The following is a 144,179-nucleotide window of genomic DNA, read 5'->3' as shown; positions in this document are numbered from 1 at the left end:
GTCTAAGGTTATAATTTGCAGTTTTCTTAGTTCTGGGGAAAAAGCCACGCAGCTAATTCATGATCTAGGCTGAAGTGTTCATCCTTTTTGAAACACTAGAGAATTCCAAAAATTCAGAAGCGAGGACACACTGGTCTGTACTATCCTTGAGTTTTTGGTGACCTTCCTTCAGGACTGGTAGTGAGGATCAGGATGAGTTCACAATTCTTTCCTGATTTATGAACATGATCCTAACATAAGATGCTCGGATTGCATCTTAGCAGATATTCCCAGAAATATTTCATATCCCATACATTTGTCTGTCCTAGCAGTCACTTTTTGTTAAACTAGTATATTTTGAAATCAGGAGGATGGAGGAACTGGGAGGGGTTCATGCTGTTTTTATTAGCTTCAAACATTTCCTTAGTACCTTATATCATGTATGTCATCTGGAGGCAAACAAACTATGATTCTAACTACCATGAAGGAGCAAAAATAAGGAATAAATCTGCTGCATTGAAGTTCAAAAATCAGTGGGAGGTTCTTCCTTTGAAAGAATGGAGCTGTCAAGGATGGTGATGGAAAAATAAGCTGCTCAAAAGTGCTTGAGGGGGTGTGATGTCCTTGGTCAAAGCAGAGATTGAGTCTCCATTTTTACAAGACTAAACCACTGAATGCTTCCAGGCAGGACTGTTGTGACACTGTCTCTTCATCATTACCTTCATCTCCTGCTCTAAAGCTTCCTGTTGAAACTGTCTGGCAAATTCTACTAAAATTCAGGATTAGTTTGAAGATTCACAAAATTATTTTGTCTGGTGCATAAAAATATCAATAATACCAGTTTTCCCACTTCAGTTCTTGCAATATAATTATAGAATCATAGAAAACCAGCCTGGTTTGGTTTGGAAGGGACCTTAAAGCTCATCCAGTTCTGCCCCCTGCCATGGGAAGGGACACTTTCCACTAGACCAGGTCTCTCCAAGCCCCACCCAGTCTGGCCTTGGACACTTCCAGGGATGGGGCAGCCACAGCTTCTCTGGGCAACCTGTGCCAGGGCCTGGGCATCCTCAGAGTATTTAGTGCCCAACCCACAGCTTGCCAGTAGAACCTGGGCTCAGGACTCTAGCTCTTGTTTCCAGCATGAGGTCTGAGGGATAGCTCTTGCACTCTCTCACAGATCACCAAGAGCCTCATTCAACACTGAACATTTCAGCAAATGATATAACATACCCTATTATATTTGCTGACTAAGTAGTCTCTTCTCACTCCAAAATATGCTTATTTATCTGTCTCATTTGTAATCTTTTTGAGAGAAAGATTGTCACTCCTCACATCTTTCCACAGTTCCTTGAGTGGCAGGATCCCATTTCTGTGCATCTCTGTACAATGGCCAGTGCCATTGAAGCTCTGCCAGCAGGTCACACGCACACATCAAAGGGAACATGACCCCCTGTCCTGTATGCCACTAAAGACTGTAAAAAACCAGCAACAACAGGTGCCAGTGAGAAATTTAGAGCAAGGAGAAGAGTTTACAATAAAGCCTACAAATATGGTTTTGAAAGCAAAACCATGCTTTGGAGACTTTTGTCTGTTCTTTGAACTGTAGAGCCAAGTGTATTTTCCCTTCCCATTCCATGCTCTCTGGGGATTATAGGAATTTTCTGTCAGACTCAAGACTATCTCATCTTCATTTTCCAAAGAACAAACATTTTAATGCGAATTGTGGTTATCCAACAATGATACTCTAAAAGCTCCTTTGAAAGAAAAAAGAAAGGAATCATCTCTTCACCAGACAACTCTCTGCACTTATCTATCAGAGCTCATTAGCCTGGAAGCCCTTCACCTGCACAGTCTTGCCAGGGATGCTCCCAGCAGGCATTTTTGAGGCAAAGTTCCCCGCAGAGGACTATTGCTGTGAGAGAAAAAGAAAGTACTCTTGTATTTATTGCTACTATCACATCCTTCTCTAGTTTCAGTTTTAAGTTGTTTTAAAATTTCTCAGTTCCCTGGGAATTTTTTTAACATGGTGGAAAGTGGTTACACTATTAGGTTTTGAGAAATTAGAAAAGAAAGCTTTTAAAATTTAGATGCTAAATTCCACCAAAGGACTAAGCATCTATTTGTTACTTCTGGCACTAGAGCAATGCCAAGCCCCTTCAATTAGCTGCTTGTTAACCCCAAAGATCCCTAAAATGCTAGTTGTCTGTGTTCCCAGTAGTGGCATTCCATAGCAGCCTATGATAGTCTCCTGGTGGTAAGAAAAGGACTGCATAAGTTTTGGCATCAGTCTTTAAATACCCAGTTGGCTCCTGAAGTCCAATGGAGCTCATAAACCAAATGTTTTACGGTCTCCTCTTGACCATCTGGTCTTGTAAATACATCCAGATGTTGCCCTGCCCCACAAAACAGCAGTGGGAGTGCACTGGCACACTCTTCAGCAATACTGCAAGGGCTCTCTGATTTTGGAGGGGTTTTATCTTCTAGTCACCTGAGAGAGAGGAGGAACTTGGATCCAGCAAGTCATGTCTTCCATGAATGCTTTAAGGTCCCTTTGAGTTGAATGGGAGAAACTTTACTCTTTCAACACCCTGTATCAGAAAGGATTTGGGTAGCACAAGAGGAAACCTGCTGAATCCTGAGAAGCCCCTTCCACCAGGTCAGCACTGGTAGGGCTGGTTCTCTTCAGAGCCTGAAGACAAAGCCCAGTCCTCCCATTAAATTTCTGGTTTTTATTATAGGTAATTGCTCAGCAACATAAGTCTTGTCTTTGATGCACTTCTTATGGCAAATCCAGACTGAGCTGCCCAGGAGAGATTAGGCATCTGAATGAACTCTACACTGAATAATCCTCCTTGTAAATCTGACCCTGAAGAAGATGAAAACTGCTTACTGCTGAAATTAAAACAGCACCCAGAAAACAGAATCACAGACTATGCTGAGCTGGAAGGGACCCATCAGGATTATCGAGTCCAGCTCCTGGCCCTGCACAGGACACCCCAACAATCCCAGCCTGTGCTTCAGAGCATTGTCCAAATGCTTCTTGAGCTCTGTCAGGCTTGATGCTGTGACCACTGCCCTGGGGAGTCTGCTCCAGTGCTCAACCACCCCCTGGGAGGAGAACCTTCCCTAATATCCTGCCTGAACCTCTTCTGATATAACTTCATGCCATTCCCTGAGGACTGTCACTGGTCACCAGGGAGCAGAGATCAGTGTCTGCCCTTCCTCTTCCCCTCACGAGAAAGTTGTAGCTGCGATGAGGTCTCCCCTCAGTATCCTTTTCTCCAGACTGAACACCAGAGAGGACCATGTCCCCTCCTGCCTGGCTGGCAGTGCTGTGCCTGATACCCCCCAGGACATGGATGTCCCTCCTGGCTGCCAGGGCACTACTGACTCATGTTCAACTGGCCATGGACCAGGAGCCCCAGGTCCCTTTCTACAGCTGCTCTCCAGCCTCTCCTTCCCCAGTCCATGCACACAGCCAGGGCTGCCCTGTCCCAGAGCAGACTCTGGCACTTGCCCCTGTTAAACCTCACAGGGCTGGTGATTGTCCAAGTCTCCAGCTGGCCCAGGTCTCTCTGCAGGGCCTCTCTGCCCCTGAGGGAGCTGACAACTCCTCCCAGTTTAGTGTCAATGGCAAACTTAAGGTGTGCTCCATGGAGTGCTGTGTCCAGGCTGTTAATGAAGGTGGTGAGGAGCACAGGGCTCAGGATGCAGCCCTGCAGAACCCCACCAGGGACCAGTGCCAAGCTGATGTCACCCAGTCACTGTCACCACTTGTTCCTGACCCGTGACCCAGTGGCTCTCCCCCATATGATGTGGTTACCCAGCTGTGGGCTGGACATTTTGTTCAGAAGGATCCTGGGAGAGCCAGTCAAAAGCTTTGGTGAAGTCCAAGAGGATTACATCACTGGCTTTCCTAGATCAGCCGGGTGGGTTACCCTGTCACACAAGAAAATCAGTTTTGACAAGCAGGACTTTCCCCTCATGGAGCCATGCTGGCTGTGTCCCATGACAGTGTTTTTCTCCAGGTGTTTTTCAGTACTTCCCAGAATAAGCTTTTTAATGATTTTACTGGGGTCTGAAGTGAGACTGATAACACACTGCTTATTTAATCCTTGCTCCGTGCATCCTAAAAATGCATTCAGTTTTCCAAAAGCCAGGCTGACATTTTCTTTTGGGCCTCCTCCCATTTGAGCTGTTTCCTCTTGCAAAGTCCAATGAACAATCCTTTGCTTCCTTTTATATTCACATCCTTCACATCTCAGCTGACTCCTATCCTGTAATCCTCCTTGGTCCTCTCTGTGCCAAGTTTTACATACAAACTCCTTTAATCCTTTCTCACACATCCCTAGCTATCCAGGAAGATGGTTCTCAGAAATGAATGACATGCTCATGTGGAGACCTACCAAGCTTGAAACACACCCACAATTGCAGCTTGGGAAAGGGGTGCAAGAAAAGCTCTGCCTCAACTGAATTCATCCAGTCCCACCCTGGACCATATGAAGCATGAAAGACACCTGAAAAGTCTTCTAGCAGCCATGTTTCAGAGGCTGGGACAGACTGAGGTCTTCTGGATAAACATCTGTCGAAGTTTCAAGCAGATTTTAGAGCTATTTCATAACAGCAGTAGCATAAAGGCTGCAAATCTGCTTTCAGGTAGGGTAGTCAGTGATTGGAATTGTTTAAAGCAAAGTAGGTCCTTGAGGTAGGGCAGAAGAAGAGTCAGAGAACTAATGGGGAATCACTACATGGTCCACAGAGAGGAGAGGACATCAGTCACTGCTGAATTAATGCATTTGAACTTGGCATTGACTGGGGCTTAAGGCAGAAAGGGTGAGATTCAGCTGACCTAATGCAGATATATAAGTTATTAACTGAGCTGATGATACTCAGAATTCCTGGGGATTCCTCCACTTCATAAGCATCAAAACAAGGGGAATTAATTTCACCTGCAGTGCTGCAGCTACATCAGAAGACTAATGAGACAGTGGTGTATTTCTGAAGAGCAGCTTGATAATAATTGATAACCAAAGAGCAGAATACTGACCTTGAGCCAGAACTATAAACATTCCCTTAAATTAAAACCCAGCTCTTGGTTCACTTTGACTAACAAGGTCTTGTAACTGGTTATTGGAGGATTATGAGAGTAAGACTGGGAATTTGGAAACAAGCTCTGACATTTACTGAGTTGAAAATTACCACTGAAACTGTATTTTGGGCCTGTGGTCCTCCTATTTAAGTTGTGTGCAACCAAGGAGCTTAAATGATACCACATGAAACACATGTGTAAAAAACTCCACTGGTAACAAAACCAGAAGCAGAGACCAGTACAGACCAGAATGAACAGCATAAAACAAACCAAAAATCCAGCAGCAGCTCCAACTGAATTATGAATGTTATGAGATTATTCATTTGGTTATGAGACTGATGGAAATTAACTTTTATTTTTAAAATGAGGACATCAGAGTGATTAAAATGGAGTTAAATTTCAGAACTGGAGCAACAAGAGGAGAAATTGGAAACTCATGCCACAGAACAAAAGAATTTCAGTGAAACTTTTCTTTAAAATAATGGAGTATTAGAAATGTGAAGTACTCAAACAACAATAGTTCAACCAATCAAGGATCAATTTATAATAATGATATATAAATGCAAGTTACTATTAGAAATAGCTAAATCCTCTTTTGGCAAAATTTTGATAGATGGCTCCATATTTTCTGCAACTCTGGATGAGTTAAATTAATGTCTTCCTAAGACTCAGACAGTGAACATCTGGTTTGCATCACTAAGATCTGAAGTGTGTGTTTGCATGTGTACAAAATAACTTCACTGCTGACCTCCCCCTTCACTGCTTGTCGACTCTCTCTGCTTTGAGACCAGAAGGAAAAAAGAAAAAAAAAAAAAAGAAGAAGAAAACCAAACACATGCCCTGTGATCTCAACACTTCAGTGAAAACAAGACCTCAGCTTCTCACAGGTTTCCTCTGAGAAACATTCTGATAGAAGCATCAAGGAGGAAAAATGAGACGGTCATTAAATTAGTCATAGCTGTATATTTTTCATCCCCAAAAGACGTCAAATTTGGACTGCATCTTCCAGCTGAAAATTTGTTTCAGACAGTTAAAAAATCTTATCTGAAGTAAGATTGTTGCTTTCTCCCAGACTCTCCAGCTGTATCCAGCTCTGTTGGTCTGAGAGGTCCCCAGGCTGGCTGGGCTGTGTCCTCGCAGACGCTCCTTTGCTTCAGATGTTTATCTGCTTTATCAGGAAGAGAGTCGGTGAACTTAGGGCTCAGGAAAAAAAAGCTTTCAGAACTCAGAAACTTTGGACGTGGCAGACAGTAAAAATGAGGAAAGGAAATAAAATCAGAAGACAGAACTTTAAATAAACACTGGCAAAGAGATTTTTCTGGTGGCACATATGGCACTTGTATTTATATGTGCATGTATATCACTTATACTTTATATTGCTGATTGTGAATTCAATTTATGTATGTAGTCTTTTGGATAAATCACAACTGTTTTGCAGGCATGACTTTTTCCCAAGCCTGGTCTAGTGCTGGATTCTTTACCCAGGCAGCTGTATTGAAAATGCTATCTTCATAACAGAGTGTTAACCCAGCCAAGAGGCACAGCTTCAGAGAGCTAGAGCAATGGGACACAAAATCCCAATGTCCTGACACCAATTATTGTCTCATTTATTATTCTCTGACTGAAGAAAATGGGAGGAAAAATCACCTGCATTTTGCTTTTCTCTTTGCTTTGGCTGCTCCATGGTGGGTCAGGCTCTAGGTTGGGACAGTGTGAATACTGAGATCTGCTCTCCAAATGCGAGCTAATGACCATGGATACATGTACACCATGTCACAATTCCTCCTGCAGGACCTATCATCCTCCCTTAAATCCCAGACCCACCTTTCTGTCACTCTGGGCCAAGAATTTCAAATGCCAGTCCCAAGCATGAGAAATCTCAGCCTTGAAGGTGACTGCCAGGCTTTCCCTGTGGACAATGTGTCTGTCCAGGTGCTTAATGCTTGTGGCATCTGAAATGAGCATTCCCTGCAGGGACTCCCACACACTCCTGGGACCAGCAGTCTGCTGCATGAATGAGGCACCCTCACCATCTGCCTGCTCAGAGGTAAGTGCCATTTAGATAATCGCATTGGAGAAGAAAGGGCATTTCTAAGGACAATCCTGAAGTAGTACTTAATTTTTTTCAACAGTGTTCATTCATAATTGATTCCTTTGGCAGTATTGGTACATAAAATCCAGAACCAGCTTTGCTATAGCTTTCAGGTCTGTGGAGATACATATGTTTCCAATTCATCTGCCTCAAATATTAGGATATTATTCTGAATATGTGTCCTGGTATGCACAGTTATCAGTCTTGCCTCTTCTGCCACGCCCATGGGGTGATCAACTAACCCCACAGGAATATGCAACAAAGGAGTGAAAGGATCAAAATGTTATTTCTGAGTAAGAGGATACCTTTCTCCTAAAGGAGTCTCACTGAAGCCTGGAAAAGTAACACATGCCTGTGGCTTGGAGACCATCAGATACTGAAAAAATAACATGTCAAAATTAACATCTTAATTTGCCTCCTCTTCTGACCTGGACAATGGCAACAAGCAGGATTTTTAGAGGCAGAAAGCTATCAGACAACTAGCTATCTGCCAATTGCTGGGAATGAGTAGCACTGCTGTCCTGCTCAGTGATGCTGTCTCAGGAGCTGGCTCAGCTCCTGGCACAATGAGATAAGCAAAGCAGAACTGGAACTTTTACAACCAACCCATAAACATGTGCCTATAGCAGATGCACCCAGGTGAGCAACATCAGCCTTTAACAAGACCAAAAGTCAGATAGGCAAACAAATATGATACCACAGCTTCCTCACAATACCCAAGTGATATTTCCCCTCCCTTACAAAATGTATTATTTGAAGGGAATATTGGATGAAACCTCCAATCTTAGTAGGTGACAGACTGAGGATCTGGCAGAACTTTCCTTAGTGTGGTGAAGTCCTGTTGCTGACAGTTTTGTTATTACCAGGGCTCTTTGCTTTTGAGTTGTGAAATAAAGCTGATTTTTCCTCCAGAGCATCAGCCTCTGATGGCATTTATCTGCTGGTAAACTGACGGCTCACTCCACAAGCCTCTTCAAAACAAGGTTGTGAAGGGAGCAAACAAACTTCACTGATTTAGAATTATTTTCTCTTGACTAACCTAACCTTTCTGGCTCCAGCATTTGAGCATTATTAATTTCTTCTTTACCTCAGCTTGAATTCCAGGAATTTCTACAGAGTTCACTGCTTGAGATGTTTTAGCTAAAAATCACTAAATTTTTTCTGTATCCCTGTATGAGGTCGTATTGTCCCCATATGAGGTTGCTTAAATACATCCAGGCAGAGGCTGTGGTTAGTTTGAAGTTGTCCCATTCACCCCTGTGGGTTTTGGATTAAAAAAATCCCCCCAGTAAAGTTTATCAAAACTCTCAGGGTCCACAGTTTTTTAGGCAACAAGCAGCTACGTTTGAGTTTGCAGCCACTCCCTCTGCTCAAATAACAGCGATGTGATTTTGATAGTCATAGTCACAACAAATGTCTGGGAGAGTTTTTGGAATCTTTAGCATCTGAGTTTTCGCAGGACACAGCTCCCTGCACTTTGGTGAGGAGGGGAGTCTTTCTGTTGTGTTAATCCTTTAGCTACCTAAAAATATTGTGAGACATTTTAGAATCTGGTTAAACATGCATTCCCTTTGATAACCACTGCGAGGGGAAAAAGCCCCACACTTTCCCCCTATTCAACCTATCTAATAAAGCTGGTTGGTGTTGTTATTTTGATCATATGTCCCACCTATGCTGCTCCCTGTGTGCTCTTGCACAGCAAATTGTGATGCTGAAAGGGGTCTGTTGGTTTGGGTTGCTTTCAGATTTCTTACCATTATTATTGTTGTCTTGTTTAGATAGAGGACAATCTTTTCCAGAAAAACAAAAGATGTAACAACTACCATCAGGCTCTGTGCTGGTGACATACAAAAATGCTGTATGCCACATCACATCTTTTCCTTTTACTTGCAGTAAATATGCTGTCCCAAAGTAAGCTTGAGTGCTCCTTCCAGCTCAAAGAGGACACTGCTCTTTCATTACCTCCATGCTAGCATCTTTTATGTCTATGGAGAAGTCTAAGGTAGAAGAATTCCACACAAAATTCAAAGTAAATCCAAATTTCTAAACAAAGATAATGTAAAGAAGATGTCTCATATTTCTCTAGAGGTTTGCAGGATAAGCTCCTGGCTTGTAAGCACACAAAGAGGGTAACATAGAACACTTGAGCTTACAAGCAAAATTCCTCTTAATCCCAATGTTTCCCCAAAGGACTGAGTAGGTCTCTAGGAAACAAACACCAATAAACTAGAGAGACAGCATCACCTTTTACTCATGCCTCCCAAGAACCCGCCCTGGTGTGTACATGCTGCAGGAGCCCTTTCACTTTTCAGCAGTGGCCAACAGAGCTGCCAACAGCTTCTCTATTTTGGTCACAGACTCAACATTGCTCATTCCCATATATGAACATTTGTGTGCAATCACTAGTATGCTCTCCAAGGAGTGCACACTGTGAATCAATAGCTTGACAAGAAGCCCAGCCCATCAAAACTGCCAAGTCTAGAGCATGGCCCACCAATACATTATCTTCTTTGATATTTTTTCTCCAATTAATCTTAAATTCTATCGTCCAGTTTTTGTCTCTGTAGACATGACACTTATGCATGTCTGATAATATTCTGCCAGGGATAAAGAATTTTTTCCTTTCTTACCCTTGTTGAGTCCAGCAGGGCAGGCTAACCACACCAGGATGAGTTTATTGAAGCCCAGTTCAAGAAACCATGTAAGAGTTTGAACTGTCTAGGAACACTACCTACTAATACACGTGTGAGAAAGGAGGTTCTGGTACTCTGGGCACAGGGGGTCCCACGTGAGCATTCCTGTTCTCCTGGGGCACAGTAACGAGCCTCCCTTTGCCACACTGTACTAATAGGACATAAAATTTTCTCTGTCCCACACTTGTGCTGGGAGGGCGACCATGTGAGTCACCAGAAGAGGATGAGATGAGGTGATGGCACACACAATTTGATACGCAGGGAAATAACCACTAAAATCACATTAATACTTTGTGCCATCGTAGCTGTGAACATTAGCAGGATATCAGGTCTTAAAGCTTCTGTCTCTGTGTATTGATGTACACCTAAATAAATGTTTACCACAGACCATGCTGAAGAAGCCTTCAAATCTGGCTTGCCCGTCCTTGTTCATTTTCCTCTATTCCTCTGGCTCTGTTGAGGCTTGAAGTTAATCCAGGAGAAAAACCAGTCATGCAGATTTCCAACACTTGTTCAAAAAGCTGAGTACCTTCAAAAGCCTCCCAATGGCCTGACCTACCACCCAGAGCATTTGAGACCTTTATGTTTTCACTCTCCTTGTGGGATCAGCACAGACTGAATGGAAAAACACACAGAATCATAGAATCATTTAGGTTAGAAAAGACCTTTATGGTCTTCCAGTCCAACCCTAAAACTAACACTGCTAATTTGGGTTGGAAGGGACCTTCCAGTTCCATTCCCTGCTTTGGGCAGGGACCCCTTCCACTATACCAGGTTGCTCCAAGAACCATCCAGTCTGCCCTTGGATGCTGCCAGGGATGGGGCAGCCACAGCTTCTCTGGACAACCTGTGCCAGGGTCTCACCACCCTCATAGGGAAGAATTTCAGCACAACATCCTATCTAGCCTTGCTGTCTGGCAGTGTGAAGCCATTTCCCCTTGTCCTGTCCCTCCAGGCCCTTGTCCAAAGTCCTTCTTCAGCTCTTGCAGCCCCTTTAGGCTCTGGCAGGGGCACTGAGGTCTTCCTGAAGCCTTCTCTTCTCCAGGGTGGAGACCCCCAGCTCTTCCTGCTGGTTCCAGAGCAGAGGGCCTCCAGTCCTTGGAGTATCCTTGTGGCCTCCTCTGGACTCATTTTAGCACGTCCACGTCCCTCTGATGTTGTGGGCCCCAGAGCTGGAGGCAGCACTGCAGGTGGGGTCTCACCTGAGTGGGACAGAGGGGCAGAATCCCCTCCCTTGTGTTGCTGGTCATGGTGCCTTTGATACAGCCCAGAATACAGCTGACTTTCTGGGCTTATAAGGACTGGAAGAGTTCAGAGCAGAGCCAAGGCTGGGCACATTCAAAGCAAACCATTGAGTCTAGAGAGTGATAGCCATAACCAGGATTATCAGCCTGAGACCAGGACTCTGTCCCTGCTCCTCTGGCTCAGAAAGTGGCACAGAAAGCAGACATGCCCTATTATTAGGAGACAGAGCCTAGAATGACGTGCCTGTAACATGGAAAGCACAGCTCATTGCCTATATTTAGGTAGGATGAATCAAGGCCCTTCTGGAATGTTTACAGTGCCTTTTATTTATGGCTTGAACCGGAAGATAGCAATTATACACATCCCAGATGGAGAAAGATGTTTTACAGAAGACTTGGTGGTACCAGGAACCCTGTTGCTTGCTTTTTCTGTTTGGCTGTTTCTTCACTTCTCCTACAGAAGCTGCAGGAAATCTTTAGGGACTGGCTTTCCCTCCTCCCCTGTTTCCAAGAAACTGCACCTCTTTGATCTCTTTTAGTAACAAGACCCGGGCCTGCCCTTTTTCCAGAGGAAACAAGTGACAAACTCCAAGGTTCACATCCTTATCTGGGCATAAATTGGCACAGTATCTGGACTTCAAAGAAATTCCCCTGATTTACACTCCTTGCAGACCCCAATCCTCTACACCTTCATGGTAGGTGGGAGCCTGCGCTGCCAACCTTGGGCAGAAAGTTGAAAACCTCATTAAATAATCTTTAGTCTAATGTTTATTTCTCCAGGCTGATGTGGTTTCACTGCTTGTTGTTGCACTGCATTATGCTAGAGAAGGCTACAGCAAGGCTGTTCTGGTGCTGGGTTTCTGTGCCCATGCTGCTGGGAGTCTTGGATGTGTTTGCTCACAGGAAAAAGTGAAGTTTAATGTTTAGGTGGGGAGAGGGAAGCAAAAACCCAAACCCCTACAGAACTTGACAGTGGAAAACCTAAGTGAGCAGTTTCTTCTTTTCTGCCTTCCTCCCCTCTTTTCAATGACCAAGTTTTACCTTGAATCTAAGATTCCAAGTGAAAGAAGCCCATGGTTTCCTCCAGAGTGAGGTTATGCAGGTGATTTCTGTTGCCTGGGCTCATTTTACATCTTTTCCCTTAGCTGGTCCCTTTACTGAGACTTTGTCTGAGCAGTTGGTTTTCATGGCACCACCTTGAAGACCTCTGGAACACATTCATTACTGTGTTCATAAAGAAGGGTCTGGCAAACAAATCCTTCTGCCTCACATAGCTGCCAACTCACACAGTCCCACTGCCCTAGGAAGCCCATGCTGGCCATGCTCTATTGCTCACCTGCAGTAAAAGGGGTGTATTCCCACCTCTGAGCCTGGAGGGGCCATGCCTTGGGTCCTTAGACTGATACCTGGGGTCTCAGCTCCTCAGGCAAGTCTATTTCTGAGCTCTCCAGGAGAAATTATTTGCAGAGAGCTCCTTCCTATGACCACTTCCCAGGACCAAGGCCAAATCCTCCAAGCATCTCACCCAAAGTTCAGCTTTCTATTCTCAATTCACTGTCCTAGGAGCAGCCCCACAGCTCTCTGTGCTCTTCATCACCTCTGAAGGTGGGAACGACAGGAGGATGGTCTCCTTAGCACATGCCATTTCAACTTTTATCTTTTTTTCCCCACAAAAACTGTGTTTATAATCTTAAATCTCAATTCCTTCCATGAAAGCATACCTTCAACCTCCTTATTGGGCATTGGAGGAGAAAGTCTTGGTTCATTCTTCCCTCTATGAACAGGTGAGCTGAACTTCTGGTCAGTTTGTAAGAAAGAATGGGATTATTGACACATGCTTTTAGATATGTTTTAGATGAGCCACTGAAAAAATGCAGTTTCAGATGTAGTTCTGCTGGGGATGGGTTCTCAAATGTTGAAACTATTCTTTCAGGAAGGTCGTGCTGTCATAACAAACAATTCACCAAAATAGAAACAATACCCTGGGAATCTGAACATCAGAGTGGAAAGTCAGCTTCCTGGCAGATATTTGTAAAGTGCTTTGAAGATGTGAAGAATGACACTGTGGCTAAGAAGTATTTGTTCCCTTTTTTTGGACTATGGATTTGCTGAGCTTAAGGGTTTTTTCCAGTGTGTAATACAACAGAAGCAGCATCTTCTCCACATTTGGGGATTTGATAAAAGAAGAACACAAACCAACCCTGCCCCAACACCTCCCCCACTTACAGAAGAAAATCTCTGTGATACCTCTGCTATCAGCAGAAACATAAACAGTTCTGGTTTATGTGTAGACTTTTCCATAGTTCTCACTACTATGTAGTGTCTGAATGACTCTACAAATATTTAATAGCTACAATAATGTGAAAGAGTGAAGTAGTGTTGTTTATATTTTTCCCAGAGGGAACTGAAGCACAGAATTAATTAAGCAACACAAAGTGAAACAGAAGATTAGATACTGAATGCTGATTTATTGAATCCCAGTTTATTGGAAGAAAGGAAAAAAAACCCCGAAAAAACTAAGTGCTTTAATCCAGAAACCATTTAGTGTAGTTTTTTTGCCTGAGTTGTACAATCCAGATAAGATTATCTCAAAGGTTCCAGGTAACCCCAAAGTCTTGGAAATTATGAATTTTCTCTAATTCTTTGTGTTTGTGTGTAAATAATTCTGACCATGTACAATCCCCAAAAGAAGGCTTTTGTGAGTTGTGAGTGGGTGTTCGTGTCTATTTCATGTTTCAGCTGTGTCATGTTCTCCATGGGCAGGAGAGACATCCTCCAAATGCTCATCTGAGAATGGAGTAAGAGAGAGAACAGTATAAATGGCTCCACAGCAAGAAAAAGGTGAGTTAGAGCTCTCCAGCTTTACAGGAACCACAGGAATCAACCAAGAGCTGCAGCTCATTAGGAAACTGGGCTTTATAATTTCTTGTGTTCGTAGTACTCCTGGCATTTCAAAAAGTGAGATCGCCTTTCACACTGTGAGTGATTTATCCTCTGCAGAGGTGATTATCATGCTATTCATTTTTAGCACCAGTGGAGTGTGACAGCAGAGTCTGGCTGCAGATGAGACACCATCTGATCCTCAGTCATGGCTCAGCCCAATTAGCCCTCCAGAAGGCAGATTTGGGGTTGGTTTATGCTCTTCACCTCTGATATGACCTCCAGCTATTCTGAAACAGTCCTCCCACATTAAAAGCTTTGCTTTCCTTGGTTTGTATATCTCAAATAATCCAGCTGTCTATTAGACTTCATATTAGGATGGGGACAGCCATGCCCTGGTATCTGCTGAGGGTCATGAGAAGGCCCTTGAGGGGATGGGTGGGTCAGTGCTCCCCAGGTCCTAACACAGCCCACGCCTCTGCTCTGGGGTGACTGCTACCTCACAAAGTTCAAAGAGTAGCCCTGGTGCAGAAAAAAGTTATCAGACCCTTGGCATGACCGTAATTGAGCAATTTAAGGGGATCCAAGCCAAGCTTCACACTGCTGAAGAGCTTCCTGTGACTATGGTGAATAAAGCTTATTGCTCCCAAACCCAGAAGGGAGCTATCCATACCATACCCACCAGAGCATGGGAATGATAAATTTCCCTGTATACCTATAAATAAGCTTCAGGCCAAATGCCAAAAAATATTTGGGGTTTTTTTTTTTTTTTTTTTTTTTTTTTTTTTTTTTTTTTTTTTTTTTTTTTTTTTTGGTTTTTTTTTTTTTTTGCTTTGGACCATTTAGCTAGAAAAAGGCTAACAGTAAATTAACCTGTCAAGATGCCTTGAATGAGCTCCCCCAGCTCTACTTAGGTAGTAGGGGGTTTTATGAAGAACAGAGAGGGAAGCAGCTTTCTTTTCCAGTGTTGCCCTTGCTTGCTGTCTGTTAACATGGAGGCTGTTGTCAGAAGCTTTTGTGTTTTCACCTGTTTTTCAGTCTCTGGGAAGGAGATTAGGCTGACTATTGATTGGTGTCTCTTAACAAGCTCCTCCCAGCTGTTCCACATAGGAGCATGGATGAGAAGAGACAGAGGAACAGTTTTATGTGACTGAGTAGTTGTTCAGTTCTTTTCTTGTTGGCTTTTCTGTGACTTTTAAGAAGTTTAAGAAGACTAAAACAAGATACTTCTTTTGTTTTAATCCCACTAGCAGGCAAACTATGTTCTTGATCTGTAAGTCAGACATGGTAGGAGGACCTTAAATGCTGGAGCAACTCACACAAAGTGTTTCTTTCCAAACTTAAGAAATGGTTATAACTGAACTCTTTCCAGAGACTCTGTTAAGAAATTATCCCTGCCTGCCAGTAAGGACTTTCTTTGAGACTTGCCTGGAAGGCTGTTGTTCGTTGTGGCAATAAAGGAGGTGAAGTTTCTTCTAATGCATGAGAAGAATAGATCAATTGTTTGGAGAAATTGTGGCTCTCCCATCCCTGAAAGTGCTCAGGGCCAGGTTTGATGGGGCTTGGAGCAACCTGATCTAAGGAAGGTGTCCCTGCCCATGGCAGGGGGACTGGAACAAGGTGATTTTTAAAGTCCCTTGCAATCTGAACCTTTCTCTCATTCTATGGTTAAGTCCTGGGAAGCGCAGAAAAGCATGATTAAAAAGTGCCATGACTCTGCTTCAGTTTGTTACTTTGCTTTGGAATTGTGCTTGTTCCAGTACCTGCTCACCCAGACAGATGTTGCAAGCAGAGAGGAGTTTGCTCCCACTCCCCTACTCCAAGCAGTCACTGCTTACCAATGCCAGAGGCAGGAAAATGCAGTACAGGGACTGGCAGGTGTAACATCAGCTGATATTTCTAGCAACTAAAGGAAACTGCCAAAAATATGAGTTGTGTTCCATTACACAACAAATTCTGTAGAAGGAGTGGCTGAGGGATTAAAGACAAAGGCAGTAAAGATCATGTTGTGTAGATTAACAAAAACAACTCTTTTTCCTCAAAGAGAAGTTCTCTCTGAAACACCCTTTAGCACTCAGAAAAGAAATGTTGGGGTCATACAAAATGAGTTCTCTGAAATGTCAGCTGAACACTCAGCTACAACTAAATAAATATTCAGGAAAAGCTTTTATGGGAAAGTCATTACCTGGGAAGAGATAGAGAAATACAGTATGATGTCATTTAAGAAACCACACAAGTTCTTGAAAGGTCTTTTGCACTCTGAGCTTTACCCCTCATCAAAGATATGGCAGAATTAGAAAAGATTTTAAAAGATCAGAATGAAGAATGTTATTTTCAGAAACATATGAAAAGATTGTGACTGTCCAATCTCATAAGAGATTGCATGAGACAGACACAATAAATATCTCACAAAACAGGGTACTCCAGATCATAGAGAATAATCACACATTGTTTCTAGTCATGACAGAATTTGGGTCACCAAATTATTTTATTGGTCAGTAGGTTTATAAAAATGTCAAGATTCACAAGGTTTGGAGTCTAGTTATGGACATCCTTGTCAGCAGGTATTATGAACACTGAGTATTTATACAGATCCTAAAGACCACTATTTAACTGAGGGAAGAAAAATTCTTAAGAGCATTCTGATATTCATACACAAATATATAACCTGGGGCTTCACAAGTCCCCAAGCCACAACTCTGTGGGCACAGAGGAGTTATTGGGGCAGTGTCACTACCCACTGGTGTTGTTTGTGTGCTTCTTTCCCACCCTTCCACCCCAGAAGGGATGGGGAAAGGGAACAGACCTGCTCTGCTTCAGCACAGTCATCCTTAAGCCTTTAACCTCATGTAAAAGAGCTTGGAAAGGTCTCTGCCCACCTCCAAGTCAGCAGAATCACTTGCTCAGTGACCCAAACCTTTGCTTTCTTTCAGCACAGTGAGCCCTTGCAAAATCAACTACTTTCCAGGAAGGTGGAAGACCTGGAGGAACCCAAGGCTCCCCTTTAGTAAGGTTGGCATGAGGAGCTCATATCTCAGCAAGCAAGAGAGACCAGGGCATGTTTTCATCTTTGTTGTAGAGGAGCAACCTCTCAGAGCTAGTTAAGCAGGCTGGCCAGAACTTTTGTGAGGTGGGACAGTGCAGGAAGGAGCTGGATCCCCGTTTCCCATGTTTTGGTCTCATGCCTTTCTTCCTGCAGGTCTATGATACATCTGTGATGCTCTGCAAGTAATTAATACCAATTCAACACTGAAATAAAACCAGCAGTGGCTGAACAATGAGGATTCAGACAGGAAATGCCTTTTCACTGACCTTTCAATCCATTTGCATGTGAAACCTAGAGCAGACAGCAAAACCAATTCAACTTCAATCCCTCTATGTCATCACTGGCCATTGTCCTCTTGCTCTAAGCTCATATTCATCTCTGCCACCCGGGAGATTTCTGGTTGTTTACATATTGAAATATTATCCCTTTTATCCCTTGTGGTGGCTTAATGTCTCATTCCCTCTTGGCTTCCCTCCATTTCTGATTCACAATTTCTCTATATGGAACCATTTCAAATAAGAAGCAGCTCTGACCAAGGCAACTGCTGCAGCTTTCATTTCTACAGATGATGACTAAAGCTTCAGCTTATGATTGTGGTCGATTTTTGTTCTCCACCCCAGTGCTTGGAACATTGATATGGAATTTTTAGTCTACAAAGTTCTCAGCATATTGGTTCTATTAGGAGCTCATTTGTGACTTGATGGCATCTCTGGAAATGGCTCTTCTCCCACCCACCCCGTTTAATTCCTGTTCCTGACTTCTGTTAACATGCCCTTGGTTTGCCCGAGCGAATGACCAGGATCAGCATCACACCCACCCTTGTGTGGGAACAGGCTACTCTCTGTCCTTTGGGATCTCCCCCAGCTCCACCCTTTCTCCATTTATATCTTCCAGTCATCTCAGGAGCCACCAAATGATGATATTTTTCTGTGGTCTGAGAATGTTAGTGATGGCTCACCCCAAGTGCTCATCATAGTGTGTGTGAAAGTTGCTGTTAGGAAGAAAACTCCTACTGCTACTGGCTTCAGATCCTCAAACAGAGTGAAAGCTTCCAGGCAAGTGAAGACCCCAAACTTACATCCAGAAAGCTCTCAGGGCAAGAATACTTACAAATCTGAAGGGGACACATGAGAGACAGGGGAGTTCTGCAGCAATGTCCTTCCCAAAACACCTCTGATTGTTCTGACAGCTCTCTAAAGGCTTGTGGCATTTGCATACAGACTCCTGACAACATTCTAGAATCATAGAATAGTTTGGTGGGAGGTCATCTATTCCAACACCCTGTTATGGACAAGGACACCTTCTACCTGCCCAGTTTGTTCAGGGCCCTGTCCTACCTGGCCTAGAATATTTCCAGGGATGAGGCCTTTCCCACCTCACTGGGCAATCTGTGTCAGTGTTTCATCATGCTCACAGTAAAAAATATTTTCTTACATTTAGTCTAAATCTACCCTCTTTTGGTTTAAAATCATTATCCCTTGCTTTATTTCAACAGATCCTACCATAAAGTTTGCCCCCATCTTTCTTATAAGCCCCCTTTAGGCTCTGGCAGGGGCTCTGGAAGGTCTCCCTGAAGCCTTCTTTTCTCCAGGCTGGACGCTCCCAGCTCTCCCAACCTGTCTCCACAGCAGAGGGGCTCCAGCCCTCAAAGCATTTCCATGTCTTCCTCTGGACTTTCTCCAGCAGCTCCACGTCCTTCTGATGTTGTCACCAGGGACGGAGGCAGCTCTGCAGGTGGGGTCTCACCTGAGTGGGGCAGAGGGGCAGAACCCCACCCCTCGAGTTGATGGTCACACTTCTGGTGCTCGAGCCCAGGGCATGGCTGACTGTTTGGTCTTCAGTCACACATTGCTGTGTCACCTCCAGCCTTTCATCCCCTTCTACCTCCCAGCCCTCTCAGTCATCAGCTGCATTAGCAACAGATGCAGGTTGGGCTCCAGCAGCTGCTACAAACCCTGAGTAAACATTTGATGAGAGATTTACTTTTCCCTTGTACACCAGACAAAGGAGGCATTTGATGTACCTCCACTTTACAGATGATGTTCTGAGCAGGTTTAAGAGGCATAAGGGCACCCAAATACTATGGAAATCAATAGATCTGGGCATGTGTGTACTTCTAAGGACTTCAGGTTCTACTTTTAAAATAGTTTGGTGGATGTTGGCGGGGTTTTTTGCCCCTTGTCACATGATGAAATCCTCAGATCTGCAGGGTGCAAGGTGCTGCCTTCCTTGAGACAATGTATAGAGAGAAGAGATCTCCAAAGTTGGGGAAACAAAGACCTTTCACTAGCTAGGTCAGAAAATGGATACATGCTTTAAACCCAGCCTGCTTCAGCGCCAAGTTTTTTATCCTTGCTGCTAGATTCCATTGCCCAAAATTGCTGTTGAGAGAATATTTCCCATCCCATGACAGTAAGGATCTTGACAACATGTCCCAGGAGAGAGTGAGAAAAGCCTTGGAGATGTCAGGGCATCAAACCAAGTCTCTTCCTTATATCCAGTGGAGCAAGAATGAGATCCTGGGTCACTCGTGTGAAGAAGTAAACCATCCATCCATGAGCATTGCCACCTGGCTGTCCCTTGTGCAGGGTGTACCAGCTCAAGGCTCAGAGCTCCTCTGTAGAACCAGGTAGCAGAAGGCACCAACCCAAGACTTATCTTTAGGGCTTTGATGTAAAGTCTAATCAAAGCCTTGGATGGAAGATATGCACATGTTAGTGCCAACTAGCAGGAATGCAATATCCTTGGGTCTAGACACTTTTTGAGTAGCATTTCTGTGTGTCATATCCATCACAGCCAATTGTGACAGACAATTACTAATGTATTTAGTCCAGATCTGGCAAAGCATTTTAGCCAAGACCACAGACTACTCTGTGGCAGAGCTGAGATCAAAATCTGACCCTTTGGCCTCCAGTCGAGTGCTTCAACCACATGAACACATTTGTTGTGCTATTTGCTCTCCCTTTTCATGAACCTTTCTGTATTTTCCATACTTAATTTGCCCCTGCTCATGAGGAAAAAAACTATCCCCTTTCAAATACAAATTGCAATGAATAAACAACGTACTCATAGTCCTCAAACCCTTTCTTTTTTTAAGTCTCTGTAAAACATGTCCTTTGGGTGTTTATTAATTACAAAGGTTGTGAGACAGGAATTGTGAGTACACTAATAAATGGCACACACACATATAGTCTCTCATAGAATGTTCTAGAAACCTTCTGGCCAATCACAGGCTGTTTGCATGGCCACTTCCAATTGGTCCCAGAGTTCTTTGTGAGTCCTTTGCTCCTCACCACGAGCTGCCTGGATGTTATCAGCCCTGGCATCCTGTTTCTTGAGGCACGATGTTGTTTGTCTGTGGTGTGGCAGTGTCTCCTGTCTCCAGCCCATCCCCTCCAGGACAAGCTCCCTCACAGCCTCGCTCTGAGGGGCTGCAGGATGGCTGAGAACTTGTTGTGGGTGGTTAGGGACCAACAGATTCCCTAAATTAAGCAAGTGTTGGTCATAGGAGGTCCATAGATAGAAGGAATCTCAAGCAAAACAGGGAGAAACATAGAGATCTGCAGAACCGAATGTTTTGGACAGTGAAATTAACATCCAAACTGGAGCCTGAATTTTATGGGCTCTTTGCTACCTTGATCCTTTAGATAGCACATCCTTATAAAGAGCCACAGTATTTGGTATTTAATCTAAATACCTTCTATCAGTCCTACAGATATTAACTCAAGTTCTTGTCACTGCCCTGGTGGCTGCCAGCATATTCAGAGCTGCATTTTCTGCATCTCCATGAGGAACAAGCATCATGGTAGCCTTTTCTATGACTCCCATCAGGTCCTTTTCAAGTCCCTCCTTCCCTCAAGGGTTAAACTAACTGCAACAAAGATAAGCTACCAGTGGGGACAGCTTCATGTCTCTGCAGAAACAGATATTTTGAAGCACAGTGTGTGCCTGCTGCTGCTTCACGTCCTTGCAGGCTTCTGTCTTGGGGACTCGGTCTATACCCCTGCTTGCCCAAACCTGTTTGCTGTGGTGATTCCAAGCACCTTTTGCTTTCTCTTGGAAGAAAAACTCCTCACAAGTGCTGTTTCATATGTTCTCCCTGCTCCCTGTTCTTGCTCTCTTCAACTCTTGGTATTTTCCATCCATGCTATTTCAGCCACTTTGCCCTGTGTCTCTCCAGCTGGGTGGGGCTAAGCTATAAAAGGGATCTGACCATCTTCCCCCGTTCCTTGGCACAGAGCCTTGGTCTATACACAGCTTGGCTAAATCATTCCATGCATTCCTTTCACTCTGTAGTAAGAGCATAATTCATTGCAAAGGTCTTTTCCACCATGCCCTCCTGTGACAGGAAATTACTGTTTTGCAGCTGCCTTGACTCACAGATCTTGGGATGAACTTATCTCAAGCATCTTGTGTGCAGAAGGATTCCATGGCAGCACTGAACAATAAACAGATGATGGAAGTGTGTGCAACGTGCAAGCACATGAAAATGCTTTTTGTTCCTAAACAGACATTTCTACCCAGATCTTTCTCCTCCTGCCATTTTCCAATTAGAAATACATGGTTTCACCCAACTGCTCAAATGTCAGAATTTTATGGAACATGCCTCAGTTACCATTTGGTGGACCACGACCCAGCTCTGCCTTTTCCATTGCTGACTTTGATGAACCCATGGTTTCTGACAAAGCAGACATGATGACACTGCATAAAAGCCATGTCCCACTCAAAGGATGAGTGTGGCATTCACATTCTCTGAAAAAATCCCTTCGTCCAGGATTTTTCTCCTGGGAAGCTGAGAAGCTTCATAGAAAAGGAAAACAATTCCTATTTCATTTGCTTCTCCTGTGTTTTGCTCATTTGGAATGCGTTTGGAGGTTGTTTACCCACAGGTGATTGTTTGATTGGATTCTGGTGTGAGTTGTTTTGACTCTTTGGCCAATCAGGGTCAGGCTCTGTTGGGACTTTGAAAAGAGTCACAAGTTTTCATTATTATCTTTTTAGCCATCTGTAAGTATCCTTTCTGTATTCCTTAGTATAGTATAGTATTCTTTAATATAATATAGTATATACAGTAAAATAAAGTAATAAATTAGCCTTCTGAGAACTTGGAGTCAGATGCATCATTCCTGCCTTCATCAGGGCTGCCCTGCAAACACAATAGATAAGGACTAGCCAAAGTTTTAGCTTTCCTCTACAGAAACCTGGGAAGTAATACAAACTCACACAAACTTCATGACGCCAACTGTCTTTGAAAGTGGGTCTCAGGATAAAGAGGGACATTTCCGTGATCTCTAAAGCCTTTTGCAGGCATCAAAAGTCACAACTCCTTTATTAAAGGTGTTTGTCTTAAGGAAGGAGGCCTAGACTTAGGGTGGGAGCCATGGGGAATCCTCCTTCTGTTGGCACTATATATTTCTACTTTGTGCTTGTGTCTTCTCAGAAAAGCATTTTAATCCATCAACTTCATACCGCAGCCCCAGAAGATCTTCTACATTGTGGTGGCCAGGACATGTGTCTGCCTTTGGGTGCACATGGGGTGTTCTGCAAGGGACTGTGCATGTGAGACTTCCTGGGCAGTGCTGGGAGACTGCGTGAAGTGGAGGGTGAAAAGTTACAGAGTTGGCTCATTCCTAAAGATAGATTAGCTTTCCTTTACTTGGGATGATCAGGGAGGAGGAATTGGGACTTATTTCAGGAGATTAATTATAGGACTAGATTGACAATCCCCATTTCCTACAATTAGAGAGAAATGTATGGGACAAGGTAGCTAGAGTTTTCCAAGTGTTTTCACACCTAGAAGCCCTCCATGCCAAAAGCCCATCCAAGTCCCCTGTTACTGCTCATTTTCAAACCCAGGCTGGATATCCAAAGTCCAAGGTAGCTAAAATTTCCAGGATCCTTCCACAGCCTGGTTATTTCACCCATCCTGGAAAAGAAAGAGAATACCCAAAATTTGTGTGATGATTTGCACTGAGAAGTTATATCATTCAGCATCTGGAATCATGGTGAACATGGGACCCTTCTGAGAGTCTCACATCTCCTTCCTAGGAGATGGCCACGTTGGCTTATTCACTCGCACACCAAATTTTTCTTGGGTTCAGAGTGGTAACTGAACACGTTGTGAAGTGAATGCACATCATCTCTGTGGTCTACAGAGCTTGTTTACTGGGAACTTGGAAAGGTCAGTACCACAGCATGCCTTTTTGTTTCTCTGCATTTCAAACTTCAGACCTCTAGTTACACATTTGGCTTGTGCTATGGACAGCTGCTGGATCGCAGCTTCTGGAGTTCTTGGTCAGGGTGATAGGGCACTGCCTTTCTTCACAGGGACTTATAAGTGGAGAAATACCTTCTTGAAAGAGCCTTGCCATTGTTCATTGGATGTGCTGGATGGTTCCCACAGGATGCCCAGAGGAAGTGGCTTTTCTCCAGCGCAGTGAGAAACGTGACCAGCAATCTGTGCTGTGGGTGATGACCTCGTTAGAAAAGGGGCACTGGGATTTTCAATGAGAAGCTCAAGGCAGGAGGGAATGTTTGATATACTTTTGAGCATTTGCTCCAGGGCTTATAGATTTCATCCTGTTCAAAGTGTTCATTTTTAGTAAGCACAGAGCTTAAATTCCATTTGAAGTGCAGGGGATTTTGCATGGGCCTCTGTGCTTGGACAAATCTGGAGCACTTAACACGTACTCAGTGTTCTGGTGACTTCTAAAAAAACTTCTGGGGGTCTGTGCTAGTGTTGACTAATGAATTATAGTCATACCAATCAGAAGCTTTTTCCTCAACTCAAATCTGAGTCAGATTTCTTGTTGCTGGCTCTGTCTCCATGTCTTTACTAATGTACTCATTGAGGTCTATAAAGTGCTCAGAACACTAAGAATTCCAAGATTCTTGTCTGAAGATAGCAGCACCACAGATTTTGCTTCAATGATGCATGAAAAACTTAATATTTATTATCAAACAACAAACCTTCTTGCTAATACAATGCAATTCAGAAATAAAAAAAGGTGACCTGTGAGGACACTTGACCACTGCTTAGTTTTCTAGACCTTGTCCCAGTGACAGTGGCACTTCAAGTAGTGCAGGATCTGTATTCATGGAATCATAAAGTCATAGAATAATTTGGGTAGGAAGAAACCTTAAAGACTATCCAGTTCCAATGTCCTGCCACAGGCAGGGACATCTTCCACTAGACCAGGTTGCTCCAAGCCCTGTCCAACCTGGCCTTGAACACTTCCAGGGATGGGGCAGCCACAGCTTCTCTGGGCAGCCTGTGCCAGAGTCTCACACATTAAGTTGCAACTTAGTTAGTTAAGGAGCTGATGCCCATGTAAGAGGCTGCTCTTGTGAGGTCTGATGCTGCTTGCAAGGAAGAAGGTGGGTGCCCACAAACTGCTCTCCAGTCTGTAGCATAAACATGGGACTTGCATTTTGCATCAGCTCATCTCAAAACCCCTAGGGGGGAAAAAATCCTTTTCATCCACCATCTTCAGGAGAGCAGGCCATGAGCAAACCCTCAAAGAGGATCCCAAGGGCCCCTGGCAGCAGAGAACATGGTACCCAGCACGCAGTGGTGAGCACCACCCACCTTGGTCTGAGCTTCTGCACGCACATAAGCAGGAGCATCCATGGGCCCACCAGGCCAGGACTCTGGTCAAAAGGCATAAAATGCTTATACTTCATTAAATGCAAATGAGGCTGTAAAAAAGACCAGGTCAGGATGACCTGGAAGCCAGGAAGACAGCATCATCTTCTTCTCACAGTGTCTTCTTCAGCATCCAAGTTTTTCTGAGTTTTTCCACCAAGGCTGTATGTAATTTTGCACATTCTTTCAGTTACACATATTCATGCTATGGCTCCTCCCAGCCATGCCCAACAGATACAATCTTTTCAACATCTCCGTGCTTCAGTTATTGCAGCTTCTTCTACTCTCATTGTGATAAGTGCAAAATAAGAACTTTTAGAAAATTGTTTTAAATAAATTCAACCATCTCTCCAAACTTTATATACCAACATAGGCTTCTTTTTATTTTTCTTTAGCTCGTAATAAAAAAAAATCAGATCAGGTTTTCTTACCTCAGGCCTCTTTATGCTTAGCCTACCTTTTTTGAGTCTAAAAGTTTGTGTTTCACCTACAGTTGATGCATATGCCTGTTAGATGTATTTGCCTAATAGATCTCCATTTCCTAGGCCTCCAAGAGAACCATACATGGATCTGGATGGCATGTTTCAGTTCCTGGCTCTGTCCCTATTGGGAGATTTTCCCACACAGTATACAGAAGAATAAATCTTTGCTCACAGTTTTTAACTACTTGCTCTAGTTATGCCATTTAGTCCACATTTGTAGAACATTTCCCACAGCCCTGATCAGAGATGAAGTCATGAGACACTACCAGAACCTTAGCAAAAATGACACTTTAAGGGAAATAAATTCTATTATCAATGAATAATTCCCAATGGAATTAGTTATTTAGATGCAGAAATGCCTTCAGAAATACTGAAAGTATGTAAGTTACGGTAGATAAACTATAATAAAATTTTGGACACCTATTCTTGTGGTCATATAGGGCTGGAGCAGGGAACATCAGACTCCAGAGGGTCTTTGTTATGAAGTTCAATAAAAGAAATCAAGATGCCCTGAGCAGCAGAAGAAGGTATTGCCAACAGGAGACTGGACACACTGCAGATGTGTGAGTCCTTTTAATTCCTACTCCAAATCTTACAGAGGAACAGTTAGCAATTCTGAAGGTGGGGATATTTTGGGAGTATGTGTATTTTTACTTTATTTACTTACATAATTCTTTCCCACTCATAATCTGATCACCTTCATGTTCCAGGGAAAAAACCAACAAAGCCCCGGTGCAAACAATTACTCCCTAACAGACAATATTGTTTTCATTTACTCCCTTAGAGCACAGACAAGTTGGGAAAGAAGTCTTAGTCATGAATTGGGGCTGCAAGAAGGGAAATTCCTGGGGAGTGAATTAGCACAGCAATATCCCAACTTTTTTTCTTTCTATTGTTTTTTAATGAGCACTCTACTAGTCAGCGTCAACTAAACTTTTTTAGTGATTTGTCATCATTTTATTCTGATCAGCACTTCACAAGGAGTGATTCTCATCTGCATGGACTTAGCTTGTAGTGACTTTACCTTTTTGGTATCACGATGAGGGGACTTTTTGCTGGGAACAGAAAAAAGGACAAGATTTCACACTCCCACCACCACCAGGCCCCCTAACTTTGGTGGGTCCTAGCAGGACATGATTCAAAACCTCATGGTGGAGTTTTCCCCTTGCAGCCAGGCAGGTTCCTGACTCACGTGTGAGTTGGATTTAATAATCATAGAATGGTTTGGGTTGGAAGGGACCTCAAAGACCACCCAGTTCCATCCCCTGCCATGGGCAGGGATGCCTTCCACTGGACTAAGTTGCTCCAAGCCCCATCCAACCTGGCCTTGAACACTTCCAGGGATGGGGCAGCCACAGCTTCTCTGGGCAACCTGTGCCAGGGCCTCACCACCCTCACAGCCAAGAATTTCTTCCAATTTAAATCCACTCTCAATTTCAAGCCATTTCCCCTTGCCCTGTCAGAACATGCCCGGCTCAAAAGTCCCTCTTCACCCTTCTTGTAGGCTCTCTCCAGGATTTACCCTCAGTTAATCCACATTTTTATCTGTCTGCTGTACAGAGAAATTTGGCCAATATAAATAGTGCTATCAAGTCTTGGTATGTCCTAGTCTGTGGAAGAAAGGCTTTAAATGGTTCAAAAAGAAGCCAGCAAATTGTCCTGGGAAACGCTATAGAAAAGAAGTTATCAGTACTGAACTGAAGATAGTCCAGTGCCTGATATTTGATAGTAATTTCTATATCTGCTGCTCAAAAAATATAAGCACAGCAGAATAGATAATCTGGGGAAACCTGAGAACAAAACAGGGAAACCTGTTTATTGAAGGTAACATGGAAAATGTGGCTTCTTAAATGTCTCTCCATTCCCATTGGAAATTATTAGGGTGGAGACAGCTTCAAACTGACAGAGGGCAGGACTAGATTGGATATTTGAAAGACGTTCTGGGCTCTGAGGGTGGTGAGGCCCTGGCACAGGTTGCCCAGAGAAACTATGGCTGTCCCACCCCTGGAAGTGTTCAAGGCCAGGTTGGACAGGGCTTGGAGCAACCTGGTCTAGTGGAAGGCACCCCCATGGCAGGGAGGTGGAACTGGATGATCTTTAAAGTCCCTTCTGCCCCAAACCCTTCTATGCTTCCATGAAACCAGAGTTCAAATAGCACTAGAATCACTTCATATTTCATCCTTCTGTCTTCTTAAGCACTACTACAAATAAACTTATAAATTACTTTGTCTAACGCATTCCAACCCTACTTTTGACCATCCCAGGGCCTTGACAGGGAAACCACCAGTTGTGAGGCACAAGTTACTCCCTGCATTCAAAGGTATCAACCAATACTTTCCCAGTGGGAAGGCGGGCCCATTTTAAAGAAGGGGAAAGAGAGGCATAGGCAAGGTTGGGATCAGTGTGACCAAAAGCATCCTTTGGTTGGAGTCACTCCGGGCTCTCCTTGTAACTTCTTGGGAAGGCAGTGTCTGAAAGAAATCAGAGGAACCACAGCCAGAAAGTGCCTCTCTCTACTGACTGTAAGGGCAGTCAGGGATGACTAAATCAGGTATAGACATCAACCCAAATATCTGAAGTCATGTGTGAGGAATCACATCTTCTGTGGCTTGCCCAGGGTCTGACAGCCATTCAGCAATTGCAGCAAAGTCAGAAGATCTTCTTTATCATAATAAAATAAAATAAAATAAAATAAAATAAAATAAAATAAATAAAATAAAATAAAATAAAATAAAATAAAATAAAATAAAATAAAATAAAATAAAATAAATAAATAAAATAAAATAAAATAAATTTAAAGAGATCCAACTGGTAATCTGGTCTGAGGTCCCATGACTTTAATCTGACTCAAACCCTGTTATTTATCATATTTACATCTCTGCAATAGGAGGTCAACACATGGTGGACTACAGGAAACACAACAACTTTCTGCTGCAATAGTTGTTGAAGACAACTGCAACTTTCTGCTGCAATAGTGTTGAAGACAATCCCAGTGAAGACTCTGGGGGACCTGTGTGGAACCAGGCTTTGTGTTTGATGCATGCAGGTGATGCAATGGACACACCATGAGTGGAAAACCTGACCCCAAGTATGCTGCAATGTCTGTTTGGTATTACTTTTTGTTCATTGAGTTACTGCATGCCCTTCTGAGTTCAAAAGAGCAATGGAGAAGATGGACTACTCCTCCAGCTTCCTCCTGGAAAAAGAATAGGAATCTGACAAATATCCCATGGATTTGAGACTTGACACAAACGAAATCTGCTCCAGAGATGGGACCCAAACACCACCCAGTCCCGCTTTCCCTATGAGCTGTGGGTTTTAGGAGAAAGTCAGTGGTAGGAAGAGGGCATTTTCATCTGGAGATGGTCCAATACTGGCATGTATTCAGTGGTCTCACGGCATTTCAACAATGGTCAGGTGCCTCCAAGAAAAGTCATGACCCAGATGACACACCTCCAGGGCACCTTGCACTTGCAAAAGACTGCTTGGAGCTGTACAGGTTTCTTTAGCTCAGACACTGCTTTTTTTCTTCTCATGGGGATTTTCCCGGCAGACATAGCATGGAGAGCTGTAGGAGATGAGGAATTTTGCAATCTCTCTAGATTGAAACCACCAGAAACCTTGAAATGGCAGAAGGGTGCCTTGGACTAAAATAAGGTGGAAAAGACCCAACAAGGAGATTTTTCCTCATCCTGGTATGAGCTCTGCTCTTTGCTGGGGTGGCTCTGGCTGGATTCAGAGCAGGATGGGGTGGGGTGTTCAAGTGTTACTTGTTTCCTTATGATAAAATTTGTAAGGAATCAATACCAGCCTCTACATTCTGGGCACACAAGAGAGTTAATGAACTTTGTTACTGTTGGTTACCTCTCCTGGAAGTGCTTTTGCCACAACTTTTGTGATAAAATTCCTTGGTAAACCTGTGTTTCCCTGTAAAGGATCACAACTACCATGAACATCTTTCACAATCCCCTGAAGCATTGGGGTCTACTTTACTTTAGAGTTCAGTTTAGTTTGTCTTTAGTTTAGAGACACCGTTTTACTGAGTGAAATTTTGCAGGCATATGAGTCAAAACTGGGCTCCTACAGCCATGTCTAGGTGTTCTGAGAAATGTGATCTCATTCAGAGAAATGTCAAGAAGCTTTCTGTGGCCACGGAGAGCAGAGGTGCTCAGCACCTTTGAAATACTGTCAGCCTCAAAGAGTCTAAATATAGGTTTTAAGGTTTGATTTGAGATCATGGTTTAAAAATAAAGAAAATTCTGTGGCTTTTCTTTCCTTGAATATCTACAGAATAGAAAAATTCTAGAGCAATATATTATCATATACTTGTAATCTTGATTATTTCACTTACCAAGAAGTGCTTTCCAGTAGATTTTAGATATTTGCTCAGAATAAGTTTGATGTAATATCTATGTTGTCCCATTTCATTTTGGGGAAATTTCATTTTAAATTATTTTAAAGCACTATTTTAAATATCTATAATGAAAAAGTCATATGAATCCCTTCAAGACACAAAGCATGGGGACTTTTTTTTTTTTTATAATAGAACAAGAATAAAAAAGTTGTACAAATATATGCATATGCCTTATGTCAGGTTTCAAAAGCAGAGAACACAATTTTGGTAAGATGTCATTTGACTGAGACATCTGATAAACTTCCACTGAATGACATGCATTTGCTTTTTTAATTTAGTTAAATATTCTGTCCTGTATTTTTGTTGGGAAACACTCAGAAGAGAGATGTGATGACCTGAAATTAGGGAAAAAACCCACAAGAATCTCTTGAGCTTTACCCCTAACCTCAGTAGCAGCAGGAGAATGTTGTACCAGGGATGTCACCCAGAGACTTGTACAGTGATCCAGGGCCATTGACTGTGATCCAGGGCCATTATTTCATGTGAGCACTGGGATGGAGCCAGGAGAAGTATGAGGAGTGTCAAGAAGGATTGCAGAGCCCTGGGTGGGGTGGTAAGAGACTCAGGACTGCAGATAGTTTTTTCCTGGATGCTCCTGGTCAAAGGGAAGGGGTTTGAAAAGTCCAGTTGAAGCTGGGCAGCCCACAAATCCTTACAGGACTAGTGCCACAGGCATGGATTCAGATATCTAGAATATGGGACTTGCTTTGAAAAATCTGCTCAGCTGGGGACTGATGGGGTCCTTCTGTCAGGAAAGGGGAAGAGCAATTTTGGTTATAAGTTGTCCAACCTGCGAGGAGGGCTGTAACCTGAAGTTGCTGGGGAAAGTGAACCTCAATCCCTCCCACTCCTACCTGTTTGATGCCAAGGCCATGCCCAGAACCTGGAGAGGGATCACAGGTCAGCAGAGGAGCACGTGCAGAGCAGCACAAAGCAGCTCCAGCCACCAAGTCAGCTTAAATGCCTCGGTGCAAATGCACACAGCATGGGGAACACAAGAGGAGACATGCACACACATGGAGCACTGCAAACTTATCAGGGCCACGGAGATGTGGTGGGATGGCTGCTGTGCCTGGAGTGTTGGAATGGTGGGATACAGGCTCTTTAGGAAGCACAGACAGCACTGGGTCTTGTCAGTGGCCAGCTGGAGTGCATGGAGCTCTGCCCGGGGATGGATGAGGATGAGCTCATGGATCAGGGTCAAAGGAGAGAAAGGGACAGGTGACATTGCAGTGGGGTTCTGCTACAGGCCACCTGAGCAGCAAGAACAAGGGCGTAAGATCATCTACAGATAGGAGTAGCCACACATTCAAGCAGGGCATTGGAACTGGATGATCTTTAAGGCTTCTTGCAACCCAAATCATTCAATGACTCCATTATTTTGTATTAGCTGAAGATGTAGGTTTTGAACTCCAGGCCATGCTTTTTCTCTATTGGACCGACAAATCAAAAGAAACGTAGCTAACTTACCAGTTGCTTATTGAAATCTCATTAAAATTATTCAACAGCCATTTATTTCTCCCCAGTTATTCTCTTGTATGGTCCTGTTACCAGTCAGGAAGAAGAAAAAAGATATATCTGATAGATAAATTTTTAGGATCAGCTATAGAATTTAACTATTTTTTATAAAAATAAATAGGAATGCTATTGCAGGTGGGAGTTTTCAAAAGATACCTGCTGAGTTTCTGAGCATGTGTGTTATCTTCAGTATGATGACATGTTGTCTGAGGCTTAGATATTTTAAGTCAAATTAAGACATGATTTACAACTTACATCACTTTTTCCAAATAACCATGGAAAGTCCCCAGCTGTGAAAGTTTCACCAAAAGAAGCGATGAAGAGATATTTGGCAAAAAACCCTACAGACCATTTAAAAAATTAGACTCAGAAGAAAAGTGGGGGGAAGAATGTGTGGTTTAAAATGATTAACCAGCTTACATTGCCCCCTCCTTGTAATTCTGCAATCTTGCTGCACAGTCAGCGGCATCCTTAGAAGAAACCTTGCTTGGTAACAGACTCATGTGTACAGTGGGACACACCACAGCCATGATGACACATGCTGGGCCTCATCCAGAGTGGCCTGGAGGGGATGGAAAGACTGTGCTTGCCACCCAGTCATCTTGAGGTGTGCAGCACATTGCAGAGCAGTCATCACCCACAGGGGCTTGGGGAGACAGCTCCCATCGCTGCTCTTCCACCCACACCACGCTGAGTCAAAACTGCTGGTCATCATCTCCAAGGCATCTGGTGTCCTTTCCTGGTGCCCAAAAGCTCCCAGCTCCTCAGAGCTAACCCAAACAGAGCTCTTAAGCTGTGTATCAAGTGCAGACATGGGTAGCATGATACGCTATGGTTGAACACATAACTGGACCAGATAACATGTCCTGAGGCTCCCATCCCTGAAGAAGGACCTGCACCCAGGTATTATCCCAAAACACTGTTGGCACCCCTTATCCATCACTGTGAGATAGGAATATATGGTGTTGCTCCAGTAGGAAAACAGAGTTTTCCTGCAAACCAAGCATTGCATCAAGCCCTGCAGATTGAAGTCTCTTTACTCCAACAGCCAAACAAATCTCAGGTACCTCCAAGGAATTATAGAGGCACCAAAATGGCAAGCAACAAAGTGAGCTGTAACTAGCTGAACGTGAAGAATGAAAAAGATTCCTTACAAGAGAAAAAGCAGGCAAAAATATTGTGGCAAGTTGTTACAACAAATGTGTCTGGCCTTGCTTTGAGCAATCTTACTTGAGGTGAAATTGTCAATGCTTTTCTTAGGTGACTTGCTCTCTTCTGGCCTTGGAAATGTGGTAAGAAGGACCAACTTTATTTTCATTATTCCAAAGACTCGCACAAGATGATTTATCTTGACAGCAACAAATTCTTAGGAGGAAACTACCACTCACTGATGCATCCTACTGCAGACACATCCCAGATGTCCGGTCCCCTCCCAGCCTGAATAGCAGAAGACCTCTCCTAGGCAGAAGAACTCAGCCTAGGACATCACAGTGTCCATCACAGTGTCCATCACAGTGTACTTTGTTTAACCTTTTAATGCACTAGAGGCTCCTACCTGTAAGGTTCTGCTTATTACTGATTATCAGACAACTTCTAGATAGAAATAGTGTCCCTTTCTGTTCAGTTTCTGCCAAATTTGAAACAGCATCTTAAAAACCTGACCTCTCTGCAAAGCTTAGTGTGAATCCATCCCATGCTCAAGGCTTCAAAACCCCTTACAGATTTTGGGAATGCAGAGTTTAAGTGTTTGTTGCCTTCAGGCAGGTAAATCTGTGAGCTTCATAAGCAGTTAATTTTTGGTGATGCTGCAACATTGCACCTTATCCCTTTTTTTGTGAAGAAGACCCTGTTTCCAGGGGACACAGGAATGAGATGCTCTCACCACAGGTTTGCAAGCAAGTACTGATAAAAGTAATTAAAATGAAAGTGCTTTGAGGATGCAAAGGTCGCTAGGTAGGAGTGAGAGCAGGGGAAAACATCAGACCAAGTCAGGGGAAATGAAGAAATGGAAGCAGTCTGTGCAATGGAGACCTTGCTGCTGGAGGAAACATTGCATCATATCTCCAAGTGGCATCACTTGTGGTGGCAGGAGCAGGTCTGGGGGACTTTTTACCCTCCAGATCTGCTGGCAGGGGGATTGTGGTGACTGAGACCAGCCAGGACTCACACAAAACTCTACCCACGCACAAAGGCAGAAGTGGGTTTTCAAGTATGTCTTGCCCTTCTCAGAAATTACTATTACAAATTAGGGGAAGATAATTTGAAATAATTCTAAATCTTCTTAGGCCACAAGTCCTCTTCAGCTAATTACAGCTGAGACAACTCTGAAAACATCTGGGCTACAAAAACCTGTGTCTGTCACACAATACACATGGATTTCACCTCAGAACATAAAGCCAAACACTGGGCTCAGACAACTGAGTTCAGGGGTAATTTGAACAGCAAAGAACTTCTACCTTTTTTTATCATTATTATGCAAAACTGAGCTTAGAAGCTGTCTCAAAAAATCTACTAGAAAATCACATCAGTAGGATTAGGATTTCAGAATTGGTGACTTTTGCCAATTTCAAGCCCAGCCTCTGTCAAATCCTTGCTCTGCCACTTCATCCCTTCTCCCAGGCTTCAGGGCAGCGTTGCTCACACACCACCCAAAATCAAAATAGTCAGCTGGGCAGTGCAGTGAGTGGTGCCATGGGTGTCACGAGGGTCATGGGTGAAGTGACCCCTAATGTTAGGAAAATTACTCCACAAACACCAGAGGTTTATGTCCAAAAAGGAGACAGAGGAGTCCTTTTTGGCTTCATTCAAATAAAGGGAGAGGCCATGGGGCATTCCCCTTGGATCTCTCAAATTTTTGGAGGACACAGCCTCCTTTTATCCTCATTTCCTGGGCACATTTCCTTCTCTCTTCCCCATTGGCTGAGGTACTGGAGAGGTACAGACTCCCCGATACACCTGATCCCAAAGATTTCCCTCTAATGTATAACCTTCCCTTTAAATTTTTAATTCTTACGGAATTTAGGGGTTTTTTTTCCCCATTGTTTCTTTCATCTCTCAATGTCTAATTGGTTTATCAGCAAACCTAAAGTTTATTTGTAAAGGCAAATATCTTTTTCCATTCATCAGTCAGTGGAACCCTTCCCATGTTTCTTTTATCTCCTGGTGCTGGTTTTATCTACCAGCAGACCCACAGCTTGTGTGTAAAGAAAAATCCACTATTCCCTCACTAAGAACACATCTTGGCAATGCTGCTTGGCTCAGATATGATCACACTCCTCCATCACTGCCCAGCTCCACTGACTGTACAAGAAGGGAATGGGATGGGACTGGACTCCAGATGTTGCTGCAAGGACAATTGCACAACCTCCAGCAGAAACGTCCCGTGTCTGAGTGATCACTCAAACACCTTGAGTGATCTAAACGTGTGCAAGGTGGGGGCATCCCCTGGTTGTGCCTTGGAGGTTGTTTTTGGGCACTGGCTCATTAACAGCCTGGAAACCACCACGAGAGGTGACACTGATACCCTAAAGAACCTAGAAATGAAACAACACACTTTTGAGATAATATTATGCTGGGAGGTAAGATAAAGACTGTTCTTTACTGGAGGCCTCCAAGAGCCAGATATGGAAAATGCCTAAATGCCCAAATGCCCACCCTGACTGATGAATACAGTTTTATAAGTTTAGTAAATTAGCATAATTGACCAAAATCACCAACTAGGAGCACAAGTAGTGAGGCAATTTCTCCCCATTTCAACCCCTTTCTAAATCCTTCCTCCTCAGATGGGAACTAAGCATTGTTTATGAAAATGTGTCTCAAAGAGCTGATTTCAACCTGGGTTCCCAGGAATAACCAAGACAGGATGGGAGCTTTGTACCCCCAAGGCTTGGAGATCTGGAATGTGTTTTCTGCCTAGGGAAAAGGTAGGAAGAAGCTACAAACACAATAATAGGCTACAGAGCTACAAACACATGTCTAAAGAATATAGAGAATATATAAAAGCAAAAATAATTCTGGCAACATTATGATCATGGAGCTCAGCAGCCAGCCAAGGCACTCAGGTGCAGCGCAGCACAAGGGCACCAGTAGCTGTGTGGGTAAAGCTACAAATTTCTGTCACCCACCTGCCCCCCAACAATGTTGTTTTGAGGTATTTTGAGGTAGTCAAATCTCTCTGGGCCCCCACGGATCCTCCTTCTTGTCCTTACAGGGAATTGAAGGGGAGCTTATATGATGAAATTCTTCCCAGTGAGGGTGGTGAGGCCCTGGCACAAGCTGTCCAGTGAAGCTGTGGCCATTCCACCCCTGGAAGTGTTCAAGGCCAGGCTGAATGGGGCTTGGAGCAACCTGGTGTCCCTGCCCATGGCAGAGGGGATGGACTAGATGGTCTTTGATGTCTTTTCCAACACAAACCATTCTATGATTCTCTGAAATTCAACATTTTGCATAAAGCCCTGGATTTGGAGGGCTTTGTCCTCAAAGTCACAGGAGTGACTTTGAGAAAGGACAAAGAAAAATGTGTTGGTCAGCAACCCCTACACATTATTCCCATGCACCAGATAAGATTTGTCTTTTGGATCAAAAGACTGTGACATTTACAAATCACCACATAGGCTTCCTGATAAATAATTTTTAAGTGGAAATCCCCCAGCTATTCCAGGCCAAAAACAAACACTGCAAGAGAGAGAAAGAAGCTCATAAGACTTTACAAAGGCGAGATAGGGCTAAAGGGCTGGAGAGAAGCCAGTGCCTTGTGTAATGGCACACACAGATACCTGTGTTATTTGCTGTGAGATGCACACAGCATTTATAAGGAAGAAAGCAAATGACATGGTGCAAGAAAAGAGACAGGTCAAGGGTAATCTTTTGCTCAAAGGCAGTCGGCAGCTTTGGTCTGTATTGTGGAGGGGGAGGCAGTTAGGCAAAGAATTCAGTAAGTACCCAATGCCCAACTTTTAATGGCCACAACAATGCTGTGTTGCTCACAGTTCTTGGATATGCTAGGAAAGAAAACTCCAGGATAACCAAGATTTTGGTAAATGCCAATGAACCTTGTGTTGTGCTGGTTTCATGGTGCAGCAGAGGAAGCAACCAATCTGTTCAGTTATTTCTATCCCCACATCTACAGTGGATAACATGCAGGACAGGGACATATTGATTGCATTTTTTACAGACTGAGTCAGGAGGACTAATAACTCCACCAGTTTCCCTTGATGCTTCACCATGTTTACTTCAGGAAAAACTTTGAGTCCCATGGACTGTACTGGTGTGAATCTGGGAAAAAACAAAAAAAGGGAAAGAGCAACCACTGGTCTAGAAACAAAAAACCAAAAACCTAAAGCACTGAGATTGGACATATTCATCATAGAATAACAATGGTTTGGTTTGGAAGGGACCTAAAAGATCTTTGGTTCTAAACTCCCTGCCACAGGCAGGGACACCTCCCACTAGACCAGGTTGCTCCAAGACCCACCCAACCTGCTCTTGAACAATTCCAGGGATGGGGCAGCCACAGCTTCTCTGGACAACCTGTGCCAGGGTCTCACCACCCTCACAGCCAGAAATTTCTGCCAAATATCCCATCTAACCCTGCCCTGTGACAGGGTGAAGCCATTCCCCTTGTCCTGTCCCTTCAGGCCTTTGCCCAAAGTCCCTCTCCAGCTCTCCCAGAGGCCCTTTAAGCACTGGCAGGGGCTCTGAGGTCTTCCTAAAGCCTTCTCCTCTCCAGGCTGGACACCCTAAGCTCTCCCAGCCTGTCTCCAGAGCAGAGGAGCTCCAGTCCTTGGAGCATCCTTGTGGTCTCCTCTGCACTCACTTTGCATGGTTACTAACCCATTGGGCAAATTACATTGGTGTGCAGGGATAAATGTATGATACATCACTGGCTGTCTCCCTGTGACCCTTGGATCAATTTTTTCCCCATTTATGTCACTGAAGCAGAGACAGCATTTCCTGACTGACCCAATACACTGATTAATATAGTCAGCAGTCACATCTTACACATCTCACAACCCACTTATTTCACTCAGCCTGAGCAGAAATTAATTTCCCCCCTCAAAAAAAAGACCAATGACTTTTATTATTATTATTTCATTTCACACTCTATTCAGCCCTTCAATTCCTTTACGAGAGTCAATCCCCTCCAGCTGTGAATCTGGGCTAGTTCCTGGTAAAGCAGCTTTTGTCCTGCCCAGCATTCCTTTGAGAGCACTACACTAAGGGAACAATCTTCTTGCCATTATTCTTCAGCACCTTTGCCTTCACTCTGAATGTTAATGCAGACCAGAGGCGCCAGCTGGGGTGTTTTGTAGACTGAAGCCCCTGAGCAAATTCTCTCCACTTCTGTAAAACAGGAAAGAACAAAAGCTTGGTATCATCACACAGACATCATCACAGACATTGTGAGTCCTCTTCAGGACTTGATGGGTTTTGGATAAAGAAACTCATTCCCTTAGTTTGGGTGGGATTCAAGGGTGGTGTGAGAGATGAGAGTGGATTAGGCATAAAAGAGATTATGGAGTTTATAAGATTTAGCCTAGGAGGCCATTTTGTGTCCTATATTGAAGTTAATCCTGTAAGATATAAATAATGGAAATTGTAAAAGGTCAGAGTGGTGAGTTGCTCTTTGTTACATCTGAGCTGGACCAAGAATCAGAGCTTGGGTTTAAATAAACAACTTAAAGCTATAGAGAGAGTCAGGCACTGCAACTCTGAGGTCCTGGCTGTGAGCTCAATGTGACACCCTCCTCTGCTGTCAGACAGACTCAGGGGTGCCCCTAGATAGACATTAACTTGGACACATGGAGAGATATCTGACAACCCTACTGTGAAACCCAATAACTGGCTTCAGACCCCCATATATTCCTTGCTCCTACTAGTGCAGTTTTTGTTCAATCACTGTGCAAATTATAAATGGGCTGAAGCCTCAGGGAGGGTTTTTCAGGTTCATTACTTTATTAGTCCTGTTTCTTTCTGTTCTGTGGTGACAGCTGAAGTAATTCCAGACTTTAGGAATAAACTCACCTGTGTGATCTTCACCTGTGTTTAGTTAAAGACAACCAGGTACAATACTTTCCACAATCACAGCCTTGTCAGGGGAGTCATACACCATGCATTGGGCTGGAAATAACATTTAGTGCCCATTTGGTGCCCAGTGAACTGGTGGAAACTTGAAAATGTTGGTGGCAAATAAGGAAAACAGCTCTTTATTTTAATTCCGCCAAAATCTCAGCTGAAGGTTTGTCAAGTGGTCACCAGTCCACCTTTCATTACAAACTTGCTGACTCTGAACTTATGTTGTTTGTTTGTTTGTTTGATTTTCTTAAGTGTTTGATAATCCAGAGAAAAGATTGAAACAGAGTGTTACTGAACAAGTTTCAACTTTGCAAAGAGAAGCAACAGAAAAACAAAACAAACAAAACCCTCAATAAATCTCCAGTTAAAATGTTACATCTGAGCAGACTGCTGGCATCATTTTCTGCTGTGGGCTGAAACCTTCTCCATCCCCCAGGGAGCGTTTGAGCCAAAGTGGTTTTTGGCCAAGTACAGTTTCTTCAGGAAGGTCAAGACCTTAACCTCCAGTCCTCCTTTTGCTGGCAGCCTGGATCCTGAATATTTTGGGACAGATGTTCAGGTCTGTGGATCACTTAAAAACAAGGGGACCTGTTTGCCTTTCTTGAGTTAGACTGAAAGATATTATTCAAAGCCCTTTTCTCTTCATGATGGATTTTTAATTTTAGTTTTATATCAAAAGATCTGTTACCTATTTTTTTTCTGCTAGTGAAAGAAACCACAATTAATTTTTGTCCTCAAAAGAAACCCAAAAAACAAAAAACCAAAACCACAAAAAAAACCACCCCAAAAGCAAAGCAAAAACCTCAAAAACAAACAAACAAAAAACCCAAACAAAAAAAACCCACCAGTGGTCCTGTATGGGACACTTAAGAAAAGACCACGTCATGTAACAACCACAAAATATTCAAAGAGAGTGAAAAGTCTCATAGCCTTCTTCCAGGAGATACTGGCTAACAATTTGTGCAACACAACTTGGCCTTCCACCCAGCTGCTGTCCTGTGCAGGCTGAATGGGTGCACCAAGACAGTGTTTCTAATAATCTCCTTGGGCCCAAAGAGCAGAAGAATTTACATCCTGAATGAAGCAGGGATCCAACAGAAGATTATACTTCTAAGTGTAAGTTAGTTAATGCCTGGATGCCCAAGCTTGCTCCCAGAATCCATACCTGGAATAGAGTGTGGAAGGAAATGGGATTTTCGGCAGAAGGTCACTTATTATGCGCATCTTGAAATGGTTGCAGTGTGAGATGGGCATCAGGAGACAGCAAAACTGCAGGAACAGGCAGCATTTCTCACTCCTAAATGTGTGTAGGAAGGAGACCAAGTTGCGCCCCTTCCTCTGCTCTTCTTGTGCTGGTTTTCTCAGCAAGAAAACCTGCATGGATGTGTGAGGAAGGAGCTAAAGTGCCTTCCAGCAGGGCTCTGGTTGAGGTGGTTTGTCCCTAGGTTTAGATACTTTGGTAGAAAATCAGCACGGATGAAGTAAGGGATCCTCTGCATTTAATGTAGCTTTAGTTTCCTATTAAATTTCTGAAATAAAAGTATACCCTCAGTTTTTCAAGAACATCAGATTAATTTGCAAGAGGTTTTTGGTTTCTCTCTTGAACTTGGGTAGCCATCTTCCAACTGGCCTGTACCCAACACATCTGTGTCTTACTCAGGTTTTGTGTCCTGTTTGTACTGGGGACCAGGGTTCTGCCAGAGGGTTGCTGGGGAGACACCAGAGATGCTGGGATTGCTTGGTCTTGGGAAGAGAGTCTGGGAGGATCTTGGAGTACCCAGCTGAGTGCTCAAGCTACCCATGCATTGAACCAGCAGTACCTGAGAGGGCACACACTGCTCCCACCTATGCCATGGCACACGAGGCAGAGGCAGCAGCTTTCCAAGAGATGAGTGTGCTCACAGCGCCTTACAAGGTCGGGCTCAGGGCTTCTGCCCACACCCTGCCTGCCCCAGCACAGTAGCACAGAGCCCTCTCCCAGCCAGACCCAGCAGAGAGCACTGACACATCCTAGAATTAACAAGGTCAAAAGGAGAGCTGAGGAGGGGTCTGACTCTGGTTCTGATATAGAAGATTCAGTTGGAAGGAAGGGAAGAGTTCCAAATTCCAGATTCCATTCTTCACTAAATGTTCTGCTATTTTCTCTTGGTGTTTTGTCTGCATTCCCTCCAGGAGTCACAGCACAAAACAGACTTTCCCACCCCAAAATAAGGTAAGAATTTCTGGTAACTTTTGCCTAGAAATATGGCTGAAGTAGCTACGGACAATTGATAACAACACAGACACAAAGCAGACCCTAATAATAATAATACCTCTGTGCTGGTATTATTTGGCAAGACTTGTCTAGGAACTCAATCTAAACTGCTGCAAGGAGGGTGAGATGGGAAGGAAGCCTGAACACACGTCACAGAGGAATTTATATCACAGGCTATGTTTCACACGTGATGTTTTTTCCCCCCACCTACTCACACAGTAGGTTTGTGACTTTAATCAGTTTATTTTTAGTAGGAAGTGTAAGGAGGTATAAATATTCTGAGCTGATAGTGCTCTGAGCTGATATTTTAGGCAGAGAGACTTAATTGTATATGTGTGCTAATTGTTGTTTTGTTTCTGGGTATTATTGATTTTGGACTTGCTCCCACACATTCCCACACTCCAGGTGAATATGTTGTTTGGCTACTATCCCAAATACTCCCTGCTACTACTGTACAAACTGCTCAGGGTGGGGGTTTCCACACCTCCCACATCCCCCTCCTGTTCTCTGCTAAAAAAGTTGGATCCACTGGAAGCTGCCAAATAGGTCTTCAGAGAGAATTCTCTTGTTTGTCTGCAGGATGAGTGGAGGAGAGACTATGGCCATGCAGGTTGTGAGAAAGGATACTCACTTCTAAAAAATTTCAAAGATTTATTAAAATCTTATAAAAAATACAACAGAAGACTGAATAGAGAAAATATTACCGTGCCAGGAGTAAAGGATTTTTCCCTCCATGTGCTCATCCACTCAATGGAGGTTTTGCCTTTTAACCCTTTAGCCCCTCCCAAAGTTCTGTCCATTGACTCCCTCTTTGCTGTCCAGGGTGGAGTTCGCTTCCTCAAATCTGAATTGGAGGTCAGCTGCTGCCATAGTAACAAGCTGACCCACCCAAATGTCCTGACTACCCAGGTCACCCCCTGATAATACCACAAGGGGGTAAAACATAACTATAAATCTATAAAATTTCTCTTAACATATATGCATAATATTTGCCTTTTAATTGTGAGAGTCAACCATCGCATTGCTCATCTATCACACAGGTGGCCCCTACACTACACTGGCAAAAGGCAGCCACAAAGATGGTCAAATTGAGATACAGGCTCTGCTGCTGCTCTGCTTTTGCTTCCTTTGCTGCAAGAAGTGATGAAATCAGCTATACCAGCATAGAAACTGGTTACAAACTTCACCCATCTTGCTAAACTACTTGATGACTTACACCTTGCTGCCCCCAGCACGTCAGTGAAGATGCTCAGGGCTCAGGTTGGTGCCATATGTAAGAAACCCAGCCTGGCTCCATAAAGCAGCCCCTGAGCTGACTGACAGGGGCTTCACCCAATAACATCTTCCTAAGGTGCAAGCATTTCACTGGGTCAGGACCTGGGGGGCCTAAAGATCAGACCAGTGAGCTGTCTAGACCCGGGAGTTTGGAATTGCCTGTAAAAGTAAGCTCCAAGCAATAAAACACGCTGTGTGCTGATGACCAGAGGAGGTTTGTCAGGTGTGTCTGTCTCTGACACTTGACCACCATGGTAAGAAGAGATGAAATCAGCTATACCAGCATAGAAACTGGCTGAGAGCTTTGCCTGTCTTGCTAAACTACTTGATGACTTACACCTCGCTGCCTCCAGCATGTCAGTGAAGGTGCTCAGGGCTCAGGTTGGTAAGAAAGTCTTTCACCTGCCACCTGTGTTGTAAGTCTGCAGTCACTCCAGTCGTTGTGCAAGCACTTGGCCCCAGTTCCATCAGCCGCATGAGATTCCTCAGTCATGCACAGATATCTTCTAGGACATCTTTGCATGGGAGCCTGGTAAAGAAAACTTTATAACCTGGTAAATTTGCACTGAACTTGGAATCTTTACACAGCCCTCTCCTGACTCCCTATTTAATTTCAAATTTCTGAGTTAAAAGCTCTTTCGGTAAATACCAGTTTATTTATAAACACTCAAGTTCAATTCCAGACAATTTACATGGTTTGGGTAACATATAAATAAAACACAGTATAAATAATGTCAAAAACCATAGTGCAAATAGGTAAACAAATTACAAGTTTTTAAAAAATTACTTAATTTTTATTAAAACCAAGAATTAAAAGGCAGACCAGAATTTAGTCTTCAAATGGCCGAGGTCAGCTTGAACTAGCTGAAGGCCTCTCAACCAAAGTGCTAACATGCTTAACTTAGTTTCTAGACTGTAAATCAAACTGCAATTAATCACCACCACCCCAAGCAAACAATCTCCTCTTATCTCCTTGCCATGACAATACATTTTTGTAATATTGCAGATGCTCAGGGACATCTTATAAACAAGAAATAAGTGCACATCTATTAAAAAATTAACTGGGTTACTGCTATTACAGATAGGTAATGAGATGGTTGGCTCTTGCAATTAAGACATAAATATTGTGTGCATGTTAAGAGAAGTTTTATTGATGTATAGTTATGCAGCTGCTGTTAGAAGAGTTTGCTTTTCTACTAATAATCACATTTTGGCTTGTGAAAGGCTGTTGTTTTTCTACCCTCATTTTTTTCCTGGGAATTGTTGCACCAAGCACAGGCATTAAAAAAAACCAAAAAAACAACAACAAAAAAAAAAAAAAAAAAAAAAAAAAAAAAAAAAAAAAAAAAAAAAAAAAAACAAAACAAAAAAAAAAAAAACAAAAAAACCCCACAAACAAACAAACCCCCCCCGCCAAAAAAAACCCAAAAAACCCAAAAAAACAACAAAAAACCCCGAAAAAAAAACCAAGGGGAAAAAAAAGCTGTCTTCCTGAATTTTTTAAATGTTTTATTGTCTTTAATCCCTCCACCTCCCTGCTCATCAATTGCTGGTAACTTTCTTCTGTTACATTGGTGCTGCTGAAAATAGCTCATTCTCTCTGCATTTATATTGCTAAACCAGGAAATTTCTCAGATCCTGTGCCCCAAACCAGCTCCTGGATTGACTTTTAACTCAGGTTCTTGTACAAATTAGCAACATTAGGGTGCAAATTAGCAAAATTAGGGTGTTCTTTTTGACAGATATTACTATACCCAAGGGAGAGAGCTCCACCAGTCCTGCCAAGAGAAGGATGATAACCCATTCTGTGTCAGCTGCCAGGGTGGAAAAACTACACCAGGACATGGCTCTCCTGTATCATGGCAGCAGCCTGAAGGTCAGCCAGAAGGTCTACTTGACTCCACGTCAAAGAATAAAGCAAGGGGCAGACAGGTCAACACATGCAGGAGAGCACAGGGAAGCCACAGTCATGGTCAACAGAAGCCATCAAGGTTTCTGCAAGGTGTAGATTTGTCTGAAGGGGAATTTTATCAAGGGTAAGGCACAGAATGGAAAAGCACAGACTTGTGGTTTTGGAAGTACACCTGATCTAATGCAAGGTGTCCCTGTCCATGGCAGGGAGTTGGGCTAGATGATCTTTAATGCCCCTTCCAACCCAATCCATTCAATGATTCTGTGATAAGCAACAATGGCCACATCCAGGCAGGAGCAATTGGCTTCTCCAAGTTGGAGAAGACAGAGTGAACAATGTCTTTGACAGAACAAAGTTGAAGAAGGTGTCCCTGAACATTTTCCCACAAATCTTTCTGCAAGGGCTCCTCTGTCTCTAATCTTATTCTGTGTATTGTTGTTGGGCTGGATCATGATTTTGGTCCTCTATGTTTCCTTCTATCCATCTCCTCTCCTGAAGTATTTTATCCATGCTTCTCCTGCCATCCAGACAAGGTAAGGCACTGAGTTTTGACCTCTCTTCCCCCTCTGTCTCAATTCAGGGAGCTCTCACTACCAAGACCTGCATTTCAAACATACTTCTTGTTCCCAGAAGTGAACACATTTTCCTTCCAGATCCCACCTCTCCCCCTTGCATTGATGCACAGACCTCTGACTCTTTTCCCTCCTTTTCTGCCCTTGGTGCAGCATACCACTCATGCTTTTCTTTCATTCCCACACTTCCCTCTTGGAGACCAAGAAATCACACAGTATTCAATCACACAGTTGAAGTTATAAACACAGCTGTCATAAGAACTCTTCTTTTCTACCTGCACTACTTCCCAGCCTTCAGAACTGGAGTTCTTCCACCCAGGATCAAGATCCAGACTATTATTTTACAGTGCACTGGCTTATCTCTATCTTCTTATCAAATTTCTTTTTTTATCTCTTTACATTCTTGGCCTTGTGCCTTTGCCCTTTCTCTGTGTTCATCTGTGAAATATCCTCCTTTCTTCAAAGCACTGCCTAAAATTCAGCTCTCCAATCAGCACTCCTCTTTTCTAACCTCACATAATCCCTGTGATGAAATATTTTCTCATGCCCTGCCATGGGTTAAACTTGACTACATTAGATTTCAAAGTGTCCTAGACAGGGAGTATGTCTTAATGCCATTTATAAAATACTGTTCACATCTAAGGTACCCTACAAATGTTATCTAATAAATGGAATTCATTGCACTGTACTTATGATCAGCTATAAAAGGATGAGGGAGACCAGCTAAGATGCGAAGTTAACTGTTTAAAGCCTAAAACAACCCAGCAACATGAAGACCTGGATTAGGCTTTAAGGTGAAGGCAGGTAGATTTAGATTGGATATGGGGCAGAAATTCTTCCCTGTGCGGGTGGTGAGGCCCTGGCTCAGGTTGCCCAGGGCAGCTGTGGCTCCCCCATGCCTGGAAGTGTTCAAAGCTGGGCTGGACGGGGCAACCTCATGTACTGGAAGGTGTGGGGTGGAATTGGACAAGCTCTGAGGTCACTTCAAATCCAAACCATTTTGTGATTCTATAACTTTGAAGTGAGATTTTGCTTTGTTGCATAAAGAAATTTTTTTTTGCATTTGAGCAAAATGCTGAGTTTTGCTGAGAAGCCCTGAGTGGAAGCCCTGAATTTACTCTGAAGCATGTGCTCAGATCTGTGAATAGGCATTTCAGGTGGCTTTTCATGAATAGCCATTGTGTTAAGGTCTTGGTAACCACATGACCATGCTCTGAGCCTGTTGGGGTTACTGTGAGAGTGCAGCCCATAAAGTTAGGCTACTGAGACCATGTGTTTTGCCAAAAGTCGGGAGAAAGGGAACAAAAAAATAAAAAAGTGGCTTTTAGCAATTCAGAAGAAACCAGAATGACCTCCAGCTCCTTTCTAGTCACCAAACTGGTATGGCCTAACCTTCTATGTAGTGGGAAGATCATTTGGGAATAGAGCAAACGGCAGTTTAAAATATTAAAAAATTAATGAAATTGAAGCTCATAAGCAGTTTCGAGCAGTGTAGCTCTACTACTATGAGCATGGACTGGTTGATGTACAGTCCCTTTGAACTCAGCTAAATAATTTTAACCTAACCCTGTAAAACACTTTATCTCGAATCAGAACTACAAACACCTTGGACGTGACTGCATGGCTGTATCTGTGCAGTCATAGCTATGACTTGTGTGGATTTTTAGTCTAACTCATAAACTTGGATTTGAAATAATTAATAGAGGTTATAGACAGATAATCAGAGAATCTCTATATAAATAACATATAATCTAATAGCAAAAGAAGGCTAAATTGAGCACAGCTTCCTCTGAGAAGCAGATAGTGTGGGGAAAGCCCTGGAAGAGGATGTTAGTTGGGTCTTATTCTTCAGGCATCACCTGGAACATTGCAGGGAAGGGAGGAATTGTGCTAGAAGAGAGTGATTTACCAATTAAAAGCTGCTAGCTGGGGAGAGAAGTTGCAGGGCTCTGTAGAGAACTGCTGAGCGAGGACGCCAGATGAGCAGCATCTTGGGGTGGTGAACTGGCCCAAGGAAAGACACAGTGGTTGGTTAATTACATGAGGAGGGTTGGAGACCAGAGAAAATACTCTAGAAGATGCATTTTTTAATTTCTGTACTATTAATTTTGCCCCAAGTGCCAACAGTATCCAAGTGACTCAATCCCAAATGGATTTTATCTTTGCACTACCCTGTGGAGAAGGTAGATGGCCAAAGGCTTGGGGAGCCAAGGCAAAGAGCAAAGCAAGCAATGTATTAGCCTGGGTTCACAGAAATTCTGGTGATGTGAGCCCTTGTTAAGCCTCTTCACCACAAAAGCATACTTTCCCCAAAGGAGGGAACTGATCAGCAGCCTACTGATGTTCATTTTAAAAAAAGGCCTGAGGATAAGGAAACACCAATCATGGAGTTATTAAGGTTTAATGACTACTCGATAAACTTAGAGGGTTTTTTCCAACATTAATGACTCTGTATAATGGAGAAGTGTCACACACACAAAACCACAACCACATGGTTAGTATAACATTTTTCCACTGGAAAAAGAAATGCATTATTATAAATGTGCCAAGCTGACGCAGAGCTCACATTGCACCATACTGTTGGGTCTGCTCATGAGAGACAGAAGTGGGATGGGTCCTGATGAGAGGCAAGATATTGGTCTACTACAGCCATTCATGTGGGTTTTTTTCCATAGGCCACATGAGAAGGACTCTGCATATTTCTCAACTTGGAACCCACAGCTAGTCCACCTGCATTTCCCACTATCTGAACAGTTTGGTGAAGTTAACACATTTTCCCCAAAGTAGCAACACTTACTTGTGACTTTTAGACTGTCAGTTCAGCACTGATATAAAACTGGCCATTGCTAGGTGATGTTCCCATCGTTCAGGTACAGCACAGTCTTCCTTGCTTCAGCTCAAGCATTTTGTGCTTAGAAGTTCTATTACAAAAGTTCACCTGTAAAAGCAGACTATGGGAGATGCATGAACAGCAGAATAAGAAATTAAATGCAGAAGCAGAATTATTTTTATTCCATTCGACACATAGAATCGTAGAATGATTTGGGTTGGAAGGGACCTTAAAGATAACTACTTCCACCCCACAGTGAAGAATTCATTCTCATAGTGAAAAAATCATATTTGTAGTGTCATGGTACATGGCATAACCAAATTAAGTAATTTGGGGATTTTCTGGTATTAACTTGATTTTTTGAGGCTATTTCTTTTGTCAAAAGATCAGGAAGAAGACCAGCTTGCCACCACACTCAAACTGCAACATAAAAGCTGATTAGGTATTGTTCTTCACAGGAAACCATTTATAACACGATGCAGTTTGGGCTGTTCTGGCTTAGCTTTGCTGTGACACATCTGCATGGGATTGTTTGCACTCCTGGAAAACAAGAGAGAGTTTAAAGCATGGCTGGAGAAGCCTGGCTACATTCCTAGAGAGCTTCATGCAGGTGGCTTCCAATAAAGGCACCTGACCCTTTGATCTGTCTTTTACGTCAATAATTGTATGTTTTTGAGGAGGACAGAGTGAAATCATATGTTGAATTTAAAACTCACCTACGTTTTCCTGCCAGCAAAATCCTTCATCATTCGTAAAAGAAAAACATAAACATATGATGTCATGAGCTCATGTTTCAAAAATGAACCATCCAATTAAAAGAATCAGTCTTTTCCAAACAGCAGTCTTTCTTCACTTCCATTATAATCAAGTTATATTATTTTGGCAAAACTATTTACTTTTTTCATATGAAACAATTAATTCTGAGTAGCTATACCTGAAAGCAAGCAGAATTGAAGCTGTGGCAGAGAAGCCCATGGAAATCCAGGGGAGATCAGGGAAAATGGTTTTAAACTAAAAGAGGAGAAATTTAGATTAGAAACTCATTTCCCAGAGAGTGGTGAGGCCCTGGCACAAGTTGCTGTGCCAGAGAAGCTGTGGCTGTCCCATCCCTTGAAGTGTTCAAGGCCAGGCTGGATGGGGCTTGGAACAACCTGGTCTAGTGGAATGTGTTCCCATGGCAGGGAGATTGGAATGAGATGATTTCAAAGGTCCCTTCCAATCCAAGCCTTTCTATGGTCCTATGAAATCCAGAGTATAATTGGCCTTTAGTTTTGTCGTTTAACCTATCCACACTACTCATGGCCCTGAGCTACTCTTCATCCTTAGTGCCTCAGAAATTGCAGAGACTCCTTGCTTTTCTCTTACACAAACAAGCAGAATCCTACACAGTTCAGAAGGGACTGGTGTTACCTGAACAGCAATAAAACAGTAAATGATAGTAACAGAAAACTAAATCTGTGTGCTAACATGAGACTGTAAGGGCAAGGAAGCAGGACTGAGGTTGAGCAGTCCCCCTGGTGACTCCTTTCTGGTGAGGAGAAGATGGACCAACACAAGGCACTAGCATTAAGAAGAAATTTTTCAAAATGTTTGTGAAAGAACAGGACAAATTTGAACACCCCACAATAGTAATGACCCCAAAATGGGGACATTACAGCCACAAACTAAGAGGAACAAGGCTGTAGCCAAGACACTGTGCACAGCATGGAACAAGTTATGGACCTCTAGGCTGGGTTCCTGCCAGGCCAAACCAGAAGATATCTACACTAAGCTCCCCCGAGTTGGAAAATGTATTTTGGTATCAAGAAATTAAATGCAGAAATTAAATACCAAACAACATTTCTGGTGATAGTCCAACAGCAGCAAAAGTGAGTGTTGTTTTAAGTCACTATTACAAAACACATCTGGCCAAGGGAAGCACAAGACAAGTCTGATGGACAAGTCACACCAGAAAGAAACACACCAGAATTTCAGAAGCGAGGCTATTCTGTTTCAGTGGGCTTCTTGCACTAGTTTGGTAGAAACTTGTGACTCTACAAGAAATAGTATGATCAGCAGGATGGGTGGAATATTACAAAAAGAGGGCTCAAATCACAAGACTTTGAATTTTCATAAAACATCAAGCCAAAAAGTTGAAACATAAGTTAGAATCAGATTCTTAAGTCTGTAAGAGAAACAATCACCATTTTCCACAGGAATAAAATCCAAGCTGTCCAATAGCATCCTGGTGTTTACATTGCCTGTTACACTCCAGGGTTCATGAGGGAGCTCAAAAATAATGCAGGAGTTGCCATTGCTTTAAGTTGTCATAGGATGCAGCAGCAAATGGGATGTCTGGCAATGGGGAATGTTTTTGTAGTGTGGACTCATTTATTTGAGGAGGACTGTGTAACCCCTGCCAAAAAAAAGGTGAAGGATGAAAACAGGTTAGTTTCCTCACAGGAGACTCCACAGATCCTTGGGGGTCATTATAATGTCTGTCTTTGCTTTTGTACTGCTTAATTTCATCACATCCAGGACTCTTTACAAATCCCACGGGAGGGTCGTAATGATTGCATGGTTGATGTCACCACATCTCTCAGGGGTGTGATTTACAACCTGAAGTTTGCAAGTTTATGTCTGTCACCATGATATTTTCTGAAAAATCCCTTTGCCAGGATTTCTTCTCCTGGCAAGATGGGAAGCCTCAGCTTCTCCATGTTTTTTGCTGCTCTGGAATGTAGTCTGGAGATTGTTTGTCCAAACATGTGAATTGTTTTTAATTAATGGCCAATCACAGCCAGCTGTGTCAAACTCTCTGAGTCTGTCATGAGCTTTCATTATTATTCTTGAAAAAGCCTTATGATGTATCCTTTTTCTTTATAGTATAGTATAGTTTTAGTATAGCAAATTTCAATATGATATCATAAAATAATAAGTCAGCCTTCTGAGAACATGGAGCCAAATCCTCATCTCTCACCTTGTCCTGGGGACCCTCACAAACACCACATATGTCATTTCACCTGCTATGCTCACCAGGCTACAGACGGCATTCTCTTTCTTCTTTCCTGCTTTTCAATGGCCCCGTGAACTCCACCAACCTGTGCAGTAGCTCATGTATCTCTCCAAAGAATTAGTGCATGAGTAACACAACATCAGTACCTTGGGCTGTGCCATGCATTCAGAGTGCCACAAGCACTCCTCCAAATCATAAACCACACAATTGTTTAGGTTGGAAAAGATTTTTTTTTTTGCAATTGAGTTGCACTGTTACCCCAGAAGTGTCATATTCACCACCAAGCCACGTTCACACCTTTCAGACACTGCCAGGAATGTTGATTCCATCATTTCTGTAGGCAGCCTGTTCCAGTGTCCCATCCCACAGCAAACCTCAGTTCTGTGAGGCAGTCTACATGGCATGGGAATCCAGATCTTCTAGGCCTGTGTCAAGGAAGCTGTCTCATGCTTTTCTACAGTGATCCTTCCTAACTAACTAAAGAATTTCTTGGCAATTTCCAAGGGGAACTGAATTTAGATTTGACCTAAGAACCCCCATTCTTTACATTACTGCTGTCCTGCTAATCTCTAGACTGTAGATTACTGCAATATGACTACAAAGTCCAGAAAGGAAAGGACAGAGAAAAAGGGAAAGGGAAATAATGAAGTCCTTTGGAAATCACACAAAGGACACCCTTTCTGCCTGAACCAAGATCAAGAATGTGATTTGTAATGAAAATTTGTAATGAACCTCACTCTCCTAAAAAAGTTGTTGGGCAGGAATACTGATTTCCAGTAGTTTTAAGAATGAAGTTGAGTAATTTCAACTTTTTTCTCAAGGCATGGAAGGTAAGGAGAAAAGAGGTAATGGGGGGCATAGCCCACCTCAGTCAGGAACTTGGTAACTCATTGAGTTCTTCTAAGTTTTGTAAACAGGGGTACCACTACCAAGTCAACCATCTAGGCGCAAACCGTGGCTGTGTCTCACCATAACAGGAGCTGCAGCTCTCTGTAGGGGATTCTGGTAGTTCCTCTCCAGTTGTCCTGCTGGCACACCTTCATTTCCCACATTCCATCTGTACATACCATGTACATCCAAATAAAACAATTTACCTGATCAACTCTTCTACCCAACTTTGGCAATGGGACTGAAGCTGTGGGGCCAGGGTTGTTCTTGTGTCATCTGCACCTTGATTGAAAGAATTCAAGGGATCCTGGTTACTTTTACCCTCAAGTTTAAAGTTTGCAACTCCTGTTCCTCAACCCGTTTATTTCAGCTTGAGGTTCCTATTTTATTTCCATACAATAACATTCCATAAAGCACCTGTGCTAACCCTAACCAAAAGTTACCCCATGCCCTGCAGTACTTTCACAGTGGCTGATCAGAGGAGGCAGTTGCTCACTGAGTCCATGCCCTACTATCAGTTAAACTTCATAGCAATTGTTTATAATGCAGCCATTTGATAACAATTATTTGTAGTAAAGCCTTATCCTGTGTTCTCTGTACTTAGCAAGCTCGGCTTTGCAGCATCTTCCTGGGTTAAGACACTTTGGCAGATTTTTATTATGATTTTGGTCTCCTCAATTCTATTTATTACAGGAGAACTCATGCATGCCTCAGGACAAACTCAGAGGGGACCACAACCTGCAACCAAATGAGTATGTGCATCTTCAAGGAATGGTTCTAGCTATTCCTTGGTCAAGGCTCCACCCTGACCAAAATCCCTGCTTCACAGGGAAGGCAGCCCTTCAGTTCTCAAATTAGTAATTCTGGGCTTAGATGTGTCACATTTACATGGTATATTTGAACAAAAGACGTAAATCAAGAGCTAAAATTGTGCTGTGGTCACCTAGAGAACTATATTATATATTTTTATGCAAAAACCAAGGCTGCACAATGCTCAGTAATAGCTATTGCATTCACCTGTAGACTGATGTAGTTGGAAAACATTTCCAAGCATTCAAATCTTACTCTGGACACCTTTTTAATATTAAGAAATACTAGAAGGTGACATCTGATGACAGTGCTTTATTAGAAACCTGCATCTCTGCAGTCCTGAAGTGGCTGCAGGGAGAACTGAACAACCTGAAGTCTGAAGGAGAAAACAAATATCCCTATTTCTGGGAACACTACAGCTACAACACTTTGTTCTCACTAATTTTGTGCTTCTTCCCTATAGTTTGTTCACATGTTGTTGAGAACCTCTTCTGAATATAGTATTTTTATTTCACATCCAAAACAAACCAAGAGAAAAACCAGAAAACACAGCGCATGCCAGGAAAGAAGTAAAAATAATGCACAGGTGGTCACTGGAAAAGGCTGTTGAGTTTCCATCATGCTAGGATTCCAAAAACCCCACAGGACACAGTCCTGAGCAACCTGGCCCTGCTTTGAGCAAGAGGGTTGGACCAAATAATCTCCAGAGTTTCCTGCCAATCTCAGTGATGTGTGGGCACAAAGAACTGTTCCCAGCTCTTTGCTGCATGCAGGTCTCAGGCAGCATCCCTAACAGTAAAAACACCTGTGCAAAGAGATTTCCAGCCTTTAGCTGGCTTCTGGCAGAGCCTGACATGAAGGAAGTTACAAAATACTGGAGATCTATAATCCTCTGGGACAGTTCTGGCTAAGAGCTGTGACAAGTTGATTTTTTTTACCATAAAAGACAATTTCTGAACAATGTTTGCTCTACTGAGTAATATATTAGGCTCTCACAAGTAAGGTTTATCAAAGTTTTACTAAAAGTGTCATCAAAAAGGATTCATGCTAGGTAGTTTGGGCATTCAAGTGACAGAATTAGATAATCTTGTTCCTTCCTTCCAAGCCAAACCATTCTATGGAGTCTAACACACATATGTAGTCCATAAGAGACTGGTTGATATGCCGACCACTCTCTGAAGGGTTCATTAATAGCCCAAAGAGCCCATGGTCTTAATCACCCACTCCCAGTTGGGTGACAAGAGTATCTTTTCTAAATTCATTTAATAATGGCTACAGAAAACAGGATCACCAGGATCACAGAAAATTTCAAAACTGCTACAAACCTTACTGAGCTGGAAGGGTAATGAAAACACTAAAAACCCTAAAAAAACCCCAACCAAAAAACCAACCAACCAACCAACCAACCAACCAACCAACCGAAAAAGCCCCAAACAAACAAACAAACAAACCAACAAACAAAACCAAAACAAAACACAAAACACTCCAGTTTTTTTTTTTGGAAGAGGCCAAAGATTGAGCAAAACTAAAATCATAGGAAGTTTCAAGTAAGACCAGGTCTGGAGTATTGGACATTTCTAACAGTTATCACAGAATCACAGAATGGTTTGAGCTGGAAAGGACCTTATAAATCATCCTGTTTCAATCCATTGCTGTGGGGACAGTCCTGGGCTTCAAAAATTATATAAGACCACTCTTCAGTCCACAGTGCTTGAAAACTTCTTAATATCTTTTTTGTACCAAATAACTCAAAGGCCCTTTTCTCTAGAATTAATGAGCAAGTTCCCAGGTATTGATTTTCCTATTTTAACACTTCAGCAACTTTTCACCGAAGTACAGAGAAAACACCATCCCCAAACCCATCCAAGATGATTAATTATCTCTGCATGCCAGTTATAGCTCTACATGCCTCAAGGTACCACCAAGTTCTTTTCTTTTTTCACAGTTTAAATCCTTAGCAACTCTCAATTGCCAGTATTGGAGATGCAAGGCCACTAGATCTCAAACTGCAGCATCTGCACTGACTGCAGAAAAAAGACTGCAAATTATAGAAAATACTATACCCCTTTCTCAATCCCAGTTAACTATTCTTAATCTTATTACTTTTTTTTTTTCCCCCAGCTTTTTTTCTTTTTTTTTTTTTTTTTTTTCTGTCAGAGTGTCAAGGTCCTGGCACAAGTTGCCCAGAGAAACTGCCCCATTCCTGGAAGTGTTCAAGGCCAGGCTGGACAGAACTTGGAGTAACCTAGTGGAAGGTGTCCCTGCCCATAGCTGGAGGGTTGAACTGGAGGAGTTTTACGGTCCATTCCAACCCAAATCATGTCATGATGATACTCTGCCTCTGTACCAGACTATATCCCAACAACAATTTCTTCTTGCAAAGGAACCCACAAATACACCTACAGGCACTTCTTCCCTAACTTTCTCTTTGATAAGCTATTTTAAGCTCTAAATTTATCATAAGGTGTTTCTTTTCTGCTGGAATAAAACAGATTCAAAGATTCTCAGGACAGATTTTGAGTAGGGGAAAAAACTCAGTCCCACAGTTTGTATGGAAACCATGCACATGTAAACATTCTTCATGGTTTACTTCAAAACCTTGGGAAAGAAGCCAACCATAGACACACAGGTGCTAAACATACTTTTTTTCCAATACAGGCAAACCCCAAAGCAGTATTTTTCTAGTTCATTATTCTAAACTATCAGTTTTCCCTGGATTCAATGTTGCCAAGCTGAAATCATCTGCCTTTGTGGGGATGCACAACCACATTCACCTGTGAAATCATTAGACTTCAGGAAATGTTTCTGCATTAGAAACAAAAGCATATAGTCTTTATTCAAATTTTTTGATTTTTTATAAGTTTTTAGATAGGTGGTTTTGTTTGTTGGTTTTTTGTTTGGGTTTTTTTTTTTTTAATCCCATTGATTTAATCATTTATTCTGTTCAAAGGGCCCTAAGGGCCCTTTTTCGATTTTGCTCTGAAATTTCAAAAGCTCAGAGATTTGTTTTGTAAGTCAGAGAAATATTGAGACTGAAAATACAGTTACCACAATGGTTTAACCTTTCCAGAAAACATGCAGTCTTCTGTGATTCCCTGCATTTTTAAAGAACACATAAATTCCCCCTAGCTTCAGTACTTCCTCTAACTTCAGTTCACTTTCTTAGCATCCTTTTTTGAAAATTCATGTGTTGCTGCAGCACCAGAGCACATTCATTTAACTGCTGAATTCAAAGCAACTCATTAATGCCATTTCACTTGCTCTACAATTTACCCACAGTTTTCTGATAAGATACAAGCCTATTGCTAATTCCCAGTACCAAAAATTATCACCACTATACCTACTCCTTCTTCCATTCCAAGAAAGGACATCAAATTAATTTCAGGAATGAAGATGCAGCTTATGAGGGAGATGGAATATGCAAATATTGTTTTACATACTGATGTTTTATTTTTAGCAGTTTGATGATATCTATAGGGCTGTGAGAAATTGATACATGGCTTCAGGGGGATGAAGTATCCCGAAGGCAGGTAGGAAAAAAGCTGCACATCTGCCAGGCAGGAGAAAACAACAGGCAGTGATGCTTGGAGTTCATGCAAAGGAGAGAAGGCTAAATGCTCCAAGCACTTTATCTTACTGTCATAATAAAAAATCATGTTAAAAAAACCCTAACTGTATCTACTCTACATTTTAGCTCATCTTGTCTATTTCTTATTTTTAAAGGTATTCATATGATGAAGTGCTGAAACACACAAATTCAATAAAAGAATCTGAAGAAAAACAAGTTGAAATTTGGGGAGTCAGCAAGAGAAAAATGTCAAGAATGAACACACTGATTACCAAAGTTCCTCCTTCTAAATTTCTCACATCACCCCTAGACATCCCCATCATGTGCTTCAACTTGCCAACCTTAAATCAATCCCTTCTCATAGAAACATGAAAAGTTTTCAGATGTTAAACAATTTGCTGTCTTCAAAAAACTGTCAAATGGTCCACTGTAGTTGTCCATACCTTTGCTCCAGTCATCACTAAAGAGGCAAACAAAAGTCTTACATAAAACATCAGAATAAACTGGACCAGAACTCAACAATATAGTGAATCCATTAGGTGTTGAATTCACCTTACACTATTTCTTGGTATCTATTTTTGGCTGGGGAGAGCATATACCTTCACCTAAAACTGAAACTGCAACTTAGGGCAATGTTCTTAATCGTAAGTGCTTAAGAAAGGTCTTGCTCTCTCATATTCTCATGGCATTCCAGTCCTACATATACCAGGGACACTCAAAGCACTGCAAGAGTCCAGGTGACAATGAAAATTTGATACAAGCCAGAAGAACTCTGTGTGTGTCACCTGCTTTTGACCCTTCACAACTGGATATGGAAATACAGACCACTCCTTATGCTGACTTATGCAAAGCACAACAGACTGTCCACTGCCAATAACATCAGTATTAAGCCTCTTTTTGTCATCCTGTAGCAATGGGGAACTTTCATAACTTAGAGCATAACTTCTTCACTTTCGTTGATTGCTGTGGTTTCATTAAAACAAGAGTAAAATCTCCTGAATAGTTATCCAAACCTTAACTACCTACAATGACATACTGGCAGGGTTATTATTTACCTAAAGAAAGAAATGTGGAATGTTTCATTTATAACATATTATTCTCTTCAATCCTGAGCACTATGGACATCAGAATCCAACCCAATACTTATTTCAATACAAAGGTGACAGAAAAATCATTAGTTTCATAACCCACTATTCCAGTATTCGCATGTCAAATTTATCAGGGCATTTCTCCACAATTATATTCTCCATTATTTTAGAACTAACATTGATGGAAAAAGAAGACAGAAGGAAAAAAGAAGTATATGAAGATCCTAGTGACTTAGTTTATAAGACAACTGATGTTAGGGCAAACCAAGAGCCCCCTCTAGGGGTTACTGAAAGTTCTAACATAGGTGAATTCAGAACAGGTTAGATAATAGTTTTTAGGGTATGTACTTTTCAGTTTGAGTTACCCCAACTGGAATTTAACCTTAACTACAATATCAACAGTAAAATGACAGTTTCAAAAGAAAAGACTGACGCAAAAAGCTGTATTAGACTTTGGATGAAATCTACTTACAGTACTTCAGCACCAAAACGTGGGCAGTTAGGCTTATACATTTATATACAATTAAATGATGTCAAAGTCATAAAATGCTTAGTTATTTATAATGAAATCTATACAAAACAGTTAAAAACATGGTTTTATATACATTTGGAAAAAAAAAAGTATTGTCTCAATTATCAGAATGTATTAAAACTGGTTCTCTTGTCCCATCTGAACCCAAACCGCTCTCTGTGACTTGTAACTACCACAAAACCCCAATGTATTGCTTCAACAAGCCAAGGCATAAGGCTAATTTTGGAAACCCACCATTGTACACCCATTTAAGCTTTTAAACTCACCAAATGGTCAATTTTAAAAACAGCATGTAAGAGTAAAATATAGATTTTTAGAAGTCTTAGCTCACTTCTAAATTCTCAAGTTCAACCTGGAAAGATGTTGAACTATTTATCCCCAATTTAGAAAAACTGATTAACAGCAAAATGCACCTCCTTCTCCCAGGTTTGTACTAGAATTAATACAACTGCCTGTTTCACAGGAACTTTTTTCAACAACTTGTCTCACTTTAAATTTCATATTTAAATAAATAATCAAAGGTTAATTCTAGCAGATGAGCATTTTGCACGCTCATGGCAGAAAGAAATGCCTCATCTACTATTACCCTATTTCTTGTAAAGCATGAAAGCAAAACTCCACTAGCAAATCCACTTTGCTACCAGTTAGAGGTTTTGCTTACTTCCAAACATTCACCAACAAGAATTTGAAAAAAATATTTTAAGCTTCTGAAAAAAAATTTTAAGTGAGCATGAGTGCAAGAAAGCCAACCAATTCCAAAATTCCAGGGGCTTTTCCAGCACTGTCAGAGACATTTTTTCTCTCACATGCTATTTGAAAATAAAAATATTTACTAATTTTTTTTAAATGGTGTTTTGCTCAACAGCAAAACAGACACAGCAAAATAATGATCCCTTTTCACTTAAAGCTGTTTCAGTGTCTGGGCAAGGGCTTCAATAGCACAAGCTGTAGAATTCATTACAGATTTTGTTTTTGAGCAGGAGTACATTCTACTGTCACAGGTTTACTAAATCTTGGTACCTACATTTTCTCTTTTTTTTTTTTTTTTCAAAACAATTTTTCAAGATTCAGCTTTTGCAATACTGTCTTGTTAAAACCTACTGATGCTTCAAGAGTCCAATGAACAATTCTATTAGGCAAAGTGCTCTAAGACATCACAATAGAAGGGCATCTTGGATGCTCAAAATCCCAAGATATTTTAAAGTACACTCCAGTGTCTCTATTCCTTAGGATTGTTCAATAGAACTTTGAGAGGGGCTGGGCTCAGTGCCATCCTCAGTGCTACTGTCCACATCTTGCTCCATTGCTGTCTCCTCATCATCGAGGCGCTGACTGGTGAAGTTGTTGAGCTCCAGGAGCCCGCTGGGTTCCACCACCACATTGGAGCTGGAGTGACAAGGGATGGGATAGTGAGGGATAGTCTGAAAGAAAGAAAATATTTAAGTTTAATGAACAATATTGAATGTAAAAGCATCTGTGCAAGCACAGATTTGTGGAAAAAGGATTATTTGGTTTCCAAGGGCAATTTTCCCTAACCGAGGCTTAAAAGCAGCCTTTCACTGGATTGGGTTTTGAAAGGTAAAATTTGAATAATCTTGCTCTCCAGGCCTATGATCTTCCCTAAAAGTCTGTGACAGCATAACCAATGCCCATCATCCACCATTCTGCAAACCCAAAGCAGAGATAATATTTTCTTCAGTCTGATCTTCTTCAGACAAGACGTGGTGATAAAAGAATAACCTGAGTTAAAATGACTCACAAGGACCATCGAGTCAAATTCCTGGCCCTGCACAGGACAACACCAGGAATCCCACCAGGCAGTGCATTGTCCAAGCACTGCAGGAGTGTTATGTTTTTGTATACAACAGAGTTCAAGCTCTGGCCCTACTCAGAGCTACAGCTCAGAGCCTGAGGAAACACAATTGCTATTTTTTTCTAAGATTATTGTTATTATGGTTATTATGTTATTTATTTTTACTTGTACTTTCATAGGTTAAAAAGCTAAATCTCTGACTTTACACAACTGAAATTCTGGGCACTATTTGACTTTTGAAACAGCTCATAGCGTGCCATAATGCTAAATAGCATCAATTCTCAAATGATACAGGTTTGAAGTAAAAGAGAAAGCTATCTTTATCTATAGAAGGAGGACTAAAAATGAATATAGAAGTGGAAATTTCTACAAAAGAGAAGTTAGCTGCAGTTAAGACTTCACAAAGTATCATGAAAAATTTCTGTACACAAATTGCTTCCCACATCAGAAGTATTTTCACTGTAACACAAGCATGATAAATATTAAAACAATTTCAACCACACTACCATTTGGGTGAACATATGCCATGCCAACTTGTCTAAAGACTCACATTATACCACTTGGAAGACTTGTATCCTCCTCAGTTGACATTGTGACAACTTATTACAACATAAACCATCATATTTAAGGCAGCAGAATCAATGAAAATATCAAACATAGAAGTTAGGAAATTATTCAAAGCATTTAGGCTAAAGATCAATAATAATTTTATCTCAGAAGTGGTCTTACCCTAAGTGAAGTTAAAAAGCTTCTGATTTCAGACCTTATTTGCTGAATCTTTCCAGTAAGGAAACCCTACAATGTCATTAATTTTACACTCAGAAGCAACTTAATTAGGTAATATAAAAGATTCTAGAACATAACTCCATACTAAGTGCTGAAGCAGTTTTAAGCATTGCAAATGAAAGTATTTTGTAAAATGTGATGAATTTGGTTGTTTTCTTCACAGAAGGAAGACACTGAGGACATGTTAAATGATACACAGTGCTAGAGAAACCTGAGCCAAATTAAGAAGAATTACACTTCAATGTAGCAATTGATTACAAGCTAAGAGTAGAAACAGAACCAAGACGTTGGGAATAAACCCACAAGTACTCAAACATCATTAAGTGACTATCATCGTATCAGACACGTGTTTGCTGTGCTCAATCTCTGCCTTATTTGCTCAGTCTTCTCTTACCTGGACAACAATTTCTGAAGAGCTCTCTTCAGCTTTCTTTTGTGATATATTCTGAATGTGTATAAACTGGTTTGTTGTAGGTATTCCTCGTGCATCGAGTTTCCTCTCTGTTAAAGTAGGACCAACAGCAGGAGGACTTGAGCTGGATTCTGTGTGTGTCTGTTGCTGGGGGATGGAAGGTGCCGTCATCCCTACTGCAGCCACCCTCGGGCCCTGGGTACAAGGTGCCGACTCTGCTTCACTAGCAGCTTTACTAGTGGACGTGGCCTTGTTTGGGGGATCCACTACCGTATGTTCTATGTTTGCATCAATCTGAGCTTCCACCATAGACACTCTCAATATATCTGCTACTGATGTCTCCGTGGATGCCTGCATGGGAAATAGGCTGGTAACCAGCAATGCCAGTTTGGGCACAGAACTGCCACCTGCTACCTTTGAAACAAAAGGAGGCTCATGCCCCTCAAAAGTTATCTCTGTAACAGTGGATCCTTGCATTACAGTTAGATGTTGCACCTGAAAATTAAATTTTTGTTGTGCATATTACAGTTAATATATTTTTTTATTGAAATCCTCATCAATATTTCCAAGGACAGAATGGCACAAACAACATACTTGCTATTAGGAAGACAATTGAAACTCAGTGTTTTAACAAAGGAATTAGCAATGATAGGGCAACAGTTAATTGAAGCCTGGGGAAAAGCAGCTTTTTAGGCTGCTAGATAAGGATTGTAGCAGTATAATACCACAGCAGCGTAATTTTCCTTTGGGATTTACAGCCCCCTAGTATGTTTGCTAGTTTTCACATCTATTCCTGAAAGGGCCAAAAAAATTGTACTTTTCTAGAGTTAGTTAAAATACATTTTTTCCCATGTTCCTCAATCTCTGCCTTTTTCCCTCCCAAGGAAAATTAAAATACTCCTGTATGTGAAAGCCATATAACTTCAGGAAGATGTGAACTATAAAGGAAGAGGAACGATGGAGAGCCTTAGGAGACTGCAGTGTATTCATCTTTATTTCTACAGAAATAAAAAGTGCTACGGGAACGGAAATTACGAATGTGTCATTATCTAAAAATAAAAAGAAAATAACTAGGGACAAATTCCATGCACCAGTGGTGGCTGAAATTAATAAAAACTGTCCAACAAAACACGTTTGTGAGCTCTATGGATTTTTCCCCTATGACATGTGCTTCTCTCTCCTAGTGTCAACCTTCTGCTGGGGTAATTACTACCAGTGGAATGAGGGATTCTCTCTTGCCAGGACATAACACTGCTACAGCGACAGGGTTGGTGTTTCATTTTTTTTTCCTTGAACAGCGACGTGTATTTTGCATGCTATCAATATTCCGTTACCTGGCTTGCTGGCTGTTTCTCTGAAGAGGCAGGTAGCTGCATTTGACTCTGGGGGGGCTGGGGTTGCACGTAGATTTTTTGTGCCGTTGGTGCCTGTTGCAGTTTGGGCAGCTGCTGCGTGGTTTTTACTGCAAGCACCTGTACTACAGTTTGCTGTGGCTGTGCCACTAAGGTAGGGAGTTGCCTTTCTTTGGACATCATATGATGTGGGGGGTGCTGTGCATCTGGTTTGGTCTGTGCTTGCTCTTGCTGCAGGGGGCTTAGCTTTTGATGCCTTATGGAAAGTTGGGGCATTTGTGGGAGTTTGTGCTGGATTTGATCAGCCTGCAGGTGGATTGTCTGCTTCTGCTTAGTCTGGAAACACTGCAGAGTTTTCACTTGCAGTTGAGTCTGTTCCAGCTGTGGCTGACTCAGTTTTTGCTGCTTTTGTGCCTGCGATTGTGTCAGGGCAGATCTGTAAAACAGGCCAGTCTGAGGATCTAAGGTGTCCATCTCTTCCACTTCTCCCTCCTCAGTTCCAAGTTGTTCACTGTGTTTGGTAAATGCAGTGTGACTGCTTAACGCCTTAAGAAGAAGAATTTAGAGCAAGTTAGTAAAGAGAAATATAAGAATACACCATCTAGAAATAATGTTTAATTTTTCAAATGGACTACTTTAACTTTTTTTACCATTACAGACTCCCAATGCATGTATAAAAAGATACTCTTACATGGGTATTTCACAATATATAAGCAATCAAGATCTATTATTATCATGTTAAACTGTGGTACATCTCTATGTGAGAACAGGAGCTTCACAACTAACCCTCTGAGGGATTATGTGGATCTCGCTTGTGTCAGACTGAGGCTCAAAGCTCCCTAAGGTTGCCTGGCACTTGGATATGAAGCAGCAGGGAGTAGCAGGTGGCTGAGCCAGTAGTTCAGAGTCAAGCCAGAGTCTCTCTGCACAATAATTTTTTATTCTGCCTCTTGAAAGCCTAATTATCTTCTCTACGGTTTCTTCTGCAGGGCCCCATTTAACTACAGACTGTCCTATTCTAGCAGAGATCCTCTCTTTTTCTTCCTTTCTCGAAATTGCATTGCAATGTCTCTTGGGCGTTACACAAACATTTGTCTTTTGAGGGAACAAGCAACCTATGCTTTGTAAACCAAAATGTATAAATGCACTAAAAAAATGGTGTTAGCAAAATCAAACAGCCTAATACACCTGTAAAAATATACTGCCTGACATGAGTTTTTAACTCTAATGCAGTACTGTTCTGGAGTGCAGCTGAAGTTCCCACAAGTTAAAGCACTGCAGAGTTGAGCAGGTCCTGATCAAAGTCATTCAAGTGGTTGCAGCAAGACTTCACCACAAGCTGCACTTCTTGTTTGAATAGTCTGGAATCCCCACAGTCCTGATCTAAATATGGTCTGAGTTTTTGATTCAGAGAAGTTTTCCTATTCACAAACTAAAGACATCAAATGGAAAAGATACTGTGTGCTCTGTGTTCTGACCAGATTCCATTTCAGCTCTCTTCCCCCTACACTACCACCAATATAACCTAATGAGGTCAGGCCACCGAAATACTGCAACCACCCTCACCACCAAAACACAATCACAGAATGGTTTGGCTTGGAGAAGACCTTATTAACCACCCAGTCCAACCCCCTGCCATGGGCAGGGACACCTTCCACTAGACCAGGCTGCGCCAAGTCCTGTCCAACCTGGCCCTGAACACTTCCAGGGATGTGGTATCCACAACTTCCCTAAGCAGCCCATGCCAGTACCTCACTACCCCTGCAGAAAAGAATTTTTTTCTAATATTTATCTAAACCTCCTCTCTTTTGGCTACTGAAGCAATATTAAAATAATTTATTTGCTTGTATGCTGAACATTTTTGGTGGCAGCACCATGATACATACATTCAGAATAAGCCCTGGTCCTATGTAATTTATATGACCTACTGCTGTTTATAGACTTCTGGGAAAGAAAGGATCCAACCTGCTGCATGATATGGGTAATGGCTCCAGTGGAGGATGCAGGAATAGATTTCACCACAACAGAAGTCTGCGTTGCTGTCTGTGACTGAGCCACGTGCTGCACCAGAGTCCTCTGGGGCTGAGATGACTGGTGGGGCTGGGACCGATGACTGACTGAAAGTAAAGAGGTCAGTGGCACTTCTCCAGAACTAACTGCAGGAACTTCAACTGTTTGCTTTGCAGTTAAGCTTCAACTGAAAGCATACATGAGTGAAAAAAAATCTAAGCATGGAAAATGTCTTTCACTGTGTGCTAGTGTCAACCTTAATGATCTATTCTGAGAAACCTCTTAAGGTAGCAGCTATGAGGTTTTGCTTTTGTCTGTTTCCTAAGTTACCACACTTGGTCCAAACCTCCTCTGGCCACCCTTTCCCAATACACCAATTTTGCAAGCAGAACTTGATGTTCAGCTGGGCAGCTGGGTTCTTTACACAGCACTAGAATATTGCTGTAGAACACAAATTACTATGTGGCTTTTGCACTGTTAAAAGCATGGCCACAACTGACTGCAATTAAGAACAGCAAGCCTTGCTCACCAGGTTTCTACCACTGATAAACTGCACACAATACTCCCCAGAGCATAACTAAATTTGGAAGATTAGCAAGATTGGATTAGCAAAATAAGACAGATTAGAAAATTTTGGGGTATTATTAAAGCAAATGAGGCTGATCAGAAATGATTATCAAAAAATGTAGACCTTGTTATGGGTCTATGTCACTTTTGAGAAGAGAGCTAGCTTGAGTTACAGAGCTATAGTGATAAGCCTATAGTTAAACAGTGGATTGATAGAAAAATCATGTGCTGCTGAGGGAAAAAAAAACAACCCAAAAAATTCTATATTCCAGTCACTGATAAGATATGAATCCAAATCTCTTTATGTCTGTCCATACTAACATGCAAATATTTGTGAAATCTAATTTCTTAGTTACAAAGTACTTAATCACTGAAGGAGAACAAGCAAAGTTTAAACTCAGTTGTAACATAACTTGAAATTAAAAAGTTTCTAGTGACCTTCCTGAAAGGTTTTCTTTCTTTTTTAAAGAAAGGTCAAATTTTGAATTAATATGGTAATTTTACTTTCTCACTCCAACAAAGTTGCTTTACATCAATACTGGCCTGCATGCTGTGCCAGATTTATCCTGGGTATGTCCCAACAATTCCTACACAATTGAAAACTTAATTTAAAAATAAAGATTCTAACCTATATGGTTGTGTAGATATTCTTCCGAATGTGAACCAATACAGTGTTGTCTTCCTGAGTCTGCAGACAGACAAAAAACGGTGACACTAAGATGTGTGAATTGCTCCCTTCATCTCATGAGGAAGCACACTCTGAATCCCAGCTCCCAAATGTCTAATCCTTTGGTCTAGGCGCATGCAGGACATTTCACAACAGATTATAGAGTCTTTACTATCTTACTACTGAATTTTTAGCAGAAAATATAGCTATGTGGGTTACTGATAAATTCAGAGAAGCACAAATCAAACCAAAAAGAAACTCTGTTACTTGCATTCCTTGGCAATGTTCAGAGAAACTGCGGCAAGGGAGAAAAATCTAAGTGCAAAATAACCAGTTTAGTGCTGCAGCAGAACCTGCTGCTGCCAACCCACAGGAGTCTGCACTTCTCTGGAAGATTCTCACATTTCAAATCAATGTTCACAGAAATCCTAATATTTAAAATAGTCTCTCCATATCTCCAGGAAATTTTTAGCCATTGTACTTTGTATGGTTTCTAAGCTGCAGAAAAGTACTGAAGGCTACGAAGACACTGACTGTAATTTTCCATCCTCCCTGCAAAAGGCCCTCTTGTACATCAACTTTCACAGCAAGACCCACCAAAAACTGGAACCTTGAAGAGAAGCTCAATGCACAATATCTGCATCAGTGAAGATATCTGAGTGCTAACTGGAAAGCACTTTAACACCATTTGTTATACTTTGGAGTTTGTTCTAAAGGAGATCCAAGGGAGCATAATTCAAATATTTGAAACTGAAGCCAGATACAGTAAGTGCTATTTTAAAGAAAAATAATAACATCCCCCCAGCCCAAATTTCACACAACTTAAATTCAGGCCATTCAAGGGATGGGAGCAAGGGGAGGTGGTACAGAACAAAATGAAAATACCAGATTAGACATTTAGCACTAAAACTGTGGAGCTACATATATGTAGTAATACAGTTCAATACAATTAAGTTTTATTTCTCTTTTCCAATATAGACTTTCAACATGTTTTTGCTTTCATTTTCCAAATAATATAGAGACCAACAATATGGGTTTAAGAAATTAAAATGGTAAACAGGTAATCTGATCCTTTCATGTAAGTGTCTCATACCTAGTGTTCTGGAGTAGTAGGGAACATCAGAGAGACAAGAGAAAGGACTCACACAAAATAGATGTCCAAATAGGAGTCAAGAATTTAAAGAGATGAATTTGAATAACTTATATATTTTAGAACGGCATATATATTAGTTCAAGGCTTTCTCGAAAATGAAGAAACTGGGGCTACATTACCATGCTAAACACAAACCTGGCTTTAACTCAGGACTAAAGGTATTTTAACAAACTCAATGTCTGACTCCTTTCAGTATTTACAAAAACTAGGCTATGGTTCCTCTAGCTTCATTTTCTACTTTCTTCTTACTGGACATTTTTATTTAAGGGTGGTGGGACAGTCTGTCTTCTACATCCAGGAAATGGAAAATCTACTCAAGTGGGCTGTCCTGAAGCAACCACTCTGTTTCAGCTAGAAACACTTTTCCTTATGGCCCAGCAAGGAAGATGTAATCTCTGTTCCCTGCATAGGGTCTCAGGAGTGGAAAAAAATACTAATTTCCTCTACAGAAAATTACAGCAAAACACAAAAGTAAAACCTATTGTAAGAAAACTCCAAAATTAAGTCCGCAGACTTCAACTGCAAAGCCACCCTCTCACTAACCTTAGACACTTACCAGTTGTGATATATTCAGCCACTAGTTCTGACTCTACAACAGCAATTGAAGGACTTTCTGGAGAATGCCTCTTTTCTTGAGTCATCTGGATTGGAACAGCCATTTGGCTCAAGTCAATGGTAGGCTGCCTTGGCTTTGATTCCAACTTTTCCTTCACTGCTTTAGAAGAAAGGCAAAGTATAAAATCAACCTCTAATATATAAACCTTCATAATAAAATAAACCTACAATATAAATGTACCAGTTTAATTAAATATAGTGAACACTATAAATGCAAACAAACTGATAACTGATACAGGATAAAAAAGAAGGAATTAAGTTGATTCAAGATAAGTGCTTTTAAATTCCAAAACTTATTACAAAAGCCTGCTTAAGCAAAAAATAACCTCTGAAGTTATCCTAAACAACCTCATGGGTTTTCAGACCTGTTGTCTGCTGAAGTTCCAGCAAAGCTTTTATTGTGGAAGTAGCTGACTGAGATTCGCTGGATACGTCCTGGTAAATTATTGTAGGGTTTGTGTCCACAGGAATTTCATGTTCTGACCAATCTTGACTTCTTGAAGCAATCACATGGACTACAGGCTGAGAATCTGTTTGCAAAAAAACCAAAGGCACATCAGAGAATCATTAAATGGTTGGTGTTGGAAGAAACCTGAAAGCTCATCTCATTCCAACCCTCTGCCAAGCGCAGGGACACCTTTCACTAGACCAGGTTGCTCCAAGCCACGTTTGACCTGGCCTTGGACACTTTCAGGGATGAAGCAGCCACAGCTTCTCTGGGCAACCTGTGCCAGTTAAAGCTATCATACAACCATTTTGTGTTGGAGGGCTCTCATCCAACTTCTTCCTTTAAAGCAGGGTGATAATTCAAAATTATACCAAATTACTCATTACTGAATCGTTTTGAACATTGCCAAGGATGCACACTCTCATTCTGCAACACTTTCCTTTCTTTTTTAATTGATTCTTGAAGTAAAACATTGTTCATAACATCAACAGTTTTCAGCAAAAAAACAAAAGTTCTGTATCTTAGTTTTTTGTAAAAGATTTTGTTTGAAAAATCAAGCAGGTTTCTTTGTATGTTGAATCTGCCTTGGATTGAACTTTTTTCCAAAAGGTTTTAGCAGTTCAGGTGATCAGCATGTATTCAGCATTCTGAACAAAAAGCACCTGCTTTTCGTTCAGTAAGTAAATTAAATTACTTAATTTTGGTAAGTTGGTTGAATCTTCAGAACTTCTTTCAAACTTACTTCAATGGCCATATAGACCAACAGTTACAAAATTATATAGAAAAGGTACAAAGGTTTCACTGAGAAACTTGCTTTAATTTGCTGTACTGATATATATCATGGTCACTCCCAAACACAGGTTAGATTTTGTTTATGCCCTATTATTTATTGCTCCTCTTACACACAAAGAGCTACATCTGTATCATGGCTTGAAGCCAGGGTAGAACTCCCATCAGGATTGCATGTCTGATATATGTCCTGATGCATGTACATGTCTATAAAAGGACCAAGATCTGTGTTGGTCCCATGGCAGCTTTCAGACCTGCAGCAGAGAGATGCTTCAATACAATCTGGAAAGGCAGTGGCAGAGCATGGACTGCCAAAATAACCTCCATCTTGCTACCCTGCCTACCTCTGGTAGACTCTGCAGGAAGAGAGAACAGGTTGCATTGTAACAACAAGCTGGAGCCCAGCAAGACACCTTTATCACCACTTTTCAGGATTAATGAAAGCATAGAGTAAGTGGCTCAAAAGAAAGAAAAATACAAAAGTACGGGAACAATGGTGCTTCACTGCAAACAGATGGGGTGAAACCTGTGCTAAAAGGAGACACATAGAGCTCTCTGGAGCAAGGTGGCATGCTTGGAAGACAGTCCACTCATACATTATGTAACACCAACACAGACCTTGAGAGCTCTGGGAAGACTCTGTAGAAGAAGAACTACTGTCAGTGTAGGTTTGTGGTTCTTCCTTCACTTCTGGGAGAGATGAGTTTCCTGTCTCCGCTACCCTTGATGCCTGCTGTAACGTTTCAGTCACCAGCTGTCTGGTTTGTTCACTCACAACTGTTGCTTGAAATGTCACTGGCTTTGGTTTTATGAGGACCTAATTAGAAAGGTAAATTTTGTTTATAGTAAAAGCACTCAAGAAAACAGATCTGAGCAATCAGAGTACAGGGTGCCACTCAGATCTACATACACCACCTACATAATATTAATATTTTACTTAGAAAGTCTACCTCTAAATTCAGCTCTTTGATTATTGAACCATAAAGTCCAAGTAAATGGCAATGCACAAGAAAGTACTTCTCACTCAGTAATTTGAAGTGTTTAACACAATAAACCTCTAAACAGTTATTTTTCAGGACTAGATAAAACTAGTGTTGATAAGAAAAAGCTATGCAAGTGAGCTGAAACATGCACTGCACTGATAAGGACAAGCACTTCCACAATAAATACAGTCTTGAACAACCAAAACACACAAAATGTTACATCTCATAAAAGCTTAGTTCTTTCAAATACTAAGTGCAGCCAGAGAAAAAGTTGAAACTGAAAGCATCCAGAAATAAGCCAGATTCTCTGTATACAGCCCCACCAACTACACAAGGTTGCAGGGACAGCCAGAACAGGTATTAAGCAGAAAATAAACTTCAATAAAACCTCAGATTTGATGAATGACCTATGTCCAGACTCTGCATCTTTATTTCTAATGGTCTAACCATCAGCTGTAAGATGTAAACAAGTATCTGGAGCCATGGCCAGACAGTTTCAGCTCCAGAAAAGGCTTAGTAAATCCTTTTGGCTTGCTCTAGGCCTTCAGAAAAAGCTAACAAATGCAGATACTGTGCTTGAGAAATCAGGATCGAGGCCACCTCATTACGCCACTAAGTCTCATTCCCCACAGATATATATTAAACCTGGAACAAATGAGGAAACACATTGAAAAATTATTTACTTCCCATTAAAATTTAGGGGTACATTCCAAGACAGAAAGGGATCCTCACTGTACCTGTGTTTTCCCTTGTTGACCATAAACAATTTTAGTTGGGATGATTTTGGTGGCTGGCTGGACCGTGGACCCTATTCCTTTTGGCTGTGTAACAATCATTTTTGTGATGGGTCTTGTGGCAGTGATGATAGCAGGTTTTGCTCCTGCTGGCACTGCCTGAATAGTTTTCTCCCCCTGTAGAGAAGTCAAAGTTTACAGATTAACTTAATGGAATTGTTCTGTGAGACCCAATTTTCCAAAAAAATATAGTTATATGTGAGTGTGTGCACCATGAAATAAATCTGCTGCTACAACTACATTTATTTGACAGAAAATACATGAGATGACCAAGAACAGAAAAACCTATGGTTTTGAATGGAAAAAGCTACCAAAATCCACTTTTCCATTACCTTATCTTTCAAGCAGCTCTGAAGGAGTGAATAAAAAGAAGTAACTAAAAGACATAAGTTTTTAAAACTGGAACTTTCTTCAAATCCTTCACAAATGTCTTTTTAAGACCACCAATTTCTGTAAACACTAACTTTGACGTCTACAAAACTTGAACTGAGATTCTAAAAAAATTATTTAAATTGAGATTCTAAAAATATCATTTAAATATAGATTTTTTGCATTGTCTTCACAACCAAGACATTAATTATGTATGGAATTTTTTTCAATTAAAAGTTCACTTCATCAAAAAATCCAGATTCACAGCACTTTCACAGGAATCATTTGACTACAGAATAGTGTTTACATGTGACTAGACTCCTGATAGTTTGAGAAGAGCAAAGACATTGAGCATGCTTTTTTTAAGCTCTGCACAGTAACAAACCAAGTGAGTAGTACAGTAGCCAGGTCCTACCAATATCCATGAAATAGCTGGAAATCCCCCAAACCACACTTGTTTCAAAAATACCATCCCATTTTGGTAGCTACTATTGTGTAACGTCATAATATTTCCACTTGTCTGCAAATACACCTTTAATTCTAAATCCAGGGAAGTTCAAAACTTAAAAAAAAAATCATAAAATATTAAATCAGTAGTTCTGCTACTCAAGCAGCTCTTTAAATTTTACAGGAATAAGGAATGAAATCTCACAGTTTTATCTAGGAACATTGATCATTTTTATTTACTAGTACTTACAGATAAGTTCAGTTGATGCCAGAAACTTGATTTTACTCTTAGGTATACCTCAGGTTACCCAAAAAATAATTAGCCACTATGCAGTAACCAGGGCACAGGATGCCACAATGTTACAAACCAAATTAATTGCAAGTGGTTCCCCTACTGTGAGGACAGTTTATTTCCGCCCTTTATACCCAAACAAAAAATGGCTGGAGATGCAAGTTATTAACACAGGACCCCGGCTCTTCTAGTAATTTTCATCTACTTCATTGCTTCGGGAATTCAAAATCATTATCCATGGAAAAAAAAGTTCTAAAGTTTATATTTTCCTTTATCTTTGAAAACATCCCCAGTTTGCTTTAAGCACGTTCTGCAAACCACAGTCAGTTTTTAAAGATCCCTGACATCAAGGCATGCCGGATCTGTTAAGGAGCTCATGCAGTTTGCTTTTAATTGAGCCTTTAGCAGAATGGAGGACAAGCAGCAGCCACCACACAGCTTGTCACTAGGCTCTCAATCTGAGACTTGAAACAATTACTTACCCCAGCATTCAACAGTGTTGTGACAACATTTTTGCCTGGAAGCCCTTGAATTGTAGTTCCTTTTCCAGTAGTTTTTTGCACAACAATCACATTGGGTTTCGATGTCATTGGAATTGTAGTGATTTTGGTCGTAGTTCCTAAATTTTTGTGGGGAAAAAAATAATGTGCAGTTTATCACATTTTGTATATTTCCTTTCATCACAGAAGCTGGGGAGCTATAGAAGTATCATTGTATTTAAATCTGACAGCACATCAAAAACCAGCAGCATCTGGAATGGGAATTCATGTCACCCAACTCAACATGGAAAGGTTACATGCCAACTCAACAAATCTTTCACCTACAGTAAAAAGAGGTGTGCCCAGGGGAATATAATGTATTCTACATTAGGACAGGCAACCCCTTCTCACAAGTTACAGAGCAGACTAACACAGCCTACTCAGGCAAACATGTAGAACTTTTCAAAGGCTGGAGTTAGGGTGGGATAAGGACATCATTAATACTCAACTCAAGGTCCTATTTGCACAGACAAATACTCTCCCACAGATGACCTCTGTAGAAGAATCTATGTACCAAGAATGCATCTCCAGTTAGTTGTTTTGCATTTTTTTTGTCTTGTTTTGGTTTTTGTGTGGTTTTGTTTGTTTGTTTGTTTTTTGAAGAGCTGACCCAGCTACTTCTGTTTCTATGTTAGTATTTACTTAGTTCCATTCCCTTTATCAGGTTTTTAGTTACCTGCACTGACAGGTAATTCTGGTCAGCTTTCCACAGTCTACAAAAGTACATACACTGGAATCAGTCCTATCAGACTGACACTGCAGTAGCAACTCAGACAGCTTTTTATCATCAATTTCTCCTTTCTCCAGAGGAAAGCACCATTCAGTCACAACACAGCTGCAAACTCAAATTTGCAAATCTCTTTACTACCTTCTACTTGTTATTAATGCCTGTAAATTCTTCACAACCTATTTCAGATTAACAATTCTACCAATTCTGGGAAAGGGAAGACATGCTGAGACAAGATTATGATTTATTTAATCCAACTGACTTGAGAGGCATCTAAAGACTGCTCCCTTAGCAAAAACAATTAAGCAAACAAAAAGAAAAAACCAGGCATGACTTCCAAACTTATGTTCTTATTATCCTCATCAGGATCACTCACAGGCTTCCCCACATTAGCTGCTGCTCAGGAGAATACTTCCACTTGTGCATAATTCATTACAAGACTTAGAAATTGTCTTAACACTTCATCACACCAACAACAGGCTAAAAAAAGTTACTTGTTGCCAAAGAAGATGCTGTATTATCCCTAAATATAATTCTGTGGAAATCAAAACCTGTAAAACTGCTCTACCAAATTACAGCCCAAGAGTGCATTTACTGGATAGCTTGTGCAGCACCTTGCAGTGACTGGAGCTGGCTGGTGCCATGTTGGGTCTTTGCTGAACAAAGTCCTGAACATATAAGAGAAATTGTCACTGGTATCAGTGTGCTTGGTCCTAGAAACTCTATCTTCAGAGATGATAGAACCACCGAATGTTTTGGGTTGGAAGGGACCTAGAAGCTCATCCAGTTCCAGCCCTGTCAAGGGCAGGGACATCTTCCATTACACCAGTGCTCCAGGCCCCATCCAATCTGACCCTGAACACTTCCAGGACTGGGGCAGCCACAGCTTCTATGGGCAACCTGTACCAGCACATAATTAGCAGGGAGACCAAAGGCTAATCAGCAGACTAACAAAGATAGCCGGCACAGTCTGCACAAAGCTGGGAGGGAAAGCTTAAGGCAGAACATGGCCTAAAGGAAAAGACAGGTGCCACTGGTAAAATATCAAAATAAGGTGGAGATTGCATAGCTGAATTTAACATACACAGTCCACTTTTATTCTGATTCTTTGGATATGCAGTGGAACAGAGAAGGGCAGCACTGAAATTATAAAATGTTTTGAATTTGGGCCAATAGTGTTTTCTGATCTTTCTGTCCTCTGTACAACATACTAGCTCCCACTCCACATTTCTCTTTCCTCCCAGTTTTCCTCCACATTTGCTGTTTCCTTCTTAAACACAAGAACTACCACAATCCTTAAGAACACTCCACCTTCAAACTTCTACCTATTACCTTCTTCTTCATGCTCAGCTATGTTCCTTCTGAATTCTCCAATAAAGGTTCTAATAACTACTCGAGCATGTAACCCACAGAAAAGCCCTGAACAATTAAAGCAAGCCCAAAGTTACTTTTGAAATAAGTCTTAACAGTACTCATATGCCTACCAGAAACAATATTACTGCTGATGATCTTTCCTCCTAGAGTAGCCAGTGATTTTGGAACTACGGTAATGATGCTACCACTTGTAGTTTTCACATAAGTAGCAGCCCCTGGAGTTCCAGCCATCCGAGCCCCCAGAGAGGGGCTCACCGTTGGCCGTGTGTAAGTTGCTTGAGTTCCTGTTTTAAAGAGAGAGAAAAAAAATTCACTGTTACAACACAATCCTCTACTGATATTTGTGGAAAAATATGTTAGTTTAGGAGAAAAGTGTCAGATTTATTCAAAGATAACCCATCCTGCAATCTATTACTACCCTTTAAAATTCTTCTAGTAATTTTTAAATCCACAGAGCAATATTCAAGTATATACTAAATTTAAATTGAATATAACAGTCTTCTGAGTATTTTAACAAATGACTGCCTTATTTTAATCCATGTCCTTGTAATTCTCAATAGATGTGCAGATTCTGCCTGTAGGTTTGCCTATTGCTCCCTTGGATGCCCAGGAGTCAGGCATCTGATGACACAACCAGAACTCAAGCCTTCCTCTTAGGAATGACACTTCTCCTACATGATAGATTGCTTATAAAGAGAACCACCAATGATTAGTTTGAGTAACACCCTTAGAAAAAAAATATTATTTACAATGATGATGCTATTTTATGGACTTAGCATACAGCAGCACAAAAGAAACCTCTCAACATAGTATAAATGCTGATTTTTAGAACTAGTCCTTTTCTGAATGCAAAGAGAAATGAGCCCACAAAAGAAACTTGTTCAAAAGAACAACAGCTACACAATCACTGAAATTCCATTTTGCTTGTAATGCTGCAGATAGTGCCCTTAATTGCTAAAGATCAAAGAGGAAAGCAGTTTGTTTCATCAAGAAAGATGTGTTCACATCCAAGAGAGCACAGCACAGATTTTACTAACTGAATGAACTGCAAAACTTTTGTTTTTCCTAATGCACTCAAAAATGTATCTGTGGAGTACTTTAAAAGTTATAAACAGAGTATTGACCATTAGTTTATGCTAAGAACATGAGGAGATGGCCTCAAATTGCAACAGGAGAGGTTCAGGTAGGATATTATGAAAAAATTGCACATGGGAAGGGTGGTCAGACATTGGAACATGCTGCCCAGGAAAGTGGTGGAATCAACATCCCTGGAAGCATTCAAAAGCCAGGTGGACGTGGCACCTGGGAAAAGGCTTTTAGTGGTGAACATGGTGGTGCTGGGGTGATGGTCAGACTCGATCTTAGAAGGCTTTTCCAACCATAACGATTTCATTGTTCTAATACTCCCAGCCCATGCTAAAAAAAAAAAAAAGGAAATGAAGAGTTTTCTGAACACCAGGATAAAGCTACCTTTCAAGTTTTCCTCATGAAAGTTTACTATCAGAACAGTCTGCATTATTATCCATTAGAAACACAAATACAAACAGATGCTCAGAAAAACACTGGGAGCTTAAATTTTAATGTACTGGTCTTTTTATAAATTCACTGCAGGACTATGAGCAAGTCACATTTCTTTTGAAGTCCATCTATGCAAAACAGGAATGGTGCTGACCTGTCTGCTTGAGTTAAATCAGTATAAATCATGTAATATAAGGTACTACAGAAGTGCAAAGTATCTGTATAGATTGCATAAAAACTTCCTTTAAAATAAACCCAGTGGGGAAGGAACAATGGTATTTTTGTGTACCAATTCAAACAGTGGAGTAAAAGAGCACACAGTGGAAAAATCCTGGTCAAGAATAAATAACAACAGGATTGTGAATGTGCCGTAGTGCCCACTGTTCAGAAGAGGTAAGTGCCTTTTTTGTAACCCTAGAAAACCATGCTTGATCACCTGTATGTCTGAATTTACCCTCCCTTCCCTTCTCAGAGCCATAACTTACCAGTGGGAGTAGTGACCAGTTTAGTTGTCATGATAGTCCCATTACTGCTAACCACCATAATGGGTGAATTGCTACTGCTGGGCAAGGTCGCTGTAACTGGTTTGGGAAGGATTTTACTGGGCTGCACCTGTTGAGTGATTATTTTAACACCTAGGAAAGGAGAAAGGTCACTGTTAAAATACAGGCACGATAAGTTACTTTCTGAAATGCTTTCTCAGACCAAGGCCTAGTGGGCAAGTAGCTCCACAAGGCTTCAATTCTGAGCCCATATTTTCTTGATAATGAAAAATATTATTTAATTTTCGAGTTTGGTTTTTTGGGGTTTTTTTTGCTTAGTTTTGGTTGGGTTTTGTTATACCAAGAAAATCATCATCTTTGCCTTTCATGTGCCTGTTTCAGTTCCTAGCTACTTCCACTGTCCATTCCATCGCTGATTTGTTGATGTTATTTTTTATTTTTCCTGGTACATTATACAAAAAACCAGAACTTTCCCAGGAGCTAACAGGTTACAACCAAGACTGAATAGGTTCATATACTATGAACCATCTAGAAACAAAATAATTCTTCATCAATTCAGTCTATAAATCCTAATGTGTCATAAGCCTAGACAAACTTTACCATCCTGAATAAATTAAAAAAACATTTCTGCACAAGGAGTATTAGTGACTTTAAGGAAGCAACTGTGCCACTGGTAGGGAAGGTTACTTTAAGTAAACTGCTCTCTTTCCCCTTGATTTACTGGTTATCTTAAAGCCTCAAAGAAATTTGGCTTAAGCTATGAGTAGATAAGTAAGAATGAAGGATGAGGGCACCTTAGTACCTCCAGGATTCTGCTCCCTCTCTCTTCATTTTATGTTGGGGAATGGTACCTCTGTGAGATTCACTTCTCAGTTGCAAACCAGCAGATTCACAACATCTGTTCAAAAGTACATCCAGGAGATGTGCATCTTATGATCTGTTCCATGATGAGGTAAATGCATTTCATTGTGGTGGACAAATGCCATGGAACATACAGCCTGAATGAATCCCATCTAGATGAAGCACTTAGGTTTGCACACAAGTATTCCTAGGTGAAAAGTCTTGTCCACTTGAGATGTGGAACATCCTCCAGAGATGTTTTCTTCTCTCTACACTGACTATAAAAGCAGTACAGAGCAAGTAAGCCCCAAACTGAAAGAGAAATTGAAGTCTCTGTATCATCCAAACACAAAACCGGATAAAAAGTAATGTCTCCATGAAAACTGATTCACATCTTCCAGAAAGAATTGGTATCAGATGGTATTTCCAAAGAAACTTTTAACTAAAAAGCACAATGAGCCTAAATTCATTGTAGAAGATGAGGAAATGAAGCTCACATTGATATTGTTCAGTGGCTGGAAGCCTTTTTTATGTCTTAATTAGTAGCTATTATTTTTCTTAAGCAACGGTCCTATAATCCAAAAGGTAGTTTTATCAAAGGACAGGAGTAGGGCTATTTACTTTTTCATTCCATGGTCTATTTTAATTGTTTGATCTAAATAGTATGATATAAAATAAGAATTTTACTGACAGGATTAAAATAAAATATGGATTTTATATTAATATAGATAAAAATACTTTGCACTTTTATAGCACTTATTTGAGAACTGGTTAACTCTGCAATAGATCTGCAAACTTTATTTCTTACTACTTCTTGCTGAGATAAAAACTGTGTGCTACAGTAGAGAGAAGCCAAGAAAGAAAGATAACATGACTTGCCCAAAGTCAGCTGAATGAATCAATATCACAAAAAGAATCCAGTCTAACTTCCAGATCTAACTGTATTTGTTTTGACAAGTACCTCAAAAGTACATTTTGATTTCTGGACCAAAGTAAATAATTAAAACATGGAGTAACTTCTTTTTCCAGGTGATATAGTTGAACAACTCTTGGATCTTCAGAAAACTGGTGTCTTTCAGGTTGCCAATCACATTATTTTTGAACTTATTTACATACCTCTCAACCTCTAAGACAAAAACACATACACCTAAAGCATGGTCTGTAATACCTGAACCAAACAAGAAGAGTGAAAGAACCAAATTCTTTAATTACTGTTAGTTGAAAACATTAAAACATCCTTAATTATCTACTTATATTCATGTCTGAAGCCAAATACTGTACTCAAGAAATCATGCCTTCATGACCACTCTCCCCCCAAACATTTTGGGTCAGAATTCTGCCCTCCTTTCCTGAGCTGCAGCCAGACCTCATCAATGTGACCCAAGATGAACTCCAACTACCTGATTCCTGTTTGATCTGAATGGTGGGCTTGATGCCAGCTGGCAGCTGAGATTGCTGTGGCTGCTGCTGGGCTACAGAACACGGCACCAGCTGCTGCTGCTGTGGTTGCTGCTGCTGCTGTTGGGCCTGTTGGACTTGGTGCAGCTGCTGTTTGGGAGATTGCTGATGCTGTTTGGGAAACTGTGCTAAGATCTGAGTTGGATTCCCAACCAAACCTTTTGGGGAAGGTAGTCTGGTAGAGGCAACTTTAACTGCTGATGTAGATACACCTGTGAAAGAGTAAAGGGTTTAAGATTCACCAGTGCAATGAGAAAGAAAAATACTATACTTTCTAAAATTATCTTACATTTCAATTATCTTTACTACTGAAAAATACGTTGATATATGTGAGGAAATAAAGCTCCCATGTAGCAGAAGTGCTCTGTTAGGAGGCAATGGAGCTTCAACGTGGCAGCAGAACAGCAGCTAATGGAAAGACCACAAACCCAGTTTACTTCTGCACCTTTTGTAATACACATAATTCAATAATATTTTCAAAGTCTCATCTTTAAGCTTCAAAAGAGCAAAACACCTATTAGTGAAAGTATTTTAAATATAGACATAGATATATTTTTATTTATAAATATTTATTATAATCTAGTTTAGTGGAAGGTGTTTTGGCCCCTGGCAGGTTGGAAATAGATCTTTAAGGTCCCTTTCAACTCAAAACATTCTGTGATTCAATGATTCTAAAATCACAATTGCAAGAAGCTGGCATTAAGACGATGTCAAATGTCAAACCCATCCACATTGGAAGGGAGTATCTGCTAGCAAAAGAGTTGTTTGGATTTTTTTAAAAATCAAGTGATTGTATGTAAGTTATAAAACTGTGGGCCACCTGTTTTGTGCTGTTAGGTTAGGGGATCTTATAGGCAAACGTGATTAAAAGAAGTTTGCAGTAAGATGGAAAGACAAAGTTCCCAAATAAATCTTATTACGTATTTCTGTCATTCCTCTACATAGCTGTCACAACATTTACAGCAAAATCTGACTTTGTATATAATTCTAAACCTCACATCCATAAACACCAAAACAGAGAAACGAAGTCCGTATCTTATGAAGTAATTTTTTAACTAAATCCCAGTTGCAGTGGAAAACAGAAACAGATGGCAGTGATAATGACAGAAATAACAGTAAAGGTACAATTCTGGCAATCTAAATAAGCAACCCTTTTCTCACTGCATCATTTCAGGTGACCACACCACTTCCTTGGGCAGCTCTTTTCATTCATGAGTTTAACTTTACATTTGAAGATATCACCAGTTCATGTCACAAAAGTTTTCACCAGCATCTTCTGCCACTGACAGTCGTGGGGAAAAAAAAATGTTGGAGAGACACTCCACCTAATGTACTTTAGAATTAAAGCCTCCTCCATGATCAAACCCAACTAAGAATCAACAGTTCAAACAATATGAAAGCCTGCTGTGAGCCCTTCTGCTCCACAGATTAATATCTGATTATATTAATACAAGCAATAGGGAAGGAAAATACCTCCTCAGCCTCGACATGGCAATGCAATGTTTTGTGGAATGGAACAAGAATGGAAAATACAAACCAGGAAAAATTGTGATGTGACACCTGTAACTGTCAGGCAGTTTTTCTTTCAAGTGCTGCTCACTAAGGGTCATTAATAAATTAATTAATTATTTCATTCATTCATTCATTCATTCATTCTCTCATTCACAGCTTCCCCTTTTAAATGCTAGCTGGTGGCTGTGAAGCTGAAACAGTCAAGCTAGCATACACAGTTGGAATTTGAAATCAGAAACCTAAGAATTTTAATCAGGCCCACTCAGGTCTTAATTATAAAGGACTTTAAAACTGGCATGCTGATAAAAGACACCAATAAAAAGGTGTAAACACTTCTCTACCTTTCAGAATTGTTAATAAGCTGTATTTACTTGATGTTAACTTCCCATGTTTTTGTACATTGGGCTTTTAAAGAAGCAATCACCTTCAAATATTGAAAATATACATTTTCACCTTCAAATATTGAAAATATACATTTTTCTATGCACCAGACAAAGTTCTTGAAGCCAGCCATTTTGAGGTTATATTGTTTTAGAGCTAGGTCACACCACTGCATCACACCAAAGAGGATTGGCACATTAACTGTTGAAGTACAGAGGAGAACAGTTCAACAAGAACTTTTGTGGGGCCTTTTGGACTAGTTTCATCAGCAGATTTCTTTCATATGTCCTGTGCTTTACTCACATGTAAACAAACAGTGCATCTCCCCAATGCTATACTCAGTGCAAAGTCCAATTCCTCAATGAAAGAGCCTTGATAAAGAATTGCCATACCTTGTGCTACTGTTGACATAACCACTGATGGTGTGGATGACACTACAGCAGTCACAGCAATAGTATTTGCAGTGCAGGAAGGAGTGGAGCAGCTGCTGCTGCTGCCCACAGAGGACTGGGAAGCAGTGATAACCACGGGCTGCTTTTGAGTAGTTGAGGCAATGACTGATGTTGGGACAAGTTTTGTAACTGCTGCATAGTTGTGGGACTTGGAAAGGATGTTGGGTACAAAAGTTGAGCTTGGAGAGGTGGTTACTATTATGACCTAAAAAAAGAAAAAAAAAAAAAACAAGAAGAAATTCATTTGTTCCTTGCATCTCTATTTCAGTAACATGTCAGTCTATTTAGTTTTAGGAATTCATGTTTATTAAGAACTTTTAAGACTGTCAATCACATTTGCTCACCAGAAAAAGCTGCAACTGTTTTGAAGAAGTGGTGATAAACATTTCCTTAAAATTAGGATTTTTAAGGAAAACAATTACTACCAAATAAAGTAAAATTATCTCATGTCTGAAGGCAAACAGACAGGAATGAACTTGACTTCATTAAACTGGGCCAGGAAGCTTGAAACCCATTTTAAGAGAAACTGAACAGATTTCCAGCAGGTTTTAAGTGTCACTCTTCCAAACCTTGCAAAAATATCAAGACACAGCAATGAGAGAAAATAGATGATTTTTTTTTAACAATTAACAAGTACTTGCTGAGTCAGTAATGGGAAATGCTTTTGATCTACAAGGCTGTAAATAGTATTTCATATCAGTGAAAGAAAAATGCTGTAGGTTTGAAGCAATTTCTGCTTTATTTAGTGCTCTCAATAGCAAGAAATTCTTTCTGATTTGTCTGAAGAGAATAAGCACCACCCCAGTGCAAGTCACAACTACAACTCCATGAATTCAATCTGACATAGAAAAACACAGAATTCATGACAGCATTGGAAGAAGTCTGTCCTTGTGCAACTCACCTAGGAAACTAAACATTTATTAAGTATTGAATATGGGGATTGTTTACGTAAAAAATTCCTTTTATTCAACTTATATTTCCCTTCTTGGACTTACATAGTTAAAATAGAAAAAGAAGCACAAAAACACAAAACATTTTCAGTTTATCATGCAAGAATATTGAGAAATTACTTTAATAATGCTCTTGTCCCAAGAAAAAATTTGTTTATTAAAACCTTGAAACTTTAAACTAATTAATGATTCAATGTAACAAAAGCCAAATAGAAAAAGAAGGCACAAAAGGGGCAAAGAAAACCTGTGTCAGCTCACAAAGTCTTACATTGCTAGCCAAGCACTACTGAAACCTTGTCTGATAAAGAAATAATATGATAATGGCACCAGAAACAGACTTAAGCAACAAATCAAGCATCAAGAGATTACAAGTTTATAATTTGCTTAAAGAAAAATAAGAAAAGAAAAATAAATAAAAGGGAAATAGCCACATGGATGGAATAAAAGCAGCAAGTTTCACTAATATGGCTGGTTCGGCCTCCCCTTTTGCCCCAGCTCTTAGTTTGATGGTCTCTGCTGCTCAGATAAAGCTTTAATATCTTGATCTGAGAACAATCAAAACCTTACTACCCTGCAAGCCTGCTATCAGCAGGCTGACCACAAATAACACATGTCTGAAGGACAAGGTTTCCACATTCTACTGCTTTTCTACTTGATTGCTTTGCCCAGTGAGAACATTTTCTCTGCATCAGCCTTATTTTTGCATTCTGTCAAATTTTGATTTAATCAAAGCACCTTTCTCAAACTGCTCTTGGGCTACAAACATGCAGATGAGCTGAACATGACCCATCTTCTTCTAGTGTGTGAACTGGAATTGAAAGGATTCTATGATATGCCTCTGGAGTTTTATCCTGTTTCTTAAAATGTCAGTTTATACTAGGAATACGTCCAACTGTCTGAAGTTTAGGGTCAGCTCCATTCTACCCAGAGTAACTAGTTTAGGAACACAGTCAAAAGACAACTTGCAGATTAAAAAGGCAGATTATAGGTTAGAGTGAATATGAACTATACTACAACAGGGCAAGTTCAGCATCAAAACTAATACAGATATGTAGAATGAAGCAGGGCATAATCACAACTCCTGCAGACAACTGCATTTCCTTAAGCATGATTATCACTTAAAAAAACTTTATTTAATCAAGGAAGGAATAAAGCCTGTACAGCATTACAGTTCAACAGTGACTGCTATACTGTAACTAAGCAGGTTTGTGTCTATTTTATCTCCTCTTTCAAAATTAACAGAGCAGAGCAAAAATAAGTACCTTCTGTGTTGTGGTGTTTGCTGTCTGAGTGGAGGGCTTAGTGAAGGTTATTTTCACATGCATGAAGTATATCCAGAAAACATAAAATTCAGGTAAAAATGTAAGTAATAAAGTTCAAATCACAACCACTGTATTTCTGAAATAATATTCTATCATATATGTTGAAATGATCCAAATAATCTCATCATAGGTACCAAAACTGCATCCCATGTTTTACAGGAGAGAAACTGCCTTACTTTAAACATACACACATACACAAATCAAGGTGGCAATTTTGTTGTTGATGATTCTAGTTGTTACAGTAAAATCTAATTCCTGACATGTACTGAATTTAGTCCTGTCAGCTCTATTTTGAGAGATGTCAAAACTTAGTCCCTCAAAAATTAAGGTTATTATAACTGCCAGAAACTTCACTAGCTAGATTCCTTCCCTGTCCTACACAGGTGACTTTATTACAAGAGAACCCAGAAACTGGAGCTGAGACATTATTAGTTGTTATGACAGGTTTTCCGCCAACCTCCTAAAATATCAAAACAATTCAAAGAGGTGGCATGCAAAAAGAAAGAATTTCATTCATATCTAACAACTTACACTCAAATAGGAAATGTCCTGTTGGATATGAATGAACAACATTGACTTTTAATTTAAAACCACTAAAGGGGATTTCTCTCACCAAAATCATCCAGTTATGTATTCTGGCATATCTAAATCCAACAAAAGAGGGCACTGTGACAAGCTCAGATACAAACACTACTCTGCCTAACAAAATAAGCACTGATTTTCCTGTCTCTGCAGATAAGTAAGACAATCAAATAATAGAATGCAAAGTGAACTTAAAATTTCCATGTCAGAACAAGTGGAGAGGCGCAACTGCAGGAGGTCCTCTCAACAGTCCACTCTTCCGGAGACTTAGTACATTTAATCTTTAACTTCCATGATATATAACACCCATACTTAATACAACTCTACAGATATTTAAGGCAAAAAATTATTCCTTCACTAATTATAACCCTAATGTGCCACAGGATGGATAAATTAATCCCTGTAGTAGCTGTGGACTTGCTGCACTGAATTTAATTTGATGGTTTATGCTCACACATGGATTTCTCTAATACATTCATGTATTCAGAGATGAAATTTGATTAAGGACACTGTTAAAGAACAGTGAATCAAATGAAAGCATCTTCCCCGGAGTGGGAAGAGGTCAGAAAGCCACTATCTGTATTGCACATTACTTCAGTTAATGTTACTTGGTTTTAAAGTTTCCAAAAATCAAGACACGGGAACTCTGCTAATCCAAAAAGAGTCAGAAAGCAATTAAGAAGACTACTAGGACAAATACCATGCAAAGGTTTGAGCTCAATGGTCAAACTCTCACTGTTGGAAAAAAATGCTTGTTAGTGGCCAGCCTAGCAGAAGTCTGCTGGTATCGAGGCAAAATTAATTCCACAGAGACCCTACATCTCCCTGAAGTCTGCTGTACTAAATAACTGTACCAAGAATGAACTTGGTCTGAACCATTCATTCTTTTTAAATCTTAAAGACAGAAAAATAGACACAACTGAAATGCCTCCTAAATAATGGTAATATAGTCATGCCATAGATTAGGCACTTAAAAATATAAGTCCACTACAAAATTTAAACAAGGAAAACCTTTTCTGCACTTTGTGTTGTGGTGAAAGCTAAGCACACTCAGCTGAAATAATGCAACTGATTTTGACCACTGTAACACTGTTAATGTAAAATGAGAAATGGCACACTAGTACTGGAAGGAAAATAAAGCCCCTGGACTTTGACCAGCTTCAAGAATAAGCATTATAGATCCCAAAAAACTAGTCTCTAGATAAAAGACTTGGCAAGGGAAAGCCCATGCCACCTCTCCTGGAATTCTACTACTGCAAAGAGTAATTATAAATAAGGAAAATAGAAATAAGAAAGATTACCTTTGACCAACAGTTGTTACCATCTGAAGGCTGTTCAGTGGCCTATGTGATCCAGTTCTCAGTGGACTAGTGTCCATATCACAAAACCCAACACCACAAATGGTACTAACTGGTAACCTTGTTGGCAGTCTCACCAGACAGGCCAAGAATTGAATGAGCATGGAGACTGAATCCCCTCTCATCCCTAGAAGTGGTCCCTTCAGGTCAGGGTTGAGGCACATTGGCGGGGCAGTCTGGGGGAAGCTTGCACTCCCGCTGCCTGCGCTGTACCTGTTCTGTGGATAAAAAGAGGGCTTCAGTCTCCACGGCTGTCAATCCAGGTCCTTTCACACACAGGTGAACTAAATTCATACAAGAATTTGGTTTTCCCTTTGCTCGTTTTAAAGAGGGATTACCTTATCCCAAGCGCAATCCTTAAAAAACAGCTTGTCAGATCATAGAAAGGAAGAGTCAAACATCACATCTTATTCATTGATAAAACCAGAATAAAGAAACATTTGGCAGTTTCCCCCACATACCTTCTGTGTTGTGGTGTTTGTTGTCTGTGTTGAGGGCTTAGTGAAGGTTATTTTCACAGGCGACATGTGTGGTGGTAAGGAGTTGGCAATGCTCTGCATTATATTACTCATTTTGGGGCTCCCACTTACAGGCACTGTGATAGTTTTAGTGACAGGAGTCACTGCCTTCGGGACTTCTTTCAGGAGAACAGGGGAAGAACTAGAAGAATTTGTTCGCCGTCTTTTGCGGGGCTTTTCATCGTCATCTGAGCAGCTGACACCTGGAAAAGAAATACTTTCTCTAAATTGTGTTTCCCCTGTCTGCAGATCTCAGTGCTTTCTGAAACACTACATCCTTTTTGAGTCTTACACCCTCTTTCAAGTAAGACAAAAAGAAATAAAGGATAAATTACATTTTATGGTGACAACCAAGCTGTATCAAACCTCAGATGCTCTTAGTCCTTGATATGGGCCACACTGAGTGCAGGGGACAATCAGGGACAAATCACCCAAAACCCCAAGCCACTCAGTTACTGGGTTACTTCATTCAGTTTGAGAGTTAAAAGAACATAAGAGCCAGTACAGGGTTTTCATTCTGTCTACGGAAGTTTGACTAGTGAAGCTACACACACAAGGGTACTGGGATCATGCCACACACATTTTAGTTTAAACTTTTACACTACTTTGGGGTTTTTTTGGTGGTGGTTTTGTTTACAGCAACTGGACTAGCAAAGTTTATCCCCCTTATAGTTTCCTTAGACTTCAGCTTTGCACCTACTTTCGTGTCATGCTTACCCTTATAGTACCCTTCTGCCTTTTACCTTAATACAGCATCTTGAGATATAATTCTTTTTTTTTATTATATAGTTTAGCTGTGAAGGTCAATCCTCACTTTGTCAGCTTTTGCCTTCTCTGGTGCATTTTGTGCAACAGATATAAAATAGCACCTAACACACAATAATGAAAAACAAAAGAAGTCCAGGCTCAAAAGAGTTCTTTCGTCCTCACAATCATATACTGCACACATAGAAAAAAAAAAAATCTGCTGCAATATTCAGGTCAGGAAAGGATAACAGCATGATTAATGGATCTTAAATCCAAGTGAAACTTGCCGAAGTAGGCAACAGATTCATATATTATGGAAAGGCACAGATTAGTAACTCTGCAAACCTCTCACAGCTACTCGGCAGCACTGAAGGCAGGAAGGCTCTGCAGAAGGATCTGAACAAGCTGGATCCATGGGCTGAGGTTCAAGAAGGCCAAGTGCCAGGTCCTGCCCTTGGATCACAACCATCTCATGCAGAGCTATAGGCAGGGGGCAGAATGGCTTAAGGGTGGCCAGGCAGGAAGGGAAGTGGGGATGCTGGCCAATAGCTGTCTGGATATGAGCCAGGTAGGCAAGAACAATGGCACCTGGCCTGTATCAGCACTGGTGTGGCAGCAGGACCAGGGCAGTGACCATTTCCTGTGCTGGGAACTGCTGAAGTACCTCCAGTCCTGGGGTCACTTCTGGGCACCTCCTGACAAGAGAGACACTGGTGCTGGAGCACTTCCAGAGAAGGGAACAGAGCAGGGGAAGGGTCTGGAGCAGCAGGAGCAGCTGAGGAAGCTGGGGGAACTCAGACTGGAGAAAAGGAGGTTATGGGGGCACATTCTTGCTCTCAACAACTCCCTGACAGGAGAGTGTAGCCAGATGGGGGTTGGGCTCTTCTCCCAGGTAACAAGTGAGAGGACAAGAGGAAATAGCATCAAATTGTGCCAGCGGAGGTCCAGAGTAGGTATTAGGAAAAAAACCTCACTGGAAGAGTAGCCAGGCATTGGAATAAGTTGCCTGGGGAGACAAAAGTCTGGAAGGGTTCAGGAGGTATCTGAATGAGACACTTGGGGATGTAGTTTAGAGGTGACTATGATGGTGCTGAGTTGATGGTTGGACTAAATGATCTTGAAGGTCTCTTCCAACCTTGACAAATCTGCAATCCTATTATTTATGTTTACCACGCTAACCTCTGTCAAACCATTTAAAAAGAAAAAAAATCCGAGAGAAGTTGAACAGATACAGTCCTGCCTATGCAAAAGATGATTGAAAATCTTGTTCCATGTGCCTGGAGCTTAAAGACAAAAAGCACCATCACAGCAAAAAGCAGTCTTCCTGGTAATCAAACTCAGTTGGTAATCAATCTCTAATTAGGGCCAACATCTAATTATGGCCAATCGCTAATTAAAATTAATATTCTGGCATTCAAAAATTGAAGATGCAAGAACATAGATAAGAAACTGCCCAGCACCACAACAGGCAATTGTAGAAAAATGGTATTCTCTCTCAGGAGGAGTAGCAGCTCATTTGCAGGTACGTGTCCAAAGGCTGACAACTGTATCTACAGAGACAGGAAACTGAACTAGGAAAGAGAAGCAAATTTCAAAAACATAGCTTCTGTTGGCTGCGTAGTTGGCTGTAGTAGTACAAGTGAAGTGTATCTATAAAACCAGATCTATAAAACCAGATTTCAAATCAATAAATTGATCTATAAAACCAGATTTCAAATCAATAAATTCTATCCTATTCTCAATCAAAATATTCTAATCAATAATTTAATTTACTCTATGCCCCTGAATAAGCCTAGTGGTGACCTCCCTCTATGAAGCAGAGGTTTGATTACATAACTTTAAGGTTTATTATAGGCAGGCTTCTAAGTATTCCTGTGAGTGCACTATAGAAAATTGTAACTATGAGTGCACCATAGAAACTTGTAACTATGGGCACACCACTCATATTGAATGTGTGCAGTCATTTAAAAATCTCAGAACCCATTTAACTCTAAAATCCACATGCAGCTAGCATGTTAGGACACAGTTGTTATTTTGGTGGGGCACCAAGAAATAAAAAAAACTTTGTCTGTGGTCCTCATCCACAAAAAACTCATCAACCAATCCATCAAGACATAAAAACGTAACATTAAATTAGCAGAGCATTATTTTATTTTAAGTACAGCTCATTTGACCTCCTGTTTTCACTGCTGACGTTTTGCAAGAACAGTATTCTTATCATTTCATGTTAGAAATTGCTGTACAAAGTTTTCCACAGACATTTAGCTAAAAGGTAATACAGCTTTGACTGTAACTCACACTTGATAAGTAAGGAAGCAGAGTCATGGAAAGGTTAATGGCTCAATTAGACTGTGACTTGGAAGAGGCTACACCACAGACCAGTGGCAAAGTCCTGACTGTAACTCTGATCTCCAGAATATTCTCCTAAGCAGGTTTGTTAAAATCAATGTGACTGATGTAACATACTCTGAAAGACACACAATTCCTTAAAAAAATAGTCAATAAAAACAGTAACAATAAAATGAAGCACATGAAGTAGGGGAAAAAAATTAAATCTGGGGACAGAAATGAAAATTATCATCCCTGTATCATGTGTCGAGACTTATTTGATACTCATTTTCATGCAGTAATTCAATAAAGTCTACATTAAAATTTTAAGATGTTAAGAATGTTTTCCCCTTAATCTTCAAACTAAATCCAAGTGATTAGTGTATAGATCAAAAAAATGAAAAACCTCAATGTAATGGGTTTCATGGGTTGATAGAGCCATTAACAATGGTCTTTTGCAAGTAACATTATATTTATGTACTAAGTGGCATTTTTGATTAGCTAGAAGCTTGTACAGATGTATATACATAGCATAAAGATAATAATTTTTAATAATTAAATAATTAACTTTTTAAAATTATTACAGGTATACAGAGCAAGCATAAAAATACATTTATCTACCTCTAAATAGCATTTATCTACTATTAATCTTTACTTGTTGTTTTGATAGAATCAAATAAAATGGAAAGAAACATTTTAATAATAAAATAAAACTACCCATGATGAGGGCATATATATGAGAACATAATCTGCTTTTAGAACTAGCTGACTTACTAGCCAAACAAAGATGGGGACACACACACCCTCTGAAGAAAAAAGACTACTTCTAGATTCTATCTCCTGGATTTCCAGATTTAATTACATGAAGATAGGGCTCTGGTAGGAATTCAATGAAGTTTTTGCAGCTGCCAAGGAACAAAAGCTTCACTAAAGACTGACTTCCAGGTAAATCACAAAATGGCCAGACACAGTATGTAAGCATAAACCCCTGCCAAACTGCATCCAAAAAGAAAAAATTTCTATGTCAACTGTGAAAGTGGAAAAGAGGGACCTTTTCTAATTCAACTAAGTGACTACAATGCATTAGATCTCAACAAGATGGATCAGAAATTCACTGATATACAGAAATGTCTATATTTAAATTTCAACATATTTTTCACTTGTACTGGTAGCTTTAGTGCTCCTTGCAGCATTTTGCAGTGAGTGGATTACCCTGAACACTATTTATCTGACAAAGGGAAGCAATAAATTCATTCTCTAGACGAAACGAAGGCACAAAGGCGTTAAATGACTTGCCCAATGTTGGCGTGTTCAATTTGGTCTGTGCCTCAGCCCTTTCTTTCCCTTTTGTTAATCAGTTGCTAGTATCACTTACTTTTGACGTAAACAGTACTTCCACTTGGCAAGACGACTACATTGGAGGCTGGACTGGCAGGTCTGGGGGACTTCACTGTTGCTACACTGCCACTTGGAACAGGGGTAGATGTTGGGGTTGAAGTGGTACTTGTGTAGGAATAGCAAACCACCACTGAAGAGGAGAAAAGACACCTTCCATATAACTGAAGTGTAGAATCCCATTATTCTATCACTATTTTTACTACTGAAATGGAAGCCAAAGACTGGGTTTACTATCTGCGGTTTTGCCTCTGCATTCCTGTTACTGTAGAATACTCCCCAGCTTGAGCTAAGCATGTCCATGAGATTAATGGTCTTCAAAGACAACACAAAAATCTAAACTCCTGTCCTCCCATCCCCAAAAATCTGTGCTGCCAATGTGAAATTTTTTGTATTGATCTTTGTTTTACTTTACAATTTGTTATTTTTAATTTTAGCATTCATTCAATATGTTGATCTTTTTGCTTTTCTGTAAGTGATCACATCTAGACAAGTAACTGATAGAAAAGTGTTATTGCCTCAACAGTACATCAGTTGAAAAAACCAAAATATTCATTCACTAGTGAAGAACTGATTGTGCTAATCAGCTTTTTTAAAACATTGCTTTTAAGTAATAACACAATGATGCAGTACTTCTCACAAAACCAGGATAAAACAGCTTGTTTCAAGAAATGTTACACATTCCCCAGTTGTATGAAGCCTACTTCAAGCCTTCTGAGCCAAGCTAGTTGGAATGTGTACTACCATTATTTAAAAAGCATAGGGAAAGCAGAAAGCAACCTTTTTACTTGTTACCATAGTACATTTAATCTGAAGGAAAAAACTCCAAGTGGTATTTTCTTGATTTTAACCAAAACCTACTTGAATTCTCAAAATAAAACATTCTGAAACAGCTTTCATCACTTACAGAACTTTAAAAAATCTAGCCATTTGTCCAAGTTTTTAAAGTTTACAGAGCTGAAGAAGTTAATCAGTGAATGTCATCGCCTCACAAACTGGGTTCTTTTCATTTTTCAGTTGCTAGAGTGTCAGTAACACAAAGCAGTCAGATTAATGCTGCAGATACCACAAAGGCATCTTTAAAAAAAAGGGGTATTTTATATTTCTGTGAATAATGTTTGGTACGAAATATTTGGATTTCTTTTGTAGGTTCATAGAACGGTTTGGGTTGGAAGGAACTTTAAAGATCACCTAGTTCCAACGCCCTGCCATCAGCAGAGACACCTTCCACTAGACTGGATTGCTCCAAGTCCTGTCCAACCTGGTCTCAAAAAAAAAAATCTTTAATATTTAACTCTTAAAATCTAAGACACCAGTTTCTATAGTGACGTTGTTTTTACATTCCCATAGATTGCAGCAGAGCTCCATCTTTCTCTCACCTTCTTTGTTTCCAGTTTCTGCAGGAACTGGCAGAGATGCATTGTGCTGAATGGCTGCGTTGGCAACAGCGTTGGCGGTGACAGTGAAAGCTGTTTGTGGAACAAGGCGCGGCATCAGTGGCACCAGTCGACGACCTTCTATGGACCACTCAGAAGAGCTGTTTGGTCCAGACATACTAAACAGAAATGCATATTCTGTAAGTATTTCGATGAGTTTCCAAATACTCAGTATCCTATTTGAGTACATTTCTTTTCCAATAAAAGGCAGTTTAAGACACATTAGAGCACTAACACTCAACTTTCTTTATTTCATGAAAGCCCTAGCATTTTTGTTATCTGATATAAAAGCCCTCCCATTTTAAATTGGAAGAGTTGACTCTTCTTTTGTTGTTTTGTTTTACAGAGCTGTTCAAGGGCCAGAGGTGTGTGAATGCCATACTCAAACCCCCCACGTTAGGTTAGCTACTATTCAGTTACTGTACTCTCTACTTCTGGATTATGAAAATACCAAGACACCAAACAGATATCATAAAAGACTATTGCAATGGATTATGTTACAGGGAAAAAACTCTCAGCTTCTAAGGCAAATTTTGTTTCACCTGAATGGAAGAGTTTCTGATCCTTGTTAAAGTAGTCCCAAACAAGGTGACAGAACATGAGATTATTTAAATGCACCCTAAGCATCTTTCTAAACAAAAAGCTGTCTTCTGCTCTAGTTTGTTCTTAACCTCAGTACTTACACCCACGCTAGAATGTTTCATAAAAACACTGTTCTTTATCTAGATGGAGAAATATTTTTGACTGTTTCATATGAGTCATTTGTCAAATCAGCAAAAGCAAAATGGCAAATTATTTTTCAATGCTGTAATGTTTTTAAGCAACTCAACCCATTTAATGTATTAATATATTCTAAAAAATAACTTCTCACATGAAATATTTCAAGCAAGTTGCAGCAAGAGCTACTACAAAGTAGTTGGTAAAATGCAGGGTATCTGCTCTGGCATTAAATCTTGGTATGCTTCAGCATTCCTCATACATATGCATACTGTATAGAGAGAGCTACATAAGCAAAGAAAAAGATATATTTTAAAAACAAAAAATAAAGGGTACAAAAGCTAGCAAAGCAGACTTTCCTAATGAGTTAAGATAATTATGTAAGTCGAATACTATATTACCAACCATAGGAAAAATAAAGAAAATCAGCTTTTCAAAACTGCACCTTGTCTGGATTATAATATTTCATTGAAGTGCAACACCTCAGGACAAACTATTCATGTTCTGCAAAATGCTAAGACTAGAAGTACTACTTAAAAAGAAAACTTGATTCAGGAAAAGAATCTTGATTTGACAACTACATGCTTTTCATTATTCCCCTCATTTATTTAAAGTGGTGTAAGGATGTTGGTGGGTTTTGTTTGGTGAACAGCATACTTCTAAATCTTTAAACTTGAAAATCAAACTTGAAGTCTTTCTACAGCACTAAACCAATATGCTGATTTTGACTAGACTTGGATCAAACAGTTGCTAACTCCAAGTGCCCTGCTATTCATATTACTTCCTTTCTTTCCTCTTCACAACACCAAAGCTACAACAGTCAAACATTAAAAAGTCAACAGCTGTAACACAGAATAAGAAAAAAAAATACAGACACAATGCAGCTCTGTTTAAAGACAGTCCTTGACAATAAGACTATTAAGTAATTACCAAAAATACAAAACCACTTGATCTACTGGTCTTCCACCTCTCAAAATCATGTAGAGCTTGTGAAAGCAAATGCAAGGAGGAACCAGCCCAGCTGATGCCAGCACAGCAGCTGCACCACTGAGAGGGATGGACACTGATGTCATCAGCTTGCTGCAGCTTTTTCTACTCAGACCATTTTTTCCTTTCTATGCTGATACACTTTTGCACTAATCCGCCACCTCTTTTCCTCTCTTTGTCTCTCCTATGTAGTTTTCTCTTTCCTCTTAATACAGCCTTACCAAACTGATTAAAACTAAAAGCAAAACAAATAAACAAACAAAAGCAACATGTTCATCCTACTTAGGAGAATCTCTATTTTTTCCATTCTCTGTTTATTCTGGTCTATCTTACAGAATGGTCTCCATGACAAAAAACTGTTTCTTACATTGTACTTGTACAGTGAATGGGATAGCCTTGGATCCAAAATGTAATGGTACTAAAATAACTGGTTTAGGTCCCTGTATATCTAATACAATAATTCCTTCATCCATACAGTGTTTTAACTACTGGCTCTTTAAACTACCATCAATCATCAAAATTCTACCATTCAGTTAAGGCACAATGGATTTCCCAAAAGGTACTTTTGCAAATCAGTGACAAAATTACTTGGAACTTACTTGTGTGCAATTGTTGTTAGTCGTTCATCATTTACTGCTCTCCGAACTTCAGCACGATGTCGCTCTGTTGAAATACTATTAAAAAAACAATAAAGCAAATCTCTTTAAATCAGAGGAAGACATGATCATTCATCTAAAAACTCCAGCTAAAATTAAACTTATGAATAATTGATCTAAGAGAAGAAAGGGAACAGGACTTTACATTTAAGAGACTGTCACTTAGGCCTTGCTGTCACAGAGAGAACGAATCATATTATTGCTCAAAAATATTACTGAAGCATGAAAAGAACATTCAAAGGGTATCTCTGAAAAACAGCTAGAATCCAACCTCCTAACAAGATCAATATATTTAAAGGATATGGCAGAAAAGATCACACAGGACATGCAGCATTCTTTCTAGAGGTACATTGGGTTCAAAGACCCTGGAGTTCTACCTTGACAAAACCCCAAGCCAGTGTACATTCACAACCTGGCTGTAACCCTTATAACACCCAGTATCCCAAAAAGTACCAAGAAACCAGTAAGGCTTCTACCACTGAAGAATGGTTGTTTTCCTTATTAAAAACTCCAAGGAGAACAGGAATGAAACCTCGGCAACATGGAGAATTACTTCTCCAAATTCAGATTTACATTGTGATCCCAGTGAAAGAAAAAACATGTAACACCTTAAAAGAAAACAGACCATAGTTCCTAGCTTGAAAAGATCAAGGTTACCTAAGCACTTTAGAGAGTTCTCCAAGAAGATCCTTCTTCTCTTTTGTAAGGTCTCCCTGTGCACGTAAGGCACTGATGACACCTGCATAGGCCTCCAGTTCTGAAGAAATAAGAGTGAATAATATTTCCATTTAATGATCACAGCAGAAGGGGGAAAAATGTTGTTTTCCATATTACTGACAGCATTCTAATAATTTTCAAAATCACTAAGAGTAACATATTCAGTGCTATTTCAAAAGAGATTGATGATTTGGAACTCTCTCAGTCAATTACTCTGCAGCATAAAACATTTCTATGAAACAATCCTCATCACAGAGGATTATCTACTTTACAAACCCAAATGAATGTGTCAAGCTCTCTCTGACCTGACAATTCAGGCAAAAAGCTTGAAGAAACTGTTTGGAGAGTAGTTCAGAATTCTCTTCACATGTATCATTATTACAAGTTCTATGGAAAAGCCTGGCTTGGAAAAGAAATACACTACCAAAAGAGCAACTGGTTTTCTTGGAATGCCTTTCCCTAAGCAGCATGGAGAACAACAGCTCTAGTTTGTTAAATATGATCATCATAATCTTTTATGCCTATTTACTTGATATGGTACAACTGCTTGAATCTGAAAGAAATGCAACACAATGAATTAAACCTGCTCAACACAAAATGGAACAATCCAGCTATTCTTAAACATAGAACTACCACAAAGACTAACTTACAAAAATACAACTCTGATTTACCAGAAACGTGTAATTCCAGGTGACTGAGATGTCATGCCAACAGCACTTTAAAAAAATCATAATGTAAAAGGCTACTGATATTTTTGAATTTTTTCCTACTAGACAGGGTGAAGATATATCTAATGCAAATAATGTAGCCTGCTAATTTGGTAAAGAATGACTTGCTGTTCTCAGCTTCACACTGTTTAGGGAAACCCAAAACAAAAATACTCTTGATCCTTACATAGGTGCCTTTCATTTGACACTTCCATTTCATCAGCCAACTCAAACAAGCCCACAACAGATCCCAGCTACCCAAAACCAAGAATAAAAGGTGCAGGCGAAAACCTAACATTGCTGAAGTTTGCTGCAAAAGAAAAGACTGACGCTTTTCTGAAAAGTTTCCATTTAGGATTCCAAAGAGCTAATTTCCAAATGAAATCAAGGAATAGTGCTGAAAAGAAGTTCTGCTCTCCTGTCCCAATTAAGCACATAAAACAAAAAGCAGAGTAATTTTGGTTAACTGTGCAGCCTGCACAGGGATGCTGAGTGACCTACAGAAGCATTTACAGCTTCATTTATAAAACATTCACTAATTAATGCAATGGTTATTACTAATATGAACATTTATTTAGACAATCTTGTTACAATATTCATTATACTAATTATTTTCCTCTGTTAACAACTTAAAGTAATTCTCAGATGCAACCATATATTTATTTATCAAGGGCAAACTTTTTTTTCCTTTTGCATTACAAATAAAGAGCCTCTACACTATATCCGTAAAAGTGCACATTCTGGTCTTTTGGAAGCTAGTAAGGATTACAGAACAGCTGTAATTTCCTCCCCTTTGTGTTTATGCAGCAACACAAAACACATGAATTAGCTAAAATGGGTTTGGCAAGTAAATATCATTATTGTTCGTGTTAGGTGCTATGATCATCACCTCGTTCAGTAATAAACAACACCAGGTCCTGCATACCTCAAGATGCATTTCAGCCTCACCTGCATCCCTGCTTCACTCCTTATGGAATACACCCACTACTGCTGTGCCATTACCCAAATTAGATGTTGGGCTGTGAGCTGGAAAAGCAGGACCCTCTAAAGTAGATGGCTATTGCAGCATGTGACTGTCACACAGCTACTGCTGCCACTGCCTGTGCTCCTTCTACTTCCAGTCCTGTGCTGTGCCTCCTCTCAGCTCACAGAGGCAGTGCCTCAGCCTCATCCTGCTAGCAGGGCCCCCTTGTGGGGACACAGCTCATGCCAGCAAAACAAAAATTATTATTTTTGATTTTTTTTTTTTTCCTTCCTGTCAGCATAGGTTATGTCATTGAAGGAGGTGTAGCTGCAGTTCTGTTTGGCGCAGCTGCACCAGCAAGGTTCTGCCAGCACACCGCTGTTAGCTCGGGTTAAAGTTTTTTTTCCAGGCTTCCAGCCAGCCCAGCCACGTTAATGAAACTTAGTAGCACATATCTGGTCAAAAGCTTTTGGCACTCTGTACTTTCTCCTAGTTTCTGTACTTCTTGAGCCTTGCTTAAGACTTAGGGTTGTCACCTTGACAGTACAGCTTGTTGCAACCTTGTGTGCAACATCTGCCTGACTGTTCCAACGGCAGGCAAATCCCTTATTCCCAACAAATGAAATAAAAAGGGCAAAGGGAGGGAAAATAAGTTCTGACCTCTCAAAAAATAAAGTGGATGGCTCCACCATGTATGAGAACCTTGGCACAGTTAAGAAATAGAGCACACCATCTCTTAGCAGTCAAACAAAATGAGAACAAGAAAAGCTGTCACTTGACAGTCTCAGGAAGTTAGAGGGAGCCTCAACTTTCTTCTTGACATCATCTCCTGGATTATGGTCCTCAGAAGAAACTGAAAAATATAAGGCTTTTTTCTTTTCCCAACTAGTATCATTTAACTGGCAAAGCCCCAAACGCTTAATTACAAATTCAGCCATAAGAATTCAAAACCAACTATGCCGGATCAGACCAAAGGTCTAACAAAAGACTCTCTCCCCCGCAGTAGCCAAAAGCAGATAAGTGAGGTAAGAGCAAATATTTTTATTCCTTTCCAAAACACAGAAGCATCTTTCCTCATACACTAAGATCTACAAGGACAGAGCACAAAAATATCTTCCACTGTCTTGGGCAGGGGCCTCAAATACTGAGCTACATTTGAAACAATGAAAAAGATTCCTGTGGTTATGGCTGTTGAGTGAGGACATAATTTTCCCACTTCACTGACAACCTGTGTAACTGCAAATTACAAACAGCATTTTTTTAAAATCCTGTTTTATGTCTTCACAATAATTACTTCAATACTTGATTCATCCCTTCAGGGACAGTTAAACCAGGATTCCTGTTTTTTGGGGGTGCAAAAAGGTGTCTAATACAGAACTGGGGGAAAAAAAACCAACAATCAAAAACCACAACAAAACAGGAAAAAAAAAAAAACAACCCCAAAGGTTCTCAAAAGTTGTCTTTGAAAATTTTGCTGCACGTTAATAGTGACAAAAAAACCCAGCCCTGCAACAACAACTAGGACATCCAAGAGAGATTCGACCACATCAAAACAATTCTTCTCTACTCATTTTGCTAGGGTTGAGAGTGTCGGCCAAACATAACTTTAAGCCAGCGCTGTCAAACCAATGACACAGGGAAAATGCAGGAAATTACTTGCAAGCTGCCTGTAGACATATTAAAATATTTCATGCAAGCAGCATGAAGGCAAATCTTAAAAGGGCAAAATACAGACCCATAAATTGTATCTTACTGTACCCAGTTTGCGAAGGATCCTCTTGCACTCATCCCTACTGAGGTCCAGAAGAGTAGGCCACACCACAGGCATCCTTCCCTTGTGTCTCTGCTCCCACAGAGCTCAGCCTCGCTGGAAAAGGAATATAAATGCTCAAGCCCATAATTTATTGATTTCCCAAGCCGATTAATGTAAACTCCTCAGCCTGCGCACAACTCCACCGACACTTTCGCTCCCATCCCCGCCCCAATCTTTGTAGTGGCATGAAGGAATTCGGCAGTTTCACAAGAGCATGGACTTCCTATACTCTCTAGCTCAAATGCATCACCCAAGCCTTTTTACAATGTCCTATCTCCTTCTGAAGCCTATTTTTTTCAGGCTGAAACGCTCTCCGAAATGATGTTTAAGTCTCCTCCCTCTCTTTATGCAGAGTACCTATTAAAAGAATTCTTCCAGCGAACCGCACGCTCGCCTTACCCCCGGAGAACGCGTTTTGCGCCAGCCTCTGTTATATGACAGGATGGCAAAAACATCGTGTGTGTAAATTTGCTATCCACATACCAACACCAGCCCCCTCCCCCAAAAAATCACCCAAACACGGGAACACCTCAATCCCAACGCAGCGAGATTCCGTGGGCGGCGGGGAGAGAGGGCGCATCTCCCCGACGCGACGAGGATAATAAAGGAAAAAGAGCAGCCGGAGGCGAGTTGGGCAAGCGGGGCTTGGGCCGGGGAAGGAACAGCACGACAGTGGGGGTAGGAAGGGGTGGGCACCGGGAACAAAAGCCCTGACGCCGCCGCAGCTTCCAGCGTGGGGTCGGAAGGGGGGAGGGTCTCCTACAAGGACGCCCGAAGGCAGCCGCCACCCGGGCATCCCCGCCCGCCCTGCCCGGGCCCTGGGTGCGGGGGACTGGCCGGAGCCAGCGGCGCTGTGTTCCCGCCGGCATCGGGGAAAGAGAGATAGGGAGCGGGCGGCGGCTGGCGCTGCTTCCCCGCATCGGCCGCAGCGGCGGCGCCGACGGGCGGGGGCCGGGGCGCTGCCTTGGGCCCGTAAGGGGCCGGCGGGTCCCCGCCGTCCCGGAAACGGAGCTGCCCCTCTCCCTAAGGCGGACCGCCCCGGGTAGGGCGGGGAGCAGGACCCACCTGCCCGGCCGTGCCCAGTACATCGAAGACTCCGCGACAGCCGCACCCCTCCCCCCCCACCGCTCGCCAGTGCCGGGCTCGGGTTTGTTTAGTGGCGGCGGCGGCGACGGCGTTTACTCGGGCCAAGATGGCGGACGAGCGCGCTACGCATGCGCAAGTGCCGCGAGGTACGCTAGGAATTGTAGTCTCGGCCGCCTCTCTGCCGTGAGGAGCTAGAAGAAACGGGTGCCAAGATGGTCCCTCGAATACACTGCGCCTGCGCATTGACGAGGAGCATGCTGGGAACGATAGTTCTCTCCGTGTTGACGCGTGGGAAGCGGCGCCAGCCGTCCCGCCGTGGCTTGGCGGGCGGGTACGGGCAACCGGAAGGGACAAAATACGTTTCGCATTCTCTGCCCGGGCTGGGGCGCGCTAGCGCGGTTCGAACGCAGCCACGTACCGCAGAACTCTAGGAAATAACAGCTGGCCACCACTCCTGGACCGAAATATGGCAGGGGAGAACATCACCCCGACGCCATTTGGCTCTCTGCAGTTTTCTAACTTAAAACGGACGCAGGTGGCGCGCGGGGCTGCAGCGAATCGCCTGCAGGGAACAATAATGGAATAAATTCCGCCCCTACAGCCCCGTCACAGCCGCTCCAGGTGTCTCTGTTCCCCCGAGCACAGCAGCCACCTGGACCTTGTGAAAAATGCATATTTTATCATTGGCTTTTCGCAAATATTAAAATGAATATTATATGTGTTATGTTAGAAAGTTATGCTGTATTAATTTTCTTAAGTAGCGTGTTAACTAGAGTTTTAGGTTATAACATAATGTTAAAATAAAAACTAGGCTATGTAAGATACTTTTTTTAAAGAAACAACTCGCACCGAGACGGCAGCCACAGGATACCTAAATCTTTCAGAGAAAGAGAATTTATTGCCCCATTATCAGAAGAAATTAACTTCTTCCTGCCTCGCTCAGCTCTGAAGACGCCGTTAGGATTCAGAGGAAGAAGCTGACACTGACCAGACAGAATCCTGTGTTTGAATGGAATTTATGCATCATGTATGAGGTGTATGAATATGGAATGGGCTGTTGTTTTTAAGGGGTAATCCTCTGTTAACGGGTGTCCTTTTCGGGCTTATGCTGCCCAGAAAAAGGTACCCGGACTGTCTGTAACTCTCTGTTTCTATTGTCTCATATTGTCCTAATCCAAATTGTCCAAATTATTATTACTCTAATTACATTGCTATTTTTATAACCATTTTATTACTGTTAAATTTTTAAAATTTTAAAAAGAAGTGATTGGCGTTTTTCACAACCCCAACACTACGACTGCCAGTGTCAGAGCCGGCCTGGCCGCTGTCTTGGGTATCACAGTGATTATAATTTGTTTTCCTGAAGTTTTCCATGAAAAGCATTAAATTGTATCTGTTTGAAAATCCTCGAGTCAAATTAGAAATAGAAAATAAAATGTCTCGGGTGCAGCTGAAGAGTAATGCATCCAGTTGTGGCTGCATAACTATAGAAAGTATAAAAGAATCCGATCCATAAGACTGCCTGCAAGGAAATAGCTGAAAAATCACACCCAGCTCCCTTCAGGGTGAGGCTTGCTCCTGGCTCACTATCAGGGCTCAGGGGTTTTGCTGCAGGCACTTTTTCCTGGTCTTGGATGCGTTCTGGACATGGGCCCTTGGGGCCAGGCAGTTTGGTGAAGAGGCTCCTCGTTCTGCTCTCTCCTAGAAAATCGTGTACTACACTTTGCTTTTAGAATGCCAGAAACAGCTGCACCTTTGCTGAGGAGGATGGATGGTGTGCACTGAATGGTAACACCTGTTTCCAGCAGATCCGGAAGGGCTGCTTTTTCCATCTCCCTATAGATAGTGTGAAAAATGCCAATCAGTTCTTTTTACAATTTTAAAAGTTTAATGATAATAAAATGGTTATAAAAATAGCAATACAATTAGAGTAATATTAATTTGGACAATTTGGATTAGGACAATATGAGATAATAAAAACAAAGTTATGGATGTCCGGGTACCTTTTTCTGGGCAGCATAAGCATGAAAAAGGACACACGATTAACAGGGGATTAACCCTTAATAACAACAGCCCATTGCATATTCATACACCTCATACAGGATGCATAAATTCAAACAAAGGATTCTGTTTGGTCAGTGTCAACTTCTTCCTCTGAATCCTAACTTCTTCACAAGACACCTGAACAGAGGTGGGAAGAAGTTCGTTTCTTCTGATAATGGGGCAATAAATTCTCTTTCTCTGAAAGATTTAGATGTCCTGTGGCTGCTATTTCACTGCGATTCCTTTCTTCAAAAAAGCATAGCATAGTTTCTATTTTAACATTATGTTATAACCTAAAACTCTATTTAACACACTACTAAGAAAATTAATGCAGCATAATTTTCTGACATAACACATATAATATTCATTTTAATATTTGTGAAAGCCAATCATAAAATACTCATTTTTCACAGATAGAAATGTTTCTTCCCTTTTATCACTGGTGAATGTTTTCTCACTTGCCGTTTCCTATTATTCTTCGCAGCGGTATAAATCTCAAGGACTTGAAAACAATTATGCTGAACAGTACAAGACAGCTAGAAATTTCTTTTCTCCTTTTAATGCCTTCCTAAACAAGAATGAGCTGAAGGCAAGCAGCATCATCTTTGCATAATATTGCCTAATAAATGTCCTAAGATTTGTACAAATTGGAAGATGCAGGTTTGTGCCAAAAATTTGAGTTTTCCTTTCCATGTCAGAGACTTCACTGGAAAGGAAATCACATATTCTGTGATTTCCACAAATCTGGAAATTACAGAATCCCAGCATAGCTTGGGCTGGAAATGACCTTAAAGCTCATCCAAACTCCTACTTTCTACTAGACCAGGTGGCTCAAGATGTGTCTTTTAGTCAGACTAGTCTGGCCAGCAGGAAAAGGCAAGGACAACCTCACCACTTACCAGACTATAACCTTTTTGAGATTTATTCAGAATTTGTAATTATGATGCTCTAGCAGAGTGTGAGTTTTATTGCACCCAAGTTGTTTTAACAGCCAGCCCTGATATTTGTAGAATAAATTATTTCATGAACAGAAATGTCCAAACCTGCCTTCTTAAAGGAAACTTATCTGCTAAGATCCAGATTTTAGCTGGATGGTATGTTTGAGTTTGTGTGTTTATGGAAGTGCTCTCAGAGTGGAATCACTGCTAATGATGCAGCTCATAAGGAGCAGAAATACCTTTTTCACACTTGCTTAAACTTAATTAGATTTATTTTGTATTTGTTTTCGATCTTTAATTTTTTTTCCCGACATGGATGAAAGTAGCCAAGAGAATCAAAAGTTATTGTGGGTAAGGTGGCCAGACACACACTGGTGCTCACATATGTTTGTATGTATGTATTCAAGAAAATGGTTTCTGCTTCATTTCCTTTAGCACACAGAGCAGAAAAGTGATGTAAAAAGTGAGTCTGTTATGTATGGATGAAATGTCTGAAGCTGTGATTGCTGCATTTCTACAGATGTCCTCAGATGATTTCCAAGAATATTTATTTTTATTAAGGATGAAGACCCAGACTTGGAGATGTATGAAAGGTTCAGAAAGTCCGAAAACCAAATTTTCCTTGTAGTTCAAGCTGTGATGTTACCATTTACTTCAGACTAGCCTACAATCAATTCTCCATTACCCAGAAAAAATGGGAGGGCTGAGATAGCATAGTCAAAGTAAAAATGCCCAAAGCACATAAATAATGAGTCCTGAAAAGCATAAAAAGCCAGAGCTCTGCAGTGGTTAATCAGCTTGGATCAATAACCAAGATTGTCCAAACAGATTCACCAGAACTAGCCCCAAAGCCAGCAAGGTCTGGTCAGGAGGGTCTTCTCTAGTCAAATCCCACATCACATAACCAGTCCAAGAACAGCACAGATCTTTCTGTAAAACTGAGCTAGGGTTGTCTGAATTCAGAATGACTGCACACAGGCAGCTCAGATCTCCTAGCCTAATCCGAGAGACTGAGACTTGACAGCATTTCTTTACGTCTGATGATCAAAATATCAAGTGTTCCAGTTACAGACTAAAAACATAATAAGAAAAAAAATACAATATGGTTTAGGCTTACTTCATTAATACAGAAACATGGCTAAATGTCCCACATTTGGTCAGTAAACTCATATAAAATAAATGAGGTCATTGTAGGTAAAGGAAGAAAATGCAGTGTGAAAATGCCAGCATTTTTTTAGCTTTTGATGCCTCACAGGTACGAATAATTTTTTCTTTTCTCATTACCTACATCCTTGCTCTCTGAGTCATCATTTAAGGAGGACCAAAATTACAGAGCACTTTCTGAGTGTCCAGACAGTAAAACAAGAAACAGAATTGTTGACAGCACCATTTTGTCATCTTTCCTAAGGAAGCAAAGCTCAACAGTCTAAAAAAGCCTCAAGGTGAAATTATTTTGTCAGTCAAGGGGAGTTAAGAACTCAAATGATCAAATCTGATGGTGACCTGATGAGCAACACTCTTCAAGTTGTTCTGATCTCTCTTATGCCTTCATTTCCCACTTTTATAATGCATTTGATAAACTAACAGCAGACAATGATATATAACAGCTAGGCATTATGTGTAGGGTGCTGAGGCCCTGGCTCAGGTTGCCCAGAGAAGCTGTGGTTACCCTGTCCCTAGCAGTGCTCAAGGCCGAGTTGGACAGGACTTGTACCAGCCTGGTCTAGTGGAAGGTGTCCTTGCCCATGGCAGAGGGCTGTAACCAGGACATCTTTTAGGTCCCTTCCAACCAAAACCACTCCAGGATTCCATGATTAATTTTATAAAAGCATGCTGCTGAGTATTCTTTTTAAGAATTTGCTCAATTATATACATTTAAACAAAATCTGTTCCTCCTTTCAGAAAGAGAAAGAAATGACCATCAATCTCTACTACTTTTTGTTATGTTCTCTACAACCCAACAATTTCAGATTCCCCATTGGCTTAAGTAATATGAATCTCATAAATAACACACACTGGTCTAATTAATCACACTTTTTGGGTGCTAATAGAATATTCTGTCTCACCACACTTATTTTTGTCCCCAAAGACAACGGAAGAGAGAAGGAAGTAAGCTTGGAAGCCTCAGCTGTGAGATGGCCCAAGGAAGAGCTCTGATTTTCCCAGAGAGGTGATTTGTATGCAGCTCAGGGCACCAGGACAAAGCTGTGTTTCTCAGCTCTTTAGGAGCTCATGGGAAATGAGTGCAGCAGCCTCGCTGTAGTTCTCGCTGGGTTATTAACTGCATCTCCCCTCACATCATTACAACCTGATTGATACAGGCTCTGCAATAATCCCTTTTCTTCAGAACAGCTTTTCATGGGTAGAAGAGAGGTGCTTCAGCTTGGGAACCAGGCACAGCTATGACAGCTGCTGCTTTTATGAGGTAAACAGTGAATTTCCAGCTTCCAAGAGACTTATGCTAGTAATTTTAAAAGTAGAATTGGAAAATCAAGGGAAAAAAATGTATTTGTTTTGGTCTGCCAGCAATTGAGAAAGAAGTAGAAAAAAATCCACTATGCTTTTGATACTAAGATGAATGTAACATTGTAGATTATTTCAAATTTTAGGGAATTTAAGGATAGTTTAAAGTATCTTCCATGTCTTGCATAAGAGAGAAATAGACTAGGTTCTGAAATAAGTTAAATTATTTCTTGGCCTTTTTTTTTTTTCCCCAGTGGCTTAATCAATGGAGTTTCCACTTATCCTAATAGGTTATTCAGTGACTCAATACATTTTCCTGACATGAGCATCTCTATTTTAATGTCATTCTTCTTCCCTCAGACCATTGCTAATCTCTCTTCCTCCTCAAACACTTTCCCATCACATGTTTCCTCCTGGCTAAGAGAAAAGCAGAAGCCTCAACAATTTCTAGGTGCTGGCTGCTTGAAGAGGAGCTTTTTATACACAGCCTTGTCAGACAGATTGTCAGCCAGGACTATTTGTATTTAAATTCACAAAGATATTTCAACTAATTTTAGTAAAGATAGCTTTGTGTTCCCAATCAATAGATATTCCCCCCTCTATTGTAATTAAAACATATTCTATTCATCAAATGCTTTTGTTTTACAAATCCTAACAGCTTCTGAGCTGTTTCAGCAAGTATTAAAAATGCATCAAAATGCCACTGTGTATCGAGTTAAGCATTGTATTTAAACACTTTGCTACACTGAGGCAAAAATCAACAACATAACCTCAGCCAATGAAAAAAATCACTTGCGACATTTTGCAACATATCAAAGCAGGAATTAAACCTGGTGCCCTCTGCAATCTTGGGAGGCAGATGAAAACCTCCATCCTCTTTGTGGCTTGCTGTATTGGCAAAGAACATATAAACTTGCTTGCCCAGAACAGGAAACTAAGGAATGGAGCAAAGTATTGAAGTTATTGCTCCACTGAGCCGCTTGAGTCCTTATCTACAGCCACATATGTGTTATACAAACGCTGGGTATCTCTAACAAGCTTCTCCCATTCAAAGAACATATACCCCAGATCAGCAATTAACAGAATTCAGTCACACTAGGAGCCAATTTGCACTGTATTTTAGGGAAGTTTTGCATTTTCTTTTTCAAGCTGCACTTTTAACCCATCAACAGACCGTCTATCGCTTTAAAGTTCAAATCAACTCACAAACAAATTACTTTCTCATGATTTTGACCAATTATTTTTACAAGGCTGAGTATGCTATAAATACTGAGGAAGGAAGTGAATATTAAAAATTATAGAATCCTAATATAAGTATTAGAAATTATATTGATCCTGGAACATTTTGCAAATTAAAGCTTAAACTTACAGTATTCTTGTAGGGTGACAATAGCAACAGAAAAGCAAGCTGGTGCTGCATTTGCAAACCAGAAACTAGCATTATTATCACTGATGAAGTTTTCAGTGAAATTTTGGGCAAAGTCCATGTAGTTTAAGAGGTTGATAATACCACTGGGGATGAGCAAAGCTTGTACAGACAAATAAAGACAACCCTGTGCAGGGGCAACAAATAGGGAAAAGAGGAGTCAGACTCTCACTCCTAACTCCTTCATGGTGGTGTAACCTGCAGCACAGCACGGGGTGGGGAGTCTGTGATCTTGTGCTGGCTGGAACTTCAGAAGCTGCAGCAGCTCCAGTGGAAGCTCAGACTAAGAGAAGCTTCTTGGAATTTAGAAGGCTGCTTCCCTCTGCAGCAGGGAAGTAGCTGTCAGCCAGAATACACAGCTGAGTAAAAAGAGTAAGAAGTAGAACAGACAGCCTGTGCACTAAACCATGTTTTTTGGGCAGATCTTCACATCAAAGTTCAGTGCTGCAAAGACAATGGCTGGCTGGGTTTCCTCATATTGAGGATCTGATATGAGAACACATATGAAACTCACCATTCTTTGAATCAGAACCATAAAAAGAAAAAAAATATCCCAGTGAAACAGGAAAAATGCGATGGAAATTTGGTTTGACAACCTTTTAATATCAGCACAGAGATTGTTAACTTTAATTTGCAAAAAGCTAACCTCAAAGGAGGAACTGTGATGCTGCGTCACTGTAACTTAGGGTAGGAGTTAAGTTGCATGCTGGTCACTAGTATTGCTTACTCAGCCTGAATTCACCTGTCCCCAGAGGTCTGATACACCACTTGCAGGACTTGGTTATTCCCTACCTTTGCCTCCCAGTTCTTCAGAACAGGAGGTACTTAGGAATAAAAAGAGGATATATCATCTTTGGAAGGAGGGTCAGGTCTCCCAGGAAGTACTTAAGGGGGTTGCTAGGGCATGTAGGAAAAAAATTAGGGAGGCCAAAGCTCAGTCTGAACTTAATTTGGCAACTTTTGTAAAGAATAATAAAAAATGTTTTTACAAATATATTAACAGCAAAAGGAAGGATAAGACCGACCTCTGTTCTCTGCTGTATACAGGAGGAAACCTAGTAACTGCAGAAGAGGAGAAGGCAGAAGTACTGAACATCTTTTCCTCAGACTTCAGTGAGAAGACAGCTTGTCCTCAGGACAGCTGTCCTCCTGGGCTGGTAGATGGTGTCAGGGAGCAGAATGGTCCCCCTGTTATCCAGGAGGAGGCAGTCAGAGAACTGCTGAGCCACTTGGATGTTCATAAATCCATGGGACCAGATGGATCCATCCCAGGGTGATGAGGGAGCTGGCAGATGAGCCTGTGAAGCCGCTCTCCATCATTTACCAGCAGTCCTGGCTCACTGGGGAGGTTCCAGAGGACTGGAAGCTGGCCAGTGTGATGCCCATTCACAAGGGTGGGAAGGAGGATCCTGTAATCCTAATTATAGGTCAGTGAGCCTGACCTCAGTACCTGGTAAGGAACAAATTGTACTGAGTGTCATCACACAGCACTTGCAGGATGGCCAGGGAATCAGACCCAGCCAGCAGGGGTTCAGGAGGGGTAGGTCGTGTTTGACCAACCTGATCTCCTTTTATGACCAAGTGACCCACCTGGTGGATGCAGGAAAGGCTGTGGATGTTGTGTACCTGGGTTTCAGCAAGGCCTTTGACACTGTCTCCCACAGCACACTCCTGGAAAAGCTGGCAGCCCAGGGCTTGGACAGGGCACTCTGTGCTGGGTTAGGAACTGGCTGGATGGCCGGCCCAGAGTGGTGGTGAACGGTGCTGCATCCAGCTGGGGCCAGTCACCAGTGGTGTCCTCAGGGGTCAGAGCTGGGGCCAGTTCTGTTCAATGTTTTTATTGATCACATGGATGAGGGATTGAGTCCTTCATTGGTAAATTTGCAGATGAGACCAAGCTGGGAGTGTGTGTCAATCTGTTGGAAGGTAGGATGGCTCTGCAGAGAGAGCTGGAACAATTGGATGGATGGGTAGAGTCCAGTGGGATGAAGTCTAGTAAGTCCAGGTGCTGAGTCCTGCATTTTGGCCACAATAACCCCCGGCAGCACTATAGGCTGGGGACAGAGTGGCTGGACAGTGCCCAGGCAGAAAGGGACCTGGGGGTACTGGCTGACATGGACATGAGCCAGCAGTGTGCCCTGGGGGCCAAGAAGGCCAATGGCTCCCCTGGCCTGTGTCAGGAACAGTGTGGCCAGCAGGAGCAGGGAGGTCATTCTTCCCCTGTACCTGGCACAGGTGAGGCCACACCTTGAGTGCTGTGTCCAGCTCTGGCCCCTCAGTTTGGGAAGGACCTGGAGACGCTGGAGCGCGTCCAGAGGAGGCAACGAGGCTGGAGAGGGGCTTGGAACACAAACCTGTGAGGAATGACTGAGGGAGCTGGGGGTGTTTAGCCTGGAGAAAAGGAGACTCAGGGGTGACCTTGTCACTCTACAACTTCTGGAAAGGTGGCTGTACCAGGTGGGGGTTGGTCTCTCTCGCCAGGCAGCAACTGACAGAACGAGAGGTCACAGTCTTAAGCTGTGCCAAGGAAATATAGATTTTCACGCAAAGGGTCATGAAGTACTGGAATGGCCTGCCTGGGGAGGTGGTGGAGTCACCATCCCTGGATGTGTTTAAAAAAACTGGATGTGGCACTTGGTGCCATGGTTTAGTTGAGGTGTTAGGGAATGGGTTGGACTCGATCCTGAAGGTCTCTTCCAACCTAGTGGTTCTGTGATCTGTAAACCCTGTGGACAGAGGTATCTTGGGGTTCACAGAGTTATAGTGAATAGATACTTCTGGATGCAAATCTACAAAACTAGCTCAGTGGGATTAACCTGATGTCCATTTAGTTCTTGACACTCGGGTTATCCCAACAGCAGGGCTGTAAGGCTTGGAAGAGAAATGGAGCAGTAAAAAGAACCATGGAAGCATTTCAGACTTTAAATATTCTCTTGCAAATAAATTTTTCATAGCAGGAAACCTGCAGGAGTACACTGTCACACAGTACTCTCAGAAAATTAAGGCATATCAATTTTCACCTTTGGAAAGAGACATGGAGTCCATCTCCAGAAGCAAACATTAAAAGTTATTTTATACCCACTATTATGTGAAAGAAAATCCTGTATTTAAGATACAATTAACTTTTGAAGACACAGAGAAAAGCAACACTAACACACAAAATTCCTTTAAGAATAATTTATCAGAATACAGATTATATGTTCAACACTAATACAGTATATAATCCCTGTTAAATGTTCTATAGACACACTTGGAAACATACTGTGAATACCACTTGAATAATCAAGAGGATTATTTAAAATATATATGTACACTTCAGAGGCTACTGTGCAGGAAGAACAGTTTCAGGGATTTCTGCACTCTTTACAAAAGATCATTTTTGAAATTTCCAAGTAAGTAATAATGTTAACTAATTTTTATTTTTAAGGAAAGTGCTTCTAGTATTACTACTGGGTTCTGAAAACTATTAAGTCTATTTTCTTTCCATTATGTAGAAAGCACTTAAGAACAAGTCTCCACATAAAAACCACCATCCAGCAGACCTCAGTAAGTCCACTTTATAAACAAGTCCTTGCCTTCATTTCATTTCTTTAGGATAGCTCCTATGCAAATATATACATATCTAGAAGGTAACAGCCATAACACACTTGTATAGTGCTTCAAATGATACAACCAGGATTAACGGAGACTTTGGTCAGAAGTGGCAGCTCAGAAAAATGTGCAATGGCTAATTTCATTTTAATACTGCCATTCTGGCCTGGCTTGCTCAGAGCCCCACGAAGGAGTTTAGCATGCAAGTACTCCTGTTTCGTAAAGCAATTTGGAGGAGAAAAGGTCTTTCAATATCGGGCAGAACATCCAATTTTCTTATTAGTTATGTAAGAAGTAATTTTTTTCCTGCTGAAACAGATTTTCAGTGTTTTAAATTCACTCTAAAATTATGCAATCATGCTCCTATACTATTACTACAATTGAAAATGATCCTGCTCTCTTTTTTTTTTTTTTGGGCTTCCTTGTATCAGCATGAACATTTATGCAACCTGCACCACAGATCAGATGGCATTTATCTGGACTAAATCTAACCTGAGTTTATTTTAAAAAAGATTACTTATCTGATTAACTCATTTATACAGTTCAGTGTCCATGAGTGTTGGTGACTGCCAAGTAAAGTAAAAGCAATGGGGTGCAGCAGTTATCTTTAGCATTAGCTTAAATGACTACTCAAAACTACTTCAGCTACATACCCAAGGTAGAATTCAGGCGAACAATTAATGCCAAAAAACCAGATGTTATTATGATTGGAGCACTTGATGACAAGACTTCCTCATGTAAAAGCTTTAATCCTGCTCATAATAAACAAATAAAGCTTAAAATATTTGTAGCTCAAAAGGAATCAATAAGTAGGGGTTTTTGTTATTTTTCCTTTTGAAAACTTATACTTTTGACCATTTCATGTCTTTGGATTGTCATTCCTAGAGCCCAGCATATCTCCAGAACAGTAGGACTTTTTATGTTAAGATACATAAAGGATGTATCACAGCTGAATTCTTAAAACTACCTGAAACAATCATCACTTGCCATCAGCATTTGTAATTTCACAGGTGCTCTACCTACTTTTAAACAGGACATATTTGGTGAGGGAGCCCTTACCCACTTCCTACCATCCAGTTTTCTGTATCCTGTTTTTTTTCTAAGCTGTAATTTATTTTTTCCTAATAATGGCTTCTGACCAGTACAACCTCTATCTAATTATTTCATTACTTGAAAAGCTTGTGGCTTTTACCATTATTTCTTCAACTGCCTGAAAGGAGGTTTAGGCAGGTGGGGATTAGCCTCTTCTCCCAGGCAACCAGTGACAGGATGAGAAGCCAGGGTCTTAAGCTGTGCCAGGGAAGTTTAGGTTGTACATCTATGAATTTTCTTCATAGAAAGGGTGATTAGACATTGGAAGGGTCTGACAAGGGAGGTGGTAAGAGTCACCATCCCTGGAGATGTTTAAGGAAAGCCTGGATGTGCTCTGGTCTAGTTGACAAGGTTATGATCCCTCATAGGCTGGACTCAATGATTGCAGAAGTCTTTTCCAACCCAATTGATTCAGTGATTCTGCGTGGGATTATCCATCAGGCTGCAGAGTAACAACATCCTCCTAGAACCAAACAAAGAAAATAAAACAAGAGAACACCATTACGACCTGGATGTCCACCCTATGCCTCGTTTTAAAGCAGACACAGTGTAGCATATACACAGTTGGGAAGCAGCTCCAGGCAAAGGCACACCAGCCCTGCTCTGCTCCATGCACCTCTCTGTGAGTTTCCTCAGGGAGGGAAACTAAGGAAAACTTAGCCATAAATGATCAGAACTGTAACAATGAGGTTGGCTGGCTGGCTGGAGACCTGTGCCTGGTGACCAGGAGCTGTGAGCAAAGAGAGGGGGGAAACTGGTTGTGGAGTTAATGGGGGAATGGGAGGTACTGTGCTTGGAGAGTGGGGGTTAGATAACAAAACTGTGTAGGGCTGCAAATACATGAATGAAGAAAAAGGGATAATGTGGCAGGAGAGACCAGGGAGACCAGGCTAACATGAGTAAGTAGAACTGGCGAAGAAAGAGCTGTGGAGGAGAGAAAAGTGCTTGTCTGTACAAAAAATGTTATGATCCCCCTCCTACACTGAGTTTGGAGTGGCCACAGTGTAACACACGCACGCTGTAACATGTGCACGCACACTTGGTGTCACACATGAGCACATGGCATCACATGTGTATAGAGCAACACACGCGCGTGCTGTAACACATGTGTGGCGTTACACGCATGGGGTAACAAGTATGCACACGGCGTAACACACACACACACCCACACCCACACACACCCACACACAGAGGGTGAAACACACACACGAGGTAGCATGCATGGTGTAACAAATATGCACACGCCATAACAGACACGCATGGTGTGATGGACACACGCACGGTGTAAGTGACACACACACGGTTAACATGCACGCGGTGTCATGGACACAGGCGCAGTGTAAGTGACACAAGCACGGTGTGATGCACATGCCTGGTTAACACATGCACGGTGTGACAGACACACGCGGTTAACACACATGGTTAACACACGCACGGTGTGATGGACACATGCACGGTGTGTGACAGACACATGCATGGTGTGATGGACACACTCGGTTTAACACACACACGGTGTGTGATGGACACACGCCGTTAACACACTCGGTTTAACACACGCACGGTGTGTGACAGACACACTCCATTAACACACTCGGTTTAACACACGCACGGTGTGTGACACACTCTGTTAACACACTCGGTTTAACACACGCACGGTGTGTGACAGACACACTCCATTAACACACTCGGTTTAACACACGCACGGTGTATGACGGACACACTCCATTAACACACTCGGTTTAACACACGCACGGCGCAATTCACACACAGAACCCCCCGATACCCCGCGCATGCGCGCCCCCGCCGGGCCCGCTCCTCGCGCGCACGCGCAGGGCCGTGCCCGCCGCGGGCGCGCGCGGTGCAGTGTGGGAAGGAGGTGGCCCCGGCCCGGCGGAGCGCGGCGCTGAATCCTCCCGGCCGCTCACAGCACTGTGGAGCCGCTTCCCGCCCTGCCTCCCCTCCGGCCGCCGCCACCTCCTCCTCCTCCACCCCACACAGACACCCTCCCCCCCCGCCCCCCTCCCGCCGGCCCGCGGATTTAAAGGGGCAGCGGCGCCGGCCGGGGGAACCATGCCGAACTTCTGCGCGGCGCCCAACTGCACCCGCAAGAGCACCCAGTCCGACCTGGCCTTCTTCCGCTTTCCCCGCGATCCGGCCAGGTGAGACCACCTCGGGAGGGGCGGGCTGGGGGAGGGGCGCCCGGCTCTCCCCCTCAGGCCCCCCCGGCCCACAGCGCTGCCTGTCTGAGGAGACATCGCGCCGGAGTGCTGGCTCCCTTCCCTCTGCCCGCTCAGCTTCCCCCGCACCTCCCTAACCGCGCCTCCTTACCCGCGGGGCCGGCGGGCGCCTGGACCTCCGATGGTGCCTGCGGAGGCCGCGCTCGCTCCGGCGGGGCGGGGCCGTGGGACCCTCCGGGCTGTGGCGGCGGGAGGCGGGCGGGCGGCTGCGCCTGCGCCGGGACGGCGGCGGCTGCGGCTGTCGCCCCTCGGGGGAGTGGTGGGCACGGCAGCGGCGGCGCCGCTCCGGGATGCGGCGGGAAGAGGGTACCTGGCCGAGACGGGGATGGGGGCTGCCTGCCTGTGGGCAGGGTGGGACCGTGTGTGAGGTGGTGCAATGGGATGTATGGCTGTGAGAGATGTGGGGCAGCTGGAGGGGTGCCCGAGCCATGGGCTCAGGTAGGGAGCCCTGCACTCTTGGGGGTCCCGCGCAGGCTCAGCACTGGCTCAGGTAGTGAAGGTCCATCAGCCCTGCTGTGTGTATTAGGCGATGTGGTGCTGGACCATGAGGCGTGTGCGTGGCAAATGGGAAACTCCTGCGGCGGGGAGGAACTGTCACGGCATTGCTGGGATGGTGGCAAAGCATCATGACCAACAGCAGAGGTGATGGGAGAAATTCCCAGTGGGTGAAAAGCAGGGGTGGTGTACTGGTAGGGCAAAAAGTGTGTGAGTGAGAGACAGTGGAAAATACTATGGCAAATAAATCATGTACTTAGATATAGAAACCCCCATGTAAAGGTTCACCGTCAAATCGAGATGACACTCTTAAAATCACTTGATTTAACATGATGCTCACAATATTGGAAGGGGACATAGGCATAGAGCAATACCAGTTACCTCTTTTCTAACAGTCAATAGTTAAGGCTGGGCTTTTCATGATTTATACATTATATTTACTTCCTCCCTTGAAGCAGCTTGACCTGATTTTTGGAAAAATCAAAACCCTGTGGGAATTATGCATATGTAGTATTTTCTAAGGAAACAGACCCTCCAAGCAATTTCAAATGAAGATACAAAAAAAGTTTATATAGGTAATAGCTGCTCTCTAAAGTTGTGATTTTGGATAAGTTATGAAGTTCTCCTGGATGAATGCAAGGCCTTGCTGTAAAGGCTGTCCAAACCTCTTGATGTCTAGTACATGCAAGGTATTGTAATACAATCCATATTCCACATGCTTTTACTTTAATAAGAACTGAAATAAAAATGCTTGCTTACCTACTCTTATTCTTTCATTTTCATGCTTTGCTCTTACTGTTGTCTCTTTCTGCCATCTGTCCTGTGAGACCCTTAAGATCTCACACAAAGGAATGTCTGCAGTTTGTGTGGAATTGAAGAAAATTGGCACTGGCTGAGCTTCATTCCTAATTTGTAAGAGGTCCATGCTGTAAAATGTGAGTCACATCAAGCTGTACAGAATTCCTCAGTAGATGACAGTTTACTGTATGAAGAAAATACCCTCTTCAATTTGTAATTTTTTTTATGGAAGGACATTTTGAATGAGTGTTTCCCATGGTAGCAGTGCAGAGGGGTAGATAAAGGTGTGTGACCAAATGATTACATTTTAAAGATTAATTTTTTAAAAACTCTATTTTATAAACTCTAGGATGGTTTGGGTTGGAAGGAACCTTAAAGCTCATCTCATTCCAAGCCATGGGCAGGTACACCCTCCATTAGACCACCTTTCTCCCAGCCAACCCTTGGAGCACTTCCAGGAATGGGGCAGCCTCAGCTTCTCTTGGCAACCTATGCCAGGGCCTCCAAACCCTCACTGTAAAAAATTTCCTTCAGATATCTAACTTAAATTTGCCCTCCTACAGTTTGATGACATTTCTCCATGTCCTGTCACTACAGTTCCTGATGCAGAGCTCCTCTCCTACTTCCCTGTAAGGCCTCTTCAGGCACTGGAAGGCGCTGTGAGGTCTCTGCACAGCCTTCTCTTCTCCAGGCTGAACACCCACTACTTCCTCATCCTGTTTCCATATGGGAGATGCTCCAGTCCTCTTACCAGCTTTGTGGACTTGGTCCAACATTTCCATGTCTGTCTTTATATTGGGGCATACTGTACACAGTACTTCAGATGGGGTCTCACAAGATGGGCAGGAGGAAGGAGAAACTATACATAAACTGTTTATAGCATCTTTTTACTCTTAAAAGCAGTCAGTGACAAAGATGATGTTCTAAGTTCTCTAGAAGTTCCCCCCTGAATATTTTACAACTTTCTGTCCAAAGTTGATCATATATTCTATTTTACCAAGGGCATTTAGAGACTGATAAATCTGTGCATCCTTAGGTTTTACAGACTTGAGGATGTTTTATTCTGTGGGTTGGTCTAAAGCAGTCTGCAGATGGAAATGAAAATATGTTCTTTGTACTGCTTGCTCCCACTTTTATAGGTCAGACTGGAATGGTGAGCAAAATTCATTGTCCCAAAATGCTATTTGCCCTTGGCAGCTTACAGTGGGATAACTGAAAATAAAGTTGTTAGAATACATCTTAAAATAAATTTTAATTTTAAAAAATCATTGATGATAAATGGATAGTCTGGGTAAATTCTTTCTACTACCTCACTGTTTTCAGTGTTTCCATAATAGCTGGGTAATTGCCTTTAATGTTTTCCCAGTTCAGTGCTAAGCGGTTCCAGTTAGACATTCCAACTCTGATCTTTCAGGTATTAAGAAGTGAGTGAGAGCTAACCTGTAAAGACTGCCTTCTTTAATTTTGGCTTCTTGAGAAGATAAAGGGTTCAAAGATAAGCCTTTGGAGAAGAATCACCAGTATTTAATGGGTGGTATATTGTCTTTTCATATCAAACTTGTGTAAGTAGCTTCTGTTACTTCCATAAGGTTTACAGTTTTATGCAGTCTAGGCAGTGATCCTCACAGTAGGGTATGTTTGTTTAACTCTCATCTGTGATTGTGGCTCTGTTCATCATGGTGGCCCAAGTTGCAGTTGAGCTATGAGTGTTTAGAACAAAATGCTTCTTAAGCAAAGAGACGCTGTTCTGCTGCAGTTGACCAGTAAGTAATGTATACTCTAGTTGCAACTCAGTAAAATGCCATTTCAACTTCCATGAGATGTCAGCAATCTCTGAAAATGTAAAGTTTGTGACTGAAGAAAACCTTCTTAAAAGCTAATGAGCAATGCCTAAGAGGCATGAAGGAAACTTTCCTGCCTGACCATTCAGAAGCCACACTGGGAGTCCCCTTTTGCACAGCCTGAGACTTTAATTGTTATGAGCAAAGCCCCTCCAGGGCAGGTGGCTCCAATGAAACAGAGTGCCATTTGGCTCCCTGGACATGCCTCCACTCATGGTGGCAGCCTAGTTTCCCTTTCAGCCTCCACCCTGGGTTCTGGGTTTTCTGTAGCAGAGTCTCAGATGTCTGGTTCCTTTCAGCACTTCAATCATAATGTGATAACAGCTTGAGCTGATGCCTCTGGGGATTGACTCTGAACCAAGAAATCCCTGGCTTTTATATCCTTACAGTCTCTGCACCCATTCTGTAAGTGCTGCCCTTATGTAGAGCATCGTTCCAAGTACAAATATAAAAAAGCTAACAGGATTACCATGGCATTATAGATTCCTGTGCACAAATACTTAAATGATTACCAATAAAAAAATCACCATCAACTGGTTGATCATCCGCTACTTGTTTGATGTGAGAATGGTGTATCCAGTTTCCTTATCTAAAACTTACAGCAACTAATAAATGGCAGTATATGGTCCTTCCTATTTAACTTCCAGTTTGGATTTTACTGAAAATACCTTAGTTAATCCTTCATCTCCAGATTGTATGTCATGTAGCTGTATTTTGTTTTATTGATTATTTTGTGTGAAGTTGTCTCCAGCCATTTATTTTCTAAAAAGGCTGGTCCTGGATATAATTCTCTGCCAAACACTATTCCTGTTGATGACCACTCTAGAGGTTGGTGAGAGTTATTTCCAATATCTTGCTATCCCATAGTACTACTCCTAAACTCCAGGCCATTTTAAATCTACCTGACTACAAGTTTGAGCAGTTTTATTATTTCTTTGTTTCACAGGAGCCTTTGGTATAAGCTGGACAGAGTACTAAAGTGATTTCTCTTGTAAGCTTGGTAGCTTCCAGCAACATTTGTATTTCAGTTCCATTAGATACATTCTTTTCTTCTGAAGGAAAGAACTGGTTCCTTCAGTAGTGTAGATGTATGATGCTCTCCAAAAGCTTATTTAGAATTAGTAAAGTCACTCATTAATTATGTCTCCACCAATTACATCTCTCTTCCTAATGCAAGTTAATTCAGCCTCTTGGGCATTCACCAAGGGTTGCAGAGGTTCTCCTTTAAGCACCTCTAAGTTTCTCATTCCTGTGTAGCCTGTGTGTCATTTGCCATTCATGTATGAGGATCCATTGGAGAATGGGATTAGATCCAAGCTCTCTAGAGACTGATCATGCATATCTCTCCCTGCAGGTGGCTGAAGTGAAACACTACCTGAGCACATCATGATGCAGCTCACTGTTGAAGGGAATGGGAAATAAAGCTCTGGATTAAAAAAAATAAATCTCAGACTAACATGTGCATTTAAAATAATTTATTCACAACTATATGCTCTCAGTGGGGATGATGCTTGTGAACCATGCTTAAGAATCATGTCCATTTCATGTATATGTGGTTGTTGGGTGACTTGGACCTAAGTTTGCTCCTTTTCATGGTAATTGCTGTTGCTGCTATTGCTTTTAACATAGGAATTATTCCCTGCTGCTACAGCATCCAGTTGAGTTGAGTAGTAAGACTCAGGGCAGTCTTGTGGATGTAGGTTTTGCATAAGGACTTCACAAGCTCGATAAGCCTGTCTTATCATGCAGAAATAGTTGAGTACTGAAAGATTTGATGAAAGTTAATACATAATTTTATTCTAAGATCTTTCTATTGCTTCTTGGGTAATACAATGCAGAGCTATAGTGGGTGATCTCAGGGGTCTGATTTCCTTTTTCTTTGTTATTCCATTCCTCAGAGAGTGTTCTATTTGGATCCAAACTCCCAGTGAGACTGAAGGGCTGAACTCAGACTCAGATGGAGTTTTCAGGTTTGAGTTCAGTCATATAACCTGTCATCTCCTTTTAGTCCTGTAGCTACCTGAGAGAATGTCAACATTTCAGCCTTTGCCATTAGAGCTTCCTAAATTTCTGGTTGCTGATATGCTGCTTCAGTGGGTTGAGAAGCTTAGTGCCCATGCCTGATCCATGATATGAAAGAGGGGAAGTTTATGTTAGGTACTGGGAAGAAATTCCTCTCTCTGAGGGTGGTGAGGCCCTGACACATGTTGTCCAGAGAAGCTGTAGCTGTCCTATCCCTGGGAGTGCTCAAGGCCAGGCTGGATCGGGCTTGGAGCAGCCAGGTCTAGTGGAAGGTGTCCTTGCCTATGGCAGGGTCTGGAACACGATGGGCTGTAAGGTCCTTTCCAATCCAAACCACTCTAGGATTGTGTAGTTAGGATCCTCAAACTGGGGCTCTGAACACCAAGGGCTTCTTTTGGATCATGTGCTCAGGTGATGCCTTAAAGAACCTAGAAATAAAACAACATACCCCTGAGATAACATTAGTATAGGAGGTAACACAAAGGTTGGTCTTCATTGGAGCCCTCCAGAGGCAGACACAGAAAAATGTCCTTGAAATACCCACTCCCCCATGGGGTGAAGTTTAGCAAATCAGCATAATTGAACAAAAAAAAATCACTGATTAGAGACATAACAGGTGATGCCATTTCCCTTGGTCCAACCTTTTCTGAATCCTGCCCATGCCCTCCCCCCCACTTCCTCCTTAGATGGGAACTAAATATTGTTTGTGAAAATGGGTCTTGAAGAGCTGTTTTTTGGCCTTGGTTCCCAGACAGAGCCAAGATAGCATAGGGGGCCTTGGAATGTGGGGTTTTTTCTGCCTAGGGAAAAGGTAGGGTAAAGTACTGGGAAAACTAGGCACAAATAGAACAATAGGCTACAAAGTTACAAATATATGTGTAAGAATAAAGAGAATATATAAAAGAAAACAGGCAAAAATAATTTGGCATCACAGGCAGTGTTTCCTTCAGCACAAAAGGCAGCAGCCACAGCCAGTTTTTCTGCAACTGTTGAAGAACTTCGTAAGGGAATGATGCCTTGAGAGGCTACCTAGAACAGAGGCTTGACGGTGTTAAAGGAATACAGTAGGTATTTATTAAAAGGGCCTTCAAAGAACACACCTTGGGCAGTACAAGAGCCTGGCCAAGGCTACCCCCACGTTGAACAACAGGTCACATGTTTTCACACTTTTGTAAATTTTTGTCCATTTGCATGTTAGGGTTAATTGTCCAGTTACAGCTGCAGGTTATGAAGTGCCATCCTCCCAGACTGCTCTCTCAGTTTGCTGTTGTTTGTACTTTTTGGGCCTGAAGCTGCAATGGTGTCCTTGGTTCTTGAGCTGGAAAAGGATTGTTTTGTCTAACTAAACTGTGAGTGTGCTAACACTTTATATGAAGTTCAGAGTTACATACTAGTGCAGTACAGAATCTGGATAATATGAAAGCTAAAACTTAAGGCATCAGGAAAGGAGTATTGGGCATCAGGAAAGGAGTATAATGAAATCTGTGTGAGGCTCATTTTTGAGTAAGCCCCCTCTGAAGAGCTGGTGGTATCTCTTGCTGTCAGTCATTGTTCTGGTCCTTGACTATTATTAAGTACTAAGTGGTACTTACTAAGTACCTATTAGGTTCTTTTGTTGGCATTAACATGGGAGGGCAAAGAATTCGGCTGATATTTGCCTGCCCTTGACAGCTGTGTGCCAGTTCTGAATGCACCATTCCTGCCATCAGTTTGTCTCCCTGTCATTGCCCGGAGGTGATTCAGGGGAGTTAACATGATGTAAGGCGCTCTGGCTTTGCTCTCTCTCAGTGTTTGTCAGCTTCCCCGAATTACTGAGAGAAGTAGGTAAGACCATGGGATCAGACTCTTTCTCTGGACTGAAACCCTCCCTACTAACTACAGAGGAGGCTGATCAGCCTCTGTGATCACATTTAATGAGTTGTTTAGTAGTTGACACCCACTGAGAAAGTCTGAGCGCCAGAGTCAATATAATTTACACGCTACAGGTCTCCCACTTTAAGAGTATTTATATCATTTGATGAAGTGAAGAAAGCTCCCCTGTTCTATTTTTGGGGTGATTGCACTGCCAAGGCAAGAGCGCAAGATCTGTTGTGCCAAAAAATCAGATTTTTTAAAACATTGTTTTCTTTCCTTATTTTAAGTTGTTACTTAGCATACTCTGTATGGATCTCCAAGAGCAATATTAGAAATTATTTTGATTTATGGCATTTGCCATCACTGTTAATTTAATATTTTGCATGAGCAAAAAATTGAGATTTGCAAATGGTTCAGCCAGCAGAGATCAGAATCAAAAATTCCCCTCTTTCATATGCACAATTGAATACTGAGCTAAAGTAGAGGTGAATCCATTCAGACCTGTGATTTCCTCATCTGGGCTGCCCACCAAAACATCTGACAAGACAGCCTTTGTTCTTATAGTTGTTTTTCTCCCTCCTTACTGCTATAAACCACAATTTCATGTTTGCCATCAAAAGTAATAGTAAAATTGCTTTCAACTAACTTCTGGCAACAGCAAGTAACTTTGTTGCTCAGAGAGTGATGGAGTGTACCCCATTAGGGGAACTTGAAGCTGACTACTGCATTTGCATCAATTACTGCAAGTGGTTTACTCACCAGAAGAGACAGTCTCTTGCATACCTAAATGGGGTCCTGTCAGTAAAGGAAATATTTCTTTATCTTTGTGGTATATCTTGGAAAACTAATCCAAAGCAAAAGTAAATACATGTAAAAATACATATCTAAGGAGAACTTTCTTTGGGCATGGAAGCACTGTCTGTGGAATGGTTGCTTTTCTATTGTTATTATTTCACTTTCATAAATCTACTCAACTCCCTCAGTGACCACAATAAATAAGAAGAATACTGTATTTTGAAGGGAGGTGGAAAAGACATCTATCTTAAAAACTGCCTAGAAAATGTTATGACTTCAGACTACAAGCACATCTCTTTGGTTTTTAATTTTTCTTTTTAAGAGCAAATTCTTTGGAATTAAATAGTTAAGTTTCATGAGCAGCTGTGCTACAGTCTGCTTTGTGTGTGTGTACGTGACAAAGGCAAGAATATATAAATTAAGGGAGAAGACTCCTGAATTTGATGGGGTGATGTTGAGTGGTGAGCAAAAGCAGAAAAAGTAGTTTTTAGAAAAAATTGATGTTCCTAAAGGAAGTTGTAAAGAACTTTCCCAAGCCTTGTATCAAGGTCACTTGCACTCACTTGTGCTCCATTTTGAGTATGGTTTGAAATTGTAAGGGATTTTGTTTTATCCTAAGATTATCTAATTATTCTTACATGCAGATGTCAGAGATGGGTAGAGAACTGTCGAAGGGCAGATTTAGAAGATAAAACTCCAGACCAACTCAACAAGCACTACAGATTGTGTGCTAAACATTTTGAGACTTCTATGATCTGCAGAAGTGTAAGTAAAAACAAGCATTTGTTTACTGCATCTTGCAAAATGTGACTGACATTTTTCACCAGAATGCTGCTTTAATCTTTCAGCTCCTGCGTAACTCGTCCCTAGGAAAATTAATTTCTTAGTCTTAATTGGGATCACTGCCATTGTCTGGGGCTCCACACTGGCTCTCAGCCATTGAGAATGATAATGAAGATGAACAGTCCGAGGAGAGAGAAAAAGTGGTGCTCCTGGCAGTTTAATGTGTTTGTTGAACACTGTCCCTCACTGCAGTGCTTTCCTCATTTCACTTGTTTCACTAGAGATTACAATGTTATATAAGTTTATTGGGTGTAATTTTGCACATCTCTGATTATTTAAATTTATTAATGTCCTGTTCCTGTGTACATGGTGTGATTTGGTTAAATTACACTCTGTTGTGGCCACAAGATTTAAACACTCTTTACATCTGTCAAGCTATAATTTCCTGTTACATTTTCATCCAGCTAAAGTCAAGGCACTATTTTCTGTTAATGAAGTAATAGCTTTCAGTTCTTTTTGTCAACAATATGATTTTAACAGCTTGCATAGGAGTAGGAAAGGATGCACTTGGGGCTTTGTATCAAGTTTTAATTTCTAGGCTGAATTTCACTCTGGTATATTAGCTGAATGGATCTTTTAGTTATGAATGATAATTAAATATGCAGGTCAAACTCTGAAGTCCTAGTGGTATTACATGTGATGAGGTCTCTAATAGCCAGCATCCCTGAAACAGATGAAAATTGGAAGTAATTATGACTCTGAAAGGAAACACTATGAAACTGTATGAAATGTATTTCAATCTAATGACAACATGACATCAGTTACAATTTTGTACTCAGTAGAAATTAGCCAGTATAGGCAACACAGGTTTGCAGTATGTCCAAATATAACATTTTACTTTAATTTTTTTTTTTAACTGGGAGCACTTACATGATCATCTAGAAGTCTTTTCTTCTTTTTTTTTTATTCTCAGGTAAATTTTCCCTCAATATGACCTTTTACAGTAGTGCTTGGTGGACTTCATAGTTCTGCAAAAAGAAGCAATTGAACATTTTTGCAATTAAATGTTTCTAGAATTGTGAAATAAGTGATTAAACCCAAAACACAATAGTAAAAAAATGTTTCCCTTCTGATGCATAAATGTCTTTTTATCCAAAAACTTTATTTTTTAAAAAAATAATAATAATTGCAGTAAATTAAAATTATTGCATCTAGGGTCTTTGATATAAGGATAATGGGGACAAAAAAAGGATTTGTAGTTTGGATTGGAGTTTTCTGTAGTATGTCTTCCTATTTTCAGTGTCCTCTAGATATCCCTGAAATTTAAATTGCATAGCTTAGCTTTCTCTTTAGTAACATCAAAAAGTCAAAGTACTTTAGAATAATAACATAAACAAGAAAAAAAGGAGAGAAAAAAAAGGGCACAGTGTCTGAAATTTCTCAAAGAATTCCCTAGTGGAGATGTGTGTTTTCTTACAGAGCCCATACAGAACGGTTTTACGGGATAACGCTGTGCCAACTATATTTGATCTTACAAGTCACCTGAACAATCCCCACAGCAGACATAGGAAGAGGATAAAAGAGCTGGTAAGTTTTTAATGTAAAATTATTGGTTTATTATTAAAAGAAAAGATGACAAATAAGTTAATGTGAAACTTCTACACAAAAATGTGAAATAAAAATATTTATTTTTAAATAGAAAATACAAACACTTGAGTGTTTGTATTTTCTATGCTGCCTATTCCTGTATCTTTTTTGTTGATTATAAGTTAAATGCACAATAAAAATTTTATCGAAGGAAGTCTTGAAGAACTAATCTGGAAAATTAAATGTGTTGGTCCAGAGCTGATTCTTTCATCCAAATCCAATGTATAGTTTTCTTTTCCTTGTTACTGCAGTGCCAGCTGAACACAACTGAAGCTTGATATCCCAAAATTCTTGCTGCATGTTGATTGTGATCTTTGGTTCACCCATTTAACTTCTGAAATCTGAATCAATCCAGACATGCTTGTTTTAGCTTATTGTTGTGAAAAAATGGTCCATGGATAAATGGAATGGAGTTAAAAATGGAGTTAAAGATAGTTCTGTCTACTGGCAGCACATTACCAAATTGCAATAGAATCTATTTACTGATAATTATACATGTTGAAGAACCTCCTAATACAACTGTTCTCATGTAGTTGGTAGATACATGTCATGGCTGTAATAAACTACCTCAAGAAACCTCCTGGTGTTAGAATTTCTAGCACGTTTTGGCAAATGTTAACTGGTCTCATCTACAGTATTTGTATCTCATCTTGGTATGTTAATATTTTAAGGTCACATGTTAGACATTGTCATCAATGTAAGTTCTTTTTGTTTGATTTTTAAGAGTGAAGATGAAATAAGAACATTGAAGCAGCAAAAGAGTAAGTGATCAAAATAATTGAGGTAATAACTTTATTTCCTAAGGCTGATGAGGTAATGCAGGACTCATAACTATTAGTTTATATATAGTGAAGGATAACTGAGTTCCTTCTTGATTCAACCAGCCAGTCCAAACTGTTTCCAAAATACTCATTCACTTTTAAACTGGAAACATTCTTCTCTGAACTCTAGTAACTTAAAGTAATGGGCAAGTAAATGTTATATTTTATTCTTGACACTTACAGTATTTTCATTTTGTAGTTGATGATGCTTTTGAACGGAAACAGGCAACTCAAGAATCAAATGAAAACAATGAGCAAAACACTGTCTCAGAGGAAGGAGGGGAAGAACAAGAGGAAAAAGCTGTCCCCTTAACACTGGAAGAAAGAGAAAACAAAGATTACCTTAAATCATTATTTGAAATTTTGATCTTAATGGGTAAACAGAATATTCCATTGGATGGCCATAATGTTGATGAACTTCCAGAAGGCATTTTTACTTCAGATAACTTTCAGGCTCTACTGGAATACAGAATAAATGGTGGCGATGAAGTTCTGAGGAAACGATTTGAGATGACTGCAGTCAACCTTGAGTATTGTTCAAAAACTCAGCAGAAACAAATGCTTGAGATCTGTGAAAACTGCGTTAGAGAGGAGACACTGAGGGAAGTAAGAGACTCACACTTCTTTTCTATTGTCACCGATGAAGTAGTGGACATAGCAGGAGAGGAACATTTGCCAGTGTTGGTGAGGTTCGTTGATGATTCTCACAACCTAAGAGAAGAATTCATAGGGTTTTTACCATATGAGGCTGATCCTGAAATTTTAGCTGTTAAGTTCCATACAACTATTACTGAAAAATGGGGTCTAAACATGGAGTACTGTCGGGGTCAAGCCTACATTGTCTCCAGTGGATTTGCTTCTAAAATGAAAGTTGTGGCTACAAGACTCTTGGAAAAGTATCCACAAGCTGTGTATACGCTGTGTTCCTCATGTGCCTTAAATGTTTGGCTGGCAAAATCTGTTCCTGTTGTTGGTGTTTCCATTGCATTAGGAACAATTGAAGAAGTTTGCTGTCTTTTTAATCAGTCTCCACAATTACTGGTAGAACTGGACAACACAATTTCTGCTCTTTTTCAGGACAATGACGAAAAGGGTAACGAGTTGAAGAAGATCTGTCGTTCTCAGTGGACAGGCAGGCATGATACTTTTGAGGTATTAGTGGACCTCCTGCAAGCCCTGGTACTGTGCTTGGATGCTGTGAGCAGTGACTTTTCTGTCAGGTGGAACAACTTCATTGTCGGTCGAGCATTTGTACTTTCAAGTGCACTAACAGATTTTGATTTCATTGTCACTATTGTAATTATGAAAAATGTTCTGTCTTTTACAAGAGCATTTGGAAAAAATCTCCAGGGACAAACATCAGATGTGTTCTTTGCAGCTGGCAGCTTAACAGCGGTATTGCACTCTCTAAATGAAGTGATGGAGAATATTGAAGTTTACCATGAATTTTGGTTTGAGGAAGCCACAAATTTGGCTACAAAACTGGATGTACAAATTAAACTCCCAGGAAAATTTCTCAGGGCACAACAGGGGAACTTTGACCCTGATATGACATCAGAAAATTACTACAAAGAAATCCTAAGTGTCCCAACAGTAGAGCACATAATTCAAGAATTAAAAGATATTTTCTCAGAACAACATTTAAAGGCTCTTAAATGTTTATCATTAGTGCCCTCAGTCATGGGACAGCTCAAATTCAATACATCTGAGGAGCATCATGCTGACATGTTCAAAAATGACTTGCCCAATCCGGACACACTTTCTGCTGAGCTTCACTGTTGGAGAATCAAGTGGAAGCACAGAGGAAAAGATATTGAACTTCCAGCTACTATTTATGAAGCACTTCACTTGCCTGACATAAAGTTCTTCCCGAATGTTTATGCGTTGCTTAAAGTCTTGTGCTTACTTCCAGTGATGAAGGTGGAGAATGAAAAATACGGAATAGGGCGAAAGCGCTTAAAGGCATACCTGAAAAACACCTTGACAGGGCAAAGGTCAAGCAACCTTGCTTTGCTCAACATAAACCTTGACATAAAACATGACTTAGATTTGATGGTGGACACTTACATTAAACTCTATCCAGATAAAGTGGAATATCAAGACTGTATTCCTTCAAACAATTCTGAAGTAACAGATAATGCCTAACTTTTTAAGCTCTAACCAATCTGTTGAAACAGCTTCTTCTTAATTAAGTTTCAAAGCTGGGGAGAAAAACCGGTGAAATCTTTAAAAATCACTGCAATTGTGTTTTCATTTTAGGCCGGGCTGAACAAGCTGTGGTCAAAGACCTAAATTATGTGTTGTTAGTCCATACTAAATGTGTTTGGCAAACAAAATCAAGCCTAACACAAGCCCATGCTCTTGGCAGAGGTGCTTTCTACATCTGATTGGCTTAACTAGGTGCTCGTTTACTTTATTGCATCGTGGAAAAAGTACATTATGATTGTAGATCTGGTGGGGCTGTTACATATTCACTGATTAATTAGGATAAGAAAGAAATTCAAACTATTAAAAAGAGTATAATCTTTTTCAGTTCTGTTACTTAGGATTTTTTTTAAAAACCCAAACTTTTAAGAAAGTCTTTGATGTATATTTAAGTGGCATTTTGGAGAGTGGATTCAGCTATTGCATGATCCCCATGCTGTGGACAGGTCTCGGTGTAAAGTGAATGTCAGTGATATAGGGGTACGTTTACGGTTTTGTTGGAAGAGTTAACCTCTTTAATCTCTTGATGACTGTTTACATTCCTTTGTGTCAGACACAAAACTTTTTTCTTTAGGCTTAACAGGCATGGCAAGAGTATTTAAGTTCTTAAAAGACACTAAAACCTTAACATTTATTCCACAAATGTTTGAATATGTTTGCTCTGCCCCAACTCTGATGCAAACACCATCCATCTTATAGTATGTTTATTTGTAAACTCACTCTGGAAAGATTAAAATAAGAGTTTGTTGTTTGTCTAGAAGTAAGATTGGAAATATTGCTGTTATTTTTGGTGAGAATGAAACATTTTTGTACAGTTTATGGAAATTTAAAATAAAATGTGAATTGCTTTTTACATAGCATTGGATTTCCTAGTAAAGCTGTGCCTCTGGAAATGTGTTCTGTAAAGGTCTGCCTTTTTATTTTAGCAGTTTTTTCTTCATTGTTTTTGCAATTTTAGTGAGTGGCATTTTCCAAAGACAGGAAACTGCGATAGTACCACTGATCTGCACATTCTGTAAGGTTTTTTAAAGTATTTTGAGATAGCACTAACTACAGTGCTTTTACTGATAGAAGTTCTGACAATCAGGCAGAAAGAGATTAAATTTGAAATGGTTCGAAAGTAAAGTTGTGCAGCTATCCTGATGCATGACAGGTTTATAACTTATTTATTGATTCAGACATCAAAAATCAAATGGCTTGGGTTGGAAGAAATCTTAAAGCTCATCCATTTTCACCCCCTGCCATGGGCAGGGAGACCTTCCACTAGAACAGGTTGCTATTAGCCCCATCCAGTCTGGCCTTGAACGCTTCCAGGAATGGGGCAGCCACAGCTTCTCTGGGCAACCTGTGCCAGGGTCTCACTGCCCTCACAGCCAAGATTTCCTCTGCTATCTAATGTAAATTTCCTCTCTTTGGCTAAAAGCTATTCCCCCTTGTCCTGTCACTACAGTTCCTGATGCAGAGTCCCTCTTCAGCTTCCCTGTAGCCCCTTCTGATACTTGAAGGCCCTGTGAGGTCTCCACACAACCTTCTCTTCTCCAGGCTGAACAGCCACTACTTTGTTGTCTTGTCTCCATATGCTAGGTGCTCCAGTCCCATTACCAAGTTCATGTCCTTCTTATGTTGGGGGTAGGTGGGAAATTACAGTACTTTTATGTAATTTTCAGTTGCAGTGAGAAAGGCCCCCAGCAATAGCAAATTGAAAGATTCTAAAGAGTATGAGTTCGTAGTGCTCTAGTGTAGTCAAAATAATAAGATCAAATTTGGAAAAAACCCACATTATCTAAACATTATCTAAATTCTAAACATTATATTTTCTTTCCAGTAGTATTTGTGTTTGCTTTCTGACATACTTTCATGTTATTGCAATTCTTGTCTCAATAGTAAAAAGTGTTTTAGCTAATACCTTTCTCTGTTCCTCTCAATATATGAAAATAGCTCCCAAATCTTGGTTAATGCTATAAAAAACATTTGAAAATTAAAAGACTTATGGAAAATTGGCTCATTTTAAAGATGATCTCAATTACAATTTTAATAAAATAAATAAAAAAATATTTCCCATTTTGGAGTTCTGTGAATTCCCCTGCTAAACACAGCAACATGGTGGTCATGGCATCAGAGGTCATAAGCCCTGTGTCAGTAAAGTCAGGTTGGATAAGCCTGGGCTTACAGGTGGAATCAGAGAAGGAAAATTGGGATCCAGTACCACAGAATTGGCCAAAAGATCTAGACTGCTTTCTGACTGTGTAAATGAGGCCTTTCTAACCACTGTACTGAGACAAATTGAAGAAGGGAAGTGCAGTAAAACTTTGCTGAAGTTACTAAACGTCTGCTGGAGCTCAGCTGAAGACACATGCTTGTGATAGATGCTGTTAATTACCTGGCTCAGTCTTTTGGTTTTGAACTGCCTTTCACAGAGATATTTAGCTTGTCTGTAATAAATCAGGAGCTTCTGATTTACTATGATTTGATTTGTCCTGTTGGTGAGGAATTTCTTGATTTTTTTGATACCTATTAGGAGTTAGTCTGAATAGTGATTATTTGGTAGGATGCTGAAAACCAAAAGAAGGGAGATAAAAATTAGATGTTGGGGAAAATTCTTGTTTCTGTGGGTGGTAAAACACTGACACAGGTTGCCCAGAGAAGCTGTGGCTGCCCCATCCCTGGAAGTGTTCAAGGCCAGGTTGGACATGGCTTGGAGCCATGGTCTAGTGGAAGGTGTCCCTGCCCATGGCAGGGGGTGGATTGAGATGGTCTGTAAGGTCCTTTCCTATCCAGGTCATTCTGGAATTCTATGATTGGTCTATGATGTGGAGGAGCAAAGGCATAGCAGGTTGCAATGATAGGTGCCTCTTCAACAGGAGAGGTTTCTGAGGAGGAGAAAAATTTACTGAAACTACAGTGTTTCCCATCTGATTTCTGGGGGTGCACAGAAAGAATGCAACTGCAGTGTAATCCAGTTACACAATTTTGCTACAGCAGGTCTGAAACTGATAAAAATGTCTCTGAAAATGAAACAATCACTGAATATAAACTTGGATTCTGTTTTGTTGAACAGATTCTGGAGACAGGGAATTACAGTTTTTAAATAGTCTGTCACTTCAGGGCAGTGTATATTTCCAAGGTGCATGTGAGGTATTTTCCTTAGTTTGACCTGGCATTTTGGAACATTCTATTTAGTGAAGTAATTGTTCTGTTGCAATTAGTGTAAGTATTGCTGCTCAGATATATTTTTTAGTGAAAGTAGATTTCCATCGCTGCTCAGCCTATCATGCTCTGTGAAAGCAATGCTACACAAAGTGTATTTCCTTTTCCCATAGACAGAATTCCTGCTAGAAACCAGTATAGATACTTGGAAAATTAGCATGTATCATTTTGTCTCCTGTAGTGTTCTTTCTGGCATTATCTTCAGAAATCCTATATGCACTTGTTCAGGTGCCATGGTTGTGCTGTAAAGAAGTGGATGAGCAGAATTACTTAAGGATTCTAGGTGCAGCTATTCTGTCTTCCACAATCACTTTCTGTGCAACAGTGCAAAATCTCAAAGTGCCCAGAAACATCCCAATTACTCTTGAACAGAGGAAAATAAATCTCTTCATTGTATGTTTCAAGAAGCAGCTGCTAACCTAGAATAAAAATAGGTGTTAATCCCAAAGAAGCTTAACATTCTGTCATCTCCAGACCTGTGGTGATCTCTGCTTTCCCTAAGGAAAACAGTTCCAACAAGGAATAGGAATCTCCCCAACATTTTGCCTAAATGTAATTAGTGAGACATCAGGAAAAAAAAATGGTGTTGGAAGTTTTAAACACATCTACAGCAGTTTCAAAACATGTGCATACTCTTTATAAGCTTTCTTTACTTTGAAAAATAACACTGTTAATCAAATAGAACTCAATGTGCATGTTCTGTGACACAGTAATTGTTCATTTGATTTTTGCCATACTGTGCAGTGTTTCTAATTATTTATTTTCCTGCAGCAAGCTTGCTTTTTTTCTAAAAACCATGCCTGTGGTCTTCTGTTTAAGCTGGCAAGAGTTATTCCTGGAAGTGTCCTTGTGGTCAATGCGAGTACTAGTGCAGTTTGTTCAGGGAGCTTGAGAAGCAGCAGCGATCCCCTATTCCTCTGTTTTGTAGTGTCCCAAAGTTAAATATATCAGTGAGTAAACTGGCCATGTGACTGCTCATGTGATCTTAAGATTAAAGGATACTCTTGTGTTGCTGCCAATGCCCCCCACCCCCCATGCATGTTTGTTGACATAAATATCCTAGGAAGAAATTTGTTTTCTAGTTGTAGAATTTGAGGTGCAGAGTACATGATGGCTGTTACCATCCCCCAAGGCCACCCAAGCACTCTGCAGACCTTCCTCAAACCCTTATGGCCACAGGCTCCAAAGAGCAACACTATAATAAAAAGATGTTTTTTAAAAATAGTTATTTTATATAGGTGCCTACTTGGGTTCTTGCTATGATACCATGCTCTGAGCCTGGCACGTGGAGTCCCAGCTGGAGCCCAGGCTTCCCTTAGAGCACCCAGGAGAGCGCATTGTGTCAGCTTCAGCTTTATTAAAAGGTGCTAAGAAACACTGATTTACATTTAAAAATGGAGATCCCTGTGAAAGCCAGTGCTGGAGGCAGCTCAGCATGTCTGCCAATAGTTTCAGGTGTCTCACGGCATCTTTTCATTGAGAGATGACCATGGAGTCTCATCATCTGTGACAGCCTACAGTTGGAGCTGTAGACTGCTGGGGCCACACACACTACTGTTAGAGTGAAAATTCAGCTTGTCACCTCTTCAGCCAGCAAATGTCTGAGGATCTTGGCAAAGGAGGGTCTTTCCTTGCCCCTGGAAGAATCTATAGATCAGCAAGAGAATACCTTTTGCATGACCCCCAAACCTCAGGGTGATTTCTTAGCAAGTAGATTCTTGCAGCCAGGAGTCTTCAGATTCTTGTCACCAGGACAAGATTCTGAAGACTGAGGAATTGAAAGACTGAGGAAAAGAACTCACCAGGACCTTGGGGTTTTTTGTTCTGTCTTCTGGAACACCACTTCAGTCTTCATAGCTGTTTCCTAGTTAAGCATTTCCTGGAAGCTCCTACTGTACACAGACACTTCTGTACAGTAAGCACTTTCCTTCACTATCTGGGTGAAGGAAAGATACTGGGGAACTGCTGAAAATGGATTTGGATTTGGGTCATTAGGGAAGGGGGAGAGGGATGGGGAGATACATGAGAGTCAAGGGCACCATTTCATTGGTAGTGTGATGCTGGAAGCTGGTGTAAATTCTGTACCAGAACAAAAATGGAGTCCTGCTCTTCTCCATCTCCACCTGCAGTGGTGTCAGTCCTGATTCTTTGTGCCCTTCAGGCAGGACAGTACAGTAGAACATGGATGCAGTTTTCCATCTGAGAGTGCAACCTTCCTCTTGGGAAACCTCAAGGAAAAAAAAAAGTGCTGAAAATGCACACACAGCCATTTTCTTTCCTATTTGCTTCTCCAGGGTATGCATAAGCTCCTGAACACCTTGCTGGTGTGGTCCTTCAAGTCTCACTGGTCTTCTTTTCTTCCACAACTGACTGATATGCAGAGATTTGCAAGGAAAACAGGTCTTTTTCCAGATCTAGGTGCTATTTTTCTGTGCCTGCATGCCCCTTAGTTTTGTGCCCAACTTGCTGCCCTCTGAGGTCATGTTTTGAATGTCAGTGTTCTTAGCTGCCTGTGTTTACATTTCCCATTTTGGAGACCTGGCTTTCCTGGAGCAGTGGCCCCCACAGCTGAGCTAGTCTGCACAGCAGATGGGTGTTCACTACCTGGGAAAAGAGGTTTTTTTACCACACACCCAAAACCTCTCTCCCTCCCCGCTTTGCTGTGAGGGTCTGTGTGAGCTGGGCAGCAGATAAGCCTGCGGCTCTCGTCTCCACCCCAAAATGCCAGGCTTGATCCTCCTGTGAAGGTATTCTTCTCCCCCAGCCCAGACCTAAGTAATTTTATCTTATCTCCATCAACTTGCAGTCCAGGGCCTCAGTCAGAAGGTGCACTCGGGGTGTGGTGGTCTTCCATGCAGCTTTTGTTAAACAGTTTTACTATGATAAGCAAAAGTCTTTAACAAAAATGTTTAAGCCATGTGAGAAATAGCTACTCACTTTTCATAGTTTAGGAAGGTTTATTAAACCTTATCAAAAATACAACAGAAGACTGAATAAAGAAAAAAGGTTATGTCACTGGGAGCAAAAAATTTTCCCCACCATGTGCTCAGCCCCCTCACAATGGAGGTTTTTCCTTTTCAACCCTTTAACCCCCCCCCCCCCCAAAAAAAAATTCTGTCCATCAACCCCTTCTTCACTGTCCAGTGGTGGAGATCTCTTCCTCAAATCCTGGTTGGAGGTCAGATGTCACCATAGTGACAAGCCAACCCTCCCAGATGTCCCAACTCCAGCTGTCCCTTGATAACCACTCGAAGGGGTACAACATAACTATAAATCTATAAAACTTTTCTTAGCCTATATACATGATATTTGTCTGTGAATTGTGAGGGTCAATCAGTGCATTACTCATCTATCACAGCCATAAATCATAACATTTCAGTCTCTGACAGAAGGACTACAGGAGTTAACAGGCTTGGAGACAAGGATTTGACAGGGAAGGCAGGAATGTTCAGGGTGGAAGATGGTCCTTGTCAACAGGGTGATTAATTAGCACTAGAGCAGGTGATTAGAAAGCAGGATGGATTCTTTATCATGTGAAGGCTTTAGAGTGAAATAGATATTTTTCTGTAGCACTGTATTCCAGCTGGGTGCCAGAGGCATTAGTGGATGGAGGATGGCTGCAGCTCACTCCAGCAGTGTCCTGCTTCAAGACACTGCAGGCCAGGGAGAGTGAGTGCTGTTTGTTGCTCTCTGCAGGATTTGCAGTCTGTCCTGCACAGGAGATCAGGAGAGGGAACAACAGCAGTCCCTTCTAAGGTGAACATCCGCCCCAGATTCTTCTGGGTGATACCCCCTTTTCCCTGTGAGAGGTGGTTCTCTGTTGCTAGCACAGCTGGTCTTTGGCAGACTTCCTGTGTCTCCTTGTCTGCAGATGTGGTTGGAGGTGGAGGAGACTTTCTCTACTGGATGTGACAAGTCAAAATGAGAGGAAGAGGAATGATAATGAGAGGACCAAGGTATTCAGCAGAGCATCTATGTGCACAGCTGGAAGGTTGCGGACAATTTAAAAGTGGTCTTCATTGGTTTGCTTAATGGATTTGATGTGGACGCTACTAGTAAAAGTGATCTTTCTCTTTGCAACTTAAAATGTTGGAATTACTCCCACAGAAAACATGACTACCACAAAAAAATCATTACTAAAAAGTCACTACTTAAGTTGAAAGGGTAATTTAAAACCCCGCTCGTATTTCCTTTTCTATTGGTTCCTCTAAACTTTTTAATGTTCCACAACTGACATGGAATCACATTAAATACCTGATTCCAAATGTTTTGAAGATCCCTAGGTGTCTCTTTAGCCCAGCCAGTGGGTGATTAGGTGTTTCAATGTTTTACTTTGTGATGCCTAATTGACTTCAAAGCTTAAATCTGATTTTTCCAAACTGAGCCAGCAGTTTACTGGCTTTCAGTTGCAAATGAGTTGGGGAAGGACCATGGATGTAGTTGGGTACCACAGACAAGGTGATGAGGAGAGATTAGCTTACTTTAGGCAGAGCAGTACTGAACATTGCTAAATACCCATCATAATTTAGGCCACAGCCCACTCTTGTTTGAGCAACTGTCCTGCTAGTGCAACAACAATCTCCCATTATTGCCCAAAGGTCTTTTGTGAAACCTGCAAAGTCATAAAAGTGAGAATTCCTACCTAGAATTAGACTACCTAGTCCTAGAGAGTGTTCACATCTTTGATCTTTCATTTGCAGCATTCAATGGATTTACCATTGTCTGTGACTGTAGAATAAATGCAGAGTGAGCACTACAGATTTTAATGAAGGTAAATTCAGTTATAAACCTGATAGGACAAGAGGAAATTACTTTAAACTGGAGGAGGGTAGATTGAGATTAGGAAGAAATGCTTGGCTGTGAGGGTTGTGAGGCCCTGGCACTGGTTGTCCAGAGAAGCTGTGGCTTCCCCATCCCTGGAAGTGTGCCTGGCCAGTTTGGACAGGGCTTGGAGCAAACTAGTCTAGTGAAAGGTGTCCCTACTCATAGCAGGGGGGTAGAAAAATATGATCTTTAATGTCCCTTCCAAACCTTTCTATGATTCTATGATTCACCACAGGTAAAATGGCAGTATTTCCTGCTCCACTAAGAAATTTAATTTAGCCATTGCAAAGATTGGGGGGTTTTGTTTTGTTTTGTATTTTAAGCAGCTGCCAGAGCTGAATAGTGACTGGTTTGTGTCCAGTGAAGAACAAGCTTGGACTAAATGGAACAACTGCACAAAGATGGTCAACATAATAGGTAATATGAGTCTTTAAACAAAATCCAGTGCCATCAAAGCCAAAATACAAAAAGCTCCTAAAAATTTTTTTTTGAAAGAACAGATGGAAAAAAATTCATATGAGCTTTATAACAGGATCTCATCAATCAGCCCAGCAGCAATGTCATATAGAACCCTTCACATGTGGGCAAAAAACATAACCAGAACCAGACATGAAAGTGATATGTCCAAGCCCTCAAAAAGAAGGAGAGTCAGGGTGGACAGTGTCTTGGTAGGCTGAGGACAGGCAGGAAGCACAGTGGTTATAGTGGTGTTTTATCTCCAGAAAGCTGGAGTTTGGAAGATACAGGAAAGCATAATTTCAATACATTTTTTCAACTGATCAGTTCAAAATATATCATTGAGCTCTCAACCAGTCCTTTTTATGTCTGGTAGAAAGAAGGTGATAATCAAGCTGTTCAGAAAATGAAGCAAATCTTCAGAGTCCAGTATTTTCTCCGGTGTATTTCAATGTTATTCTGCCACTAGATGTCCTGCTGACCTCACAGAGTAGGAGATGAGCTGCTTTCCCTGGTGAACAGCAGAGACCAAAGTAGAAATCGAGCTGTGACAAAACCAGCTTGTAACTTTTAATTCCTTAGGGATTATTTTTGCTTAATAATACTTCTTAACACAAAGAGTCATTGAGAACCTTCTCATCTGCCTCCTTTTTTCAAGTGTCACGGTGGGAATAAGACTGCTGTCATCCGTCACTGATCCTATTTTGGAGCGCTTGTTTTCTACTTTAATATTTTGATTATCTTCCATAGCCCATCTCCCTGGTGGTCTCTTTGCTCATTTCCACGGAAATTGCTCTCCTTGGATCTCATATGCATGGGTGCTGAAGACTAAGACCAGCTCACCACTCTTTGTTTCCATTCATTCTCGACAAAACTGAGAAACTATCAACACCAAATGGCACCTTCCCAATCTCAGTATGATTCCCACGACAGTTCAGGACAGTTCCCAAATGCAAGGAAATTCCAGGGATGCTCAGTAGCCTATTGCAGGAGAGAAGCTTGGAAGAAAATATCAGAGTTCATGTTTTAACAGACTTTCCTCAAGACAATGGTGAAAGTTTTCTCCCCTTTCCATTAAATAGCTCTGTATCTCAGTAGCAATTATCAGAAAGGAAGTGCTGTGCAGGATAGGTGGGGCTTTGACAAACAACTGTATGATAAAAATACTAGGTCTGACAAAAATGGTCAGCATATCTTCTGAACAAATATGACAGCACACTGAACCGAAGGGTAATACCAGTAGCTTCTGGGCTAGAAGATGGGATCCAGAGCTTGGGCTGGTCCCCAAGCCTGATATGGCATCCCAAATAACAGACCTGAGAATGGGAGGATGTGTGGATGTCTCCTCTCTTTGCATGCTCCCACTAAGGGAAAAGCTGTGCCTAAAACTGATGTATGTTTGAGTGCAAATCCCTTTTCTGCCTTTCACATTTATTCTCTTTGCCTTCTTTATTATCAATTGGGTCAGTGGCAAAACTTGGCATAGGACTGAGTACTGTTCTGAATTGCAAAGAAATACTTTCCCACCCTGCAGGTAAGGTAATGCACTGAACATTTCCACTCCTCAGTTTCACCATCAAAGCAGAGAATAGCAATAGTGACCCAAAGAGCTTGTGACATTGAGATGCTTGACAAGTCCCAGGGGACAGAGATGACACTGTGCTGCCTGAGCTCCTGTGGCACGCCAAGTAAAAAAACTAATAAGGTTTGATGTGCAAATCGTGCTGCAGCATTGAGACTATTTCCAGGAATCAAAGAGTCAAACACCATACAAAACCCTTAAACCTCTGATTTTATCCACAGAATTAAATGGCTTTATCTGTGCTTTTTCCTAGAAAACTGATAATGCCCTTAGCACTTAAGAGGAGTTACATGGGGATTTTTCCTTTATTTGAAGTCTGGTTGAGTCTAGCTTAATTATCTAATTTGATCTAATTCATTGTCCAGCTCATTGACTTTCATTAAGTGGTTCTTAGAACATGCTCCAAAGCCTGTGGTGCCTGGACTCCTTTGATCATGGATAGAGGCAGGGTGTTACAGCCATAGGCATGAAGACAATGAATTGGCTCATTGCTTCATTAAATTAGAGCAAAGAGCTGGAACTCAAGTGGGAATGTGACACACTTTTTGTAGCTCATCCATTCTGTAGCTGATTCCAGACAGAGGCTGATAGGCATTGTGCAGGATATTTGAACGCGTGGTATATTGATAGAGAAGGCCATAAGAACAACATAAAAGGAAGAAGACACAAAATGAGGATTTTTTAAAAAACATCTTTATCATCCTCCTCATAAATAATAATACCAATTAGGCTTTAATTTCTCTCTTTGTTTCTCTTTGCTTCTAGGCAACATCTTGAGCTCAATCTGACCCCTTGACCCTCCTTCCTGTAGTAAGGTCTGACTAGCATTCACTGATGAGGCTGTGACAGCATTGTTCTTTCAAGTAAATAAAACTCCCTGGCTACATCCATACTAATAACCAGCACAGGTTGCAGCTGACTGTACAGTTAAACTTCATGCAAGGTCTCTGGAACAGCTTTGGACAGTCCCAAATAGTCCTGTAGTTGCACAGGCCAAAGAGCCTTCCTGGTGATGAGAATGGATATGTTCTGTAAAGAAACAGAGATTAACAATAAAGGTATAGAACCTTGCATCACATCTGGCCATTGGACTAGGGGGCAGACCTTAGAAATGTCTATTTTTGCTGGACAACTGTGATGCTTAAATGCTTGCCTTAAAAGATGTTCTGCTAGGATGAGCTGCAGAGGTCACAGTTCTTATGTGTTTGTTCATGTCTTAGTTTGGAAAGACAGGTGTCTGCCAAGGAAGGCAGGAGCTTCCCCTGAAATGGGAAATGTAAACCCTCTCCCTCTGAATTGCTATAAATTTGAAATTAAGGGGGCTCTCAGGCAAAAAAAAATGGGAGCAGGAATAACAGTTCTTTATTAGGGAAGAAAATAAAAAGGTAAAATAAACAATGCAGTAAACTAAAACAACACTGACAGAGTCAGAACACAACCTGACACCCTGTTGGTCAGGGTGTTGGTAGCAGTCCAATTGGAATGGTGGCTGCAGTCCTCCTGGAGTGTCAGGTGTGGTTCTGTTGGAGCAGAGATCCTGTAGAAGGGTGTAGTCTTCCTCTGAAGATCCAGTGGAAGAAGCAGCTGTTCCTCTGGTAATCCAGTGGAGAAAGCTGGGCTGGTATTCCAGAATCTCCAGATTATATCCAGTTAGGAGTGTTTGGCTCCTCCCACTGGGCAGAGCATCTCCCAATGGGATGCCATAGTTCTTATCAGTCATGCAGTGACATTCAATAGCCTGTTATCAGCAGATGTCTCCCCAGAGAGAGGAGGGGTTGTGGAAGAGATAAGGAAAACTGCCCACTTAACAGAAGACAGCTGCCATACAGATGGCAAATAGGATACAATTTGCTTGGCAATCCAGGACAGGTCAGTTCTCTTGCTTCATGCATATTAAGTTTATTTAGGAGCTTAATCCTAAAGCTGTCAAGGGAGGAGTGAAAAAAAAGCAGAACAGTATTTATTGGATCACTTTTACTTGGGGCTAATGTTCCAAACTTTCCAAGGACACCTTGCATATCATGACTTTGCTAAAAGCATGAAGTCAAGAGTTTGGCAGCAGGTGAGCAGTCAGTCATTCCTCTCTGCTTTTCAACTGTCCCTAGTTCATCATTCCAGGAGGAACCACGGAATTCAAAATGAGAGATTGTATCCATGGTGGATGGTAAAGGCAAGGATGCAGAAAAGATTTTGAGAAAAGTTTACAAATGACTTCTCAAATATCCTGAAATAGGTTCCTTTGGTGGTATTTCAGTTGTTTTGCCAACCAGTTCCTCCTTTGCCTTGTGAAGAGTTTGTACACAGGGACAGCTACATTTATGCTTTGTAAGTGTTCTGTTCACATTTTCTATATTGTATTTGGGTCAAACCAGAGATGAGATTTCCAAACTGCAAGTAACCCACTCTTTTGATAAATTGACTTGATCCGAAGAACTTACCTGGTGATTCCTGGGACTGCATTTCCAAACAAAGCAGGTAAAATCTCCTTCCCAAAGCTGAATTTTTCTTCTGTAAGAGCAGCCGTCACCCCCAGGCAGCTCTGATGTGACATCAGAACCCAGCATTCAGCTCCCACTCAACAGCAGTGCTCATGGAGCCTGGTCAGTACCAGGAGAAAAAGAGAGGCCTCCAACATCAGACAGATGGGGAGCTGCAGGAGCAAGTGCAGAGGAAGCTATGAAGGTGCTCCAAGGGCTGGAGACAGGCTGGGAAAGCTGGGGCTGCTCAGCCTGGAGAAGAGAAGGCTCCAGGGAGACCTTAGAGTCCCTGCCACAGCCTAAAGGTGCTCCAGGAGAACTGGAGAGGCACTTTGGACAAGGACCTGGAGGGACAGGACAAGAGGGAATGGCTTCCTTCTGCCAGAGGGAACCATTAGGTGGGATTTTGTGAAGATTAGGTGGGATATTGTGAAGAAATTCCTGACTTCAAAGGTGGTGAGGCCCTGGCATAAGTTTCCCTATGGGAAGCTGTGGCTGTCCTATCCCTGGGAGTGTTCAAGGCCAGGTTGGTGTCTTGGTTCGAAGACAAATTTAGGAGAAAACCACTCTGAAATGAGTGTTTATTCACTACAGGGAATAAAGCTGCTACAGCTTTTGTCAGAGGCGGCTGTGAAGATGCTTCTCAGTGGACATGAGTCACACCATGAGCACTCACCTTTGGACTCTGACTGTGGGAACCATGGGGTGGCGCAGTTACCCTGGATGTCAGCTCACAGCTAGCTACACACTGGCTACATATCTTCCCAAAATATGTGTCCACTCCCCAGCTGCTTAACTACAACCACATGTTAAGGAGTTGCTGCTTTATACACGGTTTAGCTGCATCACCTAACCCCTCTCATGTTTTGCCTTCCAGGGGGTCAGTGAGGTACTGTGGGAGAAGAAAATGCAGTCAAGCGTGTTGTGCTCTCATGTTAGCAAGTGTACCCCTTGCAGGGATCCCTTTCCTCTCCTTTGCTTAAACAGGACTTAAAAAAATAAACTAACTCCAAATGCATTTTATGTCTCCCCCCTCAGGGAAGCACTTCAAGGATGTTGCTTGTTTTATTAGTGAGGCAGCAGGATGCAAACCAACAGATTTGCATGTGGCAGAAGATGGTGGTGGTGGCTAGCCTCCCTCCGCATGCCCCATCTCCACTAGTGGGAAGAAAAGGTTGGAGAGCTGTCTGCTGTTTGTGAGAAGCACTCTTTGCTCTCTGTCTTTGGGTCTCTTTCAGGCTTGCAAAGGTGTGATAGGTCCAGGGCCCTGGCTGACTTCCAGGGAGGTGGAATGCACTGAATATCCTCCTTGGCTTGAAGTGGAGCTGGTTTTCCTTCTTCCTTCTTCTCTCCAGCGATTGCAGTGCTTTGCTGTGTTCTTACAGACTGCCGCAGAGGGGGTGCATTCCAGTGGAAAATCTGCCTTTGCTCATGAACAGGGACACTGCACATGCAGAGAGGACAGCTTGAATCCTGTGTTTCACATGAGCTCTATCCTGGTATTAAAAATACTTTGGGATACAAGGAGCATTTCTACCCTGGGATGCCAGATTTGCTCATGCAATGGCTGCAACTCCACTCAGCCTAGTTTGCCTTCCTGTGGTGAAGCTGAGGCAGATGGATCCTCTCCTGCAGCTGGCAGTCAGCATGGCCGTGGTGTTACATGCACTGGTGCTCTGTGGTGCCATGCAAGCACTATGTGCAAAACACACCCAACCAGGAAGTTGTGGTATTCTTTCCCAAGAGCACCACAGATCTCAGGTGTGATATGACTTGAACTCACCCTCCTGCCTCACAGGCATGTTTTGCTTTGTCTATAAAGGCCCTTCCAGTACTGTGGGATGCTGATTCTTATCACCCTGTACACTTGAGAGATCAAAACAGCCTTGAAAAGCACCTCCAGACTCTGCTATGAGTGCCCTGCAGCCTGCCTGTTCTGGCCACATTCCAGCACAGGAGAGGAGTTCCACACTCTCCTCTGAAAGCACCACAACAGCACCATCTCCTCTCTTGGCCAAAGGTGCAGATCTCCAACACGTGACACAGAGCACTGCTGTCCATAACAACCAGTGGGTGCAGAAGCTGCCTTTGGCTCCAAGTGCCCCATGTGGAGCAAGGACCTCAGGGGCCGTTTGTCTGGGAGTGTCCGTCTCTGCTGAAGGGCTTTGCAGCTGCCTTCCAAGGTCAGGACAGTGTCACCATATCTCATCACAAGCAGCACCAGTTTTTTGGCACGGCTTAGACCAGAAGAGTCCTTTCATGACACTGCTTCACTTGGCAACCACTGGACTGAAGCCACCATCTAAGCTGTGAGCCTAGCATTCCTCTGGGCACCTCAGAAGTCCACCTAAATCAGTGTGAGACCTAAATCTCCCTTCAGAGGTGCCTTCCTCCACTGATCAGGTGCCCAGAGCTCCTGAAGGAACATGCTTCAAGGTGCAGTTAATTGTTTCAACATTTAATATTTAACATTTTCTTCCCCTTCCAAAATTACTTCCCACCTTCCCGCAGCAATTCATATGATGCTGGTTCCAGGACCAGTTAGCCAAAACCTAGCAGGTCTCCCGCTTGGGTGTGCTCAGATGTGGAGATATCATGCCTCCACTCCCCTGTTCCATCTCTGGCCTTGAGACAGTGCCTTGGGATCAAGGATGGGGGCAACTGCTCCAGCAGGAACCTGACCACCCTTGACACTGGGTGTCACTGCTGGGGTGCACTCAGCCTGCCCCCAGCACCCTTGGTGCCCAACTCAGGCACCACGTCTGCTTCTGCTATCAGCTCCTGGCTGTGAGATGAGCCCTGCAAACCCACACATTCCTCCTTGCTTACACATCATAAGCTTTATTTGTTTTAATCAAAGGGGGCCCTGATAATTATTAACATATTTAATTATTTTTACTCTGAGTCACTCAGCTCAGGCTGAGTGGAGTGATTACAAGGATTGCTTTGCTGCACAGTCCCAGCCCTGGAGCATTTGCACCACCAAGTAATGACTCTTTGCAGACAGAGCTCCCATTGATGCCTGTCTCACACCCCACCTTTCCTTCCAGTTTCAGCTGCTTTTTGCTTTGCTCGGAAGTGCTGGTCTTCACAGGAGTAAAACTGGGCACATTCAGACAATTTTCAGGGCTAAGACTTTGCATGCTGAGGTTGCTTACTCCGGGACAGCAAGGTAGGGAATGATGTTCATCTGAGCTTTGCTCCAGCCCTGCACTTTAGGAGGGGTGTTATTCCATCTGCACTCCTCAGAAGCTGCATCACCCATCCAGGACCTCTCCTCCCAGGCTTGCCTGGGAGTTGCATGGCCTCCCACAGCAGACTGCAATAGGTGGTTTCTGTCTGAGGAAACTCATAACTCTGCACTTCCACATGATTTATGAGGTTCTCCAGCCTGGGCTGGCCCATGAGTTGCAATCATTCCTGGGCTCAGTGGTTTGTGGTGACACTACCTGGAACTGTCTGTGTGGTTTCCTCCTTTGTTGTCCATCAGGGCTTTGGAAGGAGGTGCTGCCCTTGGAAAATACCCACCATCAGTTTGGAAGGCCTGGGCAGTTTGGATGGGGACCAAACCCATGTTTCTGGGGTGCCTTTGCACTGGGGTGCATCTACACCATCCTGAGTGAGCTTGGTTCCTGCTGACTCCTGAGTGACCTGGGACTTTCTCCCCAAAATACAACAGGGCACTGTGATCATGGATTTGCATTTGGACAATGCTCTCAGGCACACGGTGTGACTCTTTGGGATGGTGCTATGCAGGGCTGGGAGTTGGGCTTGATGATCCTTGTCACTCCCACCCAACTCAGTCTATTCTGTGATCTGGGATGTTGTGATCCCACGGGATTGCCTTGGTGCTGAGCATTCAGGAGAATTAGCGTGGCTTGTGAACAATAATTACTTTAATTCTCTGTCCTGCCAGTGATATGAGACTGCATTAGCCAAATATGTAGGTACAAGGAAATTGTGGAGAGACTCAAGGATGCACGGAGGAGGCCTTGACAAAGCTGGGAATGGAACAAAAACCTGCAGACTCACACAGAAGATGCTGGCCCTTGCTGAAATAGAGCACTTCTTTTGTCTTGGATGATTTTACTGCAGGCTCCAGGAAACAGAGCTGGGGTCCTGGCATGTAAAGGCTTGTACCTATCAAAGTCTGTTTCTAATCTTGATCAGGAATTTGCATGGGCAGCAATCATCCCAAAGTCCTTGTATTTTTGGTGTCATCTCATTGCTCTAAAATTTTTGTGTGTCTCTTGAAGCAGTCCCCAAAAGCCACATGGCCACAAGCTGCACATGAGACCCTGCAAACACGATGTGCAGGGGAGGGGGAAGAACATGTGCTTGGAGCTGATTTTAGTTCCTGCACTTTAAGTACATCCTGGCCCCTGTGATGGTCATGTAGCACTTCTGGGGTTATTTTAATCCAGATGGGCTGCCTGAGCTGATTCCCAGCTTCCAGGAGTGACTGTTCTGGCAAAATTAAATGAAAGACCATGAGTGGCGGCTCTCTCAATGCTGCTGCTGCTGAGACCTGTACCAACACTGCATCCTCCACCCACCACTGCTCTCCATCCCCTCCAGAAACATCCAGACAAAGCTCCTTTATTGCACAGCCAGAGCAGGGAGGGGAAAAAACCAGAGCAATTAAACCCGAGACTACGCTAAGGCAGAGGAAAACACAAAAAAAATTGCAATCCCCGCAAAGTGCCTGCAATCCCCGCAGTGCTAAACCTATCTGCTGACTTCCCTTCTGAAAGCAATCTTGACCCCACCCGGGTGGGAAAACGCCTGTAGTTGTAACCACCCTGTCACAAAAACACAAAATGAGGTACTTGTCTGAGCATTTGATTGCAGAGCTTGGCACTCAATTCATTCCCTTCTACAAAATAACAAAGCCAAGATGCTTCAGGTAACAGGGTAACAGTCAGGCCAAGAAGTCTGGGAGTTTCACTTCCTACAAGTAAGTTTTGGCACAGTAGCTACCTCACACACAATTAATTACTTCAGCACCAGATTATAGTTGCGGGCTCCAATAGAAGTGATAATAGAAACCAATTAAATTAATCTATATTTACTTTGTAGGCATATTTCCCTTTGGTAAATCTTTTCTTTAATTTGACAGACTGGACTCCAGCATTTTGTTTTTATTAAGAGATACAACCCTAAAACCAGAGGATGAAATCCAAACCTGTAAAGCTAAGAAATCCCTCCCTTTCATGTTCAAAACCATGCATGACATGCTGTTAAAAAAATAAAACCAAACCAGAATGTATGCACGTACCCGGACTAATAAAAGCATACCATGAAATATGTGGTAAAGTGCCAGCATGTCTTGCTGGAAATACATGAGCATGAGCTGGGCTGGAGCTGGTGGCTGACACAATGTTCACACCAGAGCTTGAAACTGAGATAGACTTTGGTGTCACAGTGGGCAGGCTCACAAAACAGCTTGCATGGGAGAGAGCCACGGTTTAATGTCATCTGCTGTCAAGGAAATGGCTTGCTAAATGCAGCTGCTCAAAATGGGATGGTCCCACTTTGTGCCATTATATTTTGGCATAGATCATAAATGGTTAAATACTCTAGTGTTCCAGTAACACTGTCTGCTTCTTTGGGTGTTTCTACAGCACATACATCTGGGAACAGCTGAAGGCCTTTGTGTCTTTTGTGAGCTCCATACACAGTGACTCAGAAGTGAAAGATTTATAAAACATTGCATTACCATATCCACATCTCAGGGAACAACCCTAATAAGGTATAGCACCAGTCAACTAAACAGTGACCTGCTACAGACAGAGAAAGCCATGAAATCTGTGCCATGGCATGAGATGTGTTTTTATAGGTTTTCATACCTGTTAGCCCTCCCTATGTCACTGGCAGCCCTTCCTTCCTTGCCTTCTCTGCTCCAGCATGGTCCTCACAAGCCTCTGAGGATTCGTGAAGTCCTTCTTGTCATCCAGTCAAACTGTTCCTGAAATGTTTAAGGCATCCCATCCCATCCCATCCCATCCCATCCCATCCCATCCCATCCCATCCCATCCCATCCCATCCCATCCCATCCCATCCCATCCCATCCCAAGCCAGGACATCCCTCTGGCTGCCCTGGATGGCTCAAGCCCTGGCCCGGGGCCCAGAGACCTTGGCATGAGGCCAAAGACACCTGTGCCTTCGATTTTAACCCATTTTTACCAACAATTACCAACTCTATATGAGGATTTACAAGCCACGAGAGTTTAAGCAGAATGATAGTTAGTTTATCACAAGGTGGAAAACCAGAATTTTAGGGTTTTTAGAATGGGGTTCAAAAGCCAAGATAGAGGGATTTGAGCATGCCTTGTCCTTCTTTCTTCTTCTTAGCCTCCATCTTCTCAGTGATGGTGGCACTTCTGGATTGGTTTGGAGCAGAAACACACTGTCTAACACAGGTGATAGGTATTGGAAGATTATTGTAAATAAGGCACACATAGTTTTTAGTATAAAAAGATAACACTGCCTCTGGGGCAGTCAGTGTGCCACGGACTGACTTTCTGGACAGACCTCAGCAGGTCAGGAAAGGCTGTTATAGATAACAGGTCCCTGTTTGCTTTGCCCATGCAAAGATATGTTGCTCACTCAACAGAA

The 144,179-nt window shown here is 41.5% G+C and overlaps 2 protein-coding genes across 12 annotated transcripts; one reads left to right on the top strand and one right to left on the bottom strand.

The window, feature by feature from the left end:
• Window positions 1-56,465: 56,465 nt before the first annotated feature.
• On the bottom strand, window positions 56,466-98,176 carry EMSY (EMSY transcriptional repressor, BRCA2 interacting). Of its 11 annotated transcripts, none has more exons than XM_018923957.3 (21): window positions 97,944-98,176; window positions 96,824-96,932; window positions 93,335-93,434; window positions 92,621-92,695; window positions 90,261-90,436; window positions 88,862-89,014; window positions 84,355-84,614; window positions 79,622-79,886; window positions 77,279-77,548; window positions 75,021-75,170; window positions 73,128-73,301; window positions 70,860-70,996; window positions 69,213-69,386; window positions 68,111-68,309; window positions 66,621-66,785; window positions 66,197-66,355; window positions 64,449-64,508; window positions 63,209-63,360; window positions 61,226-61,789; window positions 59,874-60,242; window positions 56,466-58,301 (listed from the first exon to the last, which is right to left on the bottom strand). In XM_018923957.3, the coding sequence occupies exons 2-21, from the start codon at window positions 96,891-96,893 to the stop codon at window positions 58,107-58,109; spliced, it is 3,867 nt and encodes a 1,288-aa protein (XP_018779502.1). In that variant the 5' UTR covers window positions 96,894-96,932; window positions 97,944-98,176; the 3' UTR covers window positions 56,466-58,106. The 11 variants fall into 11 exon arrangements, with proteins under 11 accessions (XP_018779502.1, XP_018779515.1, XP_018779504.1 ...); XM_018923970.3 differs by having other exon boundaries at window positions 59,874-60,386; window positions 66,197-66,352; XM_018923959.3 differs by having other exon boundaries at window positions 66,197-66,352; window positions 97,944-98,175.
• Window positions 98,177-111,381: 13,205 nt separating this feature from the next.
• Window positions 111,382-125,868, top strand: THAP12 (THAP domain containing 12). Its single transcript, XM_018923956.3, has 5 exons — window positions 111,382-111,676; window positions 120,204-120,324; window positions 121,822-121,929; window positions 122,714-122,750; window positions 123,010-125,868. Exons 1-5 carry the CDS (start codon window positions 111,588-111,590, stop codon window positions 124,953-124,955), a joined length of 2,301 nt encoding a protein of 766 aa, XP_018779501.3. The 5' UTR covers window positions 111,382-111,587; the 3' UTR covers window positions 124,956-125,868.
• Window positions 125,869-144,179: the final 18,311 nt, after the last annotated feature.

The sequence above is a fragment of the Serinus canaria genome, chromosome 1, assembly GCF_022539315.1.
Source record: "Serinus canaria isolate serCan28SL12 chromosome 1, serCan2020, whole genome shotgun sequence".
NCBI lineage: Eukaryota > Metazoa > Chordata > Aves > Passeriformes > Fringillidae > Serinus > Serinus canaria.
Note: the sequence above shows the minus strand (reverse complement) of the source record. Positions and strands in the feature narration are given on the sequence as shown.

What these genes read in the sequence shown, in the direction of transcription:
- EMSY (XM_018923970.3), bottom strand. Translation starts at nt 96,893, where the DNA reads ATGCCTGTGGTGTGGCCTACTCTTCTGGACCTCAGTAGGGATGAGTGC. An exon ending in TTACCCATATCATGCAGCAG is followed by an intron (nt 61,790 to 63,208) that starts GTTGGATCCTTT and finishes CTTCTTCTTAAG; the next exon opens with GCGTTAAGCAGTCACACTGC. An exon ending in AGAAACAGCCAGCAAGCCAG is followed by an intron (nt 60,387 to 61,225) that starts GTAACGGAATAT and finishes TTTAATTTTCAG; the next exon opens with GTGCAACATCTAACTGTAAT.
- THAP12 (XM_018923956.3), top strand. Translation starts at nt 111,588, where the DNA reads ATGCCGAACTTCTGCGCGGCGCCCAACTGCACCCGCAAGAGCACCCAG. An exon ending in TTTCCCCGCGATCCGGCCAG is followed by an intron (nt 111,677 to 120,203) that starts GTGAGACCACCT and finishes TCTTACATGCAG; the next exon opens with ATGTCAGAGATGGGTAGAGA. An exon ending in AACATTGAAGCAGCAAAAGA is followed by an intron (nt 122,751 to 123,009) that starts GTAAGTGATCAA and finishes TTCATTTTGTAG; the next exon opens with TTGATGATGCTTTTGAACGG.